Genomic DNA, 112295 nt, shown 5'->3' with positions numbered 1-112295 from the left:
TTCATATAATTTGCTATATTTTCAGCACATTTTAAAGTGTATGAACATTTTTGTATTGTTTTGTTGGGAAAATATGCTTTTAATTTGATATAGAAATTTACAAACAAAGGCTGACTGAAGTTGAGTTGAGAGATCATTTAATTCTAAAACCTTATTCCCTTGTTCATTTTCCTCAATATAATGCTAATTAACTAATAAAGCACACTTTTACAGAAAGAAGACATTTTGAAGTCTAATATTCGTCTTCTTGATTTCAAGATGGTTGAGGATAAAAACTATTTCCAAGCTGTATCAAAGCTGGCCCAGTCTATCCATGTAAGAAAAGACAAAACAGGTATTAACTGAGAGACAACGGACAATACAATAAACACGACTAATGCAAGGCCATATCAACAATTCACGCATAATCTTGAACCTTAAAACAAGAATTAATAACAGTATTGATGATACTGACCTACTTTTGAGGTGTGGACGAGCTTGAGAAGAAAGGGGAAATATAGACGGAATTTGTTTCGGAAGCAAAAATATACCAACCCTCCCCGACAATCAATGTAATTCAGAGACACTGGTACTTGACAGAAGGCTCATATAATGTCATCCTGGTATATCCCAACCATAAACTTTAAAAAAAACGTCTAAATCGAAAAAAATTAAGCATATTAAGATCAAAACTGAAAATTATCACAAAAGTGTTAAAAATATGATCGATTCATCTCCATATGCATTAAAATACAAAATAATTTTGACTTCTTCGTCAACCTTGTACGTGCTAGAAAACTGTTACTGTAACGTTTGTAAGCCCAAAAGTTCATTTATAAAAGAAGAATAAAAGGAAATATTACTGAAATTGCATCATAATCTAATCATGTTATTCACATCTTAGTACCAATACCTGCACTAAATTTAATTTGTCTACCTCGAGAGAGATTTTATTAATCAGGCTTACAATGGTTTTCATATGGAAGTAAAAACGTCTGAGTCACCAAAAATATAAGCAGGTCCTGTGACCAGCACAAAGCATTTAGAAATTGAATTAGCTTAGTTTCGCTTCATAAACAGATAAAAAAATTTGTGAAACGATAAGGCATTGAGATATGACTGTGTTCAGTGTTTGAGTTGAAATGGGAGGTGTCTTATTATATATTTAAGAACAAGAAATATAATTGTTTGTTTCTTTCTTTGCTTTTGTTCTTTTCTTGATATTTGTCTGTTCTTTATTTTTGTGTCTGTGTGTGTGTGCGCGCGCGCGTGTGTGTGCGTGTGTGTTTGTGACTGCACCACCTTATTAAACAGTCAATCTTATATTGTATTAGTGCTGGGAAGCATAGTTAATTTTTTTGGAATAAAATTTCATATATAAATTACTAACCACGTCCCAATTTGAAATGGCCAGTGGAGCTGTAGAATGTTGTAGTTCGCAGTTTTGCATTATATTTCATCTCTACAACTTGTAACAATGAATAAAGTTGTGAACTTATAGGAATTTGCAAATAGGTGCCTTCACGTCTAGTATGACAAAAGACACTGGAAAAGAGTAAGAGTCGTGAAGAAACTTGTCAAATTCACTTCGGTTTCTGAAACAATACAACATGAAGAAAATTTTAGGAGAGGATGTTAATAGAATTGGGTTCATTTCTGTGTACTAGTAAGACAGACGGAAAGACCATAAAAGGAATGAACATTGTTCAAAAGTGGCCAACACAAAGTCTAGCTTAAAATGGAATGAAGTCCGAAAAACCTGCTTAAGCATGCAAAAATCATATACTTAATCATGTCTTCTATAGTTAAGTGGTTTATGCAATAAATGTAATGATAAGGTTTGGATAAAAGGGATAAGACCAAAAACAGTCACTAATAAACTAGTGTAAAAATCTAGTGGTGCGATCAGATGCATAAAGAAAGAAACGTGCCTATATCAAACTGAACAAATCAACGATGAATTCCAGCGCAGAATTAAATCTATTATGGGAAAAGAATCTAAAATAGCTATCACTGTTTAGGAACTAACAATATCAGCTGCGATAGAAATAAATATTCTCAAACATACCAATGATCCATACGGTGTAGGCCGTCAATTTCACCAGGTGTTGTAAATATCACATCAACAATCGCAGTCAATCTTGTGTGCGATGCAATTGATGGCAGTTATCATGTCGATCCTGAAAAATCCAGTCAGGCCCAACAAGGATATATTTTATATACATTTACGCCTTAAGTTGCTCTTGGATTTTTGATTGTACAATAACATTTTAATCCGGGTTATCTACGTTGTCATAATCGCTATTATCACCAACACGTTTCAAACTTATCGACCAATCTGGACATTTGCTTGATTTAAGACATGGAGTTTTGAATTTGAATTTGTATGTCAGATCTTAATGATTTTAAGAGCATAGTACTCAAAATAATAAAATCTCATCGAAAGCAAAAAAAAAAAAAAAAAAAAAAAAAAAAATAACTAAAAAAAATTCATAATAATACTAATTTCACCTTTGAAAGCCAAGGAACAAATAAATATATTATAACATAATTATTTTTAATACTGATTATCGTCTAGATTTCAGGTATATGGTACTTAAAATAATGACATTAAGTCCGATTTTATGATTTGATAGGGTGAATGGTGCTCATAATTGTGAAAATCAGTCAGATTTTTTAATTTGATAGGGTGAATGGTACTCGTAGTTGTGAAAATCGGTCAGATTTTAAAAATGAATATTATTATTAGAATAAAAATAAATATCAGAATAAATATTATAATCTTATTCTTCACTGATTCTCAAAATTGATGGGGTATATGGTACTTAAAGTAACAAATATATGACTGATTTTATAATTTGATGGGGTATATGATACTTAAAATAATGAAAATTATTCCTATTTTATAATTTGATGGGGTATTTGATACAAAAAATAAGACAAACTTACTGAAAACAGACAATTACATAATAAATACTATTATCGGAATAAATATTATAATCTGAATCCCTTGACAAAGCCAAGGATAAATACTATTATCAGAATAAATATTATATTCCGAATAAATATTAGCATCAGAATAAAAAATAAAAATCTTATTCTTCATTGATTTCATAATTTGATGGGTATATATTACAAAAAATAATAATTATATGACTGATAATCTGTATCAGAATTAATATTATAATCAAAATCAAAATAAACCAGAATCCCTTGACAAAGTAAAGTATAATTATTTATTTTCACAATCACTAGCCACAGAGACCGCAGTTGCTATAACTTCATAACTTTCATTGTCACTACTTTCACTTTCACAACCCCCTTTAGTGACGTTGTTACTACGATCACTGACAGCATTTTCACTTTCATAATCATTAATGACTTTGTCGCTGTTTACGTTTTCACTATCACGAGTGTCAATAGTATTTTGTGTTTCGTATTCGTGAGATAATTAGATCTAATTTTTTTAATCGCGCGTGAGAGAGATACGAATTTTTCAACTTCTTTATCTTTGACCGAAGCAAAGGATTGGAACAAAGCTTGTTGAATGAGCTTAATGAATCTATATTCTGCTGGTAGTGTCTATCTATCTATCTTCAATTTTTCATTGTAGCAATGATTCACAATCACAAATAATTTTTTTAGGATTCATTTCAGCAGATATTTTGATACTTTGATACCGTTATGTTGTTTTTTTAATTGCAGAAATAATGGCATTAATATTTTCGTAATTCATTATATAATATATGAATATTTAAAATAAAAAATATATATTTACACAACACAACCCATTCTGAAGTTCTAGATTGCCAAACGACATTTTAGCAGGTTCAGAGGGCACGAAATGTTTACAATCTTAGATCTAAGGACGGCACAACCCATGCAAATTTCTAGATTGCCAAACGACATTCTATCAGGTTCTGAGGGCACAAACTATATACAGTAAATCTCAGATCTAAGGACGGCACACTATTTACTCAATTAAATTAATTATATGGACTACACAACACTAACTTAATTAACTGAATTATATGGACTGCACAACATTAACTTAATTAACTGAATTATATGGAATGCACAATATAAAATCGTATTCTATAACTTAATTATATCGTCTGGACAACATTAACTTAATTAACTTAGTTTTTAGGACTGTACAACATTAACTTAATTAACTGAATTATATAGAATGCACAACATAAAATCGTATTCTATAACTTAATTATATGGTCTGGACAACATTAACTTAATTAACTTAGTTTTTTAGACTGCACAACACTAACTTAATTAACTTAATTCTATGGACTAAACAACATACAATCTTTTTCTATAGCTTAATATTATGGACTGGACCACATCAAATTGAGATAACCATCATTAGTGACAAAACCGAATGTCTTTATAGTCGACAGTTTCTGATGATACCACCATGAGATGCGTCATAATTTTTTGTATAATCTAATGTTTGACAAACTCATTTTGCTCCATTTTATATAAAAGTATTGTCTAAATATGGCCAGAGAGTCGTTTTTATGACCTTGTCATTATCTGTTCCTTTTTTAATCGTAATATCATTTCAGCTCTCTGTATCTTTTACCGCCACTTTGCACAGACAACTGCGTTTCTCCTCTATCCCCAACACCACATTCAAACACGATTTTGGTCCTAAATTCCCTCTTCGTGCACTTCGTAAGTGAAGTCCACAGAATTCATTGATGCAGAATTTGATAAGGGAGTTGTAGAACCTATCATTAGCCAACTACAATTATTCTTTGTTTGAATAATTATATATATATATATGTCTTAATTATGATAATGGAACTTCTACAGTTAGATTCGATCTTGACAGAAGAACCCCTGACTTGCCGAGGAGAGCTCTGGTTGATCCGACGAAATCTCTGATTAATAGTATTCATGAAGCCAAGAAAGAACTTCGCGATGATGGCGCATCTCATGTGTGGTCAACATTCAGAATTATGTGGAACACCGAAGGTGTCTTCAAAGGTATTATCGATGCCACAATGAGTGACCAACGAGCAGCGAGGATTATTAATTATCTCGACAATCAAAGATATTTTTTTAAGAGTAAAATTTATTGTAGTGGTTGATACCGCGGAAGACGATGCTTGGATTATCCGTGACAAACGTGACCATATCCGTGTTCACAATGATTTTTTTTATACTTTAAATAAAAATTCCAAACCAGGAATGCTGACTGGTATTGACAAACCATATTATGAACGAGCGTATCCTGTGACCGCAGTTATTTATGCAATATATCCGCTGAATTGCAAACCTAGCATAAATGATCTCAAAGCAATGAAATTTTCGAATATAAGTGCAGCCGACCGAATTACAGAACATTTCACAAACGCGATACGTGAAAATAAACTAATAGATCCACGACGTGAAAAAAAGTGGGCAGAATCAGTCACGGATAAAGGAGCTACAATAAACGATGCTGCTGGATTAGAAAAGAAATTAAGATTTCCAATAACAATAAGCACAGTAATAGGAGAGGTTATGTACGAATTGAAATACAAATAGAAATGAGCTTCGATTGAAATTATTTATCATAATGCGCATGTGTTGACTAAAGCTATAACAATGTTTCCACGAAATCGAACTGTTAAATTTTATAACGGTGATATATTTGACCTTATTAACGAAATAAGTAAGACTGGTCCTGTATCAGTATGGTTATTTCAGAGTTCCGATGATGGAAACTATGATCAGTTTGTACGACCTAATGGAGTTATTTATCGTACAAAATCTCTCCACGAAGACATGGAAGATCTTGCGTCAAAATACACTAACTATCATCAAAAGTTGCTCAGTAATTGTTTTACGATTCCATCAGTCGCGGCTCATTTTGCTAGAGACAAAAACTCGTGGAAGGCTACGAGGTTTGAATTTCTCTATGATATAATATCGATTTGTGTCGAATACTGACAAGGTGGATTATGGAATACCAGGTACGATTATAAAATATATTATCTCGGTTGATATGGTTGCATGTCATCCCAGAAGTTTTCTTGAAATGGGAGAATGTTTAAAATATTTTAACAGATTTGGACATCCAACCCATGAAATGATCAGAGTATCAGACCATTACCAGATTTTGACCTGACTGGATTCGATTGTATGGAGTCATTTAAGTTTGCCGAAGATTTCCGTATGATTTGTTATGTCTGGTTTGGCAAATACTTTTCAGTACCACTAGTATTAATACGAGTTCTGCTCAATTAAAATATTAATATCGTTGGTTGTAATTGAAGCAATTGTATTATATAGTCCGCGGAAACAAGCTTGGTTACCACAGCAATAAAATATTATGATGATGAAAATCCTGATAAAACTGATTTTGAGAATAAAATCACAAAAGATCTTGGCAGAAAATTAATTGGCAAATTTATCCAAGGAGGATCATATGATCATAAACGACATTGTACAAGATTAATTATAGATAATGCTGAACTATATTTTATAATTGCTGATACAACGAAGAGAAATATATTTATATGTTGAAGTAATAATGTTTTCTTATCGGACGGAACTAAATTAGTTACAATTGTGAGTTATACTGATGGTGAGTCACCGCAGTTTAGTCAATTAAAATCCTCGATGTTAGCGTACGTTTCAATAAATTTACTATGGATGGTGAACAGATTTATGATGATGCAGTTAGAGTCGCCACATATTCATTTTATATCAATACAAAAATACAGGATTGCTAGAACAACTACATATAGGCGCTGATGCATCATGGGGCGAATGGAGGATAAAGCAAGAAAAGATACTTAGTTATTCTGAAACTGCCGACGTTGAAATCAAACAAATTTATTAAAAAAATAATAAAATATCAAAATTATCAACAGCACCATCTAAATATGATCCTGTGACTATACATTAGACTGTTTATCTAAACAGAGCAGAAGGTTCTGGTAAAGCAAAACGTGTGATCGAATTATTTCGTCAGAGTTCTTCTTATAATATGATTGTTTTAACACCTACACATAGACTCGCCAGAGAAATGAACGAACGAGAAGTTAAATCTCATTCTTATCAAAGCTCAAAGCTTCTTTCGATGGAAGGGAGATACATGGACTCCTGATCGAAAGGGTGAGAGATATATTCGAAAGATTATTATCTGGGATGAAATATGCACAGTGCCGCTAGAAAGACTAAAAATATTTATTGATTGGCTATTGTTGATGAATACTGCTGTGATAATGTGTGGCAATCATGGTCACCTGCCACCTTTTTTTTTGGATTGTCTCCACATAAATGGCTGAGGAATTTTATAGATTAAGATGAGAAAATAAATGATGACCATAGAGCTCCTGATCCAGAATGAAGGGAGTTTAAGAAATTAATCAGACTAGAACAAAATAAAATTCAATGTGAAATAATGCGCGAGATAAGTTCAGAAATTTCTATGAACGATTTTCTGCAAGTGTGGAGACCAGATGATTTGATAAATGCAAATAGAAAGATAATTCGGGATACACTTCATCAACACTTATTTCTGTTACATAAGGAAAAGTTTTCAAATCTACATGTACCAATGTGTTATAGCCCATCAGATACTCGACGGCAAAATATCGACGCTGAAATTCCAGGAGAGTCAAGGAAACAAAATATTGTGTTAAATTATATTGTTTTAGTTCCTCTCAGTGTTGTTGAGAGCGCATTAGCAATAAAAAAAACTCCATGGACGCTAGGATATGCTATAACGATTTATTAGTCACAAGGATTAAATATTTTGGATACTAATATTTGGTTTGTTGATGATCGTATTGAATGGTCAAATTTTGTTTAGCTCGCAGTGTCTCGAGTTAAAAGAATGTCTCAGCTGCGGAGGATGGTTATCATTTTCAAATAAAATAATAATCGAACTCAGGAAACCATTGCTGGCAATTGCGATCATGTAGTAAGAAAATAATTGTTTAGTTATAAACGGTGCGACAAAAAAAGAGACTTTAATCTCGATGCTGAATTTATCAAGACATTAAAACAACATAATAATCATTATGCGAGCTGTAACACATCAATTTTGTGGCAGCATTCAAATAATAATCCAAGACAGTTGACCGTAGATAGAATAAATAGTAGTCTTGGTCATACACGCAAAAATGTGATGCTGACCTGTCTTGAGTGTAATCGACGTAAGGGTGCTGATACCCTGGCGCTAATTTACAAAAGTGAATGCTGTGGTAATTGTGTATCTTCAGGAATTACTTGTAATTGTTCACGTACAAATCCACGTTGAGAAGCAGTTGAATCTAATCTGTAGATTACATGTCTACCCGTGGATCTTGCCACGCTGGAAATGTTATGTGTCGTAACACTCCAAATAGGATCAGTTGCTCTTTTCTTACCCTATTTAAGTTCACCAGGTTCAAATAAATATCTTACAGTCACATTACCTAGTACTGGTTGCTTTGAAAAGTCATGTTATTGTATTGGTATAAGTGTTTTGTGATCGCATTCGTAGGTTTCATAGAAATTACACGAGTAATTTCATTATTTAACGCAGCTATCACGCTTGCAGTCTTGCAACCCATTCACGAGATCTCATATCTTTCCAAATTATTTCCTTTGCATATTGATATCCAAACAATCTCTCAACAAGTGTTCAATTAAATCGTTCGACAATTGCCTGATCAGTATGAATTCTGGTATGTCCTCGTCTGATTTTGACGTTATGTTTTTTCATCAGAGATGATACTACACTATGAAATTCCTTGCCAGGATCAACATGTAGCAACTGTGGCCATCGTAGACCACCTTGTGGTCCGTATCCTCGTTGTTAACTTCGTTCAAAAGCAGATGCAACTTTAGTTGCTGTTTTTTTTTATAGTGGTTCTGCTTCTTTATAGCTACTTGTAACCTCAACGACAGTCAACGCTTATTTGTGTTTGTGATTTAGATATTTACCGTAGCTTAAACAATTTTCAGTCATATCGCTACGATGTTTGCAGTGTGGCAGTTTATAGTGATGTCTAGCACTGGGCCATCATGCTGCAGACATGTAGCATGATATCCCACCCAGCCGCATTATCCTGACACCAGGCCGACCAGTCCCAACACTAACCTCTTAATGCTGAGCGCCAAGCGAAGCAGCTGTTAGTACCATTTTTGCAAGTCTTTGATATTACTCGGCAGGGGATCGAACCCACGACCTCCCGCATCCGAGGAGGACGCTCTACTCACTAGGTTACCGGAGAGGTAACGCTAATTTGTACGTGCGTGATTGACGTCTACCAATTTTAACAGAACCGTGTGCTAAAATAAAATATCTGCCTGATGAACTTCATTGGGAGCGATGACAGCAAAATCTGCCTACTGAATTCGTTTAGGTGGTGGTAGATAATTTTCCATATTGCTTGTCGTGCAAACCGATTTGCAGCAACATAACGTGTGATATTTTTGCTCCATCAGGGAGTTTTCTAATCGCTGCTCTACCTTTCCAATATTCTCTTGGGCTATAATAAATCGATTCCATTATAATAATAATAATCGGTCAATTAATTACCAGCCTCTAACAATATTTTACTTTTCATCGCAGATTTTACCGACCAATTAACTAATGATTCTCTGAAAGATATATTTTTGTGGAATTCAACTTCAAATCTGTAATATGTCGTTGTTTTAAATCTTTATTTTTATACGTTACATCATGAACGTGACATGTTTGATCAATCGCATTTACTGGATACTCTCCAGGTCTTGTTTGATCTTGTTTATCAGGCCAATATCAAGTCGAGTTCCAAGACCGCAATAATTATATCCAGGAAGATGTTTTTCTCCTGGCTATTTAGCCATTATAGTTGCTAGCAATTTTTCCAATGATGCAGCAATATCACCACAGATTTTATTATTAGAAATAAATTGATATTTTTGTACAACATTTTACACATTTACTCGTAAGTACACGTTTTTTATTTTTAGTAATTATTGTTGTTAGTCCACTTGTGGGGGTGGATGCTCTGCATCGAACACAATATAGATTCATATTATTTATTATATTTGTACAACATGGATATCACTGATTTTTCAGCTACAGGAAACAAGAGCCAGTAAAACATCATCCAGCGCTACCAAATTCTATCAGAGCAATTATCACAGGTCCATTTCGGTCTGGTAAGTCGCAATTATTGCTTAATCTGATAATGAAAGGGCTCAAATGGGATAAGTTGTATTTAGTAGCTCCATCCGTGGACGATCAGAGATGCGACGAGGTGCTTAAAAATTTAAGTGAAAATGCAAAATTGTTGGACGAAGATAGTAACGATATTATTTCATTTTATCACCGATATTGATGAAGCCCCATCTGTAGATGACCGCGATGGATTTATTAATAATCTTGTAGTGTATAATGATGTGATGCTGGACAAACAATCAAGTCCAGCTCGTATATTTTCTCTAGGCAGGCATGAAAACACAGAAGTGATATGCTACTCAGCGATATACACAAATACCTAAAGCGATCAGAGATAACTGCAATATTTTAGTTGTATTTAATGGAGTCGATACACGTACTCATCAGACTAGGTGTTCAAGAGATGTGGACATGATTGGATTTAAAAGTTTCTTTTCAAAAACACAATCTACTCCACACGGATTTATAACAATAAATTTACATGATCCTCGATCGCGATATCGTATAGGTCTTGATAGAATCTTTGGATAAAGACAGCAGCAGAAGATGTGAGCACAAATACGTGCCCGAAAGGTAAACAACAAACACATACTTGTTGAAAACAAACGACAATGATAAAGTAACAAAATTAGCTAACACAATTAGAGAAACTCTCGATAGTTAGAGGCTTCGGTTTGACATTATGCCCAGGTTCATGTGACCATCCATTCAAAATGAGTAAAGATATTAAGATCTTCAAGATGGCTGCTGTGGCGGCCATATTGGACAGCAGATAATCACCATTTTCATTTAGGACCATCCAAACATCATAAGAAGTCTTCAGGTTAAACCCATGGTAATAGGACTTTCCATTCATAACAAGTAGCAGTATAAAAAAATCTCATTTTCTAGACTCTCTCGTGGACTTGTATAGACGTTTCTATTTTCCAAATTATGCCATCATGAAATCGATTGAGAAATATAGTCTCTAGAAAAGCACTTTGCCAAGACGATACGATGCATGGTCATCTCATTAATATGGACCTATCATACTATAGAACAGGCCAAGACCTTGGTGATATAAGCTTATTTACCAAGTTTGATCACAGTCTAATCCAAAATCTGTCTCCAGGGAGGTAACTATCTCAGCCAGTGTATTCAAGGGTACCTCATATATGAGAAAATCTTCCTTATTATCAAACTAATCCAACAGTTTGAAGATGCAATACTTTTTGTACAAACTTGGTTGGTCTGATAAAAGATTACGTCATTAATATGAGTAGAATTATATCAGTATCAAAACAGTCCGAGATCTCGATGAAATAAATTTTCATTCCAAGTCATAATAAACCAGAAATGTGGCCTCCAGATGGTAACAAGTTCAGCCACCTAGATGCAATATTACCTCAATTAATATGCATGGATTTCAGCCATTATCAAAATTATCCAAAATCTTGATGATATAGGTCCATATTTCGAGTTTATTAATTTCGGAAGAGAAATATGACTCGCAGTGCACAAGTCGGATGCATGATCACCATTTTAATATACGTGAATAATGAACTTTATCGAACTCATCTAAACTCTCAGTGGTATCAAACCACATTCAAAGTTTGAAATCAAATCAGAAACAAGGCCTGAAGACTTTTAACGAGCTCATCCAATCAGATGAAAGATCCTGTCAATAATATACACCGAACTCACTCATACTGAAAGTGTCCTAGATCATGGTGTAAGATGGAGCTCTCTAGTTTCGTACTTTGCATTGAGCTGGATTTGAAAAAAAAAACAAAGATTATCCCAGGTTTTCCTAACTGGTTATCCCGGCTATTTAATAAAATGACCTCGTATATCTTATGTATTTTTAAAAGAACGTTTAACTTCATTGTTTTGGTGTATGATTGATGGGTATTATATGGGTTGGAGAGTATAAAGCTTGACCCTACTTCAGGTGTGCACCAATAAAAAATAAATAAAAATAGTTCCGCTTGTCTATTTTCACTTCTTTAAAGGTAAACTATGAAAAAAGGAGCCGGAAACCATTGTTTTTACAAATTCATTCATTGCTCTGTTAGACAATGGTATTGCCTACTCTGGCAAAATATAATCCCTAGTTTAATAACTCCTTAAGTTAATGTACTTGGACTAGTTTAGAGTGTGTGTGTGTGATTTGGAATTTTAATGTAGCTTTAATATTTTTTCCAGTCATATCGCTACGATGTCTGCAGTGTGGCAGTTTATAGTGATGCCAAGCACTGGGGCATCATGCCACAGACATGTAGCATGATGTCACACCCAGTCACATTATCCTGACACCAGGACGACCAGTCCTAACACTGACCTTTTAATGCTGAGTGCCAAGCGAGGAAGCTGTTCGTACTATTTTTGTAAATCTTTGGTATGACTCGGCCGGGGATCGCACCCATGACCTCCCGCATCCGAGAACAGTACTCTAACCACTAGGCCACTGGAGTGGTCTGACTAGTTTAATGTTTCTAGAGCACAAAGAATAAGCCATTTTGATCAACTACGTGCTCAGATCATAAAATATTTCTAAAACTACATGTAAAGATATTTCAGCCACAGAATATGAAATATCTACCAACATTCTCTCCATTACGCATGAAAGGATCAACCAAGATTCTCTTCATGCTCATGCTACAAATGCAAACAGCTTCACTGTAATCCTGTAACTGTCAGAAATACCTAACATCTGTGGAGCGCCTCCTAAACCTAGTTTGACGTTTGAGCAAAATTGGAGGAACTCGCTCAGTCATATTATCGTAAATAAAATGTACGAATCTCATACAACTGAGTTCATCTAAAATCTTCTCGATACAAGTAAATTTCCAAGTTTGATTAGAATTGGAGCAGAAATACATTCTAAAGTAATAAATTCAGGAAATAAAATGCAAGATCAAGTCATTAATATTGCTTGTTTTTAAACTCGTCTAAAATCTTGATGACACAGACTATAAAATCAATCAGAATATTATTTTGAAAGTGGTACTAATGTCAGACAATCTGATGCAAGATCACCATTTTCAAGATCTTGAAGATACCAGCCCATATTAGAAGTCTTATTAAAATCAGATCATAAACGCCATCTCCAGACTGGTAACACATTCAATCAGAAGGATGGTCACCTAATTAAAGTAGATCTGGCTCATTTTGTTGATATAAGCTCAAAGTTTCATCAAAATCTGGTCTGAAATATGACCTCCACCTTGGTAACAACCGCTGACGGTTGCACGACAGACTACGGACGAACGACCATATCCCTGCTCCTTGGGACTAGGTCAAGATTCATAATGTAGAAAGTTTGTTTTCATTCCTCATCTTTACAGTACATATATGTACTTGTCATTATATTGAAAGTTCATCTGTGCGGTCAACAAGTAAACCATTCAGAATATCTTTCCCCGTGTAAGCTACGGTGTTTCATTCATTAAGGCGTTGGACTGGTGGCCAGAAGATTGTGGGTTTGATTCCCATCAGCGTAGACTTTCATTAATATGCGTGGATCTCGTTCATAATATGAGATTTGGATGACACAAGCTGAAATACCATATCTATCAAAATCCATCAGAAATATGACCTCTACAGTGGTCGCTGGTTCAATTAATCTGTTTACCAATAGATGTGGATGTCCAACATAATCGAAATCATTAGAGATCTCAGTAATATCGAGCTTACATGTCAAATCTGGTAAATATGACAAAAGTATGGCTTCTCGACTGTTCACATGCTTAGTCAGTCTGATGCATTATCACCTCGTTAACTCATTCAACATCTTCGTGCAAAGTTACACCCCAAATCTAATCAAAACCCGATAAAACAAACATACAGAATTGAGTATTCACAAGTTCTGTCAATCACATGCAAAATCACCAAAATAGTGTTCAAGGTTACTCATAATCAATCTCCTCGCGGTCTTGACGATAATAATCTTACAGACTAAATCTAATCGGTATCTGATTAGAAATTAAGCTTTTACCTTGTTGACAATCAAGTGTTGAATGACAGCCGGAAGACTGATGATCTACAACAGATAAAAGACAAAACCAATTAACTCACTAAGTCATTGGCTATGTTGGCTAATAAAAACTCCAAAAACAGTTCAATAACAATAAAACTGGTCTTTCCACTCTCCAGTTTCCCACTGACTTCCAATTTACACCCATAGGATTCGTAATAATACAAAAGATATTATATGACAGTAAAGTATTACATTTATCTCCATACAAGTAATCCTATGTACATATTCATGGACGTCTCTTTTAGATTAAGAAAACTCGTAGATAAAGACCTTACCATTGACCATTAAAGTTTGATACAACTGTCAAAATGGTAGCTTGGAAATCTACATTTAGGTTAGAAGGTTGATGGCTGTGGATATCTATATAGGTCTATTATGTACAAAACTGATGATTGAATAAATGAGTGCTGACAGAAAAAGACATTATAAGCTCATTTTCCCCCCGTTAACTTTGCGTTGTCAGAATCGTTCAGTATTACCAGATACTGAACTCGCACGACAATACACATATAGCATTCACGTGCATAAAGAAACTACTTTCTATTGTAAACAAACAATGGACGCAGATGCCAGCACTCTTGATTTGTACACAAATCATGTACACTCGCATAAGAGGATTTTTACGTTGTGGTTGTTTAAATCTGTTTCTGAATGAACTAAAACAGATGTTTCATGGACTGCTACATACCAGCTGCTTTGGCACATTCCGCGTTGATACAATATTACGGATTTAGGTTAGCTACATTATATAACAGATGCAAGATAAGGTCCTTACAAATAACATACAAGTGAAAAGTCATACACTCTCTTCTTTAGCTGGTGATAAGAATGGCAAAATAAAATATACTTAGTTTTACATCCTGAATTTCCTCAAAATGTGTTTTTTTAATTCTGCAAATCCGAATTACATGAGCCATGTCATAGGTTTTCAATCTGGATTAAACATTTCGAAATTGTGCTGTAATTTCCATGATATGTGCAACTGCATCCTCCTTACTGCACTCAAAATGAAATAAGCATTAAATTCCATAGCGTCTTTTTGATAATTGCAATGAAAGACTTCATATTTTTCCCACATTATGATTTCAAACATTCAATGACAGAAACAGAAACACATTTGCAGATGTCGACACGCTTCTCCCTAGCTTATTAAATCTCATGTATTTCATGTGGAATCGTCACATACAAATCCAGTCCATAATCACAAAATTTCCTAGAATCAAGAAAAATACCAAAATCTATTCATTCCAGATCAAATGGAAAAGTTGTTGCAATGCACATTCATTCACAATATGACTCAAAATTTCAATTTTAATAGAAACACGCAATTTTCTTTTGAAAATTATGTCGAGCGCACGACTAAGTTCAAATTTATCTGGGCGGAGATATGTGCGCAGTAATAATGTTGATTTGTGTAATGATAAATATGCGCTTGTGTATTTAGTTTGGAATGCGGCATACATTCATTTACATTGTTTCTTGTAGTGTATTTTGTTTATATAATTAAACCTTAGGTAGAATTCAAAAAATGAGCATATAATAAAAAGGTTACTGCATTTGTATGGGAAAATATGAACTCATTTTGTCGGAAGGATATAATGCACTCCCATGGTCGTGCAGCATTCAATCCCAAAACTTTTTCATATTTTCCCATGCAAATGCAGTAACCTATAAGTACTTTGCACAAAGGAGTTTGGCATAATCATATGCATCCATTGAAGATATTGCAATTTTATTAACATTTGAAATATTCTGTTGAATGTCATTTATTCTACTAATTGATAAACAATAATGTTGCCAAATTATGATGGCTAAAATTAGATCCTTCACTCCTGATTTCTCCCCCAGACAAAACTGAATTTTCCACATGGGAAGAGGCTCTCCATTCAACAGATGGACAGAATACACAATAGTCCTACATGTAATCACAAAAAACAAGCAAACTCGAATTCTCACATGTGACTTTGGCTAATGACAACTCCATCCATCATACAGCTGCAGAGAGTAGTTTTTCAAGGACTTTTCAACAAGTTTTCAAGGTCTTTTTCTAAATGGAAATTTAACATTCACCATATGTTACTTCATTTATCACTGCATAAAAAATTTATAAATGAAGATGAAACATAATTCAGTACAAAACTAGAGCAATTTTTGATCCGGTAATTACATATGCCATTTTTCAGTAGATTTTATCTCATAATTTATTTTTTTGAACAAGTGTAAATAACAAACATTCTGTATTTTAAAAACTTATTTTTTTCCCTTAGATTTTTACATCTTTTTATTTCCTCATAAATTCATAGAGATATTGGGGAAAAAGTTTTAGCTTTCTGCAAATTCAAGGACTTTTCAAGACTAAAACCTACTTTTCAAAACTCAAATTTCAATGCAACCAATGAAATTCAAGCATTTGCCAATGTTGTATGAACCATACAATCAGATATAAGAATTCTGAGCTGTCCTAGTGAAAATCTGGCTCTAAATGCTTCACTGTAAGATCTCATTTCTTCTACCATCATGACAAATTGGGATGCCCAAAGCAAAAAAATCTTTATGAATTACAATATCAAATTTTTCTTTCCCTGATGAAGATATCTTACAGTGTTGCTGTGCATAAGATTTTTAAAAGCCCTTTTCAACTTTCCCATTAACTGCTTTTATTATTTTTCATTTTCATTTGCCAGAAACATTTCAAATAAAATTCACAATGTCATGTTTTACATTGTCATCCAGTTCAAAATGGCATACACCTGATATGACCTTTATTCATGAAAAAGACTGAAATATGACTACCATTTAGGAAAGACAAGTACTACATGGACATGAAGCATATCACTTTTTTATTCCCTGAACACACAAATGACTTCCACACAGTATAAAAGTCTATGGTTTTACAATACAAAAAGGAATTTTGTAATAAAGAAAACAAAAACAGGAGTAACATGAATCAAACTGTATGCCATCCATGCTTCACAGTCCTCTATCTAGGCAATGCATAGAAACCATTATTTTCTAATTACTTAAATTGACCATGACCTCTAACCTTTAAATTCCAAATTCTACATGTCTTTAATATATTAAGTGCAACCCATCCACAATGTTTGATTTCTTACTGGTTTTAATGAAACGTTTAACACATTGGTTATCAGGACATGATAGGCTATACATTGCCAGAATATTTGGTGGAGGAAGAACCTGGAATGTACCACCGATCCAATGGAAGCTACTGGCAGGCCTTCTCACATACCCACACTGGCCAAGTCAAGACTCAAACCCACACAGAGGTGAGCTGTCAGTGATCTTTAAAGCTAAGAGCCTTGGATCACTCTGCTACATGGGGCTCCTGCTAACTTTGGTGATACACGATACATGGTCAAGAACTGAAATATACCAAGAACTGAAATATATGTGTAGAAAAACCACAAGTCTTAGTGACAATGACCTCTGACAATCTGAATCCTAAATTTAATTGGCATCTACACTACCAAAAACACAAACTATTCACAAGGATTAATACTGACCTGTGATGCAGAAAACCTAACATTACTGTGTTGAAATGTTTTATTCTTTCAGCCACAGTGAACTTGATCTTTGTAGTTTTAACCCAAAATTGATAGACTTCTTACTTGCCCAAATGCAAGCCATATAAAAGTGTGGCAACTCTAGACGATGAACTGAAATTATAGTATGGAAATCACAGTGACACCAACACCAAACTGGTAGACTTCTTCATTACTTCAAGTACATACCAAAACAAAGGTAATTGTAATTGTTGGATTACACAAGTTATATTTTTCAATCAATGAACTTTACTTTTGACCCTAAAACTGATAAGAGTTTCAGTTTGCCCCAAATGCAAACCAGCCACAAAATTGTGTAACTGTTTATTGTCCAGAAATGAAATTTTTAACAGATGGATAGATGAATGGATAGACAACATTATAACATAATACAAGTTGCCTCATGATGGGCATATAAAAAAACAAAGACTTAAATGAGAAAAGAAAAGATATGCAATATGAACATGAGAATACTGAACCAACTTCGGTTTGTGCACACCTGAAATTAAATAACTAAAAGTAAAATTCAAAACAATATTTTAAAATCTCTAATCACTGTGGAATTGTAAACAATAAGTTATATTTAAAAGAAAAGCACCTGTTCCGATGGAAAAAGTTTATATCAAGTATGGCAGTAAAAAAAATTAATGTTTTTAAGAATACATTGTTGCACAACTATTACAAATAAACTGCTCACAAACGGAGTATTGGATTACATTCTATCAAAACTGGCAGTTTTATATGTAACCTATTACTAAATTAATTAATGTACATTAATTTCTCCCTTAATTTAATCACAAGGTATGATCACCGTGGTGTGAAACAGGTCAATTAACAGGAACATGCCTAATAATTTCTCATGTACTTGAAATGTGTTCAAAGGACATGAAAGTTCACCATAGTGCCTGCAACTCACCTAAATGCACAACATAACCAAGGTGTCATGGAAGGACATGCAGATAGATGCATGGAGAAGGGTAACACTATCTGCTATACAACTGTTGTGTTGATAATGAAAATTAAAAGTTACCAGAAATTTTGTCACAAATTTATGAACATGACCATTCACTTTTGAGGTCAAGTTTCTGTGCTATATTTTGACTTTCTTTTGTTGGAATCATGGGTTTACATATTTAAATTTGAAATCTGTCCATACAGCACAGATGCCCTTGCCATTATGATGCAATTAAAGGGCAAAGTTCAACATCAAATAGGAGCCAGAAGTCCATAAAATTTTGCCAGAAACCATTAAAAGTCTAACTTGATGTATATGTTCATATAAAGCCTTGTACCAACCAATTAAGTTCTTCAAAAGTCATCATTGGAAAAGAAAGAGCAAATTTCTATGTCAAAAGAGGGAGGTGCCATAAAATTTGCTCAAGTTGAAAATCGAACCTAACATCATTTGTCTTCATGTAAAGCCTGTCTAAATATGATTTCAACCCATTAAGCCCTTCAAAGATTACTGACTTCAAAGGTTACTGAACCGAAATGAAAATGAAAGGCCCAATTCTGTCAAACTGGACTTAACTTACATTTTCCTCAAAAATTGTGAACACTGAACTTCACTTTGGGCTCATACTGTGAGACCTCACATAATAAATGATTTAAATTCTTTATCCTTCAGTAATTCCTGAGCAGAAAGAAAATTAATGCAAATCATACAGGGGCCATAATTTCATCAAATTCTGCTGGAAAGGTGAAAAGTTTACCATGATCTTTTTAATAAAAAGCCTCTTGCCAAATTTTATGGTAATTTTTTCTAAAGCTGTTCAGTGGAGAACAAAATTTGTGATGGTCATTAGAGAACAGGACAGGACATGGTGCAAAGGGATACACCCCTTCAAAGGTGCATGAACATAACAATAATGCCTAGTATCAATAATCAGATGCAAACCCTTATAATTTAACTGGTTGAGTTGTGCTGGTTACAAGAAATGTAACAAGTGAAGATACAAAGGTAACTGTCAAAGGCCATAACTCTTTATAGAGCAGTCAAGACTAAACTATAATAGCACATCTAGGTCTATGGGACAATGTTCTTACTAAACTGAATCAAAATATGCTGAATGGAAGATGTGAAGTTAACTGTCAAGGGTTGTAATCCAAAATGAAATTTACTAGATGAAACCTACAGATGGTATCTCTTGGTGTTAGAGATATAGTTTTATATACCTAAATGCATCAGCAAAAGGCTAAATGGCTTTTGAGCTATGACAGGTATAAGCAACATTCCATGTAAAGATGTGAACTTATTTGTCATGGCCATAACTCATAGTGACCTAAACCTTTTATCTTATAAATCCAAATCAATAAGGTTTCTTCTTACCCCAAATGCTACCCATCTACAAAGATTTATAAATACAGATGGTGCAGAACAATTCACTGAGTAGAAATAATTTTTTCTTCTTTCAGTTACATTGGCCCAGACCATTGTGCTCTTGATGCTGAAATCAACAGGATTCATTCTTGCCCCAGTCACAAGCTGTCCACCATGTTTGGTTAACTGTAAATTATGGATAACTGGAGTTATTGTGTGGAAATGAAATTGGTAAACAATAGATAGACATCATAATATGCTTACATGCTCTGCCTTCTGGTGGGAACATAACAAATATAAAAGGACCATCCATTGGCATTTAATTATGTGCGAGATTTGCATGGCCTTGGTAGCAACTAGAAGCACGAACAGATGTACAGATGGAAAAGGTACTTACTAAAGGACTCCATCATCTGAATATGAAACCCTTATTGAAACTAGACTGTACTTTGAGAACAAGGACAGGTAAAAGATAGGGTGAGGGAAAAAAAAAAAGACACAAAAATCTCTATGGGTTCTCATCACAATATGAAATTTGTAAATTATGAGTGAAGCTATGAAGCTAAGAAATATTTGAATGGGGGACAATTTGCATGACATAAAGAATTATGCAAGTATGTGTTTATTTTCATGTTTGTAATGAGCAGTTTCTTTCTCAAGGACTGGATGTACACATATGAATAAACTCCCAAGCAACAACTTTGTTAGTCATTTGCTTCTCATACGTTCCATAAATTATATTTACAGTGAAATCACATATTTGCCAGCATATTCTTTCTGTGGAATAATCTTACAGAATCAATCACATAACAGTTATACAGAATGTACAAAATATAATCACCAACACTCACAAAGATTTACACAAACTTGTTAAATTTGACAAAAATCTCAGCTTTACAAGCTCAACAAAAACATCTTCAATTAATATTCATTTGCAGTACAATATCTAAATTCATAAATTCATACCACTCATATGCTATGTTATGGTGAGGTTATGCAAATATACATAGATGAACTTTCTTGCTGTTTAGGCACATGTACAACACAACCTACAAAACAACCAAAGTTGAGGTGCAGTTACTGTACATACAACTGCTTAAAAAGCTTAGGTATGGCAGTAACATATCCCTTATCTTATACATATTGGTACATTAATAATGATGTTAAAACGATGAAAATAAAAGAATGTATGCAGTTCCTCTATTACAAAAATTCCTGCTAGAGGTCATATATGTTTCTTTCCCACCAACAATGTTGAAAAATATTTTAAAACTGGACAAACAGATAAAAAGCATACATTGTCTTAAAATTTGTGAAATGATAATTAGATCTTTTGTGAAGCCACAGTGGCTCAGTTGTTTGCATACTAGACTCATGACCATAAGAATACAGGTTAGAATTCTACCAACAGATCAGTCCTGATTGGCTACTGTGAGCAATATACTTTACTCAAACTGCCTTGGCCCTAAAAGCCTATCAAGCTGCCATGTTCAGAAACACCAAACAAAACAAAACCTGTCTGGAAAGACCAACCAGTTCATTTTGTATACTTCCATAAATATACATGTTCTTTAATATAAAGAACAAAATGTGATCAAGATGCTCAAAATATTTTGGTAATTGAAGTTCAACATTATTTTCTACGACTGGAATTGTACAGTAGGTGTAACAGATAACTGCTACTTGAGCCATCTATGACATACAAGGGCATTTTATGTGTATTAAGCTAAAAAGTAGCAAATTCTAAGCCAGTTAGTTACAGTTCAAATTCTGAGGGAACTGGGTACTGTGCCAGAGCAAAAGTGAATAGCCACCCATGAAAAACTAACGTCATTTAGTGAAATTTGAAAAGCTGCAAAAAACTTGTGGTAAGCTTAATTTGATCTGCATGCACTTATGAACATCTTTACTGAAGACTGAAACTGTAATTTTTAAAAGAGCTATTTTTAGACCTCCCTGGTGATGTAAGCAAAACACGATGTCCAACAATAAGGAATTGACAGATATTCCAAAGCAGATGTAAATTCATTTAGCTGACAATTTTAGAAGTAGCAAAACATCTGAACAAAGTAGATTATGTGTTATAATTCACGGACTTCCAAAACAGTTCTACAAAAGGCAATTCTTTGAAAACCAGAAATAAGCAGAGACCAAACTCATAAGCATGCACTTTTTTGTCTTGCTCATCACAAAATTTGATAATTGTTCAATCTCTGCAGATCCTAATCCTAACTTTTAGCATGTCCAAATTGATATTCCTAAAAGCATTATCAACAGATTAAAAAGTTTTGGGCTTAGGAGATGCACTGTAAGGAAACAAACCCTAATTCCTCATCAGATTCATGCATTATTTACTTCATGGTATAAACAGACATATCTGAACAATTGAGAAGTGGAAGCAAAATACATATCTTCATTTATCAGCGTGAATAAATCATAGCAAATCAAATACAAAGTGTTTAAACTGAACAATTAATATTTATTATATTATTGGGCAAATAACATGCTAAGCAGAAAAATAATGAAAATATCTTTGCATCTCATTAACTTCCTTTCAAATTTTATTCAGTAATGAATCTATTTCTAAGTTTTTAAACACCTAGAATACTTCCTATTAGATAATTTAAAGAATATTTACACATTCTGTAACAAAATAAATCTAATTAAAAGATAAACCTTCAAACATTTTACTTATGTAGTGAAATTATGACTGATGGGAAAAATAAAATTGTTCTTAGCAAGGTATATTCTTACCACCTTTCAGACATTACACAAAGAAACACTGTATAAGTTGTTGCTCCTACTGAACTATTTTAAAATTAATGAATTTCAACTACTATGTAACAAATGCACATAAACAATTATGCAAAACAACGTAAATGCAATACTGCATGCGACAATGACAGAAGAAATCTATCATTTGATTGTAGATCAGTTTATATGCTACTGACATACATTTACTCTTTTAAAAAACATGGACAAGAAGAATATTCAGTACGTCAAAAATATTCTGATCAGCAAATTATGAGAATAGCTTGCATGTCTGTTGCCTGCTTCTGCATAACAGGATAGGGTTTCAACACAACTATTGGGAATCAGCTAAATACACAGTAAATGACCATGGCTATAATTCCAACTCTGGAAAAATTACAGTAGACTTAACAGTTTTTGAAATAGTTATCATCTGACATTCATAAATGAAACTCTGATTAATCTTATTTTGACAGGAATTAAACAACCATTCTGAATTAAATATTGTTTGATAGTTTATTGGACAATTATAAGATGAACAACAAAATATATGGAGCATATGATTTGGAAAGGTGAAACATCCCCATCAGCTTCCATTATGAGAAGTTCACTATATTCTGAGTATCCTGATGTATTGTTCAAATATAACAAAATTCAGAGTTGCTAAAGTAATTTCAAAACAGAATGTAATCAATCACTACACAGCTCGCTTCTAGGAAACTTCTAGAAGACCAGAGTAGCTGTAGTAAACATTATCATGCAGAAAACAAATTCAGACTAAAAGTGATCTTGAGAATGAAATGATGGCCCCTTTTAACGAAATTTTGTTGCAATTTTAAAAATTCTGAGAACTTTTAATTAGCACAATATAGTCAGCACATTGCTGATATGCATTAAACCATGTACATACATACCATGACAGGGCATAACAGACAAAACAATAGAAACCTTTTTTATACTAAGGCAGATGTACAACAATAAGTTGATATAAAAAAGACAAATTCTGCTTTTATTTACTTTGAAAAAAAAACAACAAATTACTTTTCTAAAGACTGGCTACAGAAATGATGATTACTGCACAATCCTGAAAGTAAGATTTTACCAAGTGTAAGTCACAGGCGCTGAGTAACCTTGAAGTGAAAGCCAGCATTAAACACATAGTTAATTCATCAGTAATTACCCCTATCAGCCAATAATCACAAGAAAAGCATGCAATCCACTCATGTAATTCCAATGTCCACTCATGTTTACACTACACAGTCCACCTGTTATAATGATATAAAGTTACAGTAAATATACAGCATCTAAAACCACATGTGCTCATGGTTTAAACACCAAAACCCAACCAAAGCCATTTGTTGAAAATGTGTAGTACTAACAGAGAAGTACATCATCAATTTCATAATTCTAGTACAAGACTGTAAAGCATAAAATATTGGCTATAATAATTCTGCATTGAGGGCATAGGGCTCATCAAGATGCAACTTCTAACCAAGTTCCACACATCTACATGTACAATATGTACACAGCATTCTGTGGACATGAACTAAATGCATAAACCTCACCCAGTAAAATGTGAAATGTATGTCATGATGCCCTTTCTTATATGGGTGTTGTACAATGCTTACACAATTACCCAGCTTAACAATTCATGCATTACTAGTAACCAAGAAATGCACATCAATTATAACATTTCACCCAAGCCAGTGAAAGGTAAAATATGGATTCACAGTGACATACTTGTAAGATGATGGTGTATTAGAACTTAACTAAATGCCTCCATTTGTCAAGCTTCATAATCATAAGAGGTACAGTATGTATACAAGCAGTATAAAACCTATGTGGTAATGAGATAAATGCTTAACATAAGCCAGTAAAATATGAAAGGTTGGTCCCAGGAGCCCAAATTTGTTGTAAAGGTGTGGTACTATGATGTGTACACACATTTAGTTTTATGATTCTAGCATCAACAGGGCATAGGACATAAAGTCAAAGCCGAAAATTTAACCAAATCAGTGCAGCATGAAATATGGGTCACCATGACCTAATTTTGGTAGGTGTAGTCAAAATGCATCACTTAATAAGTTTTATGATACAATGGTATAATGTATACTGCATGTGAAAAACCCAAGACAATAGCAAACACCTAACTAAGAATGTATAACTAATGTGCATTTATATACAGCACTCCCTCACTAAAAAGCTACTCATTAAAAAGTGAATACAGTTATGGATTCCATTTCGTTAAGTAGTAACAAAATTATGTTTTGTATTCTTTATTAGAAGGCAGTCTCATAATAAGGCTATGTATTCTTTGGGTACGAAGGTGCAACATAACAATGAGGGAGTATTGTACAAAGTTAGCCCTCCCTAACACTCCAAACTGTTGCCTAGGACACAGGAAGAAATAATGGTTGAGATGCAGCAAGGCTGTACATATGCATATGATTTTACTGGTGTGGATATTAATGTTGACGCCAATACCTGGAGTACTGCAACGGCACTTGTCTACTTTGCTGAGGTGACCTAATGACATTTAAATATTCAGTTTTACCCTTACTAACAAACGTATGAAGCTAATACTGATGACAGCGTTTCCAGGGAAGTAATTATGTACATATTCAAGGGCAGATTAGTCTTCTTTCTTCTTTATTCATGATGGATCAAACACTCTTAAACTGAGCTTGCACATCATAAAGATCCAGAAAGCTACCATTTTCTGCAAACATTTGATGTAGCCAACCATTAAATGATGTATTAATGTAAGTTAATATAACTCATGTGGAACTTGATGAATATGAAAATTCCATTGGCACCTCCAGTCTGTTCTGCTCTTGTTCTACTCATCAGTCTAAATCAAGCACTGAGGCAACTGCAGTTCTCAATTTTGTAATCATCTGTACAAAAATCTGATTACAAAACAACAAATCTTGCCCTCTCTCTATGAAGTCTAACACTGCATGCATACGCACATATACAATCAAAGCAAAGACGCTATACCAGGTTCCTGAGAATATCCAGTGCATCTAAACTCACAAGTCTTGGAGGGAAATTTTCAATGATCACTGTCTTTGATTGGAAAGTTTACAGACTTATCACTGATCTGCACAACAGAGGACACAGCAAGTGTATAAAAGAGGTTTTGGTCCATAATATATCACAGATTGCTGGTATCAAGTAACTCCAATCCAGCCATTGTCTGTAAGGAAGCTCATGATCTTTCTTCGATGTGTCTTGTCCATACCACTTGGATATCTAATTTTCACTGGCAACCCCTGTCGCCGTTGGAGGTAGTCCTATTGAGAGAAAGACAAAAATTGCTGACTAAGCAAATGCATTTTGGCCTTTTTTTATATAAAAAAATCATTTTGTAATATAAGTTTGATTTCATGGTTTAAAATATTGACTAGAGTAAAAGGAACAGTATGAAAGCACTGACCGAGATTGATGGGGTTTAGCTTGACTGGTTACACTGCTCCATGTTACCAACTTCATTTTTAATGCAGTAATAAATGGTAACCAGACTCAATATATGCAAATGTACATTTTCACAAGAGGTGTTTGGTGAGAATGCTTGCAATCTTTAGCCAAAACTTACCCAAATCAGAATAAATTTAAGTAATACTATCCACAGGAAACTGTCTTAACATGTTTCCCCATATTCATGTAATCCACCATAGGAACCAAATGCAATGATATTTTATTAATAGTCAGCTGCATGGAGATTGTTACTTGCCCTGACCATGGTGCAAAAATCAAAGCAAACATCTGCATCTATCTGGTGCAGGAAATGGCAGAGCAATGAAATAGAAGATTTTGAAACTGCCACACAACAAATAGATACAAATGAAGTGAATGTCATTTACATGTCATTATCAGACCTGCAAACCCGAACAAGATTGTCTCAGTAAGGCAGTTGAATTTTTCCGCTAAGTTTGAACAATTTTCAGTAAGGTGTAATTAAATAGCATGTGCTGCTATTGTCATGCTGGAAAATGTGTATTTAAAACATTCTGTATTCCAAACTGATGCATCAACGGTAAACATTATGTTCATCTGAAATGTTTGTTTAACATGTTTAACTCTATTAAAGTTGCAAAATCTTCAGTTCCTAACCCTATGAAACTCAATGGCTTATTGCTATTACTCAGCTTGATGTAATTACTGGAATTATTTTCTTCATTTCATATGACAACAACAATTGTATCTCCCACCAAGTGACATACTTAAATTGATATGTAAAGTCCAACAAACGTAATTGTGTTCCTTCCTGCTTCTCTTCAGACAAATCTTAACATTCCTTTTTATTGTTCTGTACTGATTATTAAAACTTTTTTAAGAGGCTTATTATCTTCCTTTTGTCTTTAACATGCATTGGTAGCTGGATGCCATTTATAAAAAAATATATAATCAACAGTATGATCATGCAGATGATACCATGGAAAAATATGTGCAGTCTAAAGTACTGGAGGTACTACATGTACTATAAAGTTGGTCTGATTCTCAGACTAATTCCACTACAACTAATATGAAACCCGGATCCAAATCAAACCTGGATGAGCCAATTATTCTGATTTTACCACAATACTCATATTTCCATAGTTTTTCCTTTTATTCTGCAGGTCCATATTTTAAGGGTCATTTTCCCCCCAAGACTTACTGCAAAATCATAAGAGTTGGCAAGTCTGCATTATTTGTTTGCTTTCTAAAACCATTCAGATTGCTATTCACGACAATTTGTTTAAGTAAACAGAACATATCAGCAATAAAAAATGACAGCCTACTCACTGTCACAAGAGTAAATCACCCCAAGTAAATTTAATTCATTGTAAAATTTTGAGAACTCATTAGTCTCGTCTTTATTAAACCTATCATTCACAAGCAAGACATCACAAACATCTAATTTTGCTGTGAATCAAATGGCGGATATTATCTTTAATTGAATATTGGAAGAAGGCAGATAAAGTATTGACTCAGATTAAGAAATAATTTTTAGGTTAATTTATTTATACTGAATATTATAAACTGCATAGTGACATTACTAGATATATATGTAATTTTCTATTTCAGAAGAATAGAAACCATGTAAAATATTGGCCCTTTAAAATCTGATATGGTCTCTTTAGAAACTATCAAGTGGTCAATGTCCCTGTATCATTTGAAACATCTTGAATATGCAATCAGAGTAATGAATTTACCTTAATAATACAAGTTTTGATTGTAATGTAATTGGCTGGGCTCATCCCTATTGAACTGCATAGCTGAAAATGAAAACAGGTGAAAATGAATATTGGATTGAATATGGTCACAGCTAAACATATATATGTTTTGTGTGTGTGTGTGTGTGTGTTCTTATTAAAATTTCACTCCTAACTGTAACATTATTCATAAAAGATAAACACTAGTGTAGGTAACAAAGCTAATTTTGTAAATTAGCAAAATATTTTTCAACAAGAGCAAATATTCCAAGTCAAAACAAACTTATCTAAACTCTAATACTCAATTTACTGACTAATATCAGTCGCAACTATACAGCAGTGCCAGCAATTATTTCAAAGACTGAATTAGTACTTGAGGAAATACAGTGCTATACCTTACTCTTCTACAATGAAAAAGCAGAGGGGACACAAGAATACTGTGAACAACAGAATATTCATATGCCCACCAGGTGTTTCATAATTCTCTATTTAATATGGCATAGCCGATTCAGGAGATTATTAACCAATGTATCTAAATGCCTGGACCTTTGCTTAAGATATGTAGTCTTAAAGTGAACTTACTCTATCAGACCATTATTCTCTATATAAATTTACTATGAAAGTAACCTTAACAGACCTGTTTACCCATACATTTCTTGTCAGTATTTTTAGAAGGCAGTCAGTATTTTCATTCAGTGTTTCTAACATCTTAACACAGCACACCTCACCTGTGAAACAGCGCACAAATAGCAGACACTATCAATACACTATAATTACCATTATGTAGTATTGCACAACATACTGACTATCCAATATTCTGTAAATAAGTCTTAGTTTGTAAAGATGTTGGTATTCAGGCAATTCTGTGTTTCAAGGCAAAATCTGCAGAAATTGACCACCGACTTAAAGATATTGTTTATATTATAGTGATAAAAACCATAAAAGAATACCTCCACATAACCAAATTCATTCGTTATTTACCTATGTTACATTCTCTAGAAAATCTGTTTTCTCAGCTTCACACATATCCAAATCATTTTTAAAAAAGCCAATTCTCTACATTATACATGGTTAAGGAAGACTTAATACAAAACATTATGACACTCAGAAAATAACTTCATTTAGATAGGTGAAGGCAATCTTATTATTCCATAAAATCTAGTATCAGCTAGTATCAGCTTTGTCAACATTTACTAGAACCAGAAATGAGCTTTATATATTATTTTGCACAACGTTTGTCAACAATATCAAACTGATCCACATGGAATTAATGTCTTAATGAAGGCTTAATCTATGAGTTTTTAATAACGATATAAAAGGCACTCTTTATCCTATCCAGTCAGTCATCTGTCCATTCTTTGGTAAAAGATTGTTTCTAAATACCTTGTGCAATTTTGGAACCTGGGAACATATTTTTCATTGCTTCCATTAACTTGTTGGCTGTGCTCGATGACAAATTCATATTTTTGATCAACTCACATAGAATCCCTCAGCATGTGTTATTTGCTATTGAAGTATGTTTTGATCACTGACTTCCTTTCCCTTCATCACTGACAAAATATTTATATTTCCCTTTACTAATGATTCCAATTTTGCACAATTTTCTGATTCCACGTGCCATGAACAGTCATTCCTTCCAACATGAGCTTAGGAAAAGTCTAAGTTGCAAACAGTGCAGAGCACAAAATGTTCTCCTTTTGACGACAGTTTAAGGCATGGACACAGAGTATTATAAACTGGTAGAAAATGCTGCTTTCTATGTTTAGACTTTCCATTTTCATCATCAGTTTTGTGCTGAAACTTTGTGTCAGCGGCATTTTCTTTGTTTCAGCAGCCGGATGTTAAAATCAGTGATGTGGCACAGACTGCAGACATGGACCGAAGAGACAATACAATGAAACGGTACAGAATAAAAATGGCTCAAAACTTAATTAAAACAACTAAATAAATGCAACCTCAAATTGTATTTTCAGATCAATGACCATATAGGTGGGCTTTATTCCATACAAATACGGTAAAATACGGACAGGGTAAACAGGTCTGCTTTAACCTTTAGACCCCAGAATCTAAAGGCATCTTTATTACCCTTGCCCATCCATCAAAAGGTTGTCAAGGAATCTACTCTAGAACAATAGTTACTGTATAAAAATCAGTTTTCATTTAGCCACAGTGATCATGAACTTTGGTCCCCAAAATCAATAGTACCCCATATCTTAAGTTTAAGTGTGCCACAAACTTTGGACAAGATACAAGATCAGGAACAAAAAGTTACCTACAACAAAATTACTGTGAAGGGCACATTATATGCAGGCCCCATCTTTAGTAGTCCTCTAGGGTATGAATTAATAGCATATGATCAGCTCTGAAGATTACTGACCAATGGGTCTCAATGACCTGGATGTAAGGTACAGGTTGTCTCTAATTAAAGTTCCTGTACAGAAACCATTATTTTCTTACCAAACTTACCATGACCTCTGACATCTAGACCAAAAAATCCATAGTTTTAATTTTTCTCATTGGATCTTTGTCTTTTGGATAATAAAAGTAACTGTAGGTGCATGGTTATGAGCTCAATTTTTGTGCAGAGGCCATTTTCAGCTTTCAGTCATAGTGACCTTTGACCTTCTGACCACCAAAATCGATAGGCTTCTTCCTTACCCCAAGTGCAGCTAACCACAAAGTTTTGTTCACGTCTCTGTTGCATAACTAATGTTACAGTGCAGAAACCATTTTTCTTGACAAGACCATCTCAGTTAAGGCAGTTGATTTTTTTCCATAAGTTTGACCAGTTGTCAGTAATGTTTAACAAAATATCATAAACTGCTACTGTAAAGCTGAAAAACATATTTAAAAGTTTGGTATTCAAAACATGCAGATATGGTTAACATTTTGCTCAACTTAAATTTTTTTAAAGTACACACAGACCTTGTTTACCTCTAGTACAGTTGCATACATTTCAGATCCAAACCCTTTGCAGCTCAATGGCTCGTTATTATTCCTCAACTTGATGTAATTCTTGGAATTTTTTCCATTTCACCTGATGACAGCAACCATATCTCCTGCCATGAGACACACTCAAATTGACATGTGATGTCCAATTAACATAAATGTGTCCCTTCCTGCTTTTATTCACGAAAATCTGAATATTCCTTTTTATTCTTCTGTACTGATTATCAACACTTTTTAAGAGGCTTAATTTCCATTTCGTCAACAAGTATATCTTGCTGGAAGCCATTTAAAAAAATTATATAATCAACAATTTGATCATGCAGATGCTTTGCACGAAAGTGCAGTTTAAAGTGTCCGAGGTATTAGTGTCAAGTTAGTCTGGTTCCCTGACTAATTCTAACACCTCCAATATGAAACCCAGATCCAAATAAGATACAGATGAACCAATTATCAATTTTTTTTGCCAACAATCATTTCTTCAAAGTTTGTTACTTTTATTCCGTAAGCCCATATTTTAAGGGTCATTTTTGTAAGACCTATGGCAAGTATCATTAAGGGTTGGCAGGTCTGCCTTTAACCCATAAATTTATATTTTTCTTCATTACCCCAAGCATAAACTATCCTTACCCCAAATAAAAACTACCCACAAAGCTTGACCTATGTATTCGATGTAAAACTAAAGTTGTTGTTCAGAAACCAGTTCCTTCTTTCAGTCAATGACCTTGACCTTTGAATCCAAAGAAAGCTATCCACACAGTTTGGTTCAGGTATCTGATGTAGAACCAATGTTACTGTGAGGAATCCATTTTTCTTCTTCCAGTCAGTCACTTTGACAATTGACCTTTTCACTCCTGAATCAATAGGCTTCAGCCTTACCCCAAGTGCAAACTATCCATATAGTTTGGTAAATGTACTGGTTGTAGAACTGACATTATCATGCAGTAAAGGAAATACTAAAGGACAGATGGACAGAAATGGTCACATTATAATAATATGCTCTGCCAAAGTGGGCATATACAAATTATTTTAAAAAATTATTCTTGTTTTTTCAGTCAATGATCTTGACCGTTGATATTTTTATCCTAAAATTGACAGACTCCTTCTTTACCCCATGTGCAAAGCTCCATCAAGTTTACTCCATGGCTGTAAAGTTGTCCTAATGTTAATGTGCGGAAAACATTTTCTTCTTTCATTTACAGGTACCATGACCTTCATTCTTATGGTGGCATTATTGTATGTCTGAGTGGCACCATCTCCATTTACTTGACATCAAAAACAATTTTTGAAATAAAAAGCTCATGTTGATATGATCATCCATTCTGGTTGAGTAGCTATAACAAGATTTACAAGCTGGCCACTGTTGTGGCCATATTATATGTCCAAGCTGGAACATTTTCATTTAGATTTGGTTTTGTAGGGTTTAACCACATTTATCAGTACATGATAGGCTATAAATAGAGGCCAGTATATCTGGTGGACAATGAACCGAGGAAGAAACACCAAACATGGGCTGCTACTGGCAAACTTTCTCAAATAATGATTTTCGTTTCTCACATAATGATTTTCATTGATCCAAGACCTGAACTCAAGTAGATAGGTGCAAGACATCTGTAAAGGCAAGTGCCTTAGACCACTCAACCACCCTGGGTCCCTATTTTATTTAGATCCAACTAGATATCATAAGATGTTCTGGTGAAAACACCAAGTCAAAATCACTTTCCATTAAGGAGGAGATAAGATTTTCATTATGACTACTTTTAAGATTTATAGTAGAAACAAAAGTATTAACAGGCAGATAGAAATGAGAAATATTATACCCTTTGCTCACTGTGAAAAGGTGGGGGACAATAAACCTACCCGTCTTTCCCTTTCTGACAGCATCTCATAGCCTGGAAGGGAGACCATATCTTGTGTACTGGGAACAGACCCATCTTCATCTTTTAGGTCTGAAAAAGGCATTTTGTTAATGCATGCTATTAATTCAAAAGTTCTCAAAATTTGTCTCCCATTTGGCCTGACACTCTGTGAAATTGCTGCATACTCATAAATATTATTAAAACTTTCTGGACAGACATTTTATAAAACACATCAAGTATAGATAAGGTAAAGACTTCCAGTGATCATATGACAATGAAATGGCTTTAACAGTACAATATTTTATTCTAATTTGACAGACAATACGTAAAAGTAATCACTGGATAATACTATATCTGATGTGTTGTAATTTGGAAAGAATTAAAAGATGTTAAAAGGTTATGGCTTGATTACTAAAGAACTCAAGCAGCATAAAACAGTTAACATAACTTGGATTCTTTCAGCATGGTTGGATTGTTCTTGGTTTAAAATATGTTGAGATGATTATTCTATGATATGCTCAGAAGTATTTGGAAGGGATTAAAGATGAGTTAATTGATTATGGCAAGATTAGTCATGACTAAAGATCGAAGGTGGCATAAAACTGGTTGGATTGACTTTGGTACTGAAACTTTGTTAAAAAAATTTAGCATGCACTATCTCCCAATGCTACAATTACCAAAATATCACAAGAAATTCAATAATGGATGAAAACAGTTATTTCAGTGGTTTGATTTAGTTCAATGGGACATAGATCTGTATTCAGCCATTCCTGAAAAGTCGAATCTAAGACGAAATTCCCAAATTTGACCCAGATATAGTAGCACCAATCTCGAGCAGTTCCAGCAGGCAGTCTGAAGCCTAAATCTATCCATAGATAGGAAACAATTTAAACTTCTTGGTGAATTGAAGTTGTATAAAACAATGCCACATTCCTATGCAAACAACTGAAAGTATATTTTCTATTCAGAGAAAAATTCAAGATGATTCTAGAGTAAACCTGGATCCAGTAATGACACATATCCCATGTGTTGTGATCAACAAAGATGAGGACTGCCACATATATAATCCAGGCAATGATCAAAGAAAGGCTAAAATATATGTGCTACATACAAGGGCAGTAAGTTACTGTAAATGGACTGATGGAATGAAATGATGCGCACATTTCAATATAGGACAATGAATTTGTGCCATAGTTTCTGTCCATATGCTTGCTAAAATTTGAGGTGATGAAAATTATCCTCATATCAAAACTTATTCCCAAATTTTGCAATTATCCTGCTTTGTCTTAAGCAGACCCATCTGTTCAGTCACATGTGATTATCATCAACCCCACCCATCATAAAATAATACAAGGCTAAAAATTGAGGATATGTCTCTATGTGGTAAAAGTCTATGCAAAACAATACATTGCATAAATCCTTTTCTGATTATTTGTTAGCTACAACTACATGAAATATATTTTGTCTCTTCACTTCCATGAAACATGGTTCCCAAGCTTTCCTAAAGGTAAATTTCCAGGTCATTTCCAGGATGAAATTACTTTTTTCAAGGTTTACATATGATCAATACTTAATGGAATTAAAGAACATTTTAGATTATAAAACATGCATTTTCTGTATCTAAAGATGTTTCTTTTTCAAGACTCTCCATAAACATCAGTCAGAAAAGATGATCATGCACAAAACCACAAAATGTATCACATGAAACAAGTTTGATTATAATCCTATAAATTGGCATGTACAGTCATTTCAATGTACAGAATAAAAAATCCAACTTTATTTTGCTGCATTATGTTGCTAAGTGGGAACAACATAATGAACATAAATTATGTTTTGTTTCCTTTCAAACTTTTCATTCTAAAAAATTTTATATATATATATTCCTCATAGTAACATTTATTATACAAGTAAATTTAAAAAACAATAAAGACAAATAATTAGAATCTAGTCTTGTAATGAAAATAGTTTAACCCTGAATTTATCTGTGCCATTAAAATTCCAACAAGATTTTATAAACAACCTAATCCCCTTAAGACAATGTGGTTAAAAATCCATCATTTGAAAAACATTTCAAAAGGGTTGATTTAAGTTTTTACAAAAGACCATCAAAATTAAATACTGTATAAACAAGGACTGAATTTTCTGTAAAATCAACTTGTCTTCTTGTAATTCGTTAAACCAGTCCCCAAACCTGTACTGATACAGGGGATCGTATAGTTTTTAATATACCATGTCGTCCAATTATGCACGTCAGGTATTTCTGCGCAATGATACGTCATTTCTGTAAACATTGGATCACGTGTTATTTTTTGTCAAAATTCCATTTTATATCAAGAAAGAACGATCATACTTTAATTAAGAAAAGTGATATTCATAAAGCGTATCTGTTACCCAGAAAATCCTATTTACTATGTACCTGTTAGACTAATACAAACAAATACATTATATAAAAGATGGATATGTATACCTTAAAATAACTCTGCATTGTAATCCAAGTTTCCAATTTTGCAAGAAGTTGTCCCACATGTACAAAATCATCTGCTACTCAACATGTCATCTTGCTGCCAGAACGGGATTCTCAAAAAATTTCACCCATGTATAGTCTGTTTCTATATTCATTAGTAATTTTTCCCCATAAACAAGACGTAAAGACATTACACCCAATTCATTGTTGTTTCTCTTCCACATAATAGCTCATTTTTTAAAACAAAATTTTGAACTTTACTAATTTTTTTACAAGATCGGTTTAGTTGGCTTAATATCACTTACCATTTATTGGCATTGTTATGTTGAATTTTGTAAAACTAGCTATAACCTAACCTAATTACTTGATTGAACTGCTGACAGAAACAGTCCAAAGTAATGTATTTCATTTCTATAGCCCGATGGATAAACATTACATCTTTTCAAAGCTGAGCGCAGAATTGGCCTACATATCGCGAATCATGAAAACATGGGGGAACAGAATATTCTGGTGACAATTGCCTCTATTCAAATGGTAAGCACTGCAGTATTTTATTTTCGCCAGTTGGTTGAATTTGGTATGTGTTTTGCTTCAATACTGGAGTCAGAAACCTTAGGTGCGCAGAAATGCCTGACAGCACTGTATGATACAAGGGGCGACAATTTCTCGATTCAGCTCTGAGATTAAAAAATTTAGACTACAAATTTGGCTTAATGAATAGCGGTATGTTTTCTGAGTTTTCTTCGAATATTCCCACCCCATTTTTCATATTTGGACATTTTAGATTGGGGTGTGGGGTCATTGCAACTGCATATAAAAAATTTAGAATTTGCTCCCATCATGCGATAGCGACATATGGTAGTCGCTTACCAGTGGGCCTAGAAAATTTAAACTTACGTTACATCGACTCATACCTTCATGATATTGATATGAAAATTATTTATTTTCTCAGAAATGGCAAGTATTATAATCATTATGTCGTTAATCTGCTGACAGACAAGACAAAACTATGGCGTAGATGAAACCTGATGCAGTACTCGCCATTTGCATTACTAGTCACATGACTTAACAAATCTCAAATGATGACATCTTAAGTCCAATAGTCTCGTGATATCAGCAACAAATTTCTTTATAATGTTGTTGTAGAGAAATTCAATTATATTAAATGAAAAGTCAGATACTTTTTGTAAAATCTGATTTCACATCTCAATGTAGTATTCACGTGATAAAACAAAACTCCAGAAGTTATTCTCGGAATATATAAATATGGAGAATTTTGTGTTATTTCGTTTTTGTATTTTATTACAACCAGTCTATGACTTTCATTTAATACAGTTTTATTTTTTTTTCTACAACACCTGAAAATGTGGGTTGTCAGATTTGTGAACTCATGCAACTAGCAATGCAAATTTTGAGTACCGGTCACATTTCATCAACGACGTAGTTTTATGTTGCCTTTCAGCAGATTAAAGACATAATGATTTTAATACTTACAATTTCTAAGAAAATAAGTAATTTTCATATTGATTTCATGCATGTATCACTCGATCTAACAATGTTTAAAGTTTTCTCGGCCAACTGGTAAGCGGCTACACTTTGCCACCACCATGTTGGCCTCTTGTGATGCTAGACTGGTTTTCATACCTTCCATGTAAGAAAAGATAGGGATATCCAGCTGACTTTGAAAATAAAATTCTACTAGATGAATCTAATCCAATGGGCATTTGGATTGAATCAGTATATATGCTTATTGCAAGCAACCAAATGATCCATACAATACCCTCTGAATATTCTAGTTAGAACTCAATAAACTTAACTCATGATCAGTTCAGTTACGACTCAATTACATTATTGTTTCAGGCGTCAAATGGTGGCCGAAAATTTCTAGGGTTTTCCCCGACTTTCATAAATATTTGCAAAATTTAAGGACTTTCCACGGTTGGGAAATTTTGTTTTCATCCTGACTTTTACCCAATTTCACTAGTTTGGGAACCCTGATGAAAACAATGTTCAATTGATTAAATGAAACTATTATAAAAATTGATTCTAAGATTTCAAGCAGGGACTTACCTCCATCGTCTATAAGTATATCTAATTTTTCTCTGAAAGATAAAAGAAGGCTGATGAATATTAGCGGCAATTTAACATAAAATTTTTCAGTATGAGGCATGAGAATAAATAATCTGAAAAGATGGATGGTTCAGTGCAGCATTCTGTCCGGGGCGAGGTCAGAGTGGCAAAGTAGCAAAACCAGCCAGACTTGATAAACAGCCTTTAAATTAACTTTTTTCACAGACATGAGATGCATCTTATCACCTAGTGTTATGATTTATGGTGTAAAAGAACTATACCACTGACTAAAAAACCCCACTGGTAATGAGCTCAATGCAAAAACTTAACATAAGCTAGTAAAACATGAAATGTAGATCACAATGACCTTCTTTCATTGTAATGACATGGTGCTAATGCATACAATCATCAGGTTTGATGATTTTAGATCAAAATGTGGGTTAGTGACCTACTTTTGTGATGAGGCTACTGAGCAAGATGCTTCCTTTCCGAAGTTTCATTAATCTAGGTGCAATGGTATATATGCTGGGTGCAAAAAAACCTATCTGGTCATGAGCTAAATGCCAAATCTTAACACAAGCCAGAAAAATATGAATTGTCTATCCCAGTGACATTCTTCTGTGGAAAGGGTATGACAGTAATAAAGATGCATAACATCATCTCGATTGATGATTCTAGTATGATCAGATCCCGAGAAATAAACCATAAAATTTAACCAAATTCAGTGAAATATGATATATAAGTCAACTGGCCAACTTTTGTAGTGTAGTATAATACTCATCAAGATTTATCACCCCTCACTAAGATTCATAATTCCTGTTACAATAGTATTTGTACAGTGTGCACAAAATCTGAGCTAAGTGAACAACCTTTAGCTTGAATATAATATATACATGTATTTACAAAGTTAACCCTCTCCCCATGGAGGTAAGTGTTATATAACGCATTCCAAACTGTTGCCTAGGACTGAGGAAGAAAAAATTATTAGCATACAGTGAGGGTGTACATATCTATATGATTTCATCTGTGGCAGTACTATAAATGTGAGCCCAAAACTACTTTTAGCATTTTATGTGGGTCATACCATGTCCCTTGTGGTTTCTTTGATAGTTTGCCTACAACCATTAACAAAATTACAATTTGGATGCAGTGTCACTGCTAAAAACATGCAGGAAATTATTTATTATTTTCAGGTTAGCTGTTGCAATGACTACTAATGCTGGTATCATTTACAATCTTTCTTTAACAATTTACAGGACCGTTCTCATTATAATGCTGTCCATAGGAGTCAAGAGTATACTGCCTTATAGCAAGACCAACTGACAAAGAAGTACATAATACATACAATTTTACAAAAATTTAATGGCATGGGATCAGGACCATACTCACCGTATATCACAAACCTATTTTTCCTAGTAAAATATGATTCTTCAAAAATACTTACCCAAAGATAATACCTTAGGAGAACTACTACCTCGAAAATCCAGCCCTCCCAGACAACACTTTTAGCTAAAAGTTATTTGCCCACTATGATTGGGACAGCTTCTAGATAGCATGACTGGAGGGAACACCATCTGTCAGGAAGTGGCTTCAAATAGCAAAAACTTCAACACACCCCTGCAAATCCAGTGGAAGTCGTAAAGCCACATATTATGAAACTATGGAGTGACCTAGAAGGGTGACCTTTTGAGCCACAGTTATAGGTCCCTCCAGATAGAATTGATCTCTTCTGAGATGACATCTTAGAGATAAAAGCTAGAGAATGTGGATTCCTATCTCCATTCCATGGCCTGAATAATGTCAGCGGGAGAACAGTTTCAGTCCAATTCTATGCTGGTGGCAATTTCTTTAACCTCATGAACTGAAATGTGTAATAAATTCATTTGAGCTGAGCTGAGTTATTTCTCTATATGAAGAGCGAATGACCCACCTAATCTAGAATGAAACAGCCTGTGCTGATAGATCTTCCTGTTCTTTTCTTAGAGATAAAAATAGGCATGATCTCCCTCTTCGCAATGGCTCTGCTCTGTCAAGATACCACTTGAAAGCCTGAGCTAGGTCCTGCAGGTGACCTTGAGCTGAAGTGTCCAGAATAGACAGCGGTTTCATAACAAAAGTCTGGTTACCCAAGGATGGAAGTATGTTCTAGACGATGAAATAGGATGCCGTCATGAGTGAAACTGACCCACTTGTTGGAACTGCATGTAATTCGGGTTTGCTGAAAGTGCATGTATTTCAGTGATTCTGCCTGTTGTTACTAATGCAGTGAGAAAGCAGGTTTTTTTATGAAAGGTGAATCAACAATACCCCTGAAAGTGGTTCAAAAGTTGTCTTGTTTAGCCAGGTTAGTACCCAAGATAGGTTTCACTTGGGCACAAATCCAAATTTTGGCCATATATACTAAAAGTTGAAGAGAAGGTTGGACAAGTCTTTGTTTTGTCTGATAGGCCCTCTTCCATGATGATTAAAGGTGTCAGTGATTGTGAAACATTAACATTTTATTGTACTTATTGCTAACTTTCTCTCTTCGAAGAGCCAGAAGAGGAAATTAGCTATTGGCAATATTGATGCATGCAGAGGTATGTGTTCTTTTGTACACCACTGAGTGAAAATTTGCCATTTGCCTGCATATGCTTTCAGAGTGGAATCTCTCCACAACTGGTTGTGAGAACTATTTACTCTCGAGGGCCTATTTAATATGATCCTAACGTACAGGTTCTGTAGCTATGGGTAGGGATAAACAACTGTCATTGTGGTTGTTTTAGTAGATGAGGAAAAAATCCTTATTTTTTGGGGAGTTTCTGTTAATCCACAACTTTTCATCTGAGTGGTGGAATGAGGATCATCAGGTGACACATTGATTCTCTTGCTTTCTGTATCACCCTTGGAAACGGGTGTTGGACAGTAGGTGTATGTGTCCAAGCCAATCTACAACAGGGCATCAACTGCCAAGGCTTTTGGATCTGGGACATGAGTGACAAAGGTTGCGAGTTTGGTACTCCTCTAACATATGATGGTATCCTTCCAAAGTTGAATCTGGCTTTTACGAGGTCTCTTGTTGTGATACTATAGTAACTGGTTTTGCTGCCAATCCCTATACCAAGTAAAGGTCACTCTGCCCAACTGCCACCTAGGTGGGCAGATAACTTTAAGCTTCTTTAGCTAAAAGTGTCATCTGAGAAGGCTGGATTTGCTGTGAGGTAGAAGTAGTTATCCTAGGGTATTATGATTGGGTAAAATATTTAAAGAAACCATGTTACAATGAAGGGCCATACATTCAGGGAATGCTATATATATGATCCCTTTCTTGGCATAAACAGGCAAGTCATTTATATAACAAACACTGTCCCCTGGAACTCTCCCCGTCACTCTGAACTTGGACCCAACTTAGAAACTATTCATTAAACCATATACAGTTAAATGGCATAACAACTGCAGCTAATCCTCCCTTTAAGTTATAAACTTGGAACCGAGATTTCCTGTGGTGGTGCAGTGGTTAAGAGACTGAACCCATGACCAGAAGTTGCAGGTTCAATTCACAATGGCTGATTAATTTGGATCTCACTCATCTGAAATGGTGTGAGATCATGATATTACAAGCTTACACAGCGAGTCTGATCAAAATCTATTAAAAAATATAACCTCTAGAAGGTTCACAACCTCCGTTTTATCAGTTACAAGATCAGCTCTTAATGTGTCGATGATACTCAAAAGAGAACTTGTGAGATACTGATTATACTAGCTTACATACCAGGTTTGATCAAAATCTGGCAATAAATATGAACTCTAGCATTCACAAGTTCAGCCAAATGCAGAGCTGCCAACCTTCCACTCGCAATTTGTGAAAAGTGGGATAAAAATAAGTGAATTTTAAACACAATTAGTGAAAAATTATATCAAGACACTAGCTCCACCCACTTTGATGGTCAGTACTGCATTATATGAAAATCCCAAAATAAAACAAAAACATATTATTTACACTGATTACATGTACAAATTTATTTGCAGCCAAATTTACTGATATACACAAACTTCACGCTATTTCTTATCATACGATACTGTGGCATACTTGAACTTCCTCAATCAGGCTGTGGTAAATTTGTTTTCAAAACAGTTCAGGCTCCGTGCCTGCTGGTTAATCCTGATGACTAAAATTGTTGCAAATTTTTTGCACCTAAGGAGTCTTTAAAGTTTGTCTTATTTGTCCTCACAATAGGAAATAATCTTTCACTGTCACCATTGCTGATTTCCAACTGAGAAAGGCAGGTTATGATCAACAAGCTCACAAACAATGCTTTAGCATTGGTTGCATGCAGGACTTGAGTAGGTGGATTAAAATACTCCAACAATGAAATCTGTTGGGTGTGCTATAGCTGTTTGCTTTTTCACATCGTTCTGCCACATGCCCACAGAAGCTCATATCGTTGCTTAAAATTTATGTCATACATGTACTATATAATAATAATATTACAAACATGGTACATGTATGACAGGTAAATTGTAAGCAACAATACCAGTCCTTGTGCACATACCGAATTGTAATTTTTGCTGCACACTACTGTGCGACAAGCATAATGTACATTGATGTTTGATGGCTGAATGCAAGGCCAAATTTTGGCGTACTCCAATCTATATGTCACTTTTTGTGGGATACAAATCTTTTTCCTTGGAGGTGAAAACATTTTAACTGCTGTGTGGCTTAATTACAAAATGGTGCATGTGCGGAAAACTGTTAACTACAGCAAATTATATCACATGCTAATATTTCAATATCTGAAAAATTTCAACACTCGAAAAAGCTGCCTTCATGTAGTGTTTGTTTTAAAAAAAAGTTGCAGCTGCTACGAGTATGTACATGTGCCATTTAAAAAAAAAAAAGAGATCGGTTGGGCCCCCGTTTTCTTCAAGAGTATTTGTACAACTTCTGTTCTAAATATATATTATATATTTACAATGCTTGCTACAAGGCATACTGTAACAATGGATATAGTTCTACTAAGAATGGAACTAGCAATACAGGACTTAACAGTATCAGTGACCACTGCTGCTATTTTAGCTAGCACTTAACAGAAAAAAATATTTTCTTCCTGATTAAAGCCAAATGAGATTTTGGGAATTCGCCACTTTTCTGCATACGATACGAGTCCGTGAATCGTTATCGAGAGTTGTGAAATTCACACCAAAATCGTGAGGATTGACAGGTCTGCAATCGTATGCAATATCACCTTATTTTATATTTGTGGATGTCCCTCATAATCAAATGCATCCAATATCTTGATGATATAAGTTTACATACAAAATCTGATCTAATATATAGCCTCTAGTGTGTTCTCAAGCTCAGCCCATTAGTCGCAAGATGTCTTCATTAATACACATAGATATTGCTCATATTCACTTGCGACCTTATAAGCCAAAATTTATCAAAATAACTGGAAATATGGCTGCTAAAGTGTTAACAAGCTCAGCTAATCAGATGCAAGATCACATCACTAATATTTCTGGATTTTGTTCATAATGGACCCCCCACCCCGATCCTTATAAAGCAAGCTTAAATACAAAACCTGATTAAAATCTGATGAAAGTATAGCCTCTGGTGTGTTAACAAACTCAGCCAATCAGATGCAAGATCATCCCATTATTAGGCATAGATGTTGCTCAAAATCAAACTCATAGTGAGATCCTGATGATACAAGATTACATACCAATTCTGGCTGAAACCTAATAAAAAAATAAAGCTTCCAGAGTTTTCACAAATACACGTTGATGGAAAGATGAATGATACATGATGGATACAAAGCAACATGATAAGCATACCTGGCCTTTTGCAAGGTCAGCTAAAAATCATTGTTTTAAGGCACATAAAGGAGCACATTTCTCAAAATAATTATCAGTATTTACAAAGCAATAACATCCACACTATTATTCTTTTGCTTATCACAATGGATGCATAAAAAAAGAGCCAGAATTCTCATAAAATTCACCACAGTCTTACATTTAAATGATATGTACAACTTCATGCATTGGTAAAAAAAATATGCATAACAAATATTTAAACAATAAAATAAACTATGAGACTTCTATGGTGATTCAATAACTTGGCCACTCATTTTAAAATACAAGCACTTCTGATGACTTTACTATATGCCTGCATCAATTAACCACACTAGGCTGTATTATCAGTAACAGTAAACACTGAATGGTACTTACTCTTCGGCGGCCTTTTTTGATGCCATTGAATTTCTCTTCATCTGTGCTAAACTGCCCTGGTCAAACACAATGAATAGGAAAAGATGTAAAGAAGCAAAACAAAACAACACAAAATACAGCATATAACCAAATTTGTAATGAGGTAAACTTCATGCAAATTCTAAATTAAAACTAAATATTCAAAAATATTATTTGCATTAATCATCAACATAATCGTGCAATATGTAAACCACTGTTAACACTATCAAATACCCCAGAGGCACTGACTTTTGATCTTGTGAACATGTCATTTCAATGGATATAACATTTTCTGCAGCACTTATAAGCAAGGTCTGGTAGACACATAATAATTTTTTTTTTATGCTTTAACCAAACACTGTAATTCTAATTATTATGAACTGACCTAGTTTTCTGCAAAATGACTGGATATAAATGATCGTATGATACCGGTAAGAAATTCTGTTATACATTGGTAAATTCTTCTGACTGCTTTTGGTTCCCAGTTTCCACATCATTTTATATGAAACATTATCTATGCCAACACATTACACAATATTACTAACAACAACCCACACCCCATGATTTCTGATTAAAAAAAATGTAACACCTTAATTAAAATTGCCCATTGTAAGTTAAAGCAATGTCATTGCACAGTACCCCTCCCTACACCCCATCAATCACCCCTTTTGCCAAAGACAGCATATAGCAGGCTTTACAAGCCAATTAAAATTCAGAAATTATTGCATTTTGCTTCAACAACAAATTGCACTAGCTGTTATTAAATATCAGGGTCATATGGTGAACAAGGGGTTCTCATTAAAAGTGGACATAATTTTAGCTTTTGAAAGATCAATTTGTGTAGAAGAACAATTAATGCTTAAACAGCACATGCTATATGCCAACATATGTTGAAAAAAGGTAATAGCCTGATTTACATAACAAGCAGAAGAAAATTTAATAAAATGACCATACCAAGTTCATTAGATCCTTATCATGACCTTCTCTGATACTCTACACTATAATTCAATATAAGCATCAATGACTCTTGGTTAGCGAAGACAGGGCTACATGTTCAGGTGAAGTGTGAAGAGGGCAATGAAATAAAACTACGAGCTATCTACATCTGAATGCTTTGTTCGTTAAATCCACTGATATGAAGACAGATATGAAAGGAAGAAAATTGGAATTATGAGGATTAAATGATCATGGCTTGGTATTTATCAATGTGTAAATTTTACCAAATGACTTAAAAAGTAAATAAAGTCCACAGATTATTTTCTATTTTACAAATATTTAACTTTTGATTAGTTTAGCTTCAGACACTTGAAGATATTGAAGGACACAAACCAAAATTGTAAGAAATGTAACTATTTATAAACAGTTATAGAATCTTGACAATATTTTCTTGTTATTATGCCACTCGTTGCTGAGATAATTATTACAGCTACTGCTGTCTTATATAATAACTATTTACAAGTGCACATTAATAAAAATTTAACATTAATTTCAATTTCTTTAAAATCTGTTTTTAAATACAATATACAGTAAGTTTCATTTGTATTTTTTTACCTCAAATTTAAGCTGAAGAAAATCAATACAATGTTCTCTGCTATACACAACCCATCCCTCAATAAAAAAATGATGCAAGTCAAAAGAGACAATTTTGAAATGATTAATATCATCAGCTTCAAAATATTCCATACAGGTTGAAAAAAACTCACCAGTTTTTTCCTATTTTCTTTCTTCTTATCCCTTCTTAATTTTTCATCTTCAAAGTCCTCTATTTCTGAAAAGTATGGACATAATTGTTGTGAAAACTTATTAATGAAAATTCTCTCTTTGAGTGTGAACAAGAATGGAAGAAAAGGGAATTCTTATTCACTTTCCATACATGTTGAAATGATATGTTCAGTAAGTCCTGAAGGTACTAATTTGATTACAGCATTCAAAGGGCTGTTCCATTTAAACATACATTATAACAAAAGGAAGGCAGTTTTCGTAAAATATGTGCCAGGATACTCAATAACTCAAACAATTCATATGAAATGATACAAAATTCTAAATTTCATCTTTGGGTGACTACTTCACATTGAAAATGCTTTCCCTGGGTCTAAATATATTTTAGTGAAACAGTCCATAGCTCGACTATACATAAATTGTTCAAGTGCATAATTTGATATTATTATATGATACCATGTTGATTTAGTGCTTTTGTCCACTATCAGTGAAATGTGCATTCAAAACTGCAGCAATTACTGTAAATTCCTTATGTTTTAGTAGTAATTGTGCTTCAAGCAATAGTTCATATATTTTGCAGTTAAGTTGTTTATTGGGATTAAGCATGTAGGGATTCAATGAGACACGCTTCCAATAAGATTTAAATTTTAGAACAGTTTTACTCAAATAGAAGTATCAATCTGAACAAGTATTTTATCTAGTTTTCAGATACTAGTACAGCATCACCACAGTAGTTGGGAGTCATAGAACCCGATCGTGTTATAGAATGAACCGTGTTATAAGCAACGAGGTCAGTTAGCTTAAGAAAAATGATGCATGTACCCCAAAAAATTTGCGGGGGGTGGGGTAGGAAATTATTGCAGACTCAAAAATACATTTCATTGGCACAGTTACCATCTTAAATTGATGCACATTAAATAATACATCTGTAGTGAAAACAAAGAAGGCATATGTAATATATTACTTTTTTCAGAGAACCATTGGTATATGTACGCGTATATTGTTTATATGTACATGTCTAATGTATAGGATAAATAGAGTATCAACACTGTGCATTCACCCATGAATCTATCACATAAACTTGATCTACAAGTAATTCCACTGAAAATATGCACACACACACACATTTAAAATGTTCAAAATTTTGTCACCGGTCATATAGGTCTGAATTCAGTGGGGAAAAAACAGTAAAACTTATTTTGCGTTTTAAGCCCAGACCTGCCATCATTTGAAAACATCAGAAGGTACAAGAGTATGGTGTATATATCATGATAAAGATGTCTATTCTTGTTATTTCAGTCCATTGTATGTTGCAGATTTGCATTTCTGCAAAAGTTCATCCTTTGGTGTCAAATTTTCTAACAAGAATAGCTTCCAGGGTTGATGCTGACTGGCTGGGTCTTTGGCTAGTTCTGTTTTTTATGACCGTTGAGAATGCTCTCTTAGTATTGCTGTTGCTGTGTGGTATTTAAAGTATTGAAAGCATTACTCTCCCAAGGGTTGGGAACAACATTCAGCCAGATCCATCCTTTTATTCCCCGAGAGCAAACCACTAAGGATCTGCTCTTTTCATACCCAATTCTTGTCTAAATTATAGCTCTGGTATAGCTGAAACTCTCTGTGCAGATCATTAGTGCTAATTCCTTCCATTAAGCTGGAGAAAAAGGCTAGGTCCTTAAATGATGCTTCAGATTGTTTAGCCACATCTGCAATGCTTGCATGAATGAGCAAGTCATTCTTGAGTGGAAAGTTTTCCTTCATGTATGACAGTGATTTGATCAGAAATGCCCTACAGTGTATTCTTGCCCGTAACTGCTTCACTATTCATCTCTCTAGAAGTTTGTTGGTTGCCTCACCCAAGTACAAGTCCTGAGAACGAATGTACAAACTTTCATCTTTTACATCAATTGTTGTGATGTCTGTCTTGTCAACAATATACTTTGGTTTAATAACGATAGAAAGGAATTCTCTGTATATGGATAGTAGAATGTCTCTGGTCTTGTGAATTAGGGGCATGTCATCCTGTAGAGCTTTGTTGGGTCTGTCAAAACTGTTCTCAATCCAGCTTAAATACTGGCAGTATGCAAGGGTACATCGTGAGTTTCTCTCTTATTCTTTTCAGCCTGGCATTGCTGAGACTCGCAGCACCAGCATCTGGCCCTGCCTTCTTACAAGCAGCTGCTGAAGCCTTCTGTGCTTTTGCCTTTTCTTCTAAATATTTTCTCTATAAACTTACTAAGTGGCACCCACTGCCCTAGAAGACAATTAATGCACTTTCCAAGAGAAAGTCATCTAGTTGGGCAATTCTTCAGGATTTTCCTGACTTCATCATCATGCAGAAGTAGAAAACTCTTGAAATCCCGCACTCTTTTATCCCTTGGCTCCAGGTAATAATAAACATCCAGGAGAAGCTCATCAATCTGCACAGGAAGCTGCTGGAAGGACTTTTTAGCTGCAAAGGGTCAATGGTCGATAGAGATGCAGGTGTTCTGGTCTTATCACATTGATTTCTACAGAAAACTTGAGTGTTCTGAAGGATTTAATTCTGAGTGAAAAGAAGAAGAATTTTACTTACCACCCAAATTCAAATGTCAGTCTATGTAAATATATTAATTACTAGCAAGTGGCCAAAAATCTGATGAAAGATAGATTATGAGATAATGCTTCGTCCAGTTCATCTCTGCTTCCAGAAATGTTGTTGTTCTAGGGTTTAACGCCATTTTTCAGCACAAGATAGGCTATATATGGCGGCCAGTATAACTGGTGGAGGAAGAACCACCGACCCACGAGAAGCTACTGGCAGGCTCTCCCATGTTAGCCGAGCCTTGGACTCGAACCCACGCAGACAGAGGTGAGATGGCAGTGATCTGGAACAGTGAGTGCTTTAGAACACCCGGCCACTCAGGGCCCCTCCAGAAATGTAAAAAAAAGAAAGGCAGATATCTTACAACATACAGTACTCATGCCAGATGTCAACATAAGCGGATTTTGATATATAGATGTGCACTGAACCAATATGAAATGCATTATATCTTTTTTTAAAGGGTTAAAATGAAACAAGGACACGAAAAAGCTAATATTTTATTACCAATTTACATAAATGAAAAAGTGAATCTCAATAGAGTAATGATTTAATATTGAATTTATGGAACGAGTTGAATAATGTTCAACTTTTGCGAGCCTTGGTGAGCATAAGCTGGACATTATTCATCGAGTTTCATTTAATATTAAATCATTAACCATTTGAGAATCTTTTTATCATAAATTTGTATTTCAGTAGAAATTATTTAGAAAGAAAGAACAAGGAATAATTTTATTCATTCTGACAGACGTTGCACCTTTCATTTGTTGTGTGTAAAAAACAGCCCCAAACAAAGTTGAAATAGTAAAAGTAGATAATACATTTTTGCTAAATATAAATCAAAGAATAAGTCCATCTAAATAAACAGAACATTTCAGACAGATTTAAGTCCACATTCTTCTGTGATCAGGTGTTTATTTCTGTAAGTTAACATTTAAACCATGCTTGTATATAGGGTGGGTTCTGAAGTTCGATAGACTTCCTCCCACCCCAAACACCCACTACAATCTGAGCAATACCCATAGTTTGACTTCTTGTTGTTCTTGAGTTTTACCCCATTTTTAAATGATGATATTGTTATACATGACACAGCAAATCACTGTGGGGGTAAGGTGGCCATATTCAGACAGACGAGACCATTTTCCTCCAATTCCTTTTTGTGAGTAAAGTTGAAAAATGGCTGCTAAAATGAAAACAAAAAAGTTCCACAAGGCAGGGTTAAAAAGGTTTTTCCCATGATCGCAGCAAATCATTAAACAGAATACTGCACAATAATTTTATGGGCTTATTTGGACCAATCAGAATCACATAAAGTGATATGTAACACGTTGTGATATGAAAACTATGATACTGCACATATTGGAGGAAAACAGTTCCGACTATATGATAAATTGATTCATCAAATGGCTTTGTCAATTTATAAAATGGCTTTGTTGATCTCTGGTGATGAAACAGAGCAAGAAAATATCAAGTGTGTGTATGCATCATAAATGAAAAAAAAAATTGGTTGTGTCTTTAAATTCATGGTCTGTACTTTATTGTAGGGTAAAGTTAATTTTAATTAAGTGATACTTACCCGCTACTACTGTATTGGTTTTCTTTTCTGGGATGCAAAGTCTCCAATCCAAAATAAAAATATTCTCTCCTATGCCCCAAATCGAAAAGAACATGACCCCAGTCTGATTCCTTTGTCACAGTGAACATGAACAATATCATCCTCTTTCATCTTGAAGCAAGACTATAAGATATCAGCAATGGGTAGAGGAGGGAATCTTTGCACTAGTAGCAGGTATTACATAATTAAAATTAGTTTTAGCCCTAAATGAATTTCTCACTGATGGCTTGAAACAAAAAAACTAGTATAACAGAAAATGGTAGAAGAAATAACATGCACTTCACCCTTATGGTAGGAATGTTCATGACTGTAAGCTGGTAGATGGCTTGGCCACATGCTATTTTCTTATGATTGGATCCAAGGAGTAAATGCCTTCCCTCTGGTACACCAAAGATTGAAGTTAAAAGGATGAAAAGGTAGTGCAAGACCACCAGAGGGTTGTTCTCCCAACATTATCCAAAAGAGGAATGATTCGAAAGCTGCAACAGTAACATTAACCTCACTGGCTTTTAATTAATACTCACGAAACAAAGGTCACTCTTGGTGAAGGACTGATAAGCTCTTCTGATATTGAGGACAATTAATACCTTTGGGCACTAACAGGGCAAATAAGCCTATCTTTATCATTCCAGCACAGATACAACCAAGACTGGGCATCTCAGTGGGCACTGGAGTAAATTGAAGGATGCTTATTTTTAGCCAGAAACCCAGGCTGGCAAATAAGATTCAATGAATCAGAGTAAAAAATGAGCTATAAGCAATCTTCCTTCACCAATGAATCTCACTCCTCCTCCTTACTGACACTAATGACAGCAGGAAGACTTGTCTTAAGGGAAAGGCTAGCAATGAAAGCTTCAATCAAAGGTTCATATGTGGGAATAGATGATGTACAAAGAACAGAAAAGATTCCATCCAGGCATTAAAAAGCAAGATACAATTTATTTCAACTCATTATATCTGACAAGATATGGAAGAGGAGTGCATGACCTATCTGAAAACCCTCAAGAACTTTAACAGTGTCAGAAATAGTTGCCCCATAGCCCTTAATAGTAAAAATAGAATTCTGTTTCCTTGAAAAGTAAGTGAAAGAATTTGCAACAGGGGACGAATAGGATCAATTAATTTTCTACTGTGCAAATTAAAGAAGATTCTCCACTCTGCATCATGAACTTTGGAAGTAGATCGCCTCCTAGCCTGGCAATGCAGTAGGCAACCATACTTAAAAAAAATGGTCTTGGCCAACTGATTGTTTGAGCCAAGCATAATAATGGTGAATCTGATGGTTGACCATTACTGTTTAAGTCACACGGGATTATCAAGATGAGCCAAGACAGGGAATCTGGATTAATTTGAAAGGTGGGAAGGCATAAAAGTACAGTGAATTCCATGAAGGCTGAAAGTATCCACTACCCAGGACAACTGAGATAGGATGGGGGGGGGGAGAGAGGGAGGGAGGGAGCTTGTTGTTCAGTCTTGTAGCAAACCTGACCACTAATGGTCTCCCACTCAGTTGAAAGAGCATCTCTGCTACTGATTAGCACTCAGACCATTACATGAGGACCTGTTTGGACAGGTAGCCTCTAGGATATTTCTTTTCCCTGGAATATGGTGGACTTTGAGAGTGACTGGTGACAGACTCTTGCCAGTAATTCTGAGCCTTCAATTTCTAACTAGAGGGAATATTTGAATCTTGGACTATGAAATTTGTGTCCCACAAAAGTTCTGCGTAGTAGCACATATTGTATTACTGCTAATTAAACTGTTCCAGTTTTTAAAAAATCCTATCTTTCTAGGCCACATACTTCATATGCTTTTTGTATAATAAAGATTTATTTTCCTAAATCCTAGCAAACAATTCAGTTTATCTTCTGGGCAGTGTGTACAGGAAATTCAGCAATTAGTTGAAATAGCTGAATGGGCTAAAGCACTCTGAAAATTTACCTGAATAATACTCACCATGATTAATAAACCGACATATACATTTACCTACACAGATACTAATTTCAAACAACTTTGTGAAATTTTAATTCTTGAAGTCACTCTGATCATGATCACTGACCTTTTAACCCCAGCCCAAAGCAACAGGTGTCTTCTTCCTTGTCTCAAATGCAAGTCACCTTCAAAGTTTCATCAAGGCATGTGATTCAGAACTTTAGCTTTGTGTGGAAACAACTTTTCTTCTAAGAGTCAATGTGACCTTGACCTTTAACATTTTGTTCATAAAATCAGTTATCATCTTTTTTAAAAATCTCAGATGCAAGCCATTACCAAAGTTTTGGTCAAGGTATCTGGTACACAAGTTAAAACATTGTGTGTAAACAGTTTTCCTTCTTTCAGTCCATGTGACCCTGATCTCTGAACTTCTGAGCTCAAATTGGAAAAGTTTCTTCCCTGCTCCAATTGCAAACTATTTCAATGTTTGGTGATGACAGATGTTAGAGAATTCAAGCTAATGTGCATAAATTAAATAGGTAAAAGACAGATAGACATACTAACAATATAACAACATGACAAGTTATGCACTGTTTCAATTCAGGCTGTTATCTCTAAACAAACTGTGATAATCAAGTGATTATGATGATTTATACTTTTGTGCATCAAGTGCAAAAGAAAAGAATAATTTTAAATTAAAGTTAGGTATGGACATTACGAAATTAATCCATGCTGAGTTTTTGTCAGATTTTATAAATGGGAACTTGGGCTGCATGAATTAATTTATTTGACTTCTATTCAAAAGTTTCAGCCACTTCCTAATATTTTGTAAATACATTCTCAATGTCTTCTTGCTTAAAGACAGAGTACATTCTGCCTACTTGTATGATCCTTAAACCTCATTGAAATGCAACAATTAAGTCACTGAATTATGTTTCTCAAACTGAATGCATATGTAGTATTTTAAAGCCATTAAATGCTGAGAAATGGAGCTAAATATATACATTTTATGACAACAGTGACAACGCAGAGAGCAATTTTGCTCAAACCATCACTACTACTAACAATACAGAGGAAAAATAGAATACTTAAATCTCACCAAGTTTTGATAGCCTGACATTTAATAACAACAAAAAACAGAAGGGAAATCCATTAAAACTTACCATTTAAACTGGTTATACCCTTCTTTCTAAACTTCATCAATGCCTTTATTCTGGCTTTTAATTCTTTTTCTTCTGCAATTGAAAAGGCAAGGTAGCTACTATACATGTTAAATAAAGTTTTTATGAACATCTACTTTTACAAATATATAGTTAGACACAGATTGTAGACATTCAAAGGGTCCTTTTATCAAATCTATTAAAATACAAAGAGAATCTGCATTGATGATGCATGCTCTCATAATAGAGATCCCCCATTAAAGCAAAAACAACAAAAATGCAAAACATGTTGCATATTTTTCATGGAAAAATGTGTAATTATTTTATAATGCCCAGCTAAAGTAATATTACATACCATGTATACTAGCTTATAAATCAACCTTTTTTAACCAAAATTTTTATTCAGAAAGCGAAAAGGTCATCTTATAAGTGCGACATACAAAAAAATCAATAATCTTTTAGTAATGTTGGAGACTCAAGATGCAGAGATGCTCCCAGGATTTTATCATAAGAAGGGAATTCCCCCATTGTCACAAAAATATGGACAGAGTTGAACAAAACTGCAGGGAACAGAAAACGGACAGTTATATATTTACACAGCACTTCATCCGTCTCCCTTTTTCTTGCTCCACTGTAAGAATATTGAAATCAGTTGTATAAGCATTAATCTCTTATTTCCGAGCTTGAACTTTTCCTTATTTGTGTATGAATACAGAAGTAGGGAGACCACCCCCTTTCCGTTTGCTGTCTAAAGGGGCATATACATAGCTAGCGAGGCAGATGGAACAAGTTTGAAAATATTCTTTATAGTTGTTATGTACAATTTGCACAGCTCACAGTATTGTCTTTTAGATATTTCTGTTCCAAAATAAGATTTTTCATTAGCATAAACTTTGTCCAAGTTTAACCTATTTGAATAGCACCTTACTGACTACTATGCCAGGTTTAATGTTACATAATGCTGTATTAGGATAATGCCATAGGTATTCTGATCAAATATGTATTTTTACTTCTTAATTTCATTCTTAGATTCTTATTTATTAGATTTATTTTAACCTTTATGCTAGGGCTCTATGGTTTTGTAGCACATGATCCTGCACAGCTAAATTATGATGAAAAAAAATAAATGAAAATTGCACTAGTCTTTTAAAATGTCTCTATTTTAATTCAGTTTGTTTGTCTACCTTTTCTACATTTCGAAATATTACTGATATGAGGGGCAACCATTCATGTCAAACCAATGAAACCAATGTATAAACAGTTATGGGAAAATACACGTTGCAACAAGCACTTTAACAGTGAATGGCTGAATAAAATTGTATACTGCGCAAAGTACATTTTTGTATGCACGACATGAAACTAACTTGCAGAAGTTCTCATGCATCACTGCTTTCAAAGTGCGTGAATTTGTAAATATTTTGCATGAATCACGAGATAGCACACCCTGAGAGCATCTCTGAAGATGTTTGCAGTAGACAAAGATACCATGAATTCAAATATTTTTTTGTTTCTATGCCAATATTCCTTTTCAGAAATGCGTATATGATATGTGCTGCATTTATCTGTTTCAAGACAGTATTCACTACCCATTACTATTAACTATAGTTATTTGGATTATAAAATATTATGTGTAAATTAAATACTACCCACTGCTAAGTGAAATGTCCATCACCATCAATGTTTTTTTTTTACTGCTTCCATTTTCGTGCAAGTCCTAACAACCTGTATTTGTATTAATATGTGTGTTTTCCTGTATAAACACTGTGTTGATGCAATAGAAGTTTTATATAAGTATTTTCCTTTTCAATAAGCAAGGTTTATAATTCCTAAGTGCTATTTCATAAGTCTTCTACCAGCACATGTGACAATAACTTGGACTGTAACGGAAGCATTCACTTTCTATTCAAGTTGACAATTTTGACTGAGCCACGAATTTAGTACATGTACTTGTTTAATGTAGAGTTCTTCATCTTCCATGGAATGTTTGACCTTAATCCCTCTTAGCTTGTAAAGGCAGTGCCTCTTTATTTTCCCCATGTGGCAACCCTTTGATCAAGCTGCAAGTTTGATTCTTGCTCAGTGCCAAGTAACAAGGGTGGTTATTTGAACTCAGTGTGATTTTGTGCACAAGTGACACATGATCAGTTGCAACCTTTAATAGATTTCACAAGCTATATGATCAAAGTGTTACTTACTGGCCCTAAACACTGTCTCTGTGTAAGGACACACATATACGACAGTGAAGCCAAGGAAATAAAGTCAGAAAATACTTACAATGACTAAACCACAATGATTTACAATGACCAAAAAACAATGGAGGATTTCAGAACATTATCAGACAATAAGAACGAATTCTAAGACCAAACGCCATTAGACAGGAACAAGTATAGGATACTGTGAAACAAAACAATGTGGACTTGACTTTTGTTGTTCATCTTTAAGACATCTGGACTTAACATATTGTGGGCATTGTGAATTGGATCATTCTGAACTATTATTAAACTTGTTTGTGACCCATAATGGAATTCATAGATTTAACATATAAATGGATTTAAAATGTCAAGCAATATGGATTGTAATGGATTTAATTAGGAAATTTTTTAAGTTGTCAATTTCTTTGTGACATGTTCCACTCAATAATATAACTGTATTTTACATTGGTTCTGTCATTATTGTTCATCTCACTTATCCAGTTGGGTTTGTTTAATTTTATAAAGTACAACTTTGACTCAAAGTCACCCTTTCAGACTGATCTGACTTACAAAATACATCTTGACTTACAAGAGGGTGAAAGAGAAATCGGCTTTTTGTAGCCCTAAAAAAATTTTATATAGGATTTTCAGACTTGAGGCTGCCTGACAATCCATCCTCTGAAGGCAGAGCATGGCAATGGAAATATTTATGCATACAAGTTGGGGAAGGGGGTGTAGTTGATCAAACATGGGAATATTGCTGCTTTGCTCAGAGGTAAAATAAAATTATCAAGCAAGTCATTACAATGAGAAATTGATAGTCAAAAGCACGTCTCAAAAGTGTTAAACCCACACTAGTACCTCTGTATGAAGCTTGTCGTCACCAATAGCCCAGTAGCCAATGTAAGCATTTATTATCATGCTAAATTAAGTCTTCCTAAAGTGATCTCAACAACAAAATGTTCTGACAGGACATAAAAGTAATAAAATAGAACATTCTCTTCTATTACGTTTGTTCTTAAATCTGCTTCAAAAGCTATTGTCATTGTCTGCCAATAAACACCATATTTTAACAGGGTTAACCTTCGAAGGTAACCTATAAAAATATACACAATCTACAGTCATTAATAGGGAAAGTTTACAAGTGAGTCAACACATTTATTGCTCCTGCAAACTGCAATTGCCACAAAGAGCTGTACAAAGCAAGTAAAACAAAGAGTCCCTTCAAGGGACTGACACTCTACTGACAGAAAAGAATCTCCATGAGTTTAAGGCTATTTTTTCCTTTTAAAAGTAGTGTTAAAACCAGCTTTGATATTCTTTGTTGATATTCAAATTAGCTGTTTTAGTATACATGTTGGTTGTCAACTTGACACTATTTTCATTTAGGACAAGCTGATTTTGGATAAGTCTTTTGGTAAAAACACGTCAGTATGACTTTCCATTCAGGCGGACTAGCAAGAAAAAGTTTTTGTGTATAGCTACTGTGGCTACCATACTGGACATCAAATCAGCCCCATTGTCATTGAGGACCACCTAGACATCACAAAATGGATAATGGATGATGGAAAACAGACCATCCCTTATGCTCATCTGAAAAAATGATCAGATTGGTTTGGAGACTGATACCTAACAAGCACAAAACAGGTCATTATGATCTTGTTACATCATAATGGTGGAATATTAACAGAGAGGTACATCCAATAATCAAATTTCAGGATTCAAACATAAACTGCATTCCAACACATAATTTCAACAAAGTTATTCAAGCCTGAAATATAAGTCAGAGAGATCCAATTTAGCAATAATGACTGTAGTACTTATCAAGATGCATCCACTAACCAAGTTTCATAATTCAAGGTAGGATACAGCAAGCTATAAACTCTTCTGGTAATAAGCTAAATACAAAAACTTCAACAAAACCAGAAGAAAAAAAAAGGATAAAAAAGTAAGTCATTATGAGTTTCCTTTACTGTAATGGTTTGTACTCACATAGGTGCGTATCACTACCAATTTCATAATTTCATGATTCTAGCATGCAGTGCCAGAGAAATTAAGATCCAAAATAAAATTTAACCCAAGTCAGTGAAATATAAAATATGGGCCATAATTACCTACTTCTGCAATGAGCAGTGTTCGTCAAGATATATCCCCTTGCAAAGTTTCATGATTCTAGACAAAACAGGACAACAGCAATCAAAAACTATGTGGTCATGAGTTAAATGCAAGACATATCCCAACCAAGTATGAAATGTAGGTCATAGTAACAGATGTGGTACTACTTTTGTGATGACTATGAAGCAATAAACAAGATGTATCCCATTCACTAAGTTTCATGATTCCTGGGAAAACAGTAAGTGTACAGGCTGCAAAAAACCTATATGGTCACAAGCTAAATGTAAAAACTGAACCCAAACCAGTAAAATTTAAGTCATACCAACAGAGATGCACATAATCATCTAAATTTATGATTTTAGCATGAACAGAGCTTGAGAAATTAACTTTAACGACACTGTAACCAGTGAAGCTTGAAGTATATCACAGTGACCTATTTTGTAATGAGGGTGTGTGTAGTGCTCATCAAGATGCATCTCCTCACCAAGTTTCATGATTCTTTATATAAAGTATGTATCCTAAAACAGTAGAATGGCAGACTGTTGTGATGTATATTCTATATCATTTACTGAACTGGCCTCAAGGCCTGTAATTCTGTTAACTAACTCGACAAGAGTGTATAATCTACTACTTACTCTGCAAACTTTCAAAATAGGGTTCAAATTCTGCAGAAGGAAGGAAGTGAGCGAAAGGTTTCAACTTTTCCTGGAATTCCCTGAAACAAGACATTCGTAAAACTTTACATCATAGATGAACATAAAATATTTCTAGGATGAAATCATCTTTTGTCTTTGCAAATGATGCTGACATCTCTTTATCTGGGACAAAGCCAATAATGGCAACCAATCAGACTGAAAGGGTATTGATGACTCCATAGGAAACTGCTTTCAAACCCTTACTGAGCTAAGGTTATCATTATAACTTTTTTAATTTCCTATGCTCCATCATTTTATTTACTCGAATATTACAGCACATATCATTAGCAAAATGCTGATTATTCAATGGTGATAAATGTAGATAATATCCTTAAAAATAAATGTTTGTCTGCAAAATCCATTTTTATTTTAGCAACAATGACTCTTACCTTTCTACTTCTTGACCAAAGTTGACATACCTCTTCCATGCCTAAAAATATGTGTGTTGATTGTGATTTTTAATGTAGCCTTAACAATTCTGCAGACATATCTCCAAGATGTCTGCAGTGTGGCAGTTTATAGTGATGTCTAGCACTGAGGCATTATACTGCAGACATGTAGCATCATGTCCCACCCAGTCACTTGATCCTGACACCAGGCCAACCAGTCATAACACTAACCTCTTCATGCTGAGTGCCAAGCAAGGCAACTGCTAGTACCATTTTTTACAAGTATTTGGTATGACTCAGCAATGGTTTAAACCCATGACCTCCCACATTCGAAGTGGACGCTCTAAACTCCAGAGTGGTCCTAAAATATGTGCCCTTCACAAACTTGGGTCATAGTTCATATTCTATAACTAATGTTATGATTAAAAAAAACCATATTCCTCCTTTCAACAAGTGCCTTTGACTGTTCACCACAGATCAAAAAGGCTTCTTTCTTACTGAAAGGGCAAGCCATTCAAAAAGTTTAATCCAATTAAGTCAAAGAATTCAAATTATTGTGCAGAAACCATCTTATTCTTTCAAAGTGACCATGACTTTTTGACCCCAACATCAACAGGGTTCTCCATTCCAAGTTCAATCCATCTTCAAAGTCTGGTAACTGTTGACGGATAAAAAGTAATTCTACAGAAACCATTGTTCTTTAAGTGACAGTGAACTTGATCTCTGATCCAAAACAGAGAAGGTCCTCCTTTAAAAGCGAAAGCAAACCACAAAGTCTGGCAAGTGTAGATGGTGATGAATTTGACTTATTGTGCAGAAAACAATCTTCTGCTTTTCTCCTTGGAAATAGCTGGCTTCTTCATTACCAGTATGTGCAAGCTGTCCATTGTTGATGTTATAGGGTTTAATGCCATTTTTCAGCACAAGATAGGTTATACATGGTGGCCAGTATTAATGGTGGAGGAAGAACCCATGAAAACCTGGAAAGAACCACCGATCCATGAGAAGCTACCGGCAAGCTTTCACATACCCACAATCACTGAGCCTGAGACTTGAACCCAGGCAGACAGCAATGAGATGGCATTAATCCAGAACAGAAAGAATTTTAGACCACTCGGCCACCCGGGGCCCATGAAAGCTGTCCATAAATTCTGCTGAAGATGCATGCTTCAGAACTAAAATGATCATGTGGAGCAAAAATTAATGGAGAGACTGAGTCAGTATACAATATGCTTCAACTAAATGGCAGAAAAAACAAAAATCTGAGAAATGTTGCTTTCCTTTTATCAAATTTCTGCAGTTATAGTCCTAAGTATACCCCACTACGCGTTGTGCCACCATTTCCACAACTTATAAACAACTTAACCAGGACAACTGTCATTGAGACATTGTTTGACTTTTTTAGTGTGTACTCATTCTGAGAAGTTTGTAAATACAAAGCAATGCCATACCTATCTTCTTTTGATAATTTCTTCTTGTTGGACAGGGACTTGGGAGTTTTCCCTGGTGTGGAGGCAGCTGCAACTGCAGCCTGAGCAGCTGCTGTAATAAGACCATATTCACGAGCAATTTTTTTCCTTCTCTCTCTCTCTTTTAAGCGTGACCTGTATTTTTCTATCTGGGTAAGTTTAATTGCTGCAAGGAAACGGAAAGAAAACTTCACTGTTAAGTATGTATTAAGATATACAAATAAATCAAAAGTACAAGTTTCAAGATATTAAAAGCAAAGCTTACCAAAATATGACACCTAAGGGATTATATAAATCTATCCTTTGAGTGCAGATGTCCTTTACAAACAGATAAAAAGACAGTAAATTTAACAAAATGTGACCCATAAAAATTGTCCTTTATATGCCTGTGTCCTTTATACAAAGGCAACAATGATATTAACATAAAGGGACCATAAATGATTGTCCTTTGTGTGTAGATGTACTTTATATAAAGGTGTCCTTAATATGTATGTACAAATTATGAAAATTAACAAAAAAGGGACCTATAATAACTGTCCTTCATGTACTAGTAGTCTTTATATACAGGTAAAAATTATGAAATTTTAACAAAAAGGGACCCATATTGTTTGTCCTTCATGAACAGACAGTTGTTATACACAGGTAAAAATAATATGAATTTAACAAAAAATGTACCCATAATGATTGTTCTTCATGTGTAGGTGTTCTTTACATGGAGGTATCAGCTACACCAGACTGCACTGTAAACAGAAATGTCTAAACCACAAATATATGATCAGGTTTCATTGGTTGTGACAAAAATCAACTTTAATTTCTAAATTTTACCCACCTATATCTAGATCTTCATCATCGTAGTCTATTGCAAGGCTACTGACTAGAGTTTCTGCTTCATTATCATATTCCTGAAATAAAGACATAAGCTGATTATTCTTTCCAAGGACTTAATAAAAGCAACAAAAAAGTTAAGACTCACACAGTAACTAATCATCTACTCCAAAGGATCAAATATGAATGTACCGTATTTACCGTATATGTTGGGACACCGTATTTGTTGGGACACCATAAATTAATTTTAAAAGTAATTTTTTGTGCACTATATGTTCTGGGACACATCATTTTTTTCAAGTCGTAAGTTGTGGGACACCATTTAAATCATTCGAAAATTACATGTCAGAAATTGCACTCCAACTGAAATTTTATTTTATAAAATATAAAACTGTATACTTGAAATAAAACTCTTCAATCCACTGCAGCAGCATCTCACCAACACAACCCTTCTCCTGCACACGTACGATCTATTCTTTTGGTACATTAATATATTTTTAGCTTTCTCATACCATGAAAAAATGTTATAGACAACACACCACATGAAGCGGAAACTGCAAGGACAAAAGTCATGTTTTCAAATCTGCACTAGTCTTGCTAATTCTCACACTTTTGACGCCCATCTTATAGTCAGTCCATCCAGGAATGCGATCAAAGTTAATGATCATATTGTCGGCAAAATGATCTATTCATCACGTGATTTTATTTTGCTCCAAATCTTCTGGATGATGCTGGGTCATCGATGTTCGCGCACGAAGCATTATATTGTAAGCTTTAAAAACTGTTCCATTGTTTCATTTTATTTTTTAAAAATGTCGTGAATACTGGTGAAAAGAAACCCAAGTTAGCTTCCATATCTCGGCCGTCTTTGTTTATTTGAAGCTAAAATATAAAAAATCGGCACACGTAAAAGAATCCAAGTCGGTTTCTGAGGTCAGCTTGCTTTGCAATAAAATAATCTTTGTATTGATATCCATTAAAAAAAAAATTTGGCTTCCGAGTCCAAAGTCGGCTTCCAACGTCGGCTTGCTTTGTGATAAAAATAACCTTTGTTTTTGCTGTCCTGTCGGTAAGTTCAAAGAAGAAGTTTACTGTTGGATGCCAGCTGTGTTTATTTACCACCAGGGCTTCTATGTGCTTGGCATTTTTTGTAGTAATTATTACAAAGGTGCACTGATGTCTGCGGATAAATAAAAATGATACTTTTGTAACCTGCGCCGGCAAAAAGATTTTCACTTGCACTCAGGTGAATGTGTTTTTAAATAATAATTTTTTTTTGCGAGATACTGTCATACAGTAGACCTGGATAAAAGTTATTCTTGGCTATTTTGAACCTAACACCGTGCAATGCGTGAATGACAGTTGTCTTCAATATATCGGTTGATTATTTCCCTCTCGTTCGCGAATTCATCGACATCTGTGCACAAAGCACTATATTGCGTCAAAATTTGTTCCATTGTTTCAATTTATTTTCAAAATTCCCGTGAATATAATTGAAAAGAAACCCAAGTTTGCTTCCATATCTCGGCCGTCTTTGTATATTAAACAAAAAAAATAAAAATAAAAAAAATCGGCTCACTTCACAAAATCCAGTCAGCTTCCAATGTCGGCTTGCTTTGCAATAAAATAACCTTTGTATTGATATCCTTTACCAAACAAAAAAAAAGTAACCAAAGTCAGCTTCTGAGATCGGCTTGCTTTGTAATAAAAATCACCTTTTGTCTTTGATGTCCTGTCGGCAGGTTCAAAGAAGGAGTTAACTGATTGCTGCCAGTCGTGTTTATTCACCACCAGGGCTTCTATGTTCTATGTGTTTGGCATCTGTGGTTACAATTATTACAAAGTATCATTGACGTCTGCAGGTAAATAGTAAGGATAATTTTGTAACCCAAGTTGGTGAAAAGATTGTCAATTACACTTAAGTGAATATGTTTTCAAATGATCGTTTTTATTTGCGACATACTGTCATACAGTAGACCTGGATATAATTCAATCTTGATTATTTTGCACCCAACACCGTGACATGCATGAACGATGTCTTCAAGATATCGGCTGACTATTTCCCTCTTGTTTGCGATTTTGTTGGCTCCAGTTTTCAGTCGGATAACATGTTCAAACTTTAGAGCACAACACACACAACTGCTTCTCAATGTTCATGTGAACAACGTGATGTGTGGTATCGAACATAATTGATACACGCTACAGTATGGAATCCTACGCTTACGGATTTCGTGGAAATATTTTATTCTTAAATGCTCATGTTGAAAAAAAGGAATAAATGATAACAACACAAGGTTAATTTCTTTCTTTTTATTATCAATTCAACGTTTTATTTATCTATTTTATTGCAACGTGCAGTGGGGTGGGGGGAAGCACAAATGCAATACAATTTTATTTCATTTCTGAAGTCTTGGGACATATGACCAAAGTGAAAAAATGTTTCACCATAAGTTCTGGGACACGAAAAAAAATAATTATTTTATCGTTCCCAACATATGCGGTAAATATGGTATTGGGTATAATGGCACATAAAGCACAATCCTGGCTATACAGTACTAAGCAAGTTTACATATCCCAGAATGCTGTGCAAAACAAAGATATGGTTAAATATGGATAAAATCCTAAAAATACAACTTTTTCCTATTACACATAAACTGCACTTTAAAAATAAGACCTTCATAGCTTGAACATCTCATGAAATATATTCTGGAACAAATGTTTTCTCCAAGAGTCACCTCTAACAACATGCAGGAGGGCACAATGGGATTGTTCTATATCCCTGATCCCACTGGCAGAAGGATGGGTCAAAGGATCAAGTAACTTTAAAAAAATGGACCCAAACAGGTGATTCATAAATAATACACGCGTCATGCTTGCATTACTTTCATGAACTTCAATTTCACTGGGTACTGTTTCTAATTCTCTCTTTCAACACATTTTTTGTCAAATCTGACACTAACATCTTAATGCCAAGTGCCCAGCAAGGCAGCTGCTAGTACCATTTTTATAAATCTTTGGCATGATTAAGACAGGGTTTGAACCCACGACCTCCTGCATTCGAGGCAGACTCTAACCACTTAGGCAACTGTTGCAGTCAAAAGGCAAACAGACATAAAAATAAAGTTCTCTCTGCCTTATGGTGGGTTTTTAAAAAGGGCACAACTATCATGAAATTAGTACTAGTACAGTGATTGGTCAGCATGCACATCATCTGATGTTGTTGTTGTAGGGTTTAACGCCATTTTTTCAGCACACGATAGGCTATACATGGCCGCCAGTATTAATGGTGGAGGAAGAACTCGGAAAATCCCCAGAAATAACCACCGACCCTCGAGAAGCTACTGGCAAGCTTTCTCACATAAACAGATTGGCCGAATCCGAGACTCGAACCCACACAGACAGAGGTGAGATGGCAGTGATTTGTAACGGAGAGCACTTTGGACCACTCGGGGCCTCCACATCATCTGAAGATATCCATGATATGAATAAAGTTTTGCAGCAAACTGCATCATCAATTATATACATACACAATAATCTTTCAAGAGGCCAAAGTGGGCCTGATATCACTCACCCATCTTACATAACTTTACAGCTGACAATTTCTAAATGGGCCTATATAATATTGTAATAACACTTTATATAAATTAATTTACTATTCCTGATAAAACTTCTTTCAAAATATAATGGCAAAAATAATGTGTAGGAGTCTTTTGCTCATAATCAAAGTCATTCAGCACCATTTTATTTTACGGTCCCTTAGTGAAAACCCAATGATGATATGACAGATCTGCATCAATTTTCATGTAGGACCAACTAGACATTAAAAAAGTATCTACGTGAGATGCCATACTGATATGACCATCCATTCAGAATGAGTAACGTTAACAAGATTTTCGAGATGGAGACTGGTGGTGGTCATACTGAATGTGCACGCAGCACCATTTTCATCTAGGACCAACTAGACCAGGATATGAATATGTGTATAAATTTTCATGGGAATTCTCCAGTTAATTTTCAGGTAGAGTAGCAATAACCAACTTGTGTGAACAGACAGATGATAGATGACAGATAAAAGACCATCCCATAAGCTCCTCTGATCTAATCTTATTGAGCTAAAAACCTGTTCTACAACTGACTGATAATGGAGTCATCTCCAGTTTAAACTCATAGTACTGATGTGTTTTGATGCAACAATACATCATATGCAGCAACAAAAATAATTCTGTGAAATAATTTTTTTGTCTGCAATCAGTATGATTTATTGTGCATGGCATACTTCCACATATTGTACTGCAAACTGTGTTTATGGCAAGGTTCAGGTAGCAAAGAGATGTTCCCCTTGCTACAGTGATTGATGCATTACACCTACTTGGGACAGGTAATAAGTATTTTGATTTCTTCTGTTACACTAATTCTGCAGTATCAACAATAAACAAAATTGTTCTGAAATCAGTGATTACCAAGAAGCAACTTGTGTTTCTTCTACTGAAAGGATAAAGACAATGATGACTCAGTATGTGTAGTACCCAGAGCCAGCAAAATTCCAGACAGCATAGTGTACATTTGACTGTACCTAAAAACTCTGACAGACCTGACATTTTTTATGAACATCTGCCTGTTATTGAAAAACAACTCAACAAAAAAATGTTAGATCAATAAAAATCAAACTATTCCATCCAAATAAATAAAGGAATACTTTAATAGTTGTCAAGTTATTGAGTGGGGACATTATCACAAGAGTGATTTCTATGGTCCTCTGGTTGGTACATGTACACATATATTTACACAAACAGTGGATGGCAAAACTGGATTATCATTATTTCATTGTAACATGCTGTAATAAAAATCTACATGTTTTCAAAATTTGATTTGGCCATGAATTTTTTTCTTCATAATGCAGAGGTATTAAAATTAGGGTTAGCAGTTCTTTTTTTAAATAAATATTTTATACATTTAATGTGATTGGGGGGGGGGTTAACTGAGTTAGTAGCATATTTCTTTAAAAAATATTCCAGGTTTTTTCAAGTTCAAAATCATGTTTTTCAAGGTGCACTATTACATTAATTTTAAAGGATTCATGTATTAAATTGCATATAAACACAAGTTACTGCTTACTATTACTTCATACGAGGAACATTTCTTGAAATTTTAAAAAAAGATGAAGTCAAGAGTATTATCACTCATGTCATTCCCATTAATACTAAACATCCTACATCTGGGCATTAGAATAATGTACAGTCATTGAACAATGTTTATTTGACTCTAATAACACTACACTATTTACAAAGTCCAAATTATTTTAGAGTTAATTCTTCAGTTCTTGTAGCCTGTCATCAAACTGTGTTTCAAGAGCTTCAAGTTCAATGATTTTGTCCTCAACACTTTTACTCAAATTATCTGATGTCATGATAAATTAAATTTTCCTATGGGTCTCTGCTTTCAATGCATAGTTATCAGCAGTAGCCTGCCTTTCTTCTCTAACTCTGCTATTTCCTCATCCAGTGTTTTCTTTTTTGTCCTCTTCTCTCCTGCTCAATTTTTTTCCTGTATTCATCCAAGTACATGCTGTAACTACTGTAGGCACTGTATGCATTTATAGCCATATCAATCTTGCGAATTCCACCAGTATTACTTAACCGTCAATACTCACTCTCCTTGCAACTAGAGTCCTTTCCTTCATATTTATGTCTTCACTCTCTTTATTCATAGAAAAAACCCATTCAATGGTAGCCTCTCATGGGAAGGCTTTACAGAACCCCCATTAAATAAGTTCTACTATGAAAATGAGATCCGAATAAAAATATACTTTTTAAAATGAAACCCTGCTGTAAACCCATCTGAAACCCACCTATGAATATTAAATTCATGGAAAAAAATCTAAATTAATGTGGGCTATTGTGCTGAGGCCATTTTATTTATACCTCACCCCCCCAAAAAGAACAAAAAAAAGTAACAAAAATATTTGTTTTTTTATATTAATTATTTAAAAACAGCATATTGATATGTTAAACTATTTCATATTAGATATATTAATATTTATCTCAGCTTAGCTGTATGCTGTATTTTTTATTTATCTTGCTCATTGCAATTATTGTCTGTCCTATTTCCACTCAATCCAAAAATAAAGATCCGGACTGAATACATTTCTTAATAAAAAAGACTACATATAGTTTCTATTTTAAAAATTGAATCTCTGTGTTCACAGACATACCTCTTTCATCATAAACAATTTCATGCTTAAAGCTTCTTGTTTCGCTGTACTAGCCACAATTATGTACAATGCTGGTGGGCATTTCTGTGCACGTAAGGTTTTTGTCTCCAATATTGAAGCAAAACACATATCGAAATCAACTGATGAAAATAAATTACTCCAATGCTTACCATTTGAAAAGAGGCAATTGTCACCAAAATATTCTGTTCAAAATAATATTACTTTTGGACACACAGTATACCACCCCCATGTTTTCATGACTTGCGATATGTCTGCCTATTCTGAGCACAGCTTTGAAAAGATGTAATGTTTATCCATGGGGCTATAGAAATGAAATATAGTACTTTGCACTGTTTCTGTCAGCAGTTCAGTCAAGTAATTAGATCAGGTTTATACCTAGTTTACAAAATTCAACGTAACAATGCCAATAAATGGCAAGAGATATTAAGCAAACTAAACTGATCTTGTAAAACAAAACTGTAAAGTTCAACATTTTATATATTAAAAAAGCTATGATGTGGAAGAGAAACAACAATGAACTGCATGTAAAGTGTTTACAATGTCTCTTTTATGGGGAAAAATTACTAAAGAATTTAGAAACAGACTATGCCGGGGAATTTCTTGAGAACCCGTTCTAGCCACAAGTTGACACATATGGTAGCAAACAATTTTGTACATGTGGGACAACTTCTTGAAAAATTAGAAACTCGGATTAAGATGCAATTTTTTTTTAAGGCATAAATTTCCATCTTTTAAATAATGTATTTACTGTATAATTCTAAAAGAGACATAGTAAATAGAATTTTCTGGGTTACATGTTCAAGAAGGTCATGGAGTGGGTCCTCAAGCTGACATTTAGAAAATCACATTTTCATATGCATTTCAAGTCAAAATGTGGGATATTTTTTTGTACACTATACGAATCTCACTTTTGTTAATTAAAGTATGATCGTTCTATCTTGATACAAAATGAATTTTTGACCCAAAATAACACGTGATCCAATGTTTACAGAAATGATGTATCATGCGCAGAATTACATGACACGCAGAATTGGCTGACATGGGGGTAATTTATAAAAGCTAGGTTTTTTCCAGCTGCATGTGACTGTAGAGCACTCTCCCACTGCATGCAAATCAATAGCCATCTTGCATAATTTGCATTTTGCAAAGCTGTCTGCAAAAGATCTCATAATCCAAACTTTATATTTTTCCTTGTCTAGCCACTGAAGTTGGAATTGACAGCCAGCCATTTCGAAGCTTACAAATGATTCATATTTAAACCGCCGCTACATAAGGAAGTTCAAAATGTACAACTGTGTAGTGGCCAGTTGAGGAAATTTCCATTCCGGGACAAACTTAGTGAGAGATAGGGTTTTTTCCTCTCTCTCTTTTTATTATTTAAATATACAAAATGAAACTCGTGGGTCGGTGGTTCTTTCCGGGGTTTTCCCGGGTTCTTCCTCCACCATTAATACTGGCGCCATGTATAGCCTATCGTGTGCTGAAAAATAGTGTTAAACCCTACAACAACAACAACAAAATGAAACTATTTATCAATTCCTTTAGGTTTCAATAAAATCAAGGCTTTTCAAAGGTACCCAGCCAAAATTTTGAATTTTCAAGGAGAAATTCATTTTTCAAGGCTTTTCAAGGTTCCCTACAGACCCGATTTTGAACAATGGGGAAAAAGATTCTGGAGTCAGCAAACAGGGATAACAAACTTTTTTTCTCTAGCCGTACCATTACATTCAAGTTCAAATAAATTGTTATGATAGTAATCATATCACTATAGATTGTTTATTACAGGCATGTAAAATGTCATAGACATGTGCATAAACCTTTTTTTTGTATGTGTGTGTGTGTTATTTGGATTTTAAATGTAGCCGTAAAAAAATTTCAGTCATATCACTATGATGTCTGCAGCGTAGCATCATTCCACAGACATGTAGCATCTTGTCCCACCCAGTCACATCAACCTAACACCAGGCCAACCAGTTCTAACACCAACCTCTTAATGCTGAGTGCCATGTAAGGCAGCTGCTGGAACCATTTTTATAAGTCTTTGGTATGACTCAGCTGGGGTCCAAACCTGCGACTTCCCACATCCAAAGTGGATGCTCTAATCATTTAGGCCACAGGATCTTTTTGAAAAATAAATGAATTTGATACAAAGTTACTCTGTTACAACACTGTAAAAATTCCAGACCCATGTTCAATGTCATAAATAATCTGCACTGCATACTGTATACAATTTTTCTGGATGTTTTGAAAATCTGCCTATCAGAGTTTACTTACTCTTTCAAAATCATCTCTAAATGGCATGTATCCTAATTCATGCTGCTCCTGAATACTAAGTTCTAATGGATTTATAGGAGTTGTAATACTGGGTGAGAGAGGCCCTGGAAAAAAAAGGAAACTCTACATCAATAAAGATCATAAAAAGTTGTATAACATCAAATACTGCTAAATCTGGCCTTTAAATCATTCAATACTATTGTACTTTTACTTGACTAATTCAGCTGCACACTGGTTACTAATAAAGCAAGTGTCTAAAACTCAATCTAAAACTACCATATATGCTTACTTACAAGTCGAGTCAAACTGCAAACAACAAAGATCATTATTAAGTGGCAAAAAGCCTAATTGGAGCAAAAAAATGTGTATTCTATATAGCACAGTAAGCTCGGGTGTATTTCTGCAACTCCACGCATCACGGTGGGGGTAGAGAAAGAGTGCAGATGATTAAGAAAAACAACCCTCCACGATCTTTCCATGGGTCCTGACTGTTGCTGCGTTGGCTTGTGGGGAATAGTTCTGCACACCACACTTTCTTAAAGATCTGTTGATGACCAGTGTGAAGTGGATGTGGTTTCTATCAAATGGGTGTGGCTTACAGTGTATGACCCCAGCAAGCATGCTCTTTAGCGATTCACAGAGACAGACAGAGCAAGATGCCAATTTATCCACACTGTTATGAAATGATTTATACACATTTCCTAGTTCTAATGAAGATAATGTAATAAAGTAATGACAAATCAAAGTTTAGATAATATTAACATAGTCACATTGCTTCAATAACTGTACTAACACTACTGTAATGTTTTAATTTAGAAAAGGCTGATCAATACCTTTGCAATAAGTTTATGCTTTTACTTTATTCAAAGAAATCTGAACAAATGTATGCTCTGACTCGAGTTAAGCTTCTCTTGAACAGTGTAATGTTATCCTACTTTTTAAACACGAAAAGTAATCATTTGAGGTATGCAAATTTAATTTCCCAATCACAACTGCTTCTGTTACAAATATATGAGAACGTGTTTAGTCCTTACAATGTAATGAACCAGTCATGAGGCTGAATATACATGAACACAGCAACTAACTTTATTTCAATTTTGACTCCATTTATACTCCAAGGGACTGGTCATTTATGGGACTATATTGTTCTTTCCCATTAGGTATTTTCTTTCATTCACCACAAGATGAATTTGCTTCAAATAAAATAACCCCTTGGAAACTTTTCTGGTCTCTACCTAATAAAGACTTGGCTGTAGTGGATGTAATGCAGAAATAAAGTGCCCATTGTAAACACTTAAATTGCAGCTTGGAAAAGGTGCGTTTCAAACACAAAGTCAGCTGACTTGGTGTGTTGTACTTTACAGTTCAAGGTATGGTCCCTCATTAACAGCTTAAAATGCTTCTTCCTGGAAACCATCCACAAAGTATGATTCAGGTTTGGGTGGAAGAAATAATGTTTTTGTACTAAAAACAATTTTCTTCTTTCAGTCACAATGTCCCCACCCTTTAACTATTTTCCCCCCAAAATCAATAGCCTTCTTCACCCCAAGTGCAAACCGTCCAAAAAGCCTAGAAACATCTTTGGTGGAGAACTCAAGAACTCTTTCTACAGATAATGGCAACAATATTTTCGAAGTTTACCAGTAATTCATCAAAAACATTTTTTAATGTGTGCCACATGAAAAAAAAATGGATGGATAAATACAAGGATTCTGATTAAACCCAGCTATACCAACAGAGCAATATAAGTGTTGGCTTGCTAAGAATCAGATTTACCTACAGATAAGGTTCACGATCTCATTATTGAAATTTACAGATTTAATGTGATGAATTAAACGTATTTTGCCCCTGATTTTCACATCTAATAATTTTCTATTTTTATCTACAATAGTCCAAAAAGGCCAACACCTTAAAATTTGTGAATATCCAAGAACCAAATAGTTCATACCATGCACATTTCGCAAAACAAAGAAAATGGAATAAAGTGACTACAAAAAATGGGTAAAAAACATTAAAATGGTAAGAAAATATTCTAAAAATGTCAAATACTGAAGAATTTTTATAGAGTAGCTTTATGCTTATAACATTAGTTAAATATACTTGAGAGTAAATAACAATCACTTACCACCATCTGGGCAGGTGTGGTCACTAACATGGCCAAAGCTTCCAGAGGTAAATGATACTGAAATGCAGAGATCAAATTTGTGAATATAAATTTAAACAATACATGACATATCCTGCTAGTTTAAAAATAAGAAAAAATCCTACTGAATTTGAATACAACTTGTTCAATAAAAGCATTTTTTTAAATTTTAGTTTTTTAAGTTACTGATCTAGGGTTCATAAAAATAATTCATCAGAAATTTTAAACAATTAACTTTTTATAAGATAAGGAAGAATTTTGGTTATATTAAGTATGGTCCACAAAATTTCAAAATTTAGTAAATGAACCTTGTTCTTATGCAAGAACACCAATTTATTTTCTTGTTAATCCAGGCTTAGGTGAAGATAGTGTAGCTCATCAGGCTATATATATATATATATATATATATATATATATATATATAGTGCTTTGGCAACCTTGTCTGACAATACACTTAACATTGCTTTAACAACCCAGTCAACAATACCGCATCTGATGTTAAACAATATACAACCAACAATATGATACATTACTGATCATCAACATGAATGCCTTAGTAGGGTGGTGCAATTTCAGATGTTTTTTTGACATATTGGCTGTATTTCCATTATGCTCAAGTGTAACAGAGACTGCAGATGTAAACTAGTGAACTGTTCCAATACCACTGTCATCCTTGACAGGATAACCAAAATACTTCCAAAAAGACAATTTCTAGATATGAGTGAGTCTAGCTCAACCTCTTTTGGCCATCATGGGCTGCTTCAATTGATCAGATGAAAATCTAATCTTGGTGACCAAACTGTTTGTTTTGCATTGCATGAAAGGATAAGAAACATCTAAGTGACAATGATTAATAAGTGGCCATGAGTTCTATAACCATATCCACACCCATACCATCCATGAGCCCCCTAAGACAGAAATTTTTGTCTCTTACTTTAATGCCATAATTTTGAGAAAGAAAAAACAATTAGCAAAATCTGTAATCCTTTTGTTTGGAAAGTATTACACTTTCTTAAAAAGAATTGAATTACTGGAATTTTCTCATGCCAGGTAAATTTTATATACCGATTTATGAATTGTACTCCACTTCAGTCTCAGAATTATTTACCCAGCACAATTATGCATGTTGTAACTTCTGTAAATTCAAGAGACTTTTATAGCAACTGACCACCCCCCTCTTTTTATACACAAATCCCAAAAAGTGAACAGAAGTTCTTCTGGCTTAAAATAGTGTGATTTGCATTTTTAATGCAGTTTTCTTAATTTTTCAGTCATATTGCTAAGTCTGCAGTGTGGCAGTTTATAGTGATTCCTAGCACTGGGGCATCACGTCGCAGACATGTAGCACGATGTCCCACCCAGTCACATTATCCTGACACTGGGCCAACCAGTCCTAAAACTAAGTCTTTGGTATGACTCGGCCGGGGATTGAACCAATGACCTCCTGCATCCGTAGTGGATGCTCTAACCATTAAGCCACCGGAATGGTCTGTGGCTTAAAAAGAATTTCCAGGAATTCAAAATAAGACCATTTCTTTCTTTTAACTACAGTATTAAAAGTGTTTCTGATATTCTTCAGCAATGACAGGAAGTTCAAATTAGCTGCTATGGTAGCCATATAGGTCAGATTGGAACCAGTTTCATTCAGGACTAAATGGACATCATTTGAAGTTTTTAAGTGAAAACTTTATGACAATATGACACATTCAGACGGAGTAGTAACAAGAAGATTTTCAAGAAGGCTTTCATGGCATCCATGGACATACGATTTACATCAATTACATTTAGGACCAACTAGGTAACATAAATCTGGAAACACCATGCTGATATAGCCACTAATTGGGGAGGAGTAGATTAACAATGTTTTCAAGGGTCAACTTGCATCATTTTAATTTAAGACCAACAAGACATTAAAAGAACTCTTCTGATGAAAACCTCATGCCAAAATGATTTTCCATTAAAGAGTAATGATAACAAGTTGTGTGTACAGTCTACCGTCAGATGTTAGTGTTTGTTGAAAAGAGAAAGCATTTCAGACTTTAATTCCTCATAAATATTAATTATTATATATACATGTTCATATGCTACTGTGAAAATAAAGACAGTTGAGACATAAAATACATGTTTCTTAATTATTCATTTCCTCTAATTTCCAAAAGTGCATTTGTGGAGTCCTTTTATATTGTGTTAGTATAAAGAAACCTTAATATATTCAACATTCAATAAATTTACAGACAAATTTTGTGTCCGTCCACTTTCACTGTTACACCAATAAACTTTTGGGTTTTATTTTTACTAAGAAAAAAAAGAGTTACACTCAATATTTAGTTTGCATATAGCACACTTGCTATCCTGTTGTCAAAAACCATTGTGTAACCAATCAGAGGAGAGGTGTTTACAGCTGATCAGGATACTTGCTACTTGAACCGGTAAATTATGTGATACCTGGGCTTGAATTTAACACAAATTTCTTTGTAGCCAGAAGGACTAGTATATTGAGCAATTTACTAGTCCTGCCAAATCTTTACTATTCCTGTTCACAAAACAATGTCACACAGCTTTCATGTACGTTTACCGATTCAATTTTAAAGTTCGAACAACCCGCAACAAAACTGGATGTTTTCTGTGTGTTTGTTTTTGCGAATTGCATACACCATTACACCACATAACGTTCCTTTCCTTGTCCTAATTCAGCCATTCCCTGTCTTTTGTCCATTTCTTCTGAAATTTTCCATTACACTTTTCCCTATCATAAGAATTAATCCTCATCATTCTCATTCAACTTTTGCTTTTTTTTCAGGTGGCTGAACACCTTCTATCAAATGCCACATTTTACCTGTCTTATAAAGAGGGAATTGTGCCTTGTTTTGAAATACGAGATGTTATAGTATAGCTGACGCGAATTATTTAAAGCAAGAAAAGGAATGGCACAGTGTCCTTTATATAAGAAAGTCAGAGCAAGAAACACATTTCAAAACATGTCTTTGCTCCCTCCCATAAAAGAATGGCCTCTCCCTAACAAAAACTTAACTTCAGCGGATGTTCTACATGATCAAAGCAGTGGCTATTGTAAACACTGTTATAAAATATTAGCATCATAAGATAGTGTTAGTTTCAGCTTGGAAAAGGTGCTCCCATCAAACGAAGCCATCTGACACTCGGCACGTTGTATTTAACAGCTTCAATTACGGTATCACAAGTCGTTAAGTTTGGTAATTGTTCCTAATTAATCGAACTTCAATGTATTGTTGAAATTAATAATAAGGCAAAAAATTTTCAAATCTTCGATGCCCATGCTCAGAGATTTTAATTCCCAACAAATGTACGGCATTCTGCTTGGATATCTCCACGTGTATTCAATTATTTGTTCATTCTTGTAAGGGAAAAATATAAAAACTATTCTTATCATCATAGAAAAAGTAGTTGTATGGAAAGGATGTGTCAGTAACGTAATCGTAATAAATTGATCTAATTCTTACAATTATTTCGATGGAATGTAAAATATGTAGTTTCCTGTTTGTGACTGTTGGAGCGTTTGGGTAGCAAGCAAAAAAAAAAAAAAAAAAACACAAAAATACGTGCGAACTAATTTTTTTTAATAGTTTTTGCCATGTTCTTTTGTGTGGTATACCGCTTTGTAGTTTGTTACTGTGGTTGAGTGAATAAAGTGTGATACCACATCATTTTTTCATTTAATTCGTTATCAGATTAATTAAGATCAATTACCAAACTTCTGTTAATGATGACGGGACCATACTTTGCGCTGTTAAGTGAAATGCACTAAATTGAATGGATTCTTGTTATAGAAACGCACCTTTCCAAGGCAGAAATTGACTTCATCTTCTCATGCTAATATTTTATGACTGTGTTTACAATGGCCACTGCTTTGATCCTACAGAACATCTGCTAAGTCAAGTCTTTATTAGCGAATGGCGTAAACAAACGCTGACTATTGATAACCGAAATTTACTAGCCCATCGGACTATTAACATTATGAAAGTTACTAGACCGACAAGAAATCTGCTAGCCTCGGGCTAGCGGACTACCGCTGATTTCGAGCCCTCAATACGTGATTAAAAAAGAGAATTCTTTAAATGGGTAGCAAATACACTTAACATAAACTGTTTATGTTTAATAATAAATATGTGATAATCATCAAAATGATAAATTCAATGAGGATACATCAGTATTTTCACAGCACTCTCAAGATGGTCATATAAGTCTGAAATCAAAATCAAAACTAGCCTCACATAACACTGATGGACCTGAAGTGTTTGTCCATGTTATGTTGTTGTGTATCTTCATTAAACAGCTGTATGTTAAGAAACGTAGCTCATATTCTATACAAATTTATCCAATTTTCATTTCTCACCAACAAGTGTGCATGTCACATAACACTGACAGAACAGAAATTGCAGCCATAAAACTTGATTACTTTTTAGTGATTTTTGTGTATTATGTTAAGAGGGAAGCACTCATATGCACTGTTTATATATAAATACCTAATGAAACCAGAATAAATATCGCATCTCCAATTTATGGTTGTGTATAATTTTATTATTTCTAATTAACATACGTGCATCTTGTGCAACATTTATGTAACAGTCATAGTAATGTGATTCTTGTCTACTGTCTAGGAAAGCTGCATAATATTGCTTTGCTTAAAATCAGATTTTTAAAGAACTGATTAAGTATTGTCATAGCAGTAGCAGCAACAAATCGACAATAATTTCCTCCGACATCAAGTGCTTATATATATATATATATACATATAACTTTCAATAATCTTTTCATCACCTATAAAGTATGTATAAACAATATGCATGAATGTTTCAAAATTCCATAAATGTCGAGTAATAACAATTTAAAATGAATCAATTATTATAGAAATGTGTTCTTTTCTTCACACACAAACACACAGGGTTGTTCATTTTCAACATACATATTACCCAGGGAAGGTACTTTAAAAAAAAATGCCAGCTACTCTGGTTACTCAAAAGGATTGTGTGAGATAATAACCAATTCAAATTTGCACTCCAAACTGAAGTACCTTCCATGGGTCCCAAGTATGTTTTACTGGAACAACCATACAGAAGATTACTAAGACCATGACAATATGGAATTACAAACAAAGCATGATGAAAATAGTTAACGGTAAAAAAAACTGTTAGGTCTTGTTAATTTGGTTATTATAATTTAAAGAGGTAAGTTTATAGAGAACTGGTAAGTGAAATTACGGTATCATTGTGTACAGTATAAGATGCAATTACTCCCCAGTAAACAGACTAGGACTTGGTTATAATGATTAATAAAAATGCAGATGTCATTAGAAGAACATAAGTTCCTAGAAGGAATGAACACATTGGTGAAGTCCAAAAGATATTTCGGACAGTCAGCAGTCAAAGAAATGTTGCTGAGAGACTTTATGTTAGATTCTGGTGTGAAAAGATATCCAGTGGTGGGTACCAAAGGGAGGTGGGTGAGGGTATAAGTGCTAGATTCTTGGTACCCTAAGGATGATCCCATCAACTGTGTTTTGAACTTTTTGAACTTTCTGAAGTAGGTATTGAAATGAACCAAAATACAAGAGAATTACAACAGTCAAGTCTAGAAAGTAGTAGGAACAAACAAGTCTTTTCATTGCATCAGAAAGAATGCTGTGATTGGAGCTGAAGTGTCACAGCTCCAGATATTTTGGTGCAATGAGTAAGAGAGAACTGTCAAGAGTAACACTTAAGCTTCATCCTGTTTGAAATTTCATGTTGGTGTTGATGATACTTGTTGTAGGTGACACAAAATGATTTATGATACCTGAAAGGGGATTAGTGTACAGAATATGTAGAATATATCCGAGAACAGAATCATGTAGAATGCCAAAACAAAGATGAACTGGACTGGAATGTTTTCCATGTACAGACACAATTTATGTCCTTTTGTTCAAGGTATGACTAGCAACACTGTAAGGCACTGTAACAAATACCAAATACACTGCTTGATGTAAGGGACTTAATTTCTTGACAATGAAACATGCAGAAATGCATGATTCAGCACTAAATCTGTCATTACTTTAAAAATAAAAAAATTCTGAGAAAGCAAATTTTAAGTAAATTATGTTTCTCTGAGAATACTTACCATATGATGTTACTGTGTGGGATAAGATTCTGCTACCTCTCCAAACCAGTCCTACTCAAGAGACAACAGTTTTGTCTTTTCTGACATCTCAGATAGACAAAAGGCAATAGCTCTTTCCCATTACTTCCCTTTGCTAGTTTTTAAGGTGAGCTATATACCAATGAAGATGTTCTCACGGCAGAGTGGCTGGGTAAAGTATTCTCAGCAAAACATGATTTACTTAAAAACTTGCTTTTTCCTTTAAATATGTTCCCCGATCACATTAATGTTAGTAGAAAAAAAGTAGGAGAGAATACTGAGCATCTGACCTATCCCTCAGGTATCCATCGAGGGAATAATGGCTGGATTCCCTGTGTGAGTAACAATCTGTTCTCATCTGATAGCAACACAGTCTAGGGTTACATGATCTATGACATCTATACCCAGTTAAAAAGATTACTAAAATCTTAACAAATTTTCATTGGCACATCCAGCATTTAATATGCTGTTTTGACTTTTAATTGGATTTGACAGTCATTTGGGCCACCGGCACCTGACCCATCAGATTCAAAGTTCGTCTCAATCACTAAAATATGAACTGGAGAATGTTGACAAAGCATCCCACTAACAGCTTACACTACTGTCTCTGACTGAAATGCTATATCTGAACATGAGGCTCGCAGAGACCACACTGATATCATGAGCTGAAATCTTCATGAGGCAACTCTGATCTTTTGAGACCTCGGAGTATACCGAACATAAAACCCACTTCAGCCACAAAGACAGGGCTTGAGGGGTTATCTCCAGTTTGCCAGTTACCACTTGGAGAAAGAGATACTTGCATGTGTCACAACTTGCCAGGGTGCTTCAAGTATTGCTCAAGGGTGCAGACAGAGTCTAGCACGACCACTGTTCCCAATGCATCTATGGATGAAAACCTACTTTTGGCTACCAAGCTGGTTGTGTCAATAGGACCACCAAACCACTTTAATGGGAAAGAGTGAGTACCCTTTTTCTATTTGAAACATAAAAATGATTTGTTTGTCTTTTGAGTCAGGTTGGATTCAAGAGATAGCAGGCTTATATCCCTAACATTAAAGGGGACCAACATGCAAAACTGAAATTCGCACAAACTTCATATATAATTTGCTATATGTATAAGGTTCATTTTCTGAAAATTTTTACCTTTTATTCTTACTCGTTACGAAGAAATTTATGAAAAACAGATCATCTCTCCCAATCCATCTTGAAAAGAACAACGCGCTTCTCTCCCCCTGTAAAAATAGCGGGTGTGACGTCATTTGAGACATTGTGTACACACTGGCAATGTTGATCTTGAATTATGGAGAACTCGCCCTGGTTGTTAAGGCTTTATTTATTGTTGTTTTTCTTCAACTAAATAACTTATTAAAGCTATAAAATTTGCAACTTTTCAACTTTTCCATTTGATCAACTAAGCTTCTGTACTTAACGAAAAAGAAGTGGCATCTATCCCTTTTGCTCTGCTCTTCAAATCATTAAATGCATTTTAATTGGAAAAATAGAGCGTGTGTAAGCATGATGTGACATCTGCAGTTTTATACAAGAAAGGGCTCCAACCTAATAACTAAAGTCATCCTGAGACAACTTTATGGCATGGATCTCTATAACCCGAAATCAACTGAATTCTTGCCGTCAATAATCCAAAGGGTTATAGTATCATCTCTCTAACTGAACAATTTAATCTGATTTTTCATTGAGATTTGCTGACCATTGACGAATGATACTTGAACGCGATAAAAACCATCACTGACGCCTTCTCAGGAAATCCGGTCGCTATTGAGTTCAACATCATGGCTAATGCACAGAATTCGAACAGTTTCTGAAAGTTATCATGTACTACACCCATCATTTAGTTTATTTCTCCTTTTTTGTCAGTGTTCATAATTTTATTATTTCTCAATAAAACAAACTATTTAAAGTTGAACGAGAAGTTTAAAAAATATTTCACTACTAAATTGCCGATGCACAATAAACATGAATACGTTATTTTATTATATATAACAATACTATGATCAAGAATACTAATGGGATTTTTTTATACTTTAAATGCATATTTGAACTGCTCAAGATACTTGGGACATAATAAAAAGATCATCTTTAAAAACAAATTTAAATGTCACATTTAATCCGAATCAGCTTGGAAGTTTGGAGAATCAGCCAGATATATGGGCCGAATCAGTCAGCGGTTTGTACCGAATCAACCTGGTCCGAGTTTGAGAGTAATTACCACATTAATGAAGAATGTTACTATAATAGATTTATCAATCAAGAAAGTTAACAGTATCATTTGCTTAAAAATTGTTTAAAAAATTGTATCATGGTGGTCCGGTGTGTGTAGTTATAAGAAATCTAACGAGTTTATATGAACACACAGACTTTCAATTATAAGTAATTTATTTTTCTATTATCAACATTACACAAAAAAAAGATGAATGCAGAATGGGAAGGAGGGGTTTATTATATAACGAGTGGAAAACAGTCTTGAACGTAAGTGTGGAAGAAAAAATGCAGATTCATCCGATGCAGTTGCATACAAAATCAAACGTGCATAATAAATTTATGTTGGAAACATTGAATGAAAAAGCGTAAACATTTCTTTAATGTTATTTCATTGGTAGATAATTTCTTACTTTTCAAAGATGGAGGAAGAAAAAAAAAAAAAAAGAGTAAAATAGTTAAGGATTGTTCCAGAACTGATATTACTCATGCAATTTAGAGCTGCGCACTGAACCATCTTGTTTCTACTTGACACTTCTCTGCATAAATTGAATACAACTATTATATGTTAATTGTCTCAAATGACGTCATATCCTGCTTGTATGGAAGGGAGTTAACAAATTCATGGCAGGTTCTTTCCGTTTGATCTTGGAATACTGGACAATATTTTGTATGAAATGTTTGTGCAAATACAATAGATGCAGAGACAAAAATAGTCGGGATAGATTATATACACAAACTACTATATATCCTTCTATTTACAATAAAATTGTGCAGGTCCGGGTTTTCCTCCCCTTTAATGTGATCGGGGAAGTATTCGAAGGAGAATGAGAGGTACTGTGAGAAAATATAAGCTAATATTGGGCAATGACTTGAATAGGAGACAGAGCCACAACAGAAAATTAAACTATGCATCCGTTTTCTGATACTAAATAAACTAAATAATCACACACATCAGTCTTTTTCATAGAGAGTTAAACCTATTGCCAACTGAGGTAGAGACATGCCTAATTCATATATCATAACTGTAACGCTTACTTCAAAGTTGGCAACTGTTGTATCCACATGTGCACTGTGACATCAAAGGATTGCCTCATGATTTATCGGACAATAACTTAATGAGGTACTGTGATCATGCCTAAATCCAGACAGTATAGAAAGATATTTTAGCAAAGGCTACTTTGAGAATGTGAAACTTTTTAAACACAATAGGAAAGTGATTCGACTATCTGCCAAGAGCCACAGAAATCAGCAAAAAAATTAATTTCTAGTTACAATTCTGTAATGCTAGTAAATTGCAGAACATTTTTTCTCGTGAATATTATAAATATAAAAATCCAACATGTGCTGAAAAAAATAATTTTTGTGCCCTGAAACAATAGCTTCTCCTCTCCTTTTCATTGTAATCATTTAAAAACTACTGATCAATTACATCCCTCATTTCAATAAACATGCCATCTGCCTTACTAAGTCAACTACAGTTTGAAAAAAAGATTAAATCAGGCAATGAAGTCTACTGCTCACAAATCACTGCTGGCATGTTGCTGATGTTGAATCACTCCACATAGTATTGGGCGAGTTTTTCATTGAATAAACTTCTCAAGTGGGCCATGTTTGGGGGGGGGGGGGGTCATCAATTTGGTCACCACTTTGTGAAATTCTATGTCTATTATCAGTGTACACGCCAAATTGCATCAGATTATTCTCAATGGTTCTGGTTACAAGGATTTACTGCAGTGGAGATTTAAAATTGATTGAAAAAGGGTCAAATCTGTCAAAATTGGACCTGAAGAGATAAAACCTTTAAAAAAGGAACATGTACATATAATAGGCAATTCACCTACCAAATGGCATCCGATTATGAGCAAGAGTTGATAAGCTAGGGTAGCTACAAGAAGTTTTAATGGATGGAGAGAAGGATGGATGGAAAAGGTGATTACCATAGGGCTCTTGCATCTAAATGCTGGGCCCTAATGAGTAAACCATACCTCTCCCAATATTTCCTTTGATATAGAATGTTACATAGTGTTCCTCACATTCCTCAGGTGTTCTGCTTTCCACATGATTTGACACATCCTCCCTGCAAAAATTAAAGAGAAAGTTTTATTTAATTGATCAATATAACCATAAAACACTGATGTTAGACCCTTGGATCCATCACCATCAATACTGTTAGAAGTTAAATCTAGGTAAGTCTTGTTCAAAGTATAACACCTATTTGTTGTAATAATAGGGACCCCAGATGGCCAAGAGGTCTAAAACACTTGCCTGTATCGATCACTGCTATCTTCTTCTACCAATGATACTGACCACCATTTACAGCCTCTCATGCTTTGAAAAATGGTGTCAAACAAAAACAACAAAAACCTATTCGTAGACGTGTTTTGCTTCATTTTCAAAATACCTTGAGGTACCTTTGACCTACAAATCAGTAACCATATCTTATGTCCCTATATTCCACAATAAGCATCTGTATTATGTCAATGAATGATTCATCCATGGCAAGGTAGTACCAGGACTCAAAATAGCAGGTATAAAAAATGACATCTCTTTTTGGACCAAAAAGTCACCTTTTTAATGCATATGAGCAATTTCCACTTTACCCACCAATCTGGAAATGACCCCCCCCCCCCGATGAAACATAGTTTTGAGTTTAACCCTCTTGCTTTTACCAGTTATCACATATTGTATGAGGCTGCTGAAGTGAGATACATATATATATATATAATGTAGCACATGAGCAAATATTAATAGGGCCCTCGTGTGCAGCAAATTCACGGTGTAAGTGTGTGTGTGAATTCATTTAGTGCAGACACCCTTACATACATGCCACATTTCAAGCAATCCTGATGAATATAATTACCAGCTTTGCCCATTACATATTTATCCAATAAATTGCACAGTTGGTTTTGTGTGGCAAGATGGCTCAAAGATACAGAATGAATTTGAGTAGATTACCTCTGACAGATATATTCTATAAATCAAGGCTTTTAAATTACTTGTGAGGAATATCCAGGTGTTCTGCATAGTTGTCTGTTGGCCAAAATTCAAGGAATTCCATGACAACTCTGTCTCTTTATTAGGATTAAGTGTTTCTGGGTTCATATCTAAAAGGAACTGTTCACTCAATAGCATACACAGCATTTACTGTTGTTGTTGTTGTCATAGGGTTTAACGCCATTTTTCAGCACACGATAGGCTATACATGGTGGCCAGTATTAATGGTGGATGAAGAACCCAGGAAAACCCTAAAAAGAACCACCAATCCACGAGAAGCTACCGGCAAGCTTTCTCACATACCCACTGGCTGAGCCCGAGACTCGAACCCATGCAGACAGGTGAGATGGCAATGATCCGTAATGGTGAGCACTTCTGTCATGAACACTCACAGCGAATGCATTTAATAATTATTTTCGGCAAAAACTTTTCATGCCGCCATGTTGGCCAATTCTGCATAATGATACGTCATTTCTGTAAACATTGGATCATGTGCTATTTTGGGTCAAAAATCAATTTTGTATCCAGAAAAAAAAAAACAATTGTACATTAATTAAGAAAAGTGATATTCATAAAGTGTACAAAAATATCCCACATTTAGACTCAAAATACACATAAAAATGTGATTTCTAAATGGTAACGTGAAGACCCACTCCATGACCTTCTTGAACCTGTAACCCAGAAAATTCAATTTACTATGCATCTTTTTAGAATCATACAAATAAATACATCATATAAAATATGGAAATGTGTACCTAAAAACAAAACTGTATTTTAATCCAAGTTTCCAATTTTGCAAGAAGTTGTCCCACACATACAAAATCGTCTGCTACCCAACGTGTCTACTTGCCGCTCAAACATAAATTCTCAACAAATTCCCCTGCATATAGTCTGTTTCTAAATTCTGTAGTAATTTTTCCCAATCAACAAGACGCTGTAAACACATTACATCCTATTCATTGTTGTTTCTCTTCCAAGTAATAGCTTATTTTTCATAAAATATTGAACTTTACTAACCTTTTTTACAAGACCGGTTTTAGTCTGCTTAACATCTCTTGCAATTTACTGGCATTTTTACGTTGAATTTTGTAAAACTAGCTATAAACCTAACCTAATTACTCGACTGAACTGCTGACAGAAACAGTCCAAAGTAATACATTTCATTTCTGTAGCCCTATGGATAAACATTACTTCTTTTCAAAGCTATGCACAGAATAGGCCGACATATCGAGAGTCAGGAAAACGGGGGGGGGATCCTCTATGTCCAAAATTAATATTATTTTGAACAGAATATTCTGGTGACAATTGCATGTTTTCAAGTGGTAAGAATTGCTGTATTTTATTTTTGTCAATCGCTCGAATTCAGTATGCGTTTTGCTTCAATACTGGAAACGAAAACCTTAGATGCGCAGAAATGCCCAACAGCAGTTTATTGTTAACTAGGAGCCTTGAAGCAATTATTATTTCTTTCTTTTTTTGTACTCAAAATAAGCAATACGCACTACTATAGATGTGTATACTACATCACAGTGCGATTTTGGATACTGGATAAATTTCTTTTGCACACAAATTTGATATGAAGAACAAAAAATAAAAATAAATAAGAACAGCAAAAGGTTAGTTACTTTCACTGTGTTATCAAATAAGTCTTTTATATTTAGCTACCTTACTGTAATGGGGGTGGGGCTGAAATTCAACACAATTTGTTTTGTGTCAGTAAATTTTGGTAAACATGATCCAAGTAATTGAGTTTAACCACAAGCTAGAAGACAGGAAAAACATCATGTATTTTATGTAGTCCTATGATATAAGGTAAATTATTTTGTTTTCATGGGTAACAACTTTTATGGTTCTGCAATATTTATAGTTTTTAAATTCTTAATTTGTAGCAACCACAAAATCCAGAACAATCAGAATTCTTCACTAATGCAAACTAATGGAATACTCTCTGGACTAACAATTTGTTCTCTGTATTATCTTTATTCTAATGTTCATTTATCCAGACAAAATCTGTCTTGAAAGAAGTCTGAAAAAATGATATTTGACAGTAGTCTGATCATCAGTAATTATGAAAAGTTTTGAATCTGCACTCAAAGATGTTCTGTGAATTTATGGTCTCTAATGCATAGAAACTGAGGCATAAAATCCAGTGATTACCAGTTTCCAAATCCATATTGTTCCACAGCATCCAATAGCATAGTTTCTTCTGCTAGGCTCCATGGATTGGGTATATCAAAAGCAGTATTAGTGGAATCTTGCTGAAAACATAAATTAAATTCATGGATCTATTGCTGCATTACAAACATACGCGTTTTAAAACTGGATTTCTATCATATTAATCCTCTCATATTAAAAGCTGGTAATACTATTTCAATCTCTACTTCTATAACAAGCTTGTGTGACTCAAAACTATTTATACAAAGTGTAAACATTTTTGCATTTGACATATTCCATTCAACTGTGAAGATACGTGCCATATTACATTTAAACACTTGACAGTATAAACTCTGCCACATTCAATTTACACTTGGATAGATGTTGAATAAGGTCTGCCATTCTCTTTGCTATGAAGTCATACTACTGTTATGGGAGTTTCCCCAGGCACAATTCTGGAAAAGCCTAAATAATAAATACTGCTAAATTTGAAAAGATATCAAAAGTAGGTATCATGCCTGGTGGTCATAGAGATTCCATATACAGTATATGTGAATTTCCCCAACATATCTAACAAGTTAAATGTTTGACTAGCATATACTCTGTGCAAGCAGTTATCAGAATTCTCATATATCAACTTTATTTTATGCTAGACAGTAAATTACTTGATTTTCTGAGAGAAATAATCTTCATATTTCACCGACAAATAAAATATCAAAATTTTTCACTGATCGTCAAGAGACACATAAAACATTATAATCATGAAATTTGAAGTTCTTTTTAGATGCTTACAGATGTGAAGTTAATATGGCTGCATCCCATTAAAGACTGAAGTTCAAATCCAACAAGGCATAATTTTGTTTACTTGATGTGCTATTTTGCTTAGAGCTGGGAAGGAAAATTATGTTACTGTTTACATTTTCTGTGAAAGTAATCCCAAAACAAAGCAGAACAAAAATACTAAACTACTGACATAGCGAGGAATCCAGTAATAACTACTTCAATATATTAACCAGTTGCTTGCTGTAAGTTGTTGTTGTAGGGTTTAACGCCATTTTTTAGCACACAATAGGCTATACATGGCGGCCAGTATTAATGGTGGAGGAAGAACTCGGGGGGGGGGGAAAAACCACCAACCCACGAGAAGCTACTGGCAAGCTTTCTCATATACCCACATTGGCCGAATCTGAGACTTGAACCCATGCAGAGAGGTGAGATGGCTGTGATCCGTAACAGAGAGCGCTCTAGACCACTCGGAGCCCTGCTTGCTATAAGTAAATAATGGAATAAATTTCCTCTTGTGGAAGGAAAGTATTTATTTTCACCCACTTGATGAAATCTATCCATTAATTATGTATATCTGATTTTATTGTTTGTTTGTCAGCTTTAAATATTTTAAATTCTATTATATGTTTTTATAATATAATCTTGTTTACACATTTTGGACAAAATTTCCAGAAAATAGTTTGACCTTGACTGTCCTAGTAAACACATATGGCTGACCTGGTTCCCAACCTTAATTAAAAATTAGTAACAGCCTCGTGAACAAGTTAATTTGTATTGTGGGAACAAGGCTGAAATTGAGGCTGTGTTGGATACGTAACCCTTGACTTGTAAATAGTTTTAGTGAAGTAAACAACTTTTTATCTCGGAGTAAAATGATTGGTTTTTATAAAGGTCCTACTGGGACTATGCAAATTTTTTTTATATGTAAACATTATCCTCTATTTCACAATTAGGCATTTCAAAAATTGCACATTACTTAGTTTTAATAGTGATGCTTAGAGAGAGAGATATCACAGTCTAGGCTTAAAAACTCTTGATGTCATTTCCTTCTTTTGTAGCCAGTTTTTGAGTTATATGTTAACTGTTCTTCAGATTATTTGGATTCTAAAAGATTAATTCATTTCTCTGGAAATATTTTTGTGTTCATACAGAATTCTTGAACAAAGACATTTCTTAAAAGTTTTATTTGGATTTCAAACACCAGATTATTTCTTGTGATTCTACAAGGAACTGTAGACCACAAAATACAGGATACAGCATACATCATCGCCTTCCATCATGAATTCTTTGCCGGACTCGAACTTGAGATTAGAACATTAAGACTTCAAAAATTTTATTCGTGGATTATTCTTGGATTGTTTTTGGATCTGATTCTTAAAACTGCAAGTTCTTATTTTTTTCATGTTTACATATTTGTCTAGTGAAAAAAATTATTTGCTATATTTTTCAAAACTTGTTGTTTTTACTGTTTCTTGTGTTGCTGTTTATTCGAGCCTAAACATGTAACATAAGAATTGGGCTCTCGTCCTCAGATAATTTAAAATTTTGGCTAGAATATTTCAGAAAATATTTTTGAAATTTGAATTTCATATGTTTTTTAAATCTTAGTGAAATCGACAAGCTTTTCTAAAATGTCATCAAAAGTGGAAATCTTTCTTTCAAATACTACCCAGGAACAATTAGATCTTTTAATTCAACTTGCCAGAAAATACGATCTTTCTGAGGTAAAGGCTTCATTAACAAAACAGGAAATAAGAAATATTTTGGTTCATTATTTGGTAGAAAGAAAGTGCTTCAGTTTCGATCAGTAAGCATATATCAGATTCTGATATAAAAATAAAGGAATTAGAATTAAAATACAAGATGCAATTGGAGTTGTGGAAGCTGGAACTTCAGAAAGATAAAGAAGAAAAACAAATGCAAATGCAGTTGCAACTGGAAAAAGAAAAAGAACAAATGAAATTGGAAAAAGAGAAAGCACAAATGCATTTACAATCAGAAGAAAGAAAGAAGGAAAGACAAATGCAGTCACAAGAAAAACATGCAGTTATAAGAAAAGCAGATGCAAATACAGTAACAGGAAAAACAAATATATAAGGAAGAAAGAGGAAGTTGCAAATGCAAATAGAAAAGAAAGAAAGGGAATATCAATGTAGAATAAAAGAAATGGAGTTGGCAAGTGAAGACCACATTTCCACTTCAAATACAAATTGCAAAGAATATTACATTAGTGCCCCCTTTTAGAGAAAAATAAGTAGACAAATATTTTACTAGTTTTGAAAAGGTTGCTGAAAATTTGAAATAGACAAGGGAGCACTGGACTCAGTTATTACAATGTGTACTCACTGGTAAGTCTAGTGATATTTACAATTCACTGTCAGTTCACCAAAGTGGTGACTATGAAATGGTTAATGAATGCCTCATACGGACTCATCGACAAAAATTCAGAAACTATAGAAAAGAATCTGGACAAACTCTTGTTTAATTTGCAAGAGAAAAAGAGCTGTTATTTGATAGATGGTGCTTAGCCAAGAACGTTGAACAAGATTATGATAGTCTCAAACAACTTGTATTACTTGAAGAATTCAAGAACTGTGTCCATAGTGACATTAAGACTTATCTTGACGAGCATAAGATTGAAACCATGGAAAATGCTGCTCGAGTGACTGATGAGTATTCTCTAACTCATAAAGTTCATTTCGTAAAAAAAAAGACTTCTACTCAAGAGCCTTCTTGCAGAAAAGTATTTCAGTCTAATACAAGCCCTTCTAAAAATCAAGCTTCTGATAAGCTTGATTCAAGATTCTTGACTCTTCCTACGTGTACCTATTGCAAGAAAAAAGGACGTTATTTCTGATTGCTACAAATTGAAAAATAGGCATCAGAAAAAAGACAGACCTATTCCAAATGCTCTTATTTCTAAGAGGTCAAGGTCACATACTGAAAGAAATACACTAGTTCAGTCTAATAAACCCCAGTCGAATTCTATTATGGAGAATTATGAACCATTCCTATCCTTAGTAATATTTTAAGGGACAGAGGAGCTTCTCAGAATCTTGTATGGTCAGGTATTTTGCCTTTTTCTAAGAAGCCTTCTTCTAATGAGATTGTTCTTATTCAAGGAGTAGAGTGCAGATTTGTTAATGTTCCTTTCCATTGTGCAAATTTGTCTTCTGATTGCTATAAATTGAAAAATAAGCATCAGAATCACGACAGACCTATTGCAAATGCTTTTATTTATAACAGGTCACTGGTCATGTATTGAAGGCAATATATTTGTTGGGTCTAAGAAACCCCAGTCTGATTTTATTATGGAGAATTATGAACCATTCATATCAAAGGGTTCTATATCACCCTTGGGTGATTCAGCCAATCCCATCCCTGTTAAAATTTTAAGGGACACAGGAATTTCTCACAGTGTTTTGTTATCAAGTACTTTGCCATTTTCTGAGAACTCTTCTTCTAATGAGAGTGTTCTTATTCAAGGAGTTGAGTGCAGCTTTGTTAATGTTCCTTTCCATTGTGTAAATTTGTCATCAGACTTAGTCTCAGGACCCATGACAGTCGGCACAATGTCTATTTTACCCAATGAGGTCATTCATTTATTACTAGGCAACGACCTAGCTGGAGACAAGGGTTGTGGTTAATTCACTTGTAACTGACAAGCCTTGCTTGGATCAGAAAGTTGATCCAACTGAAAAAGAATTCCCTGATTTATTCACAGCTTGTGCAGTTACCAGAGCTATGGCAAAGAAAGCTCTTGAGAATGATGTTGATAAGGAAAGTATTCCTTTAGCTGACAAATGTTTTGGTCAGGCTTCTGATGAGGTCACTTCACACCTTCTTTGGATCAATCAGAAGATACTGATCACAGTGATCCTCTTTTAACTATTTATTCTCTTTATTCTAATCAGGGTGATAAAAGACAATCACTTGTCATCGAACAGGAAAAAGATCCACAGATCTGTTTGTTCAATGGGCCATTAGTGAAACTAAAGCTATTGAAGTTCCTGTCTGTTATTTCATTAAAAATGGAATTCTTACGTTAAAATGGAGACCTCCCAAGGTACCTGCTGGTGATGAGTGGTCAGTGAACTATCAAATTGTAGTTCCAAAACCTTACAGACAGGAAATACTTAGTCTGGCATATGAAACTCCTTTGGCTGGTCATTTAGGGATTAATAAAACTTATCACAACACCTTGACTTACTTCTATTGGCCAAAAATCAAAAGTGATGTTGGTAAATGCTGTAGATCTTGTCATACCTGTCAAATGGTAGGAAAACCCAATCAAAAATTACCCATGCCTCATCTATAACCTATTCCTGCCTTTCATGAACCATTTAGTAGAATTATGGTATATTGTGTTGGTCCCTTACCAAAGACCAAGTCAGGTAACTAATACCTGTTGACCATTATGTGCGCATCAACAAGGTTTCCGGAGGCAATTCCCTTGATGAATATAAAATCTAAAACAGTAGTAAAAGCTTTGATAAAGTCTTTCACTCACTTTGGCCTTCCCAAATCTGTTCAATCAGGTCATGGGTCAAAATTTAGGTCTGGAACTTTCCAGTCAATTACGAATGAATATGGCATTCATCAATTCAAGTCCAAAGTGAAATTATGGTTTGTCAGAACTACAATAGAGAGAACTTCTCAGTTTTATAATAATGGGGTTATGTCTCTCTTGCTCATTCTTCAAAATTTTCTTCAGATTAGACATTACGGCCCTTACAAAGTTGAGAAGAAAATGAATCAGTTAAATTATAATATTAGTGCTCCTGGGATCTAAATAAATTATAGGAGTACCAGTATAGTGAAAGAGATAGCCAAGTTAAACATGCAATTAATTTAGTTGTACCTGTCCCACTCAGTGAAGATTTAAGTGAAGGAATATCATCGGATTCTACTGATATTGGAGTGACAAATCTTCGGAATTCAAAAATTATGAAAGATCTGAACCAGAAGAAACTTTCACAATTGCAAGAGCAAGAAAGAATTGAACCTGAACAGTTATTATTTGAATCTGAGCACTTATTTCCAGACGCTTCTACAAGAACGAACAAAATTTTCCATGATGTTGAAATTGTACATTCCAAACCTGTGAAACAACACTCGTACAGGATGAAACCTTTCAACAGGAACACTTGGAAAAAATTCAATATTTGCTGGAAAATGATTTTACAGAGCCCAGTAAAAGTGACTGGAATTCACCATGCATACTTGTTCCAAAACCAGATCAACTTTCTGTATTTGTACTGATTATAGGAAGGTGAATAGTGTGACAAAAACAGATTCATTCCCATACACAAGAGTCAATGACTGTATTGATAAGATCGGGAACGCCACGCATGTTACCAACTTTGACCTTCTGAAAGGATTTTGGCAAATTCCACTAATGATATGAGCAAAGTAAATTTCGGCATTCATGACTCCAAATGGACTTTACCAATTTAAGGTAATGTCGTTTGGGATGAAAGGGTCGCCAAGTACATTTCAACGTCTCATGAATATGATTACCTCTGGTCTAGACAATTGTGATGCTTACATCAATGATATCATCTTCTACGACGACACCTGGAAAGAACATTTAGCAACAATTCAGAAATTCTTTGACAGACTCACTGATGCATGTTTGACAATTTATCCAAAAGTGAGTTCTGCCATGCTAGTGTAATTTTTCTAGGACATATCATGGGACATGGACAAGTTGTTGTTGTTGTTGTTGGGTTTAACGCCTTATTTCAGCACACAATAGGCTATGCATGGCGGCCAGTATTAATGGTGGAGGAAGAACCCAGGAAAACACCAGGAATAACCACCGACCCACAAGAAGCTACTAGCGAGCTCACTGATATACGAACATTAGCCGAATCCTAGACTCGAACCCACGCAGACAGAGGTGAGATGGCAGTGATCCGTAATGAAAAGCGCTTTAGACCACTCAGCCACTTGGGGCCCCCATGGACAACCTATAGATGCTAAGGTCAAGGTTATCTCTGAATTTCATGTACACTGCGAGATTCATAAGAGTTCTTATGTTTTTCTTTAACCTCATGTATAATTAATCTATGTTAATAAAATGTGGTAAAGGAGGAGTTGCAATCTTCTGCAAAACTTCTCTCATGAGATATGCTAACTTTATAGATGAAGTTAATAGTGACAGAGTTGTTGGCATAGAATTCAAATTTCCCGATATGCAAAATGTATATATTTTTTGTGTATATATGCCGACCCTATTATATGGCATAGATTGTTACAAAGCGCAAATTGAGTTGATTCAAAATCTCTATGATCAGTACTCACAGCTGGGGACGTGTATTTTACTGGTGATTTCAATGCAGTAGCTGAACCAGACACTTTCAGAGATTACAAAGATAGAGTATTTCATGAGTTCTTGCGATATAATAATCAAGTGAGTGCTGGGCATTTAATAATATGCACTGGTTCCCGTTATACGTTCACCCCAGCAAGAACGATGATTGATCATTTTGTACTGTCGGATCAATGCATAGGTAGATTACGAAGTGTGCACATTGTTTCAGATCACGAAAAGCACGTGATATCTGACCACCTCCCCTATCCTTACTTCCCTTTGTACAGTGACCTGTGGGAGAAACTTCAGACAGTCTATGAAGAGAAACAACATAGCCTGGAATAAATTAAACGCTGATATCTTGAAAAACTATCAATCTGAGCTGGACCTTCACCTGAAAACTTTAGATATAGATACTATTTCGGACAATGTTGATAGCTTTTACCGGCACATTGTTAATGCAATACAGCAGTCAAGCGACATCGCGCTTCCAAAGTCTAAATTCAATTTTGATGCCAAACCATACTGGTCAAATGAACTCAAAGAAGCACATAAGCTTCAAAGACAAGCTAGGTATACTTGGATAAATGAGGGAAGACTGAGGGGTAGTCAATTTAATTCTTACAGAGAATATAAAGATAAGAAGAGAGACTTTAGAGACGTTCAAAAACTGGCTGTGGAAAAATATATGGGGGAGGTGTATGAAGAAACTGAAAAAGCATATGAATGCGATGTAAGACACTTTTGGAAAATGATCAACATTAAGAGAGGGAACAATATAAATTTTTGTCAGAACTATCAACTGATGGAGTTTGTGTCCGTGATGATGATTCCATCGCAAATGGCTTTGCCAGATACTATGAGGACATTCACACGCCGAATTTAAACCATAGTTTTGACAGAAACTTTTATGAATTTATAGAGAGAGAATTAAATCGGGGTCTACAGGACAAAGCCAGCCATATCAAGGCCTTACAGACCAGTATCAGTTTAAACGAAGTAAGAGAAATCATTAAACGTCTAAAGAAATCAAAAGCATCGGGCCATGATCAAATTTGCAATGAACATTTGATCTATGGCAGCGACTACCTCATCGAGTGTATGACAATTTTATTTACTCGGATGATTGATCAATCTTACATACCTATAGATTGCAAAATAGGGTTAGTAATACCACTGTACAAAGGTAACAGAAAATCAAAGAACTCCCTCGAAAGTTACAGGCCTGTTACTTTACTGCCTGTTATCTACAAAACCTTTGAGAAAATTATTCATGAACGTTTGGTAACTTGGCTCAAAGATACTAATTCTAGTATACCCAGTTCACAACAAAATGGTTACCAAAAAGGTTTAGGCTGCACAACAGTGAGTTTTGTGCTGTTGCAATCAGTACAATATAATGTAAACATGGGTTCATGGGTTTTTGCTGCTTTTCTTGATACAAAAAAGGCATTTGATACCGTGAGGCACGAAGGACTGCTTTTTAAATTAGTCACTTTGGGAATTACGGGTAAATCCCTTTTGATATTTTTTAACATGTATACAAATTTACAGAGTAAAGTTCTTGTAAATGGGCAATTTTCAGATTGGTTCTCAATTGGCCAAGGAGTGAGACAAGGGGGTGTTTTGTCAACCTTGATGTACACAATATTTATAAATGACTTGCTGCTACAGTTAGAAAATAGTGGATTTGGAGCAAAGATTGGATCCTTAGCTGTGGGAAATCCAACCCTAGCTGATGATATTTCACTTCTGGCTATATATCCTAGCAATCTACAAAAGCTGTTAGATATAGCATACGACTATAGTAATAAGTGGCGATTCGAGCTTAGTGTCACAAAGTCATATATTATCATTTTCGGACCCCAATACAAGAATTATATCAATATGAAATGGTATCTTGGCCCGTCATGTTTGCCGGTTACCGATTCGGCAACACACCTGGGTCACCGGATTAACTCAAAGCTGACGTCGCATGATGCAATACTCGATGCATGCAAGAAAGGGAAAAAATCTTTTCCCGGTCTGTTTGGTATTGGCATTAAACCGAATGGTTTAAATCCTTTGGTTGCTGCAAATGTAATTAAAAAGGTAATTTTCCCTTCAATGTTTTATGGAAGTGAATTATGGTGTAACATTTCAAAAAGTGACCTCGCCTTATTGGATAAAACTCTGAGGTATTTTGCCAAACATTTACAAGGTTTTCCAACACATACAAGATCAGACATTGCCCTGGGAATGCTAGGATGGACATCAGCGCAGTCCGATATTGACATAAGAAAATTGATGTTTTTACAGATTGTGTTTGATGCCTAACAATGTACATACTAAACGTGTGTTTAACGTTGCGTTATTTCACTTCATTTTGAGCAGATGCACGTCAAGCTGCGGGTTAATTTCAAATTTATTTTATACCTCAAAGAAGTTTGACTTACTCGGGTATCTAGCTGATTATTTATATCATTCTGAAATTCCAGATAAACATAATTGGAAAGAAATTGTAAAGTCAAACATTGTTGGTCTTGAAAATAGCCTCTGGAGAGTTTGTACGTCTAATCAAGCAGATTTTGATAGATTCTCTTCGATACACGAATATTTACGACCTGCCTCGGTGTGGCAGTCGGCTAAAACCAGACAACACACTAAGGTATTTACATATGTAGCTAAACTATGGGCTGTTGTTCCACAAACACAGCTTGATATGTGTATTAGATGTGGGAATGTTTATACAGACTTGATACTTCATTGTTGTGTTAGCTGTCCTTATATGTCGAACTTTCGAAATTCTTTCTGGGATTTCCTTACTGATAAATTTCCCCTGAGCCTGCATATTACGTTATTTAATGCAGAAGATGAGCTGCAACTTCAATATCTTTTAGGTAAAAGGTTACCATCAGGAGTAATCGACAAAGAAAACTCCAAGCTATTCGTCCTGTATGCAGCATACTTTGTCATGCAGTGTGCAGCTATCTTCTGTAAATAAGGTACTGAAACTTGCAACTTACGAGTTGACAAACACTTTGTTGATTGATACTGTGTAAGAATTTGTATTCTAATATATAATTTTTTTTTTTTTTAAAAATATTTATTGATTGTATTCAGATGATTTATTCTTATATCATGTAATCTTCCATGGAAGGAAATAAAGATGATGATGATGTATAATTAATCTATGGTTTTAAAAAAGCTTTATCAGATAAATCTTTTTCTTTATGGGGAAAGTGTTACATATATCTGATTTAATTTATATTTAATTTTATTGTTTGTCAGCTTTAAAAAAAATTTATTCTATTACATGCTATTACAATATAACCTTGTTTACATGATTTGGAAACCTTTTCCAAAAAAATATAAATAGTTTGACCATTACTGTTCATTTTAGTAAACACATAAGGCTGACCCGATTCCCAACCGTAATTCTTACTTAGTAACAGACTCGTAAACAAGTTATTTTTAATTAATTTTTATTGTGGGAATAATAAGGTTGAGATCGAGGCTGTGTTGGATATGTGACCCTCGACCTGTAAATAGTTTTGAGTGTAGTAAACAAATTTTTTTCTCAGAGCAAAATGATTGGTTTTTATCAAGGTCATAATGGGACTATGCAGTTTTTTATATGTAAACATGATCCTCCATTTCACAATTAGGTAGTTCCAAAACTGCACATTACTTCTGTTTTAATAGTGATGCTTAGAGAGAGATACCATAGTCTGGGCTTAAAAACTCTTTGCTATCAAGTCATTTCCTTCTGTTGCAGCCAGTTTTTGAGTTATATGTTAATTTTTCTTCAGATTATTTGGATTCTAAAAGATTAATTCATTTCTCTGGAAATATTTGTGTGTTCATACTGAATTCTTGAACAAAGACATTTCTTAAAATTTTTATTTGGATTTCAAACACTAGATTACTTCTCATGTTTCTACAAAGAACTGTGGACCATAAAACAATACAGGATACATCACACATCACCTTCCATCAAGGATTCTTTGTCAAGACTAGAAGTTAAGATCATTAGAACATTTCATTAGGACTTCAAAAATTTTATTTGTGGATTATTCTTTGATTATTTTTGGATTTGATTATTAAAACCATAAGTTCTTATTTTCATGTTTACAGTATTTTTCCAGGGAAATAAATTGTTATATTTTTCAAAGCTTGCTGTTTTTACTCTTTCTTGTGTTGCTGTTTATTTGAGCGTAAACACGTAACATAAGAATTGTTTCAAGCAAATATCCTTTCTGTCTACAAGTCATTTACCCATTATACATTTAACACCGTAACAAAGTAAAATTCAGACATCAGTAAGCCAAATGTACTGATTGCTTCTTTGTCAAACAATCAATTAAAATGCTGGATACTAAACGTAATAATTCAAAGCACACTACATCGTTTCTTTGTCGAACAATCAAAAAATGTGTCACGGACAAAGGATGTTTGGTCATTATTTTCTATTTTAAACAATTTATGGCCAAAAACCCAAAACAAAGTAGTGTGAAAGCTTATACTCTGCACTTGTCAAAAGTTTATGTCACTTACAATACTCACACCGATAAAGTTTTTTTCCATCCTGGGTTCCAGCCAACTTAACAAAAACAAATTCCATGACTTTTCCATAGACATTTAACAAATCTCAAGGACCACAATATCTTGTTAATTAGCACTTACCTTGTAAGTTCGACTGAAATTACAGACAATATAGCTTCGTTTTGTCAGATCATCAAGTGGTAACTACTTGCAGAAGGGCTGGCCATTTGAATATTTAATTGAACTAAATGGAAATCACATGAGACCTAATATTAGGGGAACTTACTCCTGTTTTATGAAATGAAACCAATTATCGGTTGTAATTGTGTCATGTTCAAAACATGTTTTCTTTTAATCGTTGCTTGGTGCTATAAGAGACTAGCAGTTAACAATTGTTGGAACTCCAATGCAAGAAATTTCACGACTTTTCCAAAACTTTGCAGCCTTCATGAAATTTAATTTTTAAATTCCAAAAAATCTTCAGGATTCCATGACCCGTGGGAACCCTGTCCATCTCACAGACAGAATTTTTTTTAAAGACAGAAATTTGCATATTGTACATTGTTACATGCCAAATATGGAAAAATATCTGCATCAAATGGAATGTTCTTCTGGGAATTAGCTAAGTCATAATATTTATCATTCCAATTAAATAACAAAAAAATTGCCACATCTGATTCTGGTATATGCTTCAAGTGGCAGAAAACCCTGAATATCTTTCTGGCTGTTGATGTTTTTTTAGAATTATTTAGAATCTGGGGTTGTAATCTAAGTAGCTTTGAAATATCACTTGACAGTAAAAGTAATCAGATATTCCACACTGAATTAGAACTGATACACACCAACAGCTGGTTTAAGTTATACATTCACCAGGATTTATGTTCCATGGAAAATATACTTTCAGTGCCGTCTTTACTCCTCTTCCAAGCTGTACTGATGTCTTGCATTTAATAAATAGTACAGAATGCCTTCTGCCATTATTCTTCAATAACAAATAAAAAAACTACAGGGTTATATTTCCAGTCCAGTTTTCTTTTTGCAATTATTTTTTCTTCTTTTACATTTTCTTATTTTGGCTCTAACCCTATTTCTATTTTGTTATAAATTTTTCATTACTGGTTTATTTCATTTTAGTATTTTTTTATGAACCAGTTTTCTAATATTGGAGAGTTCTAGAATATTTACCCTGATACTGCTTTGCTTTATGCAAATCGAACTCAAATATATAGGGCTTATGTATATGATGCCCATAATAATTATTCCACGGGGGAAACCCCCAGGAATTTCTGCAAGATAAAACATGCAGGTGTTAACTCACTGAAATTTGATACTTGTGATCTTTCTTGTGGCATCCTATTTCAGCTCCAAATGACATGCACTGAAAAAAAGCAGAAATAAAAATGTATTAAATTTAGAAAAACATGCACTGGAAAGTGTACAAAGTTACCACTGTTAACCCGACTGTACATTTTGAACGAGGCCACGCGCTGACGTCATACTTGCCTGTAAACAAAGATCCAAGCCTGGACAATCGGCACACATAATTCTGCATCCGGAAATTTCATTTTGGCAGTAATTGCAAAGGTATTTTGCCATGCCAGAATGTTCTTAAATATATGTAGTTTACTAATGCATTGGTATTTTTCGAAAAAACACCACTTTTCCTATAATATTATGCATATTAAGTATCCATCCCCATCTTTTGTTCTTCCAGAACTCTACCGCTCTTGACGTCACGGACATCCCAGAATGCATCGATAACATAACATCCGGGTTACCAACAGGTTCTCCCTCACTTGCTTCAACACAAATGATTGACAACGTTGATTAAATTAAAGAACACTTTTGAAGGAAACCAATTCACAGTGAGATATCTTTCGAAATTCTACTCGCAGATTGACAAGTAATTGTATTGCATCATAACTATCGATGTAAACCCTGCTTTGAACCCCTCGAACTCATATGGGTACAGGGTAAATTTCCATTCAGGTGAGGTACCGTGAGCGGATTTAGATCAAACGAAAGCCTTATGGGTATCGCGGTACCAATTGTTTCTCCATAGACCTCAGTGCTAATGTTTTATGAAATAAATATACTTCTATCCTACCTCAGCATGCATGTCACACAGTGTCATAGAGAACAAATATTAGATTGTCAATTTTACAAGGTACTCCATGGCATTTAAGAGAGATAACTCTGCTGGAACTAGACAGGGGTAAGAGTTATCTAGTCACAACAGACATATTTTCAGCCATGTGTACCACATTTTAAAAAAAAATCAAAAAAAAAATACAAAATATTGTCTAGATATGAATTAACATAATCTCACATGTTGCCAAGAGGCTAAACATTTTTTTTAAGCCCAACAGAAAGTACAACTCTTGTATAATGCACCAATCACACCTAGTGTTGTTTCTTTCTGAATACAATGTTCCCTTAAGCTCCACTCACCTGGGCTTGTACAATTGGTACAGTTATACCATTTAGTGGTATTTCTTTGATAAATGTGCTGAAATTCAAAACTGTTTACATATATATATATATATATATATATATATATATATATATATATATATATATATCTGATGCATCAGTGAAGAGAAATCACTCTTAAAAATTTACATTAGCTCAAGAAGAGTTGCTTTCCTTGCTCAACACTCCATTTGTTTTTAATTATTTCCAAGTCTCATTTTTATTTCCCTCTAGAGACAAAACATACTGGGGTAATCAGGAAAAACTCTATTTTCCAGAGTATACGAGGGATTTCTGTTAAACTGGACACACCTTATCATAACATGTGAGGTACTGTGGAAATGAGGTTACATGAAAACTAGTTAATTTATTGCTTTGCCTTCAGCTGAGATAAAATTTCATCTTAAGTCATCAAATTTTTATATATTTGTTTGAAGCCCCCACTGCTTGCAGTTTGACCATTGATTAGTCCTATCCATCTTTGAAAACTGAATTGAATTATCATGAGAAAAAAAAACACTCAGTGTAGATTAAACTTTATCTGGATGCATTATTTGATTGTCTGATTAGATTTTTACATCATAACAGTAACATTGTTTTCAATTGTTGTTGTTGTAGGGTTTAATGCCATTTTTCAGCACACGATAGGCTATAAATGGCAGCCAGTATTAATGGTGGAGGAAGAACCCAGAAAGAACCACCGACCCACGAGAAGCTAGTGGCAAGCTTTCTCACATACCCACATTAGCCGAATCCGAGACTTGAACCCATGCAGACAGGTGAGACAGCAGTGATCTGTAACGGAGAGCGCTTTAGACCACTCGGAGCCCTGTTTTCAATTGTTTTTACAGTTTTTTTCGCATAAGGAAACTCTATTTTTTGATAAGTAGAAACTTTGACAATATAGTTATGCAAAAGCCATTTTAAGCAGATAAATGAAATTTGGTAGACAACTTTATTAGATTTCTATGCAATGAACATGGAAGATTTTTCCCATTTTCATAAGCTTTTGGACTTTGAGGTTTTGCAGATCTGCAGTTAGAGCATACATTTGGCAAAAGACATCAATTTATTTTTTCTGTTCTTTTCTTATTTGCTGCATTTTTACCTCACAACACTGCATCCCTGCCTTCTGACTTGGGAAGATGCAATGCTTCATTTTCACATGAGTACTGGTCTATTTGAAGGGACCAATATACAAAGATTATTACGTCTGCTATCAAATTCAACACTATCATACATCTAGTTCTTTTAATAACTGGTGGAGTCCCTTTTCCATGGAAATGATTTAATTTATTGCTTTGCCTTCAACTAAGATAATTCTGTGATGATCCCTCTTGAACACTGATTTTTCAAATCTCTTTCTGAATCTCTATTTGAAGCTTTTATAACAATCCATTCTTTGCAATACAATAATAAAGCCACTTTTAAAAAGTTAGCCAGGCAAAGCAATGTGTGATGTTTTGTTCCACTGACTATAGTAAACAGAGAAACTATACCGTGATCTAATGGTTCATCAGAACTTACATGATATCCAATCGGATGGATACTCTCTTAGAATTATATATTACACACACACGATATCCAATAGGATGGATATTCTCTCAGAATTATATATATTACACACACAATATCCAATAGGATTGATACTCTCTCAGAATTATATATATATTACACACACACAAAATCCAATAGGATGGATATTCTCTCAGAATTATATATATTACACACACAATATCCAATAGGATGGATACTATCTGAGAATTATATATATATTACACTCACACAATATCCAATAGGATGGATACTCTCTCAGAATTATATATATATATTACACACACACAATATCCAATAGGATGGATACTCTCTCAGAATTATATATATATTACACACACACACAATATCCAATAGGACGGATATTCAGAATCATATATATTACACAGACAAGGGCCAAGCTACCAGGTAAGTTGGCAATTATGTTGCATAAAATATGTAACTTCAGCTTCTTCTGTAAGGAATGTGATTTTTTTTAGATGTACATTGGGTGACAATGATTCTAAGATACTCCCTCAACCTAACCAAGTAGTTCCAGTGTTGTGCTGCAGCTGAAGGTGAAATATCCTGCATGCATCAAATAGCTGGTGTTCATATCAACTGAGGTGTTAAACTCGTGCACATTCACAGGCATGTGTTTTAATAGCTGATTGACCATTAACCCTTCACAAGCAATCTATCACTACCTGATTTCCACAAGTTATCGTTTGATGATGAAAACAACTATTGTTTCAAAACTTAAAGATAAGATGTAAATAGCAATTTGTGTTTTAAAAATAGAACTAATGAATTTTTTTTTTTAAACTGGCATGTTTGTATTATTTTCTTCATAAATTTGAAACTGCAAAACCTGTGAACCTGTCAGAGGCAATAAAGGCTGACATAGCTGTGTCAAGAAGTACCTCTTCATTAAATTGTTTTCATAAATAATTGGGTCAATAAATTTGAGAAAATATACAATTCACATTCATATATATATATATATATATATATATATATATATATATATATATATATATATATATATATATATATATATATATATATATATTCATACATTGTTCTTCCTGGCTTCCTTCACAAGGGGATAAAACAAGTGCTTTTGAATGTCTCTCCCACCTCTCAGACACACACACACTGCAATGAGGCAAGTCTACACCAAAATGAATATCCAGATGAGAATATGATATGAGATACAGTATAACCAAATAATTCAAATATGGATTTAGTTTTGCAGAGACTTCTCATTGGCAGCCAATGGTTTATTGTTGCATATTACAATACCAGGGCTTTCATGCTGAACCCATTATTAAAACATTAACGTAACAAAAGTGTCTTTGACAAAATTGCTTTAAAAAACCCTGAGAGAGCATGTTGCAGAATAAATTATTTTAGCTTCATAATAAATTACGTGCTTTAGGAAATATATCAGATTGAAGAAACCTGAAACAAAACCTTAATGCAAATTTTCAAAGACTTTGACCATGTTCCAAGTTCAGATGTACAAGTGATGGGGTTGCAGAGTGGACTGCATTAATTTCAAAATGATTCATCCTAAATAAGAACAAAATCAATGAAAAGGTTAGAAAATATAAGCAAATGAACTTTATTAGCTTCACAATAATTCATCCTAAGTTTAGGAAAATCCATGAAGGGTTTAAGGAAATATAAGCAAATACAAAACAAAATCTAGCATCAAAACTTCAATGCAAGTTTTCTGTGACTGAGACTTTGGTTTCAATATCAGTGGGGAATCAAAAGAGTCAAAGCAGTGGGGAAAGCAAGAGAGTCAAAGAGTGAAATGTCTTATTTATATAATGACTCAACCAAATCAAAGATAAAATCCATCAAAGGGTTAAGAAATAACAGCACATGAATAGAACTTTAATTAAAATCCTGAACACAGTGTTTTGTGACTGTGACCTTCTCCCCAAAATCAAAAGACAGAGAGGATGTTTGCCATAGAAAGAATTTCAGTATGATTCATGATGATATTATATCAAAGGATATATAAAAATAAGAGCCTGTTGAAGGGACTGTCTGAAAAACATTTCCAGAATTCAAGATCTTTTTTAAACTGCCGAGTGTTGAAAGTTCAGTTTTGCCTGTCACTCCTGCTGTGGTATAGGCCGCCCACAAAAGATTGCCAGAGGCTTCTGTCCTGTGCCATCCCCTCAAGCTAACTCCAGGTGTGATCCATCTTAGTGATGTCCACCTCAAAGTCGCGTCGCCAGGTGTTTCTTGGTCGTCCCCTTCTTCGCTTGCCTTGAGGGTTCCATTTAAATGCCTGTCTGGTAATGTTGGTTGGCGGCTTATGTAGGGTGTGTCCTATCCAATCTGACCTTCTCTTCTTGATCTCGTCCTCTACCAGAAGCTGGGAGGTTCTCTACAACAGGTTGGTGTTGCTGATGGTGTCCGGCCAGCAGATCTGGAGAATTCTTCTTAGGCAGCTGTTGATGAAGGTCTGAACTCTCTTTACGGTCAACTTGGTGGTTCTCCAGGTCTCTGCTCCATACAGTAGGATTGACTTCACCTTGGAGTTGAACAGTCTGATCTTGGTAGTTAAGGAAACTTCTTGGAGCTCTAGCTGTATGAAAGCTGCTCTCGCCTTTCCAATCCTTGCCTCAACATATGCGTCTGTGCCACCCTGCTGGTTGATAATGATGCCCAGGTATGTGAAGGACTCCACTTCTTCCAAGGGATTTCCCTATAGTGTGACTGGGTTGTTACTGGCATAATTGATCTTAAGGATCTTGGTCTTGTCTTTGTGGATGTTGAGGCCAACCTGTGCTGATGTGGCTGCCAGTACATCGGTCTTGTTCTGCTTTTGCTGCTGACTATGGGACAAGAGTGCTAGGTCATCGGCAAAGTCCAGGTCCTCAACTTGACTCCACAATGTCCACTGGATCCCATTTCTCCGCCCATTGGTGGACGACTTCATAATCCAGTCAATGGCGAGAAGGAATAGAAATGGCAACAGCAAGCAGCCTTGCCTCATGCCAGTCTGCACTAGGAAGCTGTCTGTGTGCTGTCCTGCATGAATGACTCTGCATGACATTCCGTTGTAAGTGTTCTTGATCAGGTTCACCAGCTTGGCTGGGATGCTATAGTGGCCAAGAAGTTTCCAGAGTGTCTCTCAGTCCATGTTGTTGAATGCCTTCTCATAATCAACAAAGTTTATGTAGAGTGAAGAATTCCACTCCAACAATTGCTCAACTATGATGCGAAGAGTAGCTATTTGGTCCATACATGATCTGTTCTGCCAGAAGCCCGCTTGCTCATCTTGTAACTGTGGGTCAACAGCCTCCTTCATCCTCTCCAAGAGGACCCGGTTGAAGACTTTCCCTGGTACTGATAAGAGTGATTCTTCTGTAGTTGGAGCAGTTGCTGAAGTTGCCTTTCTTTGGAATCTTGATGAGGTGTCCCTCCTTCCAGTCAGTCAGTATTTCTTTTTCTTCCCAGATCTTCTCAAGGAGGTGGTATAGCATTTCCACTGAAGCATCTAGGTCTGCTCTGAGGGCTTCTGCTGGGTTGTAATCAGGTCCAGCTGCCTTGCCGTTCTTCAGCTGGGTGATGGCTTTCCTGATCTCGTCTCTGGTGGGATTGTCACAGCTTATGGGGAGATCTGCATTGGCTGGGTGGATTTCTGGTGGATTTAGTGGGGCTGGCCTGTTAAACAGTTCTTCAAAATGTTCTGCCCATTATTAATTTGGTGTTATGTACTTGCTATGGTCTTTCCCTGCTTGTCCTTTACCGGTCTCTGTTTTGCTGTACTTGCCAGACAGCTTCTTGGTGATGTCATACAGCTTCTTCATGTTTCCACTTCCGGTCGCTTCTTCTGCCTCTGCTGCCAGTCCTTCAATGTAGTTTCTCTTGTCTATCTTGATGCATGTTTTCACTTCTCTGTGGGCATCAGTGTACTCTTTTTGTACATTTACTTTTTTAGTTTTTGTCCTACTGCTATTTACTGCTGCTTTTTTCTGTTTCTGCTCCTGGATTTTGTGCTATGTTTTGGCTGAAATCCATTCTTTCTGCTGGTGCTTCATGGGGCCTAGTACTTCTTGGCATGTTGATTTTATTGCCTCTTTAACTTTCTGCCATCTGTCGTTTGAATTGTCTTCCTCATCTTCACGAAGCTTGTGTAGCATTTGGTACATGTTGTTAAGTGTCAGTCTGTATTCTTCTTAGTTTTTGTGCCCATCCAGTTCTTCTTCAGCTTAAGTTTTAGACTTGTGACAACTAAGTGGTGGTCAGATGCCACATCTGCTCCCCTCTTCACCTTCACATCTTGCAGGGATCTTCTGAACTTCTTGGCTATGCAGATGTGGTCAATCTGATTTTCTGTCACGTGGTCTGGTGATATCCATGTGTTCTTGTGGATTCTCTTGTTGGGAAAGATGGTAACCCCAATGACCAGGTTGCTCAGTGCACAAAGGTCTGTGAATCTCTCTCCATTTTCGTTCATCTTGCCCAGGCAGTGGATTCCCATGGCTTGTTCATACCCTGTGTTGTTTGACCCAACTTTGGCATTGAAGTCACCCATGAGGATGTTGATGTCTTTGTCTGGGAAGTTCTCTACTATATTCTGTAGTCTGTAAAAAAGTGGTCCTTATCTTTTTCTTCACCGTCACTTGTTGGAGCACAGCACTGTATGATGTTCATCTTTATTTTCTCCTTCTTGGTCCTAAATGTTGCCATGAGGATTCTGGGCCGATGTGGTTCCCATCGTATCAGTGCATTATACGCTTGCTTTGACAGCAAGAGCCCCACCCCCTGTGTATGAGGCGCATTATCTTCGTCATGTCCTGAATACAGTAGCATCCCTCCTGTCATCAGTCTTCTTTGTCTGATTGAGTCCATCTTGTCTCACTAATGCCCAGTAGGGATAGGTAACCGTTGTAGTTCCTCATCTCTGCTGCTACCTGTGCTGTTTTTCATGCTTCATACATTGTCCTCACATTCCAAGTTGCGATGTTAATTTTCCTGTTTGATAGAAGGGTGGTCTGCTTTATGGCTTCCGTGGGCTCGTGGCTTTCACCACATAGCATCATAAATCTTCCAGAAGAAGACCCTTCCTCCCTCAGGCTTTCAGTTTCTGGTTTTTCTTCTGTTGGCATTTTTGTAGCAAGTTGGGTTTTACAGGGTTGGGTTGCTAGCCCCATGCCCAACTCTCCCCGAGTGTTGAAACCATCTCTGATATTCTTGAGTGATAGGATTTTCCAGTTAGCTGCTGTGGTGGTCATATTAGATGTCCAGGTTTAACCACGTCATTCTGGACCATGTGAGATGAAATATTGCCAACATTTTCATTCAGGACAAATCAGACACCATTAGAGGACATTTGGTGAAGACCCCTTACCAAATATGGCAATTTCATCAGCAGAATTAGTGGCAACATTTTCAATGTGCTCATTGTGGCAGCCATAATGGATCTTTGTGGGACACTTAACTACACAACATAAGTCTTTTGGTGAACCCTCAATTCTGGAGGAATAGTAATAACAAGATTTGCAAGATGGCTGTCCTGGTGGTATTACTGGAAGTCATATTAGCATAATTTTCTTTCAGGTCCAACTAGACACAATAAGAAGTGCTCTGGCAAAAACGTCATTGTCAATATCACTTTCCATTAATGGGGCGCTCACCAATTAATATGTACTTTAGACAGAATGACGTATGTAAGGTGAAGTAGTTCGCATTTAAAACATGCACAATGGAGAGAATGTTGGTATACCTATATGCTACAGTGATGTAATGTGGATGATATTTCTTTGGATATTGTACTTTTGGAAATTTTACATGATTTAAGCACACTGCTAACTAAAATGACTGCTCCCTTGTATTAAAAAATCAGTCTGAATTAGTCTAAAGTACATTATACATAGCAGCTATTAAAATAGGGAAAATGAATTTTGCCAGACTAGACAATACCAGCTTCTGAAAGTGCAATGAATGAATTACCAAATATATAAAATGTAAAAAAAGTTATCGGCTCTTTTTTATACAATTTACCTCTGAAGTTCAGGAAGTGAAAATGACCAAGTAGAGCTAGCACTTTTTTGAAAGGTGCACATTTGAAGTATGGCCAAGCTGTATACTCTATAACCCATAGTACACCCATCAATCATACACCAAAATAAAGGGAGTTAAAGGTTCTTTGAATTATACCTAAGATATACAAGGTCTTTTTTAAATAGCCAGTATAACCAGTGAGGAAAGCCGGGGGAATTCTTTTTCTTTAAAATCCTAACCCTATGCAAAATATGAAGCTGTAGAGCGCCACCTAAGGAGTAGTACCAACAAATACATTTTCAAGATGGCTGCCATGATGGCAATGTTTGAGGTCAGATCAGCAACATTTTATTCAGAATGAAATCTTGAAATTAGTCTTCTGGGAAAATCTATGTTGACATGACTTTTCATTTAGGGGTAGCGATAACAATATTTTCAAGATTGCTTCCAATGTAGACATACTGAATGTCAGATAAGTACAATTTTCATTTAAGACAACTAGACACAAGTCTTCAAATGAAAACCTGATCTGTAACCTTGATATGAAATTCCATTCAGTAGAAGTAGCAAAATCAAGATTTTCAAAATGGCTGCTGTGGTGATTATATTGGATATTAGCAGTATTTTCTTTTTAGGATTGGCTTGACATTATTAAGAAGTCACTTAGTGGAAACTCCATATTGATATGCCTTTCCATTCAGGAGGAGTAGAAATAACAAGATTTTTGAAGATGGTCACTGTAGTGGTGAAACTATAATCAACTAGACATGATAAGAAGCCCTTCCCTGAAAACCCAAAAGTCAATATAATGATCCATTCAAGAGTAAGTGATAACAAGATTTCAAGATGGCCACTGTGTTGGGCATGAATAATGTTTTAGCAGCGTCCTTTCATTTATGAGAAACTAGATCTTGGAATAAATGGGAATATAAAGTTTCATGGCAATCCACTAAGTAGTTTAGAGGAGTAACAACATTTGTGCCAAAGAACCATGGACAACATGGCATCCTATAAGCTCCTCTGGTCTCTGACTAGCAGATCTTCAAGAGTCCATCAAAGAGATAGACACTTTACTGTCTGAAAAGAATTTAAAAGAATTTCCAGGAACCCAAGATAACTGCTGAGTGCTGAAACCATCTGACATTCTTGAGCAATAACAAGATTTACAAATTGGCTCATGTGCAACATGTCACTATGGCTATCCATTCAGGAGGAGTAGCAATAACAAGATTTTCATGACAGTAGCCATACTTGAGATTAGATCAGCACCATTTTCATCTGGGACCTACTAAATATCATAAAAAGTCTTCTGGTGAAAGAAAAGCTGTGTCCATATGATTTTCTGTTCATGAGTAGCAATAACAAGATTTTCAAGAATGAATCGTTAGATATGCGCTCTATTCATTTAAAATCAACTATATATAATAGGATGTCTTTTGGGGAAAACCCCATGTCAATATGACTAACAACATATAATAGGATGTCTTTTGGAGAAAGCCCCATGTCAATATGACTAACAACATATAATAGGGTGTCTTTTGGAGAAAGCCCCATGTCAATATGACTAACAACATATAATAGGGTGTCTTTTGGAGAAAGCCCCATGTCAATATGACTAACAACATATAATAGGGTGTCTTTTGGAGAAAGCCCCATGTCAATATGACTAACAACATATAATAGGATGTCTTTTGGAGAAAGCCCCATGTCAATATGACTAACAGCATATAATAGGGTGTCTTTTGGAGAAAGCCCCATGTCAATATGACTAACAACGTATAATAGGGTGTCTTTTGGAGAAAGCCCCATGTCAATATGACTAACAACGTATAATAGGGTGTCTTTTGGAGAAAGCCCCATGTCAATATGACTAACAACATATAATAGGGTGTCTTTTGGAGAAAGCCCCATGTCAATATGACTAACAACATATAATAGGGTGTCTTTTGGAGAAAGCCCCATGTCAATATGACTAACATATAATAGGGTGTCTTTTGGAGAAAGCCCCATGTCAATATGACTAACAACATATAAGAGGGTGTCTTTTGGAGAAAGCCCCATGTCAATATGACTAACAACATATAAGAGGGTGTCTTTTGGAGAAAGCTCCATGTCAATATGACTAACAACATATAAGAGGGTGTCTTTTGGAGAAAGCCCCGTCAGTAACAATCCGTGAAGAGTAGTAATAAGATGTTCAATTTCATCAGGATATTATGAGACATCATCTGGAGAAAATCCTATGTTGATAGACATTTCATTTAGGAGAATTAGCAATTACAAGTACTGGTAAATTACTGCTCTGGTGGCCATAATGAATGTCAGATTGGTGCCATTTTCATTTGGAACCAACCAGACATCACAAGAAATATCTTGGTGAAAATCCCACGACAATTTGACCATCCATGGAAAGTTGCAATAATAAGGTTTTCAAGATAGTCCACATGGGAGCCATATTGGATGTCAAAATGGCACCACTTTCATTTAAGAGCAATCAGACTTCATAAGAAACCTTCTGGTCAATACCTCATGTTCATATAGCTTTTCACTGAGGTATAATGTCAACATGATATTCAAGATAGTTCTCATGGTAACTGTACTGGATGTCAGATTGGCACCATGTTTGTTTAGGATGAACTAGACATCACAAGAAATGTTTTAGTGAATGCCCCATGGTAATATGACCATCTGTTCAGGAGGAGTAGTGATGACAGTATATTGAAAATGGCCACTGTCAACATATTGAATCTCTATGTGGCACCATTTCATTAGGACCAATTAGACACCATAAGGCCAAGTGGTCTAAAGCGCTCACCATTATGGATCACTGTCATCTGACCTCTGTCTGCATGGGTTTGAGTCTCGGGCTCGGCTAATGTGGATACATGAGAAAGCTTACCAGTAGCTTCTCGTGGGTCAGTGTTTTTTCCGGGTTTTTCTCAAGTTCTTCTTCCACCATTTTATACTGGCCACCATGTATAGCCTATCTTGTATGGAAAAATAGCGTTAAACCCTACAACAACTAAAACACCACAAGGAGTGTAAATGCAAACAGCCCATGCTGTATGACTTTTCAGGTGAAGTACTAATAAGATTTTAAAGATGGCTTCTGTAGTGGTCATACATAATGTCCGATCAGATAAATTTAAGTTAAGACCAACAAAACACCATCAAAAGTCTTTGAAAACCCCATATTGATATGACCATCAATTTAAAAGGAGTAAAGCTTTAAATTAATGCTAATTCACTATGGTATGGTTAATGACTTTGCCAAACTTTAACAAAAGATGGATGCTCTATTTGCTGAAAACAAATTCAAAGAATCCATGGAAAGTCTGTTTCTTCTATCCTTTTATTTTGTTTTGCTGACAAATTTCAAAATAATCTCCCATATTCTTGAGAAACTCCAGCATCCAAATTTTGGTAACAAAACTTTCTTTTTATGTTTGAGCTAGCATGTTCGCAAGATACCTATTAAGTCCAGAACAAAATTCTTCTTTATGGCATTTGACGTTGAACTTGATATCATGGATTGAAGATTACTGAAATCAGTTGTGTCAATGAAAAGATATACCCACATGTTAAGTCTGGTCAAATATATGATTATAATTTCCTTAGGGAAAATCCAAGGTGCTAAACAGTCAAGGTATCATTCAGATAGACCCCAAAACTGGATCTGATGTATATCATTCATACTATTTATTATATTCAAAGGCAGTGTGAGTGTGTCTGATTTAGGTTTTCAACATAGCTTTTTTTTTTTTAAATTCAGTCATATCGCTATAATGTCTGCAGCAGTTTGGCAGTTTTTAGTGATGTCTAGCATTGGGGCATCATGCCACGGACAAGCAGCATCATGCCCCACCCAGCCATATTATCCTGACACCTGGTTGACCAATCCTAGCACTAACCTTTCAATGCTGAGAGCCAAGCAAGGCAGCTGTTAGTAACACAAATCTTTGGTATGACTCAGCCAGGACTCAAACCCATGACCTCCAGCATCCAAGGCAGACGATCTAAGTACAGCTGATGAAAGTGTTGCAGTATTGATGACTTGGAGGGTTTATATGATACTAATTTACATATGGAAGAGCAAGACCCCAGAAATATTCTAAGTTATGATCATTTTTATTATTGTAAACAGACTGTTCTAAATGATTTTTTTAAAGTTCATGCTCAATGTAGGCGTGGTTTAGTTGCTGTAATACTATTTTGAATTTTCTTTATATGAAACATAAGATATTATATTAACATTTGAAATTTTTTAAAGCATTTATTGTGGTGATTTCCTTTTAGAAGTATTTTTTTACTAATGTTTCAAGTATTACCCTCAGTGGAACAATATCCATGGGTGACAACTACTATAAGGTACAACCACTTACATAAATTTCAGTTGCCTCCCTTGACATATGAAACTTTCCCAGTTTACTGTTATTAGTAATACAAACAATATTTGCTAATATTTGTAAATAAAGAAAAAGTAGCCATAACAAGAAGGCACCATATTGGTTGGTAGGTCAGCATTTTGCTAAAAACACCATGTTGCTATGGCCATCCATTTAGGAGGAGTAATGATGCCAAGATTTTCCTGATAGCCACAATGGTGGTTATTTTGGATGTCAAACTGGCATCATTTAGTAAATCAATATTATAAGAAGTCTTTTAGCAAAGACCCTATTTCAGTATGGCCATCTGTTCAGAAAGAGTAGCATGCCCTGTTAGTTAGCCACATTTTTGTAGAATGTCATCAACTCTCACCCTGAGAGACAGAATCTTTGCCAAAGTGCATACCCAGTTAGTATAAATATGACAGTTGACCACATTTTGGATGAGTGTACCAAGTTCCACCCTGTAAGATAGAATCTTTGGCAAAGTGCACCTTGTTAGTGTGTGTAAAAAAAATGGTGGACCACATTCGGGTTGAGTGTCAACTTCCACCATGAGATAGAATTTTTGGCAAAGTGAATATCCTGTTAATGTCAACTGACTGTGGACCACATTTTTGTTGAAACTATCAACTTCAACCCTCTGAGACATACATCTGTACAAGGTGCATACCCTGTGAGTGTAAACTGACAATGGAGCACATTCTTACCAAGTGTTTCAACTTCCACTTTGTGAAAGATCTTTTTAATGTCAACTCAATTAAGGAACTTTATGTATCAATAAAAATAATCTTTAACATCTTAAAGGAATGTGGTTCACAAATTTTGACCCCATGTTCTAAAGAACTTTTTTTATTGTTACCTTTATATTTTATTTGTATATGCATTTTACAAAATTTTAACAGATTCACCCTTTATATTGTAGTATTTCATATTAACATTTGTTAGGCAGGATTTATCATTCTTAAGTTTGGTTTGCATTCTTCAATTTTAGACTTTTAGAACCTTTTTACTTTTATTTGACATAATTTACACATTATTGTGCTGACATGCCAATAAACACTTTTCTTTTCATGGATTTGTAATGACGGGACAAACTTATTTTTCACGACCCTTCAGCTGCCTTTGGCCCAGACATCTGACCACAATGGACAAACACTACATATGTAAAGAAAAGCACGCTGTGCAAGCTAAACACATGGTTCTCCCAACAATTTTAAATTGTCTACACTTCTTGCATTTCAGTGACATTTCTATATAGAAAGAGAGAAATGCATATAACAAATACACAAATTGTCAACACAACCTAAGAAGTGCTGTAAATTGACATTAAACAGCGCACAATTCTGCCTGTTAAAACTGCATGTTATCAAAAATCACAAGGCCAATAACTAATGATAAAAATTGCAAAAAATACAAATCACAAAGAATTATGCAAAATGTTTGATGCATAATATAAAACAATGCTTTGATTTACTATATCAATGAAAATAAATATTGGATAGTCAAAATAAGTACAAGATTCAATGGATTCTAGAACAACTTCCGCCATTTGGAAGCTAAAGTTTAAAATGATAACATCTGGGATAGTGATGGCCAACTAACAGGAATGAGGGGGAATTAACTTGTAAGAGTAGCTTCCCTTCATCTATATCACAAACAAATTTCAAGACATTTTTTCATTTATCAGGATTGGCAAGGATCAGAGAAGCGGAGTAATCCTGCTGATAATGTATTTGATGGAAAAGATTGAAGTTGCTATTTTCTGGCAACATTTTTGGACGAGGAAAATCACAGAACCATTTTTACATATTGAAACTCATATAAAT

At 34.8% G+C, this 112295-nt stretch overlaps 1 protein-coding gene across 2 annotated transcripts; it reads right to left on the bottom strand.

Annotated features, from left to right (window-relative positions):
* Positions 1–16985: 16985 nt before the first annotated feature.
* On the bottom strand, positions 16986–97802 carry LOC149805403 (transcriptional adapter 2-beta-like). Of its 2 annotated transcripts, none has more exons than XM_089949954.1 (16): positions 97547–97802; positions 97362–97421; positions 84421–84521; positions 81255–81346; positions 70879–70935; positions 68754–68857; positions 60252–60324; positions 59405–59588; positions 57505–57584; positions 52566–52637; positions 45259–45323; positions 43538–43593; positions 37331–37362; positions 32798–32886; positions 27992–28054; positions 16986–26089 (listed from the first exon to the last, which is right to left on the bottom strand). In XM_089949954.1, the coding sequence occupies exons 1-16, from the start codon at positions 97637–97639 to the stop codon at positions 25967–25969; spliced, it is 1344 nt and encodes a 447-aa protein (XP_089806080.1). In that variant the 5' UTR covers positions 97640–97802; the 3' UTR covers positions 16986–25966. The 2 variants fall into 2 exon arrangements, with proteins under 2 accessions (XP_089806080.1, XP_089806081.1); XM_089949955.1 differs by having other exon boundaries at positions 81303–81346.
* Between the last annotated feature and the right edge of the window lie 14493 nt (positions 97803–112295).

The sequence above is a fragment of the Sinohyriopsis cumingii genome, chromosome 2 (genome assembly GCF_028554795.1).
Source record: "Sinohyriopsis cumingii isolate HCF-2022 chromosome 2, ASM2855479v2, whole genome shotgun sequence".
In the NCBI taxonomy this organism is placed as follows: domain Eukaryota; kingdom Metazoa; phylum Mollusca; class Bivalvia; order Unionida; family Unionidae; genus Sinohyriopsis; species Sinohyriopsis cumingii.
Note: the sequence above shows the minus strand (reverse complement) of the source record. Positions and strands in the feature narration are given on the sequence as shown.

Bases quoted from the DNA above. Each gene is read 5' to 3' on its own strand.
- LOC149805403 (XM_089949954.1), bottom strand. From the start codon at position 97,639: ATGGCAAAATACCTTTGCAATTACTGCCAAAATGAAATTTCCGGATGC. The intron at 57,585-59,404 runs GTATGGCATTGC...GTCTTGTTTCAG, and splicing joins AAATTATCAAAAGAAGATAG to GGAATTCCAGGAAAAGTTGA. The intron at 37,363-43,537 runs GTAAGTACCATT...TTTATCTTTCAG, and splicing joins TCAAAAAAGGCCGCCGAAGA to AGAAAAATTAGATATACTTA.